At 34.8% G+C, this 144,179-nt stretch overlaps 7 protein-coding genes and 2 pseudogenes across 8 annotated transcripts in view; 4 read left to right on the forward strand and 5 right to left on the reverse strand.

Annotated features, from left to right (window-relative positions):
* The window catches only part of LOC120129097 (protein IMPAIRED IN BABA-INDUCED STERILITY 1-like), an 864-nt gene extending 644 nt beyond the window's left edge, over positions 1-220 (forward strand). The window contains exons 2-3 of the mRNA XM_039146693.1: positions 1-123; positions 173-220. The exon at positions 1-123 is cut by the window's left edge and continues 144 nt beyond it. Of these exons, the coding sequence (XP_039002624.1) occupies positions 1-63 (63 nt within the window). The 3' untranslated portion in view covers positions 64-123; positions 173-220. The remainder of the gene's footprint in view (positions 124-172) is intronic.
* A 687-nt stretch (positions 221-907) lies between these two features.
* Positions 908-3,944, reverse strand: LOC120129086 (beta-glucuronosyltransferase GlcAT14B-like). 2 transcript variants are annotated; one of them, XM_039146685.1, is made up of 6 exons: positions 3,789-3,944; positions 3,062-3,155; positions 2,379-2,988; positions 2,214-2,289; positions 2,016-2,131; positions 908-1,514 (listed from the first exon to the last, which is right to left on the reverse strand). In XM_039146685.1, exons 3-6 carry the CDS (start codon positions 2,953-2,955, stop codon positions 1,015-1,017), a joined length of 1,269 nt encoding a protein of 422 aa, XP_039002616.1. In that variant the 5' UTR covers positions 2,956-2,988; positions 3,062-3,155; positions 3,789-3,944; the 3' UTR covers positions 908-1,014. The 2 variants fall into 2 exon arrangements, with proteins under 2 accessions (XP_039002616.1, XP_039002615.1); XM_039146684.1 differs by having other exon boundaries at positions 2,379-3,143; positions 3,789-3,938.
* Positions 3,945-36,917: 32,973 nt separating this feature from the next.
* LOC120129167 lies at positions 36,918-40,259 on the forward strand (annotated as a pseudogene).
* A 252-nt stretch (positions 40,260-40,511) lies between these two features.
* LOC120129168 (probable bifunctional methylthioribulose-1-phosphate dehydratase/enolase-phosphatase E1) lies at positions 40,512-45,466 on the reverse strand. The gene is made up of 12 exons (XM_039146740.1): positions 45,165-45,466; positions 44,414-44,550; positions 44,062-44,157; positions 43,854-43,913; positions 43,312-43,401; positions 42,975-43,154; positions 42,618-42,773; positions 41,840-41,989; positions 41,657-41,758; positions 41,097-41,206; positions 40,891-41,009; positions 40,512-40,692 (listed from the first exon to the last, which is right to left on the reverse strand). Exons 1-12 carry the CDS (start codon positions 45,394-45,396, stop codon positions 40,601-40,603), a joined length of 1,524 nt encoding a protein of 507 aa, XP_039002671.1. The 5' UTR covers positions 45,397-45,466; the 3' UTR covers positions 40,512-40,600.
* A 626-nt stretch (positions 45,467-46,092) lies between these two features.
* Positions 46,093-48,853, forward strand: LOC120129170. Its single transcript, XM_039146742.1, has 5 exons — positions 46,093-46,410; positions 46,444-46,496; positions 46,845-47,240; positions 48,014-48,428; positions 48,513-48,853. Exons 1-5 carry the CDS (start codon positions 46,211-46,213, stop codon positions 48,712-48,714), a joined length of 1,266 nt encoding a protein of 421 aa, XP_039002673.1. The 5' UTR covers positions 46,093-46,210; the 3' UTR covers positions 48,715-48,853.
* A 575-nt stretch (positions 48,854-49,428) lies between these two features.
* Positions 49,429-55,311, forward strand: LOC120129169. Its single transcript, XM_039146741.1, has 12 exons — positions 49,429-49,681; positions 50,242-50,306; positions 50,755-50,853; positions 51,163-51,295; positions 51,440-51,499; positions 52,227-52,286; positions 52,590-52,712; positions 52,992-53,063; positions 53,512-53,649; positions 53,749-53,904; positions 54,052-54,156; positions 55,190-55,311. Exons 1-12 carry the CDS (start codon positions 49,457-49,459, stop codon positions 55,217-55,219), a joined length of 1,266 nt encoding a protein of 421 aa, XP_039002672.1. The 5' UTR covers positions 49,429-49,456; the 3' UTR covers positions 55,220-55,311.
* Positions 55,312-68,853: 13,542 nt separating this feature from the next.
* On the reverse strand, positions 68,854-69,920 carry LOC120129090 (early nodulin-like protein 2). Its single transcript, XM_039146687.1, has 2 exons — positions 69,695-69,920; positions 68,854-69,604 (listed from the first exon to the last, which is right to left on the reverse strand). The coding sequence occupies exons 1-2, from the start codon at positions 69,864-69,866 to the stop codon at positions 68,937-68,939; spliced, it is 840 nt and encodes a 279-aa protein (XP_039002618.1). The 5' UTR covers positions 69,867-69,920; the 3' UTR covers positions 68,854-68,936.
* A 592-nt stretch (positions 69,921-70,512) lies between these two features.
* LOC120129217 (protein DETOXIFICATION 19-like) lies at positions 70,513-72,557 on the reverse strand. Its single transcript, XM_039146788.1, has 7 exons — positions 72,354-72,557; positions 71,732-72,276; positions 71,549-71,635; positions 71,389-71,445; positions 71,020-71,258; positions 70,724-70,842; positions 70,513-70,608 (listed from the first exon to the last, which is right to left on the reverse strand). Exons 1-7 carry the CDS (start codon positions 72,555-72,557, stop codon positions 70,513-70,515), a joined length of 1,347 nt encoding a protein of 448 aa, XP_039002719.1.
* A 682-nt stretch (positions 72,558-73,239) lies between these two features.
* On the reverse strand, positions 73,240-75,244 carry LOC120129161 (annotated as a pseudogene).
* Between the last annotated feature and the right edge of the window lie 68,935 nt (positions 75,245-144,179).

Here is a 144,179-nt window from a genome sequence, read left to right on the forward strand (position 1 = left end):
AGAAAAGTTCAGTTACAAGGGAACCAATTATCAACCACTTCATTATTTGTTTCTGGTCGTTGAACTGAATTCTGTACAACTGCAAATCAAAGTTGAGCATCGTCAAGATGATCACTGCAAATAATTTGGCTGCTGATTATCTAGTCAAATATCACCCAAGTTGTCAAATGCGTATTTTTTGTATAGGATGGTGCTTTGTTACTCGAACTCTTGCATTAGTGTAGCATATGAATATGTTTCCGAGTAACAAAGGATCAGAGGGCTGGTTTGTTTAGGAAGATGGCTAGTAGCAGGTATATTATAGCTAAGGTTGTAGATTAAGAAACCTTTGTGATTCGTCATATGTGCATTTGTTTCCTACACGGCAACTGTATTTTGGAAAGGTATGGTCCCTTTCTTGTTAACCTTATTGTCAACATGTGTACCAGTGTCGGGGGTCTGTGATTGTTATCGGCTAGTACAGGCTGGTTTTTCTTCTAGTTGAAAATAAATTTGTAGCATGTTTTACAGTGAAAGGTACTCGATTTCTTGTCTGTTATGTTCTTTGACAAAAGGCTGAGGAGTAAGGTGTTTTCCTTTGGAGATTTTCAATCTCAGGGCATGGTTCTTTTATCTTTTTCATGTAGATGCTATTCATAAGTTCTAAAGAATGAAATCCCAGGGCTTTGATCCTGTTAAGCAAAAATCGAAAATCCAGATTCGGCAAATCCAGCATAAAACTGGTAGAGATATTTTCTTCATAATTCAACAAGTTTTTTAACAACAATATGCCAAAAAAAAATTATAGATCTGTAGGAGTAAAACATCAGAGAACAAGCACAGGATATCGATGTATAAAGCTTTTGTTTTTGACGAATTCTAGTCTCACCAAAAGTAGGGTATTGATTATTGAGTACCAATTTTTTACCCTCGACATGGCTAGGAATTTGAATACCTATTGGTTGAAGCAAAACTATTAGATACAAATTTCTCAGCCGTGTCAGCCTCATTGATCGAACATCCTCACCGTGAAACCTATTTACACTGATCTCGCCTGAGAGTAGCTTTCGTGGACAACTTAGCTATGAGTTGACGAAGCCTTTCAGCTCCTGGACCTGGCTTTATCTTGTTCTTATCTCCAACTTCTGAGCATTTTGGTTCACCAGAGCACCAAGCACCCGGGGTGAAGCTCCCCTTTTCCCGGCCAAGCAACTCCTTATCAATCTTATCCAACACGGGATCGTCTTGATTGAATTTTCGAGCAAAAGCAGCATTGCTTTGAACCATCTTGTCCGAATCATTAACCGTAAGGACATGAGGGTGCTGTTTAGGAGGATTGTCCCATGAAATATAATGCAAATCATGATTGACAACAGTCTTAGCAAACTCCGGGGCATTGCATACGACAGTCTGAAAGTAGCCTTCGGGAGAGGATAGGAAGTTTGTGTAGTACATCAGAAGAGTTCTCGGCAGATTATCCCAACCCCAAACACAATACTCCACAAATGAATGCGACAACACAGTCCATGCCGAACCTGCAAGCAAAGAGGATTACGGAAACAGTTAACCGCCAATTCCGTAAAGCAAAACAAATTATATATGTATTAATGTAATGTGTCCGTAGTTCCAACTTAAGAAGAACAAAACCAGGACACTGCTTTAAGATCAATGATTCATCAGCTGCATCACTAAACCAATGCATATATCTTTTTCAAAGTTTTCACCCGAGCTTGCTTAATTAACATAATTTAAAACTAAACAACATATAGATTCGGATAATTCACTTTTAGATATATATTTAAAGAAAGATCGATAGTCCATATACGAGATCGGAAACAATAATCTCATCTGTCAATAAGAAGATACAGACTATTGAGACCATAAAGGAACAATCAATCCCCTAGTTATATGATATTAAGAGAGAAAAAACTTATATGAGATTTTCAATCTTACTGCTGGAATTGAAGAAGTCTTACAGGATATTAAGAGAGAGAAAACTTATATTAAACAAACCCGGCATATGACAGTGTACTAACCAGTAAATAATTTAAATGCAGTAGGTAATGTTCGCTTTTGTGAAGTCCAAAATATATCAGACTTGGTTGACTTGTAGAGTCCGGGGTCTATAATCAAAGGCATAGCTCTTTTATCCCTGCACAAGCACCGGCGAAATTTGTCGGCATTCAATGAAAATGAAGATTTTAGATGGAGATGGAAAGAATGAGAAGACTTACTCTTTCCAGCCAAGCTGACTTGTATGTTCAATAAAATTAAGGTTCCGGTTTATATCAGAAAATGCATAAATAAGATCTGCAAATAACAAAAGAACCAAATTAACAAATACCAAAAGCAATATCCACCGGTTCAGTTCTCAGATAAGGCATGTGACAAAGACTTACCATCTTGAGTCACAAGAGGATAATCCGATGCACTAAGATTGATAAACCAATCCCAATCTTTACTTCTGTTAAGATGAATGGCACAAGCGTGGAGAGTATTGGCGACCATGGTTGGTCCTCGATAAGTAACCATATTAGCCTTGGTGATCATATAGACATTCCCGACTTTCGAAAAAATCGTATGATTATTTATTCTGGAAGCAAGCATCAATCTCTCCTCTGTCGGTGCCTCGAGGTCCAAATGAACAACGTATTGATTCCGTGGATGATACAGAGCATGAAGAGTTCTCCAAAGCTTTTCCAGATCACCCTTTGATCCAGAAACCAAGTATGCAAAACGAGGTAATGCCAGACCAGCAGGAGGTGGTAACAAAGGAACAATATCAATCTTCGATTCAGCATAGCCCAGCTTCCTTTGATTCATATGAGAAGGAAAAATGGAGAAGATCGAGTTGATTTTGTGAACCGAAGAAACAAGTCCCATATTAAAGCAAGTGACAACAAGGATCGTGCATATGAGAGAACTTATCACAAGGGGAAACACCCATTTCTTCTCCATGTTCAACGTCGACACCATTGTTGGGCCTTATCATAGGATCTAACAGACAACCTTAACAGCAATACATTCTATCATCACCGATTCGAAAAGAAAAAAAACGAAGAAGAAAAAACCCTCTAGCTACCTTGAGATGCAAACCGGAGCCGCAAATACCATCAATCTTCAGATCAAAGACCTTTCCTCCAACATATAATTCCAAGATATACCTTTGAAACTAACTGTAAAAAGAACAACCACCATTAATGTTAGCTTATCATGTATGATAGCCTGCTCTGCTAATTCCCAGAACATACTGTAACTGAAACTAGATCCGGCCGACGAATCAAACATAAACAAGCAATCAAATAAAAAACTAATTAGTAATGAAAAAGAAAGAGTATTCTAAAGCACGAAAATACAAAAATTAAGCATCATTAAAAAGACTGATTAGTTAAATATACATTGTGATTAAGCTACTGTTGTAAGTCGTAAGGTACCAGATTTGTGAAGAAAAAGTCGGTAACAAAACACAAATTGATTAATTACAACTTTTACAATGCTTAAAAGGAGCAAATCTAAATCTAAATTGTTCTTATCAACAGACCTGGAAATCTAAATATGCTTAGAGATTCATAGCTGCCGTTAAAATATATATGAAACCCAGAAACAGAAAATCAGTAAAGATCATAACTTTGGAGGAAAGAAACAAAACCCAAATCAGGAAACTAAATCATAAAGCTACCGATGAGAACCAAAATCTAATATAAAGTTGAAAACAGAAAACGGTTCAACGAATATAAACCGAAAAACATCATGGAGAAAACATTGGAGGGGAAAAAGAACGTGAAACGAAGCTAACTGAAGCAACAAACCTGAGTTTTGATGCTGGTAAGACAACAAAAGACTGTGTCTTCCAAGGGAAAAAATATTTTTGTTTTGTTTTTGGTTTGTTGTTTGTAAATGCTAATTAAAGAAGAGAGAACGTCTCTTTCCCTTTCCCTTTCCCTTTCCCTTTCCCTTTCCCTTTCCCTTTCCCTTCTAGTTTTACCTGTGCTCTCTCTTCTTTCCCTAAAACTTAGGAATCTATGCTTACTACCATTTTTCCCCCCTTTTCCGCGTCAAAAATGTTTTCCATCACCCAAAATAATAATTTTGGAAGTGAAGATTCCAGAATATAATATTTTATTAAAATAATTGAAAACTATCGAGTACTAGAAAAAGGTCCGGTGAGGTGGGAGCCTCATGTTGGAGGATATGAATCATGCATTTATAGAAAACAAAATGCTTATCTTATGGTTGAAGTTTCATTCTCAAATTTTTATTTGGATACGGTAAAATTTTAAATTAATTTCAATTTTAATATATAGATTTTTACCATAAACTTTTCTGTAAAAAAGTAAATCCTGTAATATTTAAGCTGTAAGTACATCTAGTATCAAAGTTATATATATTTTTTAATTTGTATAAGATGTGTGCAAATGAGCTTACTTTTTCTAAAAAATATTAATGTAAGATATTTTTTAATATTTTAATATATTTCAAAAAAATAAAATGCGTTTTCGACCTTGATTCAAATTCTATCTAAAGTTAATTAAGATTTTAAAATAATGTTACTGGTCAATTTTCATTGATATAGAACTTACACAAAGCAGTTAAATTTATAGAGTCGTAATTAATTTACCATGCGTTGTCAGATTTAACATTTAAGAGAGTTATTAAGTAATAGAAAAACATTTATTAAAAAAAACAATTAATAGAGCGTTGGGGTGGGATGTTTATTTATTTTTATTTCCGTGTGAGTGAGATACACACCAAGAGATCCCCCGGTCACTCCACAAGTCTCCACGTTGCAAATAAACGGACATTCTTTAAGGGGGAAAAAAAACACAAAGGCGCGCAAATCAAAAGATTCGGTCGGTTGATGACAACAGCTATTACCCAATAAGAACATTGAGTGTTCTAAAAATACAACACAGGACACTCCAATATTAGTTTTCTTACAAACGGATCACTTTTTTCTTTCTTTTTCCTATAAATTATTATTTAATAAATTAAAATACTATTACAAACATGTCAATATGTCATTAAATTTGAAGCATATATTTAATGTTAGTGATTATCATGGGCATGATCGAGTTTTGGTCTTACTCAAAATCAATTCAAAAATTAAATTTTGTGATTTGTATTCGATTCTGTTTTAAGATGATCTCATCTTACTCGAAAATTTGATTGAATTTTTGGGTAAAAACTCATACTCAACCTGAATTATATATAATTTAGGTTAAATAAGAAACCAATTTAAAAAATAAAAAAAAATATTATTATAATTATTCATAAATATATAAGAGTTAAAAATTTTCATCTTAAACCTAAATATGACTCAAATCTGAATTTTTCGAAATAAAAAACTGACTCAACTGAGACAATTTGATTCGGAATCTATCGGGTCAAAGTGCAATGACCATTCCTATTTAATGGGGCTAATTTCAATAATAATTTTAATTAGTTATTAATTTCTATCAGTCTAATCTAAATTTGAAATAGTTCGATAAATTTAATCTTTTGAATTATAAAATTACATCAATTTAATCGTATTTTGCAATGCTATCAAATTAAATAAGTCTACCAAAGCAAAATACCATTTGGGTACTTACATTCTATGATAAAAGCAGCATGTTATTTTTAAATTATTATTATACCGAAAGAATAACAAAAAAGTAATATACATCATTTATGAGAAAAGAAAATAATTTATTGAAATAAAAAATAAATTAATATATTTTATAAATATAAATAAATTAAATTTATATAAATATTTTAAATTAAGATCAATTTGATAGAACATATAAATTTTGAGAACTAGATTTATCATTATATCAAGATAGGTCACTATTCCAATTTTTGGGTAGTCACCCGAATGTAACACTATTTTAATTAAACTATTAAGTTATAATTTTTGAAAGAAGAAGTGACCTATTTATAATCAAACTAATAATTGAGTGACCCTAATGTGTATTTTACCTTTCGTTTGATTCTGAATTGGAAATTAACTTTGATCTTTGATCAGGCTCTTATATTTTTAGATAAAGTAATTTTGTGTATTAAATTTTATAGTTTTTATATTTAGTTTTAAAATTATTGTTTATCTACATGATATTTATAATCCGTTTTTCATTACATCAAATATTTGACGTTGTATGAGCTTAAAATGACAAATTATAAAAAAAAACAATTCATATATTTAATAAATATTAAAAATTGAGTGTAGAAAATATAAAATTAAAAAATCGAAAATTGATTTGTCGTGTTTCTTCTTTTAATTTCAACAAAAGAATTTAAGGAGGGTTCACGATTTTAGATCAACTTCCTATCTACCCAGATTTATTTATTCCATTAAAATACGTATACAGACTCGTAATATACTATTATCTGAATCAATAACAAATTTATTTATTCTTTTAATTTCAATAAAATAATTTATTTATTTATTCTCGTAATATACTAGCAAGTAGTCCAAAGCTTGTCAAATTTTACAATTTTTTTAATAATATGAGTTGATTATAAATTATCGTTTGTTTGTAATCTTTTTAAGTAATTGATAATATATTTCTTATAAATACAATTAGTTGAATTTAATATTTCTAGAGAAAATACTATTCTTTTTAACTACTTATATTATTTAATGGATAAATGTTAGAAAATCTTTCAAAAATAATAAAGAACTAAGCTACTAATAAAAAATTAACATTCAATTCATCACGTGAATTTATAACTAGTATTATATATTGGCGTACACCATTAATGTTATACATTAATATTCATTAGTAACTTTGTCATACCTTTTTTTTAACTTTTTTTTTTCATTATTAAAAAAACAATTATGATTTTTATTTTTAAAAATGTGACAATTTTGAATTTATTTGAGAATTAGATTGAAAAAGGGAGTCGCCATTGACCTTTGAGTTAGGTAAGTCGAATACCTAAGAACATGTTTTTAATTTAAAAAACAATTTTAAGGAAAATCATTTTTTATAAGAATACAAGTCTGCGTTATCAGAAGAAAATTTAGGGGTTCGGAAGTCGGTTACGTCTGTGGAAAAGATAAACATCCACAACGCCCAAAATCGGTACTTAGTCGCTTATATATCGTCATAAATGGTAGAACTTAAAGTTTGAATCAGAAGTAAAAATATGATCTATTTATTGAATATTTGTTAAAATAATAGAAATACTTCACTTGGTAAGAAATCTCAAGATTTGCAATCATCCAACGGGAAAGCTATCTCATCTATTTCTCATCTATAAAGTATATTCTATCTTTGAATTACCACCAAATAATATCGACATGAGTAGAAAATAAAATATGCTTAATTTATCTAAAACATGTATCGTTAATATTAACATAAAAACCATTAATACAATAAAAATTATAAAAAATAGAATAATAAATAAATTATGATCTATTTATTCAATATTAGTTAAAATAAAATAAAAAACCCTTTTCTCGACAAGAAATCCCGAGATTTGCAATCCTCCGTCGGGAAAGCTACATCGTCTATTTCTTACTTGTAAAGAATATTTTCTCTTTAAATTAAAAAAATAATATCAAAAATTGACATAAAATACATCATTTTTTATTTTTCCAAAACATACATCACTCATATTAAGATTCAATGAAGAAATAATAATAAAGATTAAAATTTAAATATTAAATAATATGAACATCAAATAAAATAACAAAAAAAAGATAACAATAAAAATAATTTCTATAAGCTCGTAAAAGGAAGAATTTGCGTTTTTTTTATTTATCATATTCTGTTTGAACGTCGTATAGGATTGCATCACTTCGACCAAGCGATGCTTTCCACACCCATTCTACAAATCGTTGTTTTCGAACATATTTGAGTAAAATTCTGACTAGTGGATAAATTTGAAATAACCAATAAATAAATAGGCTAAGATTAAATACAATGACATACATGTATATACAAAAAGTACTTAGTATATAAATTTATTTTCATACAATATATGATTTACATATAAATAACACTAAACAAATATAAACACATATATGACAAAGTGAAATAAATCCTAACATAAGCAAAACCAATAAAAAGGTGACCAAAATAAAATCAATAAAAATGAACAGAACAATTCGAAATAAATAAATAATATATATCAAGTGACCAGAATAAAATGAAACAAAACATGCAACTTAAATCAGTATAAATGAATAAAAGATAACATTATGGACTGAATCGTGAAACACGCTAAAGGTTCAAGGACCTTAGCGTGGTTTACCCAAAAAATCTCAAAATGAGATTACTTCTCCCCTCTTTTCTTCATTTGCCCGAAACTACTAAATCCCTAGCCTCCCTTCCTCTCTTGTTCGTGCACCCATGGTGGCTGACCCCGAAGAACCGGAGCCCGACGCTCAGGCCATCACGCACGGGTGGCCATTCCCCTCGACTAGCTACCATCGACGCCCTAAAACCCAACGCCAACCGACACAAAACGAAAACCAAGCCTAATCCCCTGTCTCTCCCTTGGCCGAGAGGTCCAAGCCGTAAGGCAGGCCACCGCACACGGTGGCGCTGCCACCTAAACAAAGCTAACTCGATCTCTACCCTCTCCTTGGCGACCCTATTTCCCCAACGAACCCCACAGCCAGGTAAACTTCGATCCCTAACTTATTTACTTTATAAAAGCATCAGAATCACATGAAACTAAGAACTAGATTAAACAATAAACTCCTTTCTAGTTACATTCTAAGAATCTAGTAAAATAAACCGAAAATAAGGAACTGAATACCTCTTGATTTACTTGAAGATTTCAATTTTTTTGATATGCTGTTAAAAAGACGTTGCCTCCCTTTTTGATGAAAAATGTTTATGTTTTTTCATGATAATCAGTCTCTCCCCTCTACACTGATTTCTTGGGGTTTTATATAACCCATTTTACATAAATATAAAACAGAAAACAATTGGTTGATTCCTTCACGTTCTGTAGTACTAGGCTTTGGAGGTGATGCTGGCCTGTTGGAGCAGAGCATGGTCACGTATGGTGACCGGCATGGAGCTAACACATCATGGTGACTGGAGCAGGGCATGGTGTAAGTTGCTGGTGGCAGAGAGGTATGGCACGGGATATGGTGACTGGCAGAAACCAGCTCTGGACCGGGTCGGATCCCCCTTTGGGTCGGGTCTTGGATCAACTGTTGGGTCAACTTCTTGGATGGGCTGATAATTTCTTGTAATGGGCTTGAATGATGGGTTTCAGTTGGGTCACTGGTTGGCCTGCAAGCATGTAACAACAAAATTAAATAAAATAATAATAATAATAAATAAAAAGACCCGGACAAAAACGAGTGTCTACAGCTGCCCCTCTTTGCGCATTCTTGTGTTAACAAGAATAGGGTAAAGACGACAAGACAACACATTTTTGTCTGGTTCTCCCTGTTTCCATAGAAATTGGATAATGCTGGTTGTTGGGGACGACACTGCTCATACGTGATGCAGAGTTTGGGTCATCTAAGGGTGACATGGTTCCTACGTGATGAGGATATCTAAACAGGGGATGACACTGCTCATACGTGATGAAGAGTTCTTGGCCATCTTTAGGAAAAGTGATAACTTGGTTCCTACGCGATGAGGACAGCTGGTTATCTAGGGGTGACACGACTCCTACGTGATGAGGAGATCTAATCAGGGGATGACACTGCTCATACGTGATGAAGAGTTCTTGGCCATTTTATAGCGATAACATAGTTCCTACGTAATGAGGATGGCTGGTTATCTAATGTTGACGTTGCTCCTACATGATGAGGAGATCTGGTCAGCTGATGTTAACTGATTCATTACTTTGCTAATGAAATAGATCTTGAAAACCCTGTAAAAAAAATGGTCATATGACATGATTTCATGTTGTCAATATGCTCTAAGAATGATCTAAATGCATGTTTAAAGGGTTATGCTCAATTCGATCCTGGCATTGGGAATCTCTCATGCTCTTTGATCGGAATATGCAATATTTATGCGTTTATCCATGCCTGGTTACTTTCTTGACCTCTCATTAAATATTCTTTGACTTGGTCCCTCCGATCTACCCCGAGAGAGTTTATCTTGCCTCTTTGATTCTTTGGTCATTGATTGATTTTTCAGAGAAAATTCATTCAGAATGGCCTCTCCTTGTTGCTTGCCTTTAAATTGGGACTTCTTTGCTTGGGAAAAGTATGATTATGTTGAAACTGATTTCTTTGATTTAAACCCTTTTTTTCAATGATTTGTTTAATGATTGATGGGAGCGTGTCTTTGTATATGCTCTCTGGCGAACACCTGTTTCAAAATCCCCATACTCTGACACTTTTCAGAGTAAGGCATAATAATCAATAATTTGGTGAATATATACAAGGACAATGAATCAAATTTGACAAGTTTCATGGAAAAGAGGCAATGAGAAATTATAATATTTTGGGGACAAGAAACAAGTAAGTACAAAGGAAGATCAAAGGACAAATATAGTGAATATCAAATGCTGAATCCTTTTACTTCTTCACCCCAAATCTTTCTTGAAAGTTGACATGTGTTTCGAAGATTCAGATCGTACAAAAGATGTGTGAGCATGAGAGTCTTTCCCTGAACTGTCAGGCTTCCGAGGGAATCCGCCATTTCAACTTCTGGCTATTCGAGCCGTCCATTACGGATTTTCAACTCGAATCCTCCTTTGGTTTCAAGACGCCCATTTTGGGTTTTCATCTTGAACCCTCCTTTATTTATTTTTTCTTTTTTTTCATTTTCCATCATATTTTCATTTTTTTCCTTTTTTTTTAAGTGTAATATCGTTTGACCGAATCAGAATTCACGGGATTAGGCAAATCTTCTCCATCTATTTCTGTTAACACCAAAGCTCCTTCTGAGAATGCCCTTTTTACAACATAGAGACCTTCCCAGTTCGGCATCCACTTCCCTCGAAAGTCTTTTTGCATAGGTAGGATCTTTTTTAGCACCAAATCGCCTTCACGAAATTCTCGAGGTCTGACTTTCTTGTCATATGCTCGTATCATCCTTTTCTGGTACATTTGGCCATGGCAGATAGCTCTCAGCCTTTTCTCCTCAATCAAATTTAATTGATCAAACCTACTTTGTACCCAATCAGCCTCGTCAAGTTTCAACTCCATCAATACTCTCAAAGAAGGTATTTCCACCTCAACATGTAAAACTGCTTCCATCCCATATACCAAAGAGAATGGTGTTGCCCCAGTAGATGTACGAACGGACGTGCGATAAGCAAGCAACGCAAAAGGTAATTTCTCATGCCAGTCTCTATATGTTTCAGTTGCTTTTGTGATGATCTTCTTGATGTTTTTATTCGCTGCCTCTACTGCCCCATTCATTTTTGGGCGATAAGGAGCCGAATTGTGATGTTTGATCTTTAACTTTGTGCAAACTTCCTTCATTAAATCGTTGTTCAAATTCAATGCATTATCTGTGATGATCCTTTCAGGTGTTCTATATCTACAAATGATTTCTCTTTTTAGAAATCTGCACACTGCTCCTTTTGTGACATTAGCATAAGAGGCAGCTTCAACCCATTTGGTGAAGTAGTCTATAGCCACTAAGATAAAACGATGTCCATTTGAGGCCTTCGGTGAAATTGCCCCAATGACATCGATGCCCCACATTGAAAATGGCCAAGGTGCGTTCATTACATGGAGTGGTGAAGGAGGAACATGTATTTGGTTATCATGAATCTGGCATTTATGACATCTTCGAGCAAATCTGATACAATCTCCTTCCATAGTGGACCAATAGTACCCAAACCTCATGATTTTTTTAACCATTGTGAATCCATTAGCATGTGTTCCACAAACTCCTTCATGGACTTCCTCAAGTATTTTCTTGGCCTCAATTCTATCCACACATCTCAAAAGCACATGATCCTTGCCTTTTTTATACAATATATCTCCATCAAGGACATACCCCATTGCTAATCTTCTTAAGGTCCGTTTATCATTCTCAGTTGCCTCCGCTGGGTAAGCCCGATACTTCACATACTGGAGAATATCATAATACCATGGGAGACTATCATCCTCTTCTTCCTCTATGTTGCAACAATGAGCTGGCATTTCTCTTATACTCATCCGAATAGGCATCATTCGAGATTGATCATCGGCCTTAAACATAGCTGCCAACGTAGCCAAGGCATCTGCCATTTGATTTTCTTCACGAGGAAGATAAGTAAAAGAAATTTCTTCAAACTCTTTGATCAACTCCATCACCAAGTTCTTGTATTCTATCAACTTGGAGTCTCGAGTCATCCATTCCCCGCGAAGCTGATAAATAACCAGAGCAGAATCGCCGAATACTTCCAGGCTTTTAACTTTGTGCTCAATTGCAGCTTGAATACCCAAGATACATGCTTCATATTCTGCCATATTGTTAGTGCATTCAAAGGCGAGCCTACTAGTAAAAGGATAATGATCTCCCTCAGGTGAAACTAGTATTGCCCCAATTCCATGTCCCACAGCATTAGAAGCGCCATCGAAGTTCATTTTCCATGCTTCATTTTTCGGAGTATCTTCTTCAGTAACAAATATACTCATCAAGTCCTCATTCGGAAAATCAAATTTTACTGGCTCATAGTCTTCTAATTCTCTGCTTGCCAGGAAATCTGCAATAGCACTTCATTTAACTGATTTCTGGTTCATGTAGACTATATCAAATTCGGACAACAACATTTGCCATCTCGCCATCCTTCCAGTTAGAGCCGTTGATTCCATCAAGTACTTTAACGGATCCAGTCTTGATATCAACCAGGTAGTATGATACAACAAATATTATCTCAGCCTCTTAGTAGTCCATACTAAAGCACAACACAGCTTTTCGATAGAGGAGTATCGAGTCTCACAGTCAGTGAATTTCTTACTGAGATAGTAAATAGCTCGTTCTCTTCTTCCAGTTTCGTCATGTTGGGCCAACACACATCCCATTGACTTCTCAAAGACAGTCAAATATAAAATCAATGGTTTGTTTGGGATTGGTGGCATCAAGACAGGAGCATTAATTAAGTAACCCTTAATTCTACCGAAGCATTCTTGGCAACTATCATCCCATTCTCCTGGGTTTCGCTTTCTCAGTAATCGGAATATTGGATCACATTTCTTGGTCAACTGAGAAATGAATCTGGCAATATAATTTAACCTCCCCAGAAAACCTCGTACTTCTTTTTGCGTTCTAGGGGGAGGTAATTCCAAAATTGCTTTGACTTTATCAGGATCTATTTCTATCCCATTCTCACTAACTACAAATCCCAATAACTTCCCTGAAGTAGCTCCAAATGTGCACTTGGTTGGGTTAAGCTTGAGCTGGTATTTTCTTAATCTTAAAAACAGCTTCCTTAAGACTTTTACATGTTCTTCTTCGGTTTGTGATTTAGCAATCATATCATCCACGTACACTTCTATCTCCTTGTGCATCATATCGTGGAACAACGTAACCATTGCTCTTTGATATGTTGCCCCGGCGTTCTTAAGTCCGAAGGGCATCACCTTGTAACAAAATATACCCCACATTGTCACAAAAGTTATCTTTTCCATGTCTTCTGGGTCCATCTTAATTTGATTGTAACCTGAGAAACCATCCATGAAAGAGAAAAGAGCATGACCAGCTGTATTGTCAACCAAAGTATCGATGTGTGGGAGTGGAAAATTATCTTTGGGGCTCGCTCGATTGAGATCCCGATAGTCAACACACATCCGAACTTTGCCAACTTTCTTTGGAACCGGCACTATGTTTGCTACCCATTCAGGGTATTTGACCACTTGTAAAAATCCAGCATCGAATTGTTTCTTCACTTCTTCCTTGATTTTTAATAGCATATCCGGTCTCATCCTTCGAAGTTTTTGCTGAACAGGCTTGCATTCTGGCTTTATTAGTAGCTTGTGCATCACAATGTCAGTCTCCAACCCCGGCATATCTTGATAAGACCAAGCAAACACATCTCTATATTCCCGAAGAAGGCTTATAAGACCATCTCTTATTTTTGGTGAGAGTGAAGTACCAATTTTAACCTCCTTTATATCCTCTTCTGTTCCCAAATTTATTGTTTCAGTTGTCTCTTTGTGGGGCAATATTTGTCTATCTTCTTGCTCCATCATTCTAACAAGCTCAGAGTTTAACTCACATTCCTCTTCATCTTTATAACCCTCAGATTCTTCGAGACACATGTCATTTTCAAAATCAATTTGTGGTTCAAAAGTATCATTACTCGAACAGTTGATATCTGAAGACCTGCGAATCAAAAAGGAGTATATTTGGCTGTGGACAAAAATTTTATCTAATATTTATCAAGAGAATAATTATCAATAAAGAATAAAGAATATTCAAGAAATGAATAAAATACTTGCTAAGATTAGAATGAAAAGAGAACACCGTTTCATTAAAGCAATGACAAATAACAATTTGTCTTTTACAAAAGCCCTATTATATTTGGGTCAAAAGGAGACAGATTTGTTATTATGCATTACTTTGAAGAGTACTTATAGAACATAGGGAGTTCTTCAACAGTTTAATTGTTCAAAACATAGCCAGGAGGACACGGACGGATTGATGCCAATGAGCATTCTCCAGTAGAATCATCTGTGATAGCGTTGATGCTCAGGCTTCCCAATAAATCTTCAACAAATTTTATATCTTCACTATCCCATGACTGTTTCAGCGTGTCAATCACAAATCCTCCAGACACAAAAGATTTGGAGAGAGGCGGAATGACCATGGGTCCCCAAACAAGGTCTTCTCCCTTTACTCTTGCCTTCCTCTTTTCCTTAAGCTTTTGTGCATCTTTGACTTTATCATGGTACGTTGGTTTGTATCCGATACCAAAATAATTTCTTTTAGGAATTGGAGCCGGCCCTTTAGTGATGCCTTGCAGTTTCTTTCCCAAGCCTTTCCCTACCTTTGCTCCTCTAGCTAATGTCTCCTTTAATTGCATCTTTGTATTTTTTGAAAGATGAGGAATGTGAATTCTTTTGCCTTCAGAGATAAAAGTAGCATTAACAAATTCCAAGGATTGGAAAGAGGACTCTAGTGCATTTTCATCTACCCCTACATATGGTGCATCTGTAGTGATAGAGGCAATGATGTCTTCTTCCGCTTTGATGGTCACCAGAGTCCCATCAACAATGAATCGGAGCTTTTGGTAAATGGAGGAAGGAACTGCCCCAGCCATGTGAATCCAGGGTCTCCCTAGCAAGCAACTATAACTCGGATGAATATCCATGACAACAAAATCTACTTCAAATGTTGTAGGGCCAATTCTGAGAGGGATAATCATCTTCCCCATTATCTTGCGTTCTGTCCCATCAAATGCCCTTACAGTATTGCCACAAACCCTCATTTGTGATACATCCACAGGAAGTCTATTTAGAGTGGCGAATGGCATAACATTCAAGGCCGATCCGTTGTCAATTAACACCCCTGAGACGATGACTCCTTTGCAATGAGTCGTAATGTGTAAAGCCTTGCCCCTGCCTTTTCCTTCTTCAGGTATTTCATCATCATAAAAATAAATGAAATTATCTGCATTAATATGGTTTACCATCCTGTCCACACGTTCCACTGGTATATTCTTCCCTACAAAAGTTTCATTCAGCACTTTGATCAGAGTATTTCGATGTACTTCCGAATGCAACAGTAGAGATAACATTGAAATCCGTGCTGGGGTCATATGAAGCTGTTCCACAATGTTAGACTCGCTGTGTTTCAGAAACTTTAAAAATTCCTGAGCCTCCTCAATCTTAACAGGCTCATTCAATTTATCATCAGGATCTTTAATAACCACATCTCTTGCTTTATCAGCCTTTCCAGGAGCATAGCATCTTCCACTCCTGGTGAAAAATCCAACTTCAGCAACCTCTTCCTCCTTACTCTCAGGAGTATTAATTTGGCATGTATAGTCCCAGGGAACACTCTTGTTACTCTTGTAGGCAAAAGGCGCAGGGGTTTTGATCACCACCCTAGATGTTATACTTCCACTGCTGGCCTCGTAATTTGGTTTCGATATGACCAGAACAGGCTTTTTTAAATTCTTTTCAGCTTCCCTTGAATTTTCTTCAGAAGCGCAGATATATCTTTCATTCTCACTCATTCTTTCTTTATAGAACTGCAACTCCTGCTTGTTCATTAATTCTTGGACTATTTGCCTGAATTCTTGACAGTCCTGAATTTGATGACCATTTTCACCATGGTATTCACAAAAGTTCTTTGTCTTTTCCGTTGAGCATTCATTTCTAGGGCTCAACAACCCTCTCTCCTTTTTTTGAGCATATACCCACTTCAGGGGTGTTCTTACTTCTTCAATTCTCCTTTTAATTCTCTGATTTTTCTCAATAGCGTTCACTCCCTGATTCTGATGATTTGGAAGCGGGTTTGCAGCAACACAGGGTGCTTCAGAATCATTAAAGGACACCACCTTTCTCTTGATCAGATCTTCAACCACTCTTTTGAAAGCGAGACACTTTTCAATGTTATGTCCTCTGAGATTTGCATGATATTCGCATGCCTCATTTTCGTTGAACCATTTTGGATAAGGTGGTTTAATTGGATCAATGAATTTTGGTGACACTACGTGAGCTTGGACTAATCCATGGAAGAGCTCACTGTAAGTCATTGGTATGGGAGTGAATATCATTCTTTCATTGTTATGCTCGCGCTTAGTCTCTCCTTGGGATGAAGAATTTCCCATCTTCGGCTTAGTCACAGAGAAATTTACATTATTAACCTCTCCTTCTTTCTTCTTCACATAGGGTTTCTTTGCAGGAGTTTGGTTACCGACAATCTGCCCATTTTTTAATGCTCTCTCGATCATCTCTCCGCACATCACGATATCAGAGAAGCTCTTAGTTGCCAATCCTAACATATGATCAATATAAGGAGATTTTAACGTATCTATAAACATGGTTATAAACTCCCTCTCAATAAGTGGTGGGTGCACTTGAGCAGCAATATCCCTCCAGCGCTGAGCGTATTGTCGAAAGGTCTCATTATGCTTCATCTCCATATTTTGGAGAGTAACACGATCAGGCATCATGTCGGTAACGTGTTGATATTGTTCTTTAAACGCATTGGCCAAATCCTTCCAAGACCCTATTTTAGCTCGGGTTAATTGGTTATACCATCTGACAGCTGACCCCGTCAAGCTGGCCTGGAAACAGTGAATTAATAGCCTATCATCCTTCACAAATCCTGTCATTCTTCGACAAAACATTGTCAAGTGAGCAACAGGACAAGTTTTTCCATCATACTTTTCAAATTTCAGCATTTTGAACTTTGTTGGTAATACTAGGTCTGGCACGAGACTCAATTCCTCTGCATTCATTCCGTCTTGAGAACCCTGCTTTCCCATCTCTTTAAAAAAACCCTTTACACCAGTCCTTTAAATGCTCTGGTACTTCCGTTTTAGGTTTCTCTATTTCCTCAGGGTTTACATCAATATACTCATAAGGATTGTTTTGAGGGTTAGTCGTGGCCATTTGAACCTTTACTGCTGAAGACTCTGCAGGATGCTCAACTAGCTTTTCAGGTGAGATAACTAGTTTGGGGTAGACTCCTACCTAGAAACTTCAACAGGGGCAGTGCTTGGTTCTTTAACTGTTTCAGTACGTAACCCAGACATCTTGGTCATCATCTCCTTCATCATATTAGCCTGGCTTTGCAGTATTTGATCTATAATTGACTTTTGTGACTGCTCCATCTTCGCCTGCCATTCTTGTTGTATTCTTAGTAAATCTTCTTGCATTTCTTTCTTTAATTGATCAAGCTTGGCATGGCTCTACTTCGCGTGTGATAAGGATTGGAGTTTTTACTTGCCAGAATCGTCTGTCACATAACCCTTCGGAAATTAATTTTATTGTTCTTTTTAAATTCGAATGCATATTATTGGTAATGTGCTATAAATGATGCATTTTATTGGTGATGCATTATAAATGATGAATTTACTTATGCATAATGAATGATGCAAGTGTGAAATGCAAATAAAAGGTGTTGACCCAAGCAGTAACCATTCGGAAATACTTTCATTGGATAAAAATTTTCACTCATTACAAAGGAGTTCTATTACATATAAGGCCTAGCCCTCAGACTCAGCTCTACAATTTCATTCATAATGGCGATGATCTCCATTGTATATTCAGAAACCGGATTTGTGCGCAGTTGGATGATCTCCGCTCTATTGGCTAATTCATTCATGTACTGAGCCACTTCACCCATTTGAGCAATAGCTTCCCCCATCATGCGCTGGCGTTCTTCTACCAAGGATCGATAATGCTCATATGTATTTTTTCATCCCTTATTGATGCGTTTGATTTCTTTTTCTAGATTGGTAATATGAATTCGACATTTCTGGAGTTCACCTTTCAATTCTCTGATTTCCTTCTGGAAAGATTTGTTTTCTTCGAGAGCAACTCTTAGGTCCATTGAAGCGGGAGGAACTTGCACTTACAGAAGGGATTGCTCAAGGTTCGATACATGACTTTTGAGCTCATCATTCATAGCTCGAGATTGGTTCATCTCTTGTTCGAATCTCATCTGTAATTCTCCCATTTCTCCCGTGAGCTCATCTACTTGCTGACTTTTTGTAGAGAATCTCTGCATCCACGATCCAATCTCTGCCTGCTTTCTATCGAGGATTCGATTCCATCCCTGTCTCTCAGACCACATCTCTTCTTTCTTTCGCTTTCTTTCTTCTTCGAGCTCTAAAATTCTTCGCTCTTTGTCCACAAAGTCCTCAATTATACTGTTCATCTCAGTTTTTAACCCCTGGACTTGATTCTTTTCTTCTTCTAATTCCTTCAGCCTGACTTCTTTTTCTTCATGGAGTTTTTGAGCTCTACGAGCCTCAGCTTTATACTGCTTGATTAATTCCTTTTTATCGGCCTCTAGCTCGCATACTTTTACTTTTCCAGCTTCTATCTTCTTGATCTGACACTTGTTCTCAATTTCCAGACTTTTGATTCGCCGTCTTGCAGCCGCTAATTCTCTGGATCCAAGTCTCTTTCTCACTTGCTGCACCCTTTGATAATCCTTTTTTAAGTCTTCTAAATCGGCTTCCACCTCCTCTTTCCGTTCTCTCATCATTATAAACTGTCTGGCATGAAAATCAGCCTCGATAGTCAACATGAAGTTTTCTCTCTCCATCTCTTCTATTTTCTTGGAATCTTTAGCCTTTTCCATTTCAAACTCAATTCTTTGGATTTCCAAATTCGAAGGGATATTTATGATTTGTTCTTCTATCGACCTTGATCCCTCTCCAGATGTTAAAGGTATTTTATCATTTACCCTCATGATTCTCCAGGCTTCATAATCAGGCGTCAAGATAACATTCGCTCCAATTACTTTAGTCCTAAAAGTCATCCTCCAAGAATCAGCCACATCTTTGATTTTCTTTCTATAATTGCCTTCTTTATAATCAAATTCAGCACCAGTCAACCCATGAGTCACGGGAACAAACTGTCGGGCACCGTACTGTCTCAATATCAACAAAGGAGCGTATCTCACTCCTCCCCACAGTCCCAGTAATATAATCCAGTCCAAATCTCCACACTTGAACAAGATTTGTGTATGCATCAGCCACGGTGTTCGCCATGCTATGTTTTGACTTTGTAGATTCCGGAAGAAATCAATCCATTGATCTTTCTGAGATACTTCAGGCCACTCCTTCGTAAGGTACTCAGCAACATGAGAATAATCTTTCAAAAAACGATTATAGTTGACTTTTTCTTCCTTCCAGAAATGGCTTCTGATCCACACAGTAAGCAATTGAGCACAACCCATAAAACGACCTCCCCCCAACCTTCTACATATATTCAAAGATCGGAAAGTTTCAGCAAGAATTGCATGGACTGGATTCACCTCTCTTCCTAACTTCTCAACCAAATCGACTACTGCTAGCTCGATCAGCCCCAAACATTTTAGAAAGATTACCAAACCATATATACCCAAAGCAAATACATCTCTACGCACGTTTTCATCTACGTGTGCTTCAGCTATCTTTTGTAAGTGAGACCACGGCACTCCCTCACTTTCTCCCTTTCGTTGCAAGCGATCATTTACCCATTTGTCGCTCGTGCCCGAGATCTTTGCAAGCTTTGACTTAAGAGAAGGCCCTTTTATCAATCGGGAGTAAACTTTGTCTATTTTAACGCTTGACAAATTCAACAGAAAGTGGTATTCCTCGAGGGTTGGAGTCATGTCCTCTCGGTTAAATGTGAAACAACTATAGGCCGGATTCCAAAACTGTATTATGCTTCGTATGAGAACCGGGTCTACCTTCACGTATATCAGATGAAATATATCCCCATAAGTCTGCTGAAAAGCTTGCCTCTCAATAAGATTCCAACTTTCCCAAATTGTTTTTAATCTCTGAAGCTCATTCTGTTTTAAAGAAGCTGGTGTATAATCAGACAGATCCGACACGTAGTCCCCTGATAGACTATCTCCCTGCTCTTTCTGCTTGGCTTCAGACCAATTCCTTACATCTGCTGGATTCACCTCTTTGTTTAGGAAACTCCTTTCCATCATGAAAGTCTTTCCACTTTATCGATACTCACAGATCAATCGCCTTTTCTAATGATATGTCTATGCAGTATGAATAAAAAAACAAACAAAACAAACAAAACAGTTAGTCAAAATAATTGTATAAATTTAGCATAAAAAGATATGTAAAACGGGAAATAAATCTCCTCCATTTATGTATTATCTACCCAAATAATATTCCTCAAAAAGGGTCCTACCCAAACATGCTCTCTACCCTCCTAAATTTATTTAATTAAATTCTAACTGCACATAAATTCTACCAAAAATAAATAAATAAATAAATAAAATGTTAGAGTAGGTTTCTCCATTGTGTACGCCTATTTTGGGTACCTATTGACGGACAGAGGTTCGGCATGACTCTACCTAGTGTGACCGTTCTATGGTTCATTATATGCATGGTTTCGGCTCTTATCAGGAAAAAGGAACTCGAATTGTCCTTGATGTCGGTGCCCCCTTGGGCTACCAAACCCTCAATCCTCACTCATTACAGGTTTCAAACGGAACGAGTTCAATTCGAGGGGATTCACTGCCTTATACCCATACGAGGAATAAATTCCTACGAAAGTATAAGGTATGTATCCCATGGGTTATTTGCTAGAACTCATACGAAGAATAAATTCTTACGAGAGTAAAGCAATCACCCTAACTAATTTGGATCGAAGCTCATGTCTAGAGCTCATGTTATGCCAATGAAAGTGATGTGTGTGAGGAGAAACAAACAAACCTTTGACTCAAAAACAGGGAAAAAATATAATAAAAATAATAACACTCAACGAGAACTAAGAAATATATGAAAAAATGAAAAAAATTAAAATGTTAGTATATAAAAATAAAGAGATAAAATAATAAATAAAAATTCAATACATAGATCATAGTTTTACTAAAGATTCGAACTTATAATTTCCACCATAACGACCATATATAAGCGACCGACAGCCTGACTCTCTAGCCGTCCCCAGTGGAGTCACCAAGCTGTCATAACCTCTTTTTTTTAACTTTTTTTTTAACTTTTTTTTTTCATTATTAAAAAAACAATTATGATTTTTATTTTTAAAAATGTGACAATTTTGAATTTATTTGAGAATTAGATTGAAAAAGGGAGTCGCCATCGACCTTTGAGTTAGGTAAGTCGAATACCTAAGAACATGTTTTTAATTTAAAAAACTATTTTAAGGAAAATCATTTTTTATAAGAATACAAGTCTGCGTTATCATAAGAAAATTTAGGGATTCGGAAGTCGGTTACGTCTGTGGAAAAGATAAACATACACAACGCCCAAAATCGGTACTTAGTCGCTTATATATCGTCATAAATGGTAGAACTTAAAGTTTGAATCAGAAGTAAAAATATGATCTATTTATTGAATATTTGTTAAAATAATAGAAATACTTCACTTGGTAAGAAATCTCAAGATTTGCAATCATCCAACGGGAAAGCTATCTCATCTATTTCTCATCTATAAAGTATATTCTATCTTTGAATTACCACCAAATAATATCGACATGAGTAGAAAATAAAATATGCTTAATTTATCTAAAACATGTATCGTTAATATTAACATAAAAACCATTAATACAATAAAAATTATAAAAATAGAATAATAAATAAATTATGATCTATTTATTGAATATTAGTTAAAATAAAAAAAAACCCTTTTCTCGACAAGAAATCCCGAGATTTGCAATCCTCCGTCGGAAAAGCTACCTCGTCTATTTCTTACTTGTAAAGAATATTTTATCTTTAAATTAAAAAAATAATATCGAAAATTGACATAAAATACATCATTTTTTATTTTTCCAAAACATACATCACTCATATTAAGATTCAATGAAGAAATAATAATAAAGATTAAAATTTAAATATTAAACAATATGAACATCAAATAAAATAACAATAAAAATAATAACAATAAAAATAATTTCTATAAGCTCGTAAAAGGAAGAATTTGAGTTTTTTTTATTTATCATATTCTGTTTAAACGTCGTATAGGATTGCATCACTTCGACCAAGCGATGCTTTCCACACCCATTCTACAAATCGTTGTTTTCAAACATATTTGAGTAAAATTCTGACTAGTGGATAAATTTGAAATAACCAATAAATAAATAGGCTAAGATTAAATACAATGACATACATGTATATACAAAAAGTACTTAGTAAATAAATTTATTTTCATACAATATATGATTTACATATAAATAACACTAAACACATATATGACAAAGTGAAATAAATCCTAACATAAGCAAAACCAATAAAAAGGTGACCAAAATAAAATCAATAAAAATGAACAGAACAATTCGAAAGAAATAAATAATATATATCAAGTGACCAGAATAAAATGAAACAAAACATGCAACTTAAATCAGTATAAATGAATAAAAGATAACATTATGGACTGAATCGTGAAACACGCTAAAGGTTCAAGGACCTTAGCGTGGTTTACCCAAAAAATCTCAAAATGAGATTACTTCTCCCCTCTTTTCTTCATTTGCCCGAAACTACTAAATCCCTAGCCTCCCTTCCTCTCTTGTTCGTGCACCCATGGTGGTTGACCCCGAAGAACCGGAGCCCGACGCTCAGGCCATCACACACGGGTGGCCATTCCCCTCGACTAGCTACCATCGATGCCCTAAAACCCAACGCCAACCGACACAAAACGAAAACCAAGCCTAATCCCCTGTCTCTCCCTTGGCCGAGAGGTCCAAGCCGTAAGGCAGGCCACCACACACGGTGGCGCTGCCACCTAAACAAAGCTAACTCGATCTCTACCCTCTCCTTGGCGACCCTATTTCCCTGACGAACCCCACAGCCAGGTAAACTTCGATCCCTAACTTATTTACTTTATAAAAGCATCAGAATCACATGAAACTAAGAACTAGATTAAACAATAAACTCCTTTCTAGTTACATTCTAAGAATCTAGTAAAATAAACCGAAAATAAGGAACTGAATACCTCTTGATTTACTTGAAGATTTCAATTTTTTTGATTTGCTGTTAAAAAGACGTTGCCTCCATTTTTGATGAAAAATGTTTATGTTTTTTCCTGATAAGCAGTCTCTCCCCTTTACACTGATTTCTTGGGGTTTTATATAACCCATTTTACATAAATATAAAACAGAAAACAATTGGTTGATTCCTTCACGTTCTGTAGTACTAGGCTTTGGAGGTGATGCTGGCCTGTTGGAGCAGAGCATGGTCACGTATGGTGACCGGCATGGAGCTAACACATCATGGTGACTGGAGCAGGGCATGGTGTGAGTTGCTGGTGGCAGAGAGGTATGGCACGGGATATGGTGACTGGCAGAAACCAGCTCTGGACCGGGTCGGATCCCCCTTTGGGTCGGGTCTTGGATCAACTGTTGGGTCAACTTCTTGGATGGGCTGATAATTTCTTGTAATGGGCTTGAATGATGGGTTTCAGTTGGGTCACTGGTTGGCCTGCAAGCATGTAACAACAAAATTAAATAAAATAATAATAATAATAAATAAAAAGACCCGGACAAAAACGAGTGTCTACAAACTTTTATAAATATTTTAAGATCTTAGAAGACCTGAAGGATAATTAACCCTATTTGTATTTAAGTTATAATTGAAAAGGTTTTCAATTTCAATCCCTTTCTAGGATTTAATATATGGTTAACTCTGTCATTAGTCCTCTTTGTTCTCGATCTAACCGACTTTGGTCATTAATTTTTTAATTAATTGCGCTTGGTTTCGATCTAACCAACTTTGGTCATTAATTTTTTAATTAATTGCGCTTGGTTTCTTATGTTACCGGTCCGTTCGATTTAATACTTCTTCTTCTTCTTCTTGTTTAAGAAATTTGTCGACCAACTACATTTTAATTTCTGTTTCAGTTTTCTTTTCTCAATATTTGATATTTTAGTTTTTGGTATTGAATAGTATTTAGTTGTTTGATGGCCAAAGGTATGCTGTTAACCACCAGCAGAAGCGAGAGATTGCTCGGAAGCTTTAGCTATTGAGTTAACTCGGTGTAATGGGTACATGACTCAATGGGTTGGATGATGGTGATTCGGAGGTGGCGTTGAAAGTTTTGGATGTAAAATCGCTATGTACTTTGGTTAACAAAGAAGAAGAAGCTGCCACGTCAATAAAAAAGAAAGTTAACGGAGGGTTAAGTGCAACATTAGCAAAAACTAACAATTAATAACGGTAGGGACATAAATGAAAACGAACTAAAAGTTTAATAACTGTATTGCAAGTTTCAAAAGTTGTATGACCAAAATGCAAGAGCCTTAAAAATTCAGGGACTATTTATATACTTTACCCTTTATAATTTATATGTATATGGAAAATTATAATGTTTTAATGTGCATTTAAAAATTCTGTAAATATTATAATAAATTTAATATTAACAGTTGTAACAACCTTACATTTCGTAATCTATCCGTACAATCTTTCTTTAACCTCAACCTCAAATATTATTTTTAGATAAAATAATCTCAGTGACAAAAAATGCCTTATAATATACGATTTTAATTAATTTTTTTTGGATTTACCAAAATGACCAACTAAATCGCAATGCGATCGATAATTCGCAACGCGATCTCCAGTATCGCAAATCAGTTTTCAGATTCGCAACGCGATTCTGACTATCGCGTTGCGAATTTCCAAATTCGCGTTGCGATTTTCCTAATTCGCGTTGCGATTTTCCTAATTCGCAATGCGAATACGTAAACCGCAATGCGAATACGTAAATCGCAATGCGAATACGTAAATCGCAATGCGAATCTGACTATCGCAATGCGAATCTGACTATCGCAATGCGATTTACATAGCGCCATTTGTATCCAACGTGTACTTTTTTTCAAATTCCAAACACGAATATATTAATATATCGGAACACTGAACCGTCCACAGTATATGTGGTAATCGCAACTCATAACCTAAAACCCTAAATCACAACTCAGTCTCATCTCCATCTCTCACTCTCTAAGGTGACATCCGTCCCCATCTCCGATGAAATCAGTCCCCATCTCCGACGATATCAGTCTCCATCTCCGGCGAAATCATTCACGGTCAGAAATGAAAAATCAACCAAATCAACCACCGAGGGTTAGTTTTTTTAATTTTTTTTATTTTAAAATTTTTGCATTATTATTAGGTTTTTCATATTGAAATTGATGATAAGTTTACTGGTGTTTTCAATAATAGATTAACCATTTCACTTAGATTGCTTATTAAATTCATTCGATTGGTGCCAATACTGCTAAAATGTTTAGTCTTTAACCCTGCGAAGTTAGTATTTGTCTTTGTTTTGTCTTTTGGTTGAAGTAATGTAATCCATTCAAGTTTCTTTCAATTTTAGTATTTGAAACCGAGAATGACTATCGCAATGCGATTATGTTGTTGCGATTTTCATTTCGCGTTGCGATTCTTGCGTTGCGATAGTCAAATTCGCGTTGCGATAGTCATTTTCGTGTTGCGATTTTTATTTTCGTGTTACGATTTTAAGTTTCAGAAACTATTCTTCTTCTGCAAATTGAAACTTGAATGAATTGCATTACTTCAACCAAAAGACAAAGACAAATACTAAATTCACAGTGTTGCAAATTTAAGTTTGAAGAATAAACTACTACTCTTAATGTTTATTGTTCTTGTTATATCTTCACAGTGTAGTTTTTGGTATATCTAACTTGGTATGTTTATTGTTTTTGCAGAACTTTTATTCGGCTCAATTAACCTTAAGAAATAAAGTAAGCCTGGCCAAAACAATTGCGTCGAAGTTTTCACCTGTACAAAGAAAAATATTTGAGGATACTTGCTTCGGGCCATGGCTGAAAGTACAACATCCGGGTGGTGATGCTATGTTGACCCATCTGTTTCTTCAAACCATGACTAGTGATCTACCAGAGACTATACAACGTCGTGATGAAGAGATATGATTTGATTTTCCACCGGCGTATATGTGTTTTGGGCGGGAGGAGTTTTGCTTAATCACCGGTCTACGCTTCGGACACGATGATGTAGATCGGTACACTAGACATATTACTCGCCTATCATGGTTTTCCCGGGTTTTTCCTGAGTTGTCGAATTTACACGTGGAAGACTTGACGAGATTATTGAATAAGAAAGATGGTTTTACTCGGATGGATGACGTCGATGTTGTCCGAGTATGCCTTCTAATACTTTTGCAAGTCGGCTTTTTAGGCAGAGAGGCCCGACAACCTATTCCTAATGATCTAATTAAATTGGTAGAGGACCTAAATACATGGAACCTATTTCCATGGGGTTCGTATCTATGGAAAGCTACATGGAATAAGTTGTTGTCTGCCTTTGATGATCGGAAAAGTTTGTGTGGCGATGGTTCCAAATACACTTTGTCAGGCTTTATTTGGGCCTTTAAAGTAATAATTTTTATATAATGTTTCCAAAATTATAATTAATTCTTTAACAATTACTAATGTTTGTTATTATATTGTTTGTAGATTTGGATATTTGAGGCCTTTCCCGCCATGCAGACATATGCATTAAAAACTTCTAATGATATTCCTAGGGCTATTTCCTGGAAGAGGAAACGGTCCTTGCAGCAATGGGAAGATTTACTACCGTATACTACAATAAATAATGTAAGTTAACACAAATACTACCATATGTTTATAAACAAGTTATTACTAGTACACGTTTAACTTTGTTTGAGCTTTTATATTGTTAGGAGGCCAACACTCCATTACAGAGGCTGACACCTACGGAAGCTGAGCTTGCCACTGATTGGTGGCAAGCTAGTAAGCGTTTTTTTGATGGCACGGATGATGAGCAGCCACCACTTCGAGAGCCATCACCTCACCCAGAGCCATCACCTGATTGACCCGAATATACACCTCCACAACGAGAGTCATCACCTATTCTGTCACATCATCGAGCCTCTTCTCCACCATCACCTCATGATAGGCGACCGGTAAAGATGCCATGACGTTTATCTCCCTGTTCTCCACCTTCACGGGATAAGTTAGGGGAGTTACGTAATGAGGTCAATGCCTTGCGTGAGGAGGTCAGTACTTTACGCGATGACAATGGTGCATGGCGCGTTGAGGTGTCTACTTTACGTGGTGAGGTAGCAGCTCTACGTGAGATTGTAACATCGTTACAGAACGAGGTTCATACTCTACGCAACGAGGTAAGTTTAATATTTTTCATATTTAACTTGATGATAAATTTACTCGTAATTTCACTTAGATTGCTTAGTAAATTCATTCGGTTGCTGCCAATACTGTTTAATTGTTTATTCTTTAACCATGTGAAGTTAGTATTTGTTTTTGGTTGTCTTTTGGTTGAAGTAATGGAATCCATTCAAGTTTCAATTTGCAGAAGAAGAATAGTTTACTATCGCAATGCGAAAATGACTATCGCAACGCGAAAATGACTATCGCAACGAGAAAATCGCAACAACAAAATCGCAACGCGAAAATGACTATCGCAATGCGAAAATGACTATCGCAATGCGAAATGAAAATCGTATTGCGATTCTCTCGTTGCGATAGTCAAATTCGCATTGCGATAGTCATTTTCGCATTGCGATAGTCATTTTCGCGTTGCGATAATCATTTTCGCGCATTGCGATTCTCTCGTTGCGATAGTCAAATTTGCATTGCGATAGTCAAATTCGCATTGCGATAGTCATTTTCGCGTTGTGATAGTCATTTTCGCGTTGCGATTTTAAGTTTCAGATTTTATTCTTCTTCTGCAAATTGAAACTTGATTGAATTGCATTACTTCAACCAAAAGACAAATACTAACTTCACAATGTTGAAAATTTAAGTTTCAAGAATAAACTACTACTCTTTATGTTGTCATTGAACCTGCACTAAACCTATATGTTGTCCTTTTAAATGTTTATATAAGTGTTTACTTCTGGAATGTTATCTGATGCATTTTGTGAACAATGATATAATAATGACTTGGGAGAATACCGTGCAAGTTTGAAATATATTTGTCTTTGTTTTCACTGTTTAATATCATGTTTGTTTATTTATTGATTTATGTATTAATTTATTTTTAGCGGCCCGCTAAGGTGGATGCTCTACGTCGGGTTTTTCTTGCAAGACGGAGTTCACGCATCAGACGGCGTGCACGTGCCATTACGTCTCCGTTCACCCCAATAGTGCGAAGAATCCGTAAGAAAAAGCCCGACTCACCTGTCATCATTCAAGAGGCCTCCCCTATCGTTCAAGAGGCCCCTATCATCCCTCAAGAGTCCCCTCCTACCGTTCAAGAGGCCACTGTCATCGTTGAAGAGGTCTCTCCCAACATTCTAGAGCCCGATTCACATGGCGTAATATATCGAATTATTGAGAAGCCCCCTCACGTGCCGGACATGATGGATGACTGTTGGCTTTCGTATAAGTTACCGGTCAGTACCATTCCGGCAGATGAAGTGGAGAGGAAACAACTACCGGAAACAATTCTGGATAATACCCTTTGGGCTAAGACCGCAGTTGATTTTTATCTACATGAGCGGAGCCAAGGGTGTTACTCTGACATATACAAACTCAACGATGATATGCATTTGTTGATTGAACGGTCTTGGTGGGGTGTATTATTAGGGGTTGAAGACAACGGCTATTTCGATGGCGGGTAAGTCTTATATTTCTTCTTATATTTCAGTTTGATTAATTTTTTTTTAAATTTATGTAATTCACTAATATATGTCTTTTTTTTGTAAAACAGCATATTGATGCATGGGTGACACGTCTTATAATTGTAAGGAAATTAAAGAAAAATATAAAAAAAACGCGATATACAATTATGCCGACGTCTTTTCACGTAGTTCACTTGAAGAATCAACGACATGAATCATATGTGTTGGCTAATGGACAAGCTAAACTTTATCCTGCATGGTGGGAGGTCGATAAAGTTAGTATTTATTTGTTTAAATATTTTAAAGGTGTTCATAAATAAGTGCGCAATTTGAATTATTACATTTCGATGCAGGTGTTTATCCCTGTTTTGGAACGTACTCATTGGCTTCTCGTCGAGCTTCAGCTCCCATCCCTAAAGACAATAGTATATGACAGCATGATAAATTACATATAATTGTATGATTTGAGAGATATTATTAAGGGATGGAGCTCTCATTTGGCTAAATTCTTGGATGCAATTAATTATTGGACTAATTCTGGAAACAAGAAGCCAAAGAAGTTCAATGTTACAGTTATCAGAGACGAGACCGCGCCACAACAAACGAAGGAAGCCAGAGGGGATTGTGATCCTCTCGTATGCATGTGCTTGGAGCGTTTGACGACAGGAAGTACACAGTTTCTACCTCCTACCGATAGAGATAGAGGTGCAGTAGGCTTGTGGTTTCGGCATTTTATGCTAGAGCGATATATGCGAGACGCTGCCTACCTGCATCCGCGTTAAGAAAGTGTCCATAAATAATTTGTAAGTCAAATGCAAGTGTTGTTAAACATATATACTCTTTTTGGTTTGAAAATGTTTGGTTAAGTAGCTAGAATTCAATAATTTGCTGTTTGTAGGTTTTAGATATGTAGAAAGTGTTGTTGATTCAATGTTTGATTTCTGCAGGTTAATCCTGAAGTGAGCTGCGTGAAATGGATGTATGGGTGCAAAAGTTGATTCAATAATTGATGAGGAAATAATTATTATTATTATTTTTTGATTGTTTAATTGATTTGTAAATATTGATTTGTTTAATTGATGTGTACATAATTATTATTTGTGCTTGTTTAATTGATTGAAATATAATAGTTGATTTGTTGATTTCAATCTGCATTATGTTGAATGCAAAACAGACTATCGCAACACGGAAATGACTATCGCAACGAGAAAATCGCAACGAGAGAATCGCAATGCGAAAATGAAAATCGCAACGCGAAACTAATTTCGTGTTACGATTTTCATTTTCGTATTGCGATTCTCTCGTTTCGTTTTTCATTTCGCATTGCGATTCTCTCATTGCGATAGTCATTTCTGCGTTGCGATAGTCATTTCCGCATTGCGATAGTCATTTCCGCGTTGCGATAGTCATTTCCGTGTTGCGATAGTCATATGCGCGTTGCGATAGTCAAATGAATGTCTAATAAGTGATAACAACTGAACATATCATAGCAATGTTCAAACTCAAGTTACTAATTCATGCCTAACAGAAAATGTTAAAAGTTCACACATAATACAACGTTTGCATTTTAAAATCACCTAAGTTAACAGTCCCAAAAGGTGAAGCCGATTGTGATTGGGATTTTGATGAGGATCCATATTTTGGTAGAGGAAAAGATGAATTTGATGGCACTGGTGATCTATATGTCAACCTTGTATGACCACTTTCCTTGCACCGACTACATGTCGATCTCTTCTTCTCTTCACCCTTAGACGGTATACGATTGTGACTTTTTGGTCGGCCAGGTAGCCTTCTGTCCATGGCTGGTGGCAAAACTGTTTGTAAGTCATCTGGTATGTCACACTCAGAAGGATGTGTAATAGGGTAGACAATCTCGACATAAGTCTGTCGATATACTTCTGTAGTGTAGCAATCCATAGCGTATGCGCTTGAATCATCTTGGTTTAGATGAATAGCAACTTTTATAACATGGCCACACATATAACCAGATGTTTGCCATTTCATACAACTACACGTCTTTGCATTTAGATCGACAAGCCCATTTAAGTTATTATCCAGTACTTCAAACAAAGTGTTTGAACATGGTTCAACTCTCCATGACGTTGACTTCACAACACGTTTCGTTATCTTTTTTTCAGTCCATGGTGTAATACGATGTTCCAATGTTCCTGTAAATTTAAATAAATAATACTTAGTAAAATATATGTTAAGTTACGAATTTAAAGAAATAATACATGCATGGTTTCTTTTCTTGTAGTACCACTGTTGAATAGAGGCTCGAAAAAACTCCATTAACATAGTAATGGGTAATTTCCGGGAATGACGACTTAGAGCGTTGATTGATTCTGCACTATTAGACGTCATGAAACCATATCTTGCTCCAAGTTGATGTACTCTTGACCATATTTCAAACCCGACATCTTCTAGTGTTTGAGCACACTGAGGCAAAACACGTCTTAAATAGTTTATATGCTTATTAAAATCCACTTCCTGATAAGCTTTTACAGCCTTCTAGTATGTCCATTTGTGATTTTTTATACCAGCAGACCTTGATTTTAGATTTCTATACAAATGAACACCACAAAGTCCATGAAAAGCATCTGGAAAACACCTTCTAACAGCGTTGTCAATTGAGTTTGCCCTATCGGATATGATTTTCAGATTGCTAATAGGACCTATGCAATCCCTAAAATGCCCCATAAACCATGTCCATGAATCAGAGGTTTCAGATTTGCCAACCCCGTAAGCTATTGGCAGTATCTCATTGTTAGCATCCATGGCTACTGCTAATAAGTTTACTCCAAGGTATCGACCTTTTAAATGTGCTTCGTCAACTATAATAACTGGGCGCATGCAAGTAATAAACGAACGAATCTACAAAATCATATACACAAGAAATATAATCATTTAAATGTGAAATGCATGTAACTAACAAAAATGAGTCAACAAAATTATATTGATTTACTAACCGCAGCACCAATGTCGATAAACAGCAACTCAAAGCGTCAATCTCTATCTATTTTGATATGAGTTACCGACCCAGGATTTTTCAGCTTTAAATTGTGACAATAAGCCAACAGTTGGGCAAACGATGCTTCTGGCGACCCCCTCAATAATTCCAAGGCATAACATTTGGCTCTCCAAGCTTGAGAATATGAGATACTAATCTTGAATCGAGCATTCATATCATTCATAATTTCATGTCCCCGATATACCCTCTCATTCAAAAACATTAACTCAGCCAGAAAACCACCCAACACCTTTTTGTTTGCCTGTCTATGGTAAGGAAAAATTTGGGTTCTTGAACATGTATGTTTATCAATAAAATTCCTAACTTGAAACATTTCGCAATCTTTTATCCTCTTTGCAATCATACGCCACGTACAGTTTTTGTCAATCATACACCTTGTTTCGAAACGATCTTTGCTTGATTTGTTAACTTTTAGTTGTAGCCATATTCCACACATTTCGTATACAAAGCTATCTTCAAGTCTTCCTTTGTATCAAAATAATCATCTTTCTTGATACAAATAATTTTTGTGTAACAATCAACTACTATCTTTACCAACTCTTCTTCCGGTATCTGAAGTAATTCTGGCATATTCCAGTTATACTCCCGTGGCATTTTCTTCGGGGACTTTTATTTGGGGATTTCTTCTTCTTCAGGGTTATATGAATTACAGAATTGATGTTCAACATGTTCATTTACAGTCGTAACTTCCTCCTCATTATCATCAACAACATCTTCCTTGGCAACGACTGTTTCATCATCAAAATTCGGGTATTGACCAATATCAAAATCATTACACGCAGGGTCTGTTTCTTTTTCTGAAAAATCATCAAAATCTGAGTATTGACCAAGATCAAAGTCTGGGTATTGACCAAGATCAAATTTCGAATACTGACTAGTACTCACAATTTTTTCTGTTGGCTCATCATCGTCTAACTGGTCAATACAAAAACCGGAATTTGGTGCTGAAAGTTGATTGGAATTTGAATTAGGGAAAGGTTGTGGGTTTTGAGATTGTGTTTGGTATTGGAAATGTGGTGAAACAATATTTGCTTGGTGATGAAATTGTGGTGGAACCATTAAATTTTGAGCACCATAAACTGGGGTTGAAAAACTTAGTTGATTACTACCCGCTACTGACCCAACTTCACTACTTCTAGGTTCAACAACATACAATGTAACATCATCACTTGAAACACTAATGTAAGCAATGAATCGTTCAACATCTTCATTGTCGGTTAACAAATAAACTTTACCATTTCTCTGATAAGATAGCCTAAATCCACTTAGGGGCTCTAAATTCAATTTATTTACAACACGTAACATTAGAGTTTCATAAGTTAACTTTTTTAATGACAGTTTTAGTTGAAGATTCATGGGTAAAGGCATATATTGTAAAACACCATGAACATTCTCCCATGACCCTCCAAAACACAAATCTATCCAAACATGATCAACATTAGATGATTTCATTATTGTAAATTAATTTACTAAACAATCGAGCTGCGAAACTAAAACCTGTTGCCGGATGGGGAAGGATGTCGTTGGGTATAGGAACGGATGTCGTCGGAAAGAGTGATAGATGGAGATGGAATGAGTTGCGATTTAGGGATTTAGGTTATGAGTTGCTGCTGCGTAGTTATATACCCAAAACATTTGTGTTGCGAAACTAAAACCTGTTGCGAATTCAGAAATCGAGTTGCGAATTTGAAATTCAGTATTGCGATAGTCAGAATCGCGTTGCGATAGTCAGAATCTCGTTGCGATAGTCAGAATCTCGTTGCGATAGTCAGATTCGCGTTGCGATTTACGTATTCGCATTGCGATTTATGTATTCGCATTGCGATTTACGTATTCGCATTGCGATTTACGTATTCACATTGCGATTTACGTATTCGCATTGCGATTTACGTATTCGCGTTGCGATTTCGCATTGCGAATTAGGAAAATCGCAACGCGAATTTGGAAAATCGTAATGCGATAGTCAGAATCGCGTTGCGAATCTGGAAACTGATTTGCGATACCGGAGATCGTGTTGCGAATTATCGATCGCATTGCAATTTAGTTGGTCATTTTGGCAAATCCAAAAAAAGTTGGTTAAAATCGTATATTATAAGGCATTTTTGGTCACTGAAGTTATTTTCTCTTATCATTTCAGGTCAATAATTTAATACTTTTATTTTTCTAAAATCAGATATAAAAAAGTCAACCTGAAGAGTTCTCATAGGGGTACTTCTGTACTTCTACTTACCACGTTTGGCTCTCGTAATCATCGACACAATATGTCGTGAGATATAAGATATTGGATTTAGGGTGTGTTTGGTTTGGGGAATGTGAGATTCTCGTAGGAATGAAATCTACATTCTCCCGTTTGGTTGGTCGGGAATGTTATTCCCGGTAATCTTACATTACCAATGGTGGATTTTTTGGGGTATATTACCGGGAATGTCCATTTCTTTAGGTATTGTTGGATTATCAGCGTTTTGGACTAAAATGCCCTTATATTTTTTTCTTCAAAAATATCCTTATTTTGTCATTGAATAATAAAAATTCTACAAATGTTAAATTAAAAATTTATCCTTAAACTATTTTAGATTTGCAAAAAAAATATATATATATAATTAAAATTTTATATGAAGTTTAGGGGTTAAAATAAAATTTTACCATTTCATTAAACCTTTTTATATTTTTAATTTTGTAAAAAAATTATATAAATTTTATGAATTTAATTTTTTTTAAAGAAAATATATAAATATTTTCCAACTTTAAAAAAAAATATATATATAATAAGGACAATTTGGTTAAATATACATTCAAATAATATTTTATTCCTTTAACCAAACACGGTAATCTTACATTCATGCTAAACTAGCCAAACACAAAATACAACATTCCCATTAATCCTATTCTCTGATAATCTTTTGTTCTCATCGGTAATATTACATTCCGTGAACCAAACGCACCCTTAAGGTGATGTACACGCGTTTTCTGAAAACTAGTAGGGTAAACTACCCATATGGTCACCATTATTTTATAAATATTTACTTTATGTTACCAAACTTAAAAAACGTTACGTTCTAACTACTTATAATATCAACTTATAACATTTTGATCACTCATATTATCAATTTGTAATATTTTGATCACTCATATTATCAATTTGTAATATTTTGGTCATTGAAACATTAAATGTAATTAATTTGATGATATGACATGTTTATAAAGGGGTTAATTTTTAATATGATCTATAAAGTTGAGACAAAATAGTAATTTAACTTTTAACTTTTGACAAATTATCAATTTTACTTATAAATTTGATCAAAATTTCCTATAATAACTACCACTCACCGTCGATATCGTTTATTGTCGTTTTCTATACATCGTTGTTGACGTTAATATTAAGTCTTAAAATTTTCAATTAACTCCTTGTTGACATCTTAAATACAAATATAATGTTCGTTTTATTGAAAAATATGAACTTCACAAATTTAGCATAGAACCATCGACTTCATTTAAAAATGAACTATAATAGTAAAGTTATCATTGATTTCTTTTAAAATTAAAGACACTAGAAATTATATTTATATATTAACCAAATCCATAATTTGTTCAGTGACGTAATATGTTTGTTTGACATGGTATATTATATTTTAATAAATTTTATATTTTAATAAATTTATAACAAAACATATATTATTATTGCTTTTTTTAATTTTATTTTTAGTGTAAAGTATATAAATGGTTATCTAATTATAAGGTATTATTTTATTTGATTCTTTTGAATATTAAAAGTTATAAAATAGTCTTCTAACTATAAAACGTTATTTTTTAAGTCTCATGATTATTAAAAGTTACAAAATTGTCATTTAATAATTTATTGTGTTTCAAACTTATATTTTTTCATTAAAAAATTATGACAATTTCATTAGGATATTAACTTGCCGAATGATATAATCTAATCTTTGAATATCAAACAACTATCATATCCCAATCAATATTTAATGTCCAACTCAAATCGCAATTAAATTTTAACGAAAAATAACGAGTTTAGAACATAATAAATAATTGAATAATCATTTTATAACTTTTAATAATCAAATATTAAAAAAATAACATCTTATAATTAAATTATCATTTTATAACTTTTAATAGTTAGAATTTTGTATTTTAATTCATTCTCAATTTGAAAAAAAGCAAAAGATCTGATCCCATCTCTCCTTTGCTTCGCCAAAAACTCTTTAAAACCCCTTTTCCCTCTTTCAAAGGATTTCCTTATCCTCTCTTTCTGATCTCTCTAAAAGGGTAATCCTTTAATCTTTCTTTCATGCTCTCTCTCTTATGTTCTTCTCTCTGTTTTTTTTTTCTTTTGATCTGTTTTGACTTTTGTTTCTTTCCCTTTTTCATTGTTTGGAAATTCCGGGTACTTCTTCATTGTGTCGTTATTGATTTGCATGTCTGCTTAGATAAAGGCTTGATCTTGGTGTTTGTGTGTTTTTAAATCTGTTGTAATTTTTATTTCTTTTAATTTGTGATCTGGATTTTATCTTATTGTAGTTGATCAATCATGTATTTCTGCTGTGCAGATTATCTGATTTGATCTTGTTTCTAAAAATCTCACGTAGAGTAAAGATAAAAATTAGAATCGTCTGTTGATTATCGCATATATTTCAACTCTTTTAATTCAGTTTACTAAAATCTAGCGGAACAAATAGCTTTTTCTTATTTTATTTTAGATTCATAAATGATGTGTGTGTGTGTGTATATATATTGTTTACTATCTGATATCTAACTCTCTGTCTTTTTTAATTTTCTAGTGATTAATGGGTGTTGAAGTTGTGGGATCGGAAATGGCAAAAGTACCTGTGGACAAAGCAACTGAAGTTGACAAATCACTTCTTCATGATAAGGAAAATGGGAAACTGGACAATGATCCGGTTCATACTGAGCCCATTAAAGTTGGTTCCGATGTTGAGGAACCAAATAAGGGAGAAGAGAAAAATGTATCCGACTTTCCGATTGATGCTGTCACTGAGTGGCCTGCTCCTAAGCAGATCCACTCCTTTTATTTTATCAGGTATAGCCCTTTTGATGATCCAAAGAAAAAGGCCAAAATCGATCAGGTTGATAAAGAGATGCAAAAGTTGAATAAAGTCAGATTTCAGCTTACTGATGAATTAAAATCACACAAGGTGAGTGAAGTGCAATTAATGTCGATTATGATATCTAGTTCGTTTAACTGTTGTTGTGCTCTTAGGATATTTATATGCTTCCTGTTTTGCTTTTCATTGGTTCCGAGAGGTTAGGTGGAATAAAAGTTGTGATGTGTTTATTGTTTAATGATGAATATAGAAACATTAAATCCTCGAATGCATATATCCAGTTGTTGGAAACAAAAGTCCTTGAGCAGGAAATGAATAATTGGATATACGGTATTGTTTTCTTACACGTGGTTCGGAATAGTATTTGGTATAATGGTTCATCATTGGTGTATTTGCCTCAAGTTGAGCCAAATACACGTTGTGTATTTGATATAACGGTTGTTCGAAACATTAAATCCTCGAATGCATAAATCCGGTTGTTGGAAACAAAAGTCCTTGAGCAGGAAATGAATAATTGGATATATAGTACTGTTTTCTTACACGTGGTTCAGAATAGTATTTGGTATAATGGTTTCTCATTGGTGTATTTGCCTCAAGTTTAGCGAAATTGCAAAATAGTTTCTAAAATCATTGAGTTGCTGCCTTTTAAATTATTATCTTTATGTTAATGCAGTCGGATCGAGCAGAGTTGCTTTCTCAAGTGAAAGCCCTGAATGTTGATTTCGAGCAGTTTAAGACGATGCTAGGTGAGAAAAAGAAGGAAATGGAACCACTGCAGCAGGCTTTAGGCAAACTTCACAATAATAACATTGGTGGTGGTCGTGGTGGTATATGTTCGTCTGAGGAAGAGCTCAATGATATTGTATGCTACTATTGTAAACTTGACAGCATTGGGATTTAAACGTTGTTTTCGCTCTGCAGTTAATCCTTTGCCTTTTCTCTTTCGTCACTTATTGGGAATTGATAAATTGCAGATCTATAGCTTGCAATATCGCATCCAGCATGAAAGCATCCCATTGTCCGAGGAGAAGCAACTCCTTAGAGAAATCAAACAACTTGAGGGAACCCGGGACAAAGTTATTGCCAATGCTGCAGTGAGATCAAAGATTCAGGAATCACTGGGCCAGAAAGAAGGCATTCAAGATCAAGTTAAAGTAAGAAAAATTCCGTTTTGAACCATTTATCCATCAGAATTTGCTTTCCCCCTCATGTATTACTATCGTAAAATTAGCCTAATTAACTTGCTATATTTGTTTCATTGTAGCTCATGGGTAATGATTTGGATGGCGTAAGGAAGGAACAAAATGCTATCTGGTCCAAGAAAAAGCAAATTAAAGAAAAAGTGAGTGCAATAGAGAGTAAAGTTGATTCCTTACAGCAAGAGCTGAACGCCGTGATCCAGAAGAGGAACAAAGCTTATGAAACCATGCAACAACTGTGGAAACAACGTGATGAGGCGGTATGTTGTTCTTTGCTTTAAATTGAATCTTCTTTTGCCTGGTGAGAATGAGATGCTCTATTTTGCTTCTTTCGATTTCTCTTCTTTCATGTATGTGCATGTATAGATGCAAGCCTTTCAGAACGATTAGGTCTCTCTTGTGGGATGTTTTTCTTCTTGGCTCTGCCTATGAATGCTAAAAGTTAAAATTTAACGTTTCTTTTTTGGTCAATTCCAAAGCTGATTTGGTTGGTCATTGATTGTGATAATAATATGTATTTCAGAATGTTCACTTTTACCAGAGCCGTTCACTTTTAAACAAAGCGAAAGAGCTAGCTGCAAAGAAAGATATAAAGGGTCTTGAGGAGCTTTCAACTGTTGAGGTTAGTTGAGACTACCGATTAATGCTACGTCCCAAATGTCTCATTTGCATTAATTTTTGGCTGTTCTCTTATCTTTTGTTGCATGTAGGTCGAGAAGTTTATGGCTCTTTGGAGCAGCAAGAAAGCTGTCCGGGATGACTACGAAAAATGAATTCTGCCGTCCTTGGACCAGAGGCAATTAAGTCGAGACGGTCGGATAAGGAATCCTGATGAGAAACCACTGGTTGTACAAGAGGCACCAGTTGCTTCTGCACCTGAAACGATTCCAAAACCTTCTGTCCGACAACCAAAGGAAGAAGCCAAACCTTCTGAACCAGATACTAAATTACCAAAAAAAAGCAAGAAAATTTCTGAGACCAAAGTAATAGAATCAAAATCGCCTCCCGAGAATGGTGTTGTAGAAGAGAAGGAGATCTCTGGATCTGGCAACTTGCAAAAGGTAGCCGAAAAGACATCTGCTGACAAGGAAATTGATGCAGCAAAACTGAAAGAAATGAAGAGAGAAGAGGAAATAGCAAAAGCAAAGCAAGCCATGGAAAGGAAGAAGAAGAAGGCTGAAGAAAAAGCAGCCAAAGCAGCTATAAGAGCTCAAAAGGAAGCTGAAAAGAAGCTCAAGGAAATTATTTCCTTCTTTCATCATGTTTTGCTTGTTGATAATTAGTTTGTGGATCCAAATTGATCTGATTTTGATTTTTTGACCCTTCAGGAGCAAGAGAAGAAAGCCAAGAAGAAGGCAGCAGCATCTTCAACCGGTGCAAATCATGAGGAACCGACTGAAGCTGTGGCCGAGGCCCCGGAACCTGAAAAAGAAGAAAATGCTGATGCTCCTGCTCCTGTTGCAGTGAAGGATAAAGTTCAAAAGGAGAACACTGTAAGGCACAGGAATCGAACTAAAAGTCGCGATTCACTTCCGAGACCCATCCTGAAACGTAAGAAGTCAACCAACTACTGGATGTGGGCCGCTCCAGCTGCAGTGGTGGTGTTGATACTTATAGCTTTGGGTTACTATTATCTTGCTTGAAGAAAGTTAAACTCGAACCGGAACTGAGTTATATAGATAAACTTCATCGGTTGATAGTGGTTAAAGTTAATTAATTTCGTTTGTCGCATCCCATTAGGGATGTGTGCTAAAACCCATAATATTGCTGCTGATAGTTCAGTCTTAATGCTTTTCTGAGACCGAAACCATGAACTTTTGGTTTTGTAGTATTTTTAAAATTTTGTTTTTCATCCGTTTGGCAAATTGCAACGAGATGTTAAAGTTACTCGGATTAAGGTGCGATGGAAATTCGGATTTGTTTTATACAAATTTGTTTATTTTTTAAAAATAACTTTATATGCTTGATGTTGTTTTTCATTTTAATTTCTGTAATGGACCAATGGTAATGGAGTAGTCTATAAAGGCATGTGCAAATCTTGCCGTATTACAGTAGAAAAGAGTTGCAAACCTTCCATCACACACACTTAAATTGTCACAAAATCAAAGATATATTGCATCCGAAAGGGATTTATTATCTGCATGAAATGTCAGTGTCGATTTCATTACAGAAGTACGGAGCTTCTATCAGATCTCCAGGAAAGAGTTGACAGTGTTGAATCCGTGGTTCTCCGGAAGAGGACCATTTCCTGGCCGGATGGAGATTATGACCTCCAAACCTACGATTCCGATAAAGATGAAAAATACTAATTAATAACCAAAGGGCATTTATTTTTGTAACACGAAATCAGAAGCTGGTCTAAAAGTCCAACCAGTTGGAACATGCTTCATTGACAATGTATGCAAAGGATGTGCAGAATACTTTAGAATCATTCGTAGGGAAATTCGTTACGCTTTTGGGTTGTGATTCTTATTACCTGCAGCTTTTGCAGCCGTGGCTTCTTGATACACATCGGTCAGAAATAATATATCGGATGGTTTATCGACTCCCAATGACTCGGTGATTTCGACATAACTTTGTGTTTCTCTTTTGTTTCTGCAAGCATGAAAAGGGGATACACAGTCACTTTTGAGTTGGAATTAAGTATAAAAGCAAACTGTGAAGGTAAGGTAATAAACTTACCCTACCGCAGTGTCAAAAAATCCGGACAAATACTTCCTCAAATCACCGTAGTTAGTATTTCCAAATATAAGCCTCTGAGCCAACCTGCTACCACTGGAATATATGTATACCTGTGGTGAATGAGGAAGCAAATATTAGCACTGGAACTCAGAACTTTCTGTAAATAATTGAGAACTTAGTAAGATCCTTTCTTAAGGGAGAGAGATGTTTAAAGGGTCAAGTACCCATTAAACCAAAATTCTGTTTTTCGTCGCAGACATACGTGTCTTCTCAGAAATACTAGAAAATTTCAGTGCTATGCTAAGGGATTATACAGCTTTACGATCACTCAGTAGGACATGAACATACAATAACCTGAACTTGGATCTAGACTAGGTCCAAGCAGATAACTATCTACTAAGATAATTAGCTTCAGTTTGGCGGAATGATTAAAACGACTTGTGAATATACTGCAATCTGGAGCAGCTGCATGGAAACATATCACAACATAGACACATTGTATCGAGAACCACATTCCAAAAATAAAGTTGTAGAATAGTAATTGAAATACGTAACAATACCTTTATACCCAAAGCGTGCCATTTTTCAAGAGCTTCTGGTACATCATCAAAAACAACTCCTTCCAGCTCGTTGTTCTCAAATCCAGTACGCCATATATGACCCTATTTAATTTCATATTAGTCCTCTCCTGCAGGTAAGCTAAGATACGAAAATGTCTTTTCTTCAAATTCATGTTTGCTTACTTGCAATTGCTTCAAGGCAGAAATTTTTCGATCAGCTTTTATCATTGCTTCGACATTACCAACTAAAGATGCAATCACCGCCTCTTTTCCCACCTCTTCCGAGGGGATAGGTACAGCACCAGTAACACCTTGCTTCAAGTCATCCTCAACCTGTGGAAAACATGTTACGGATGTGATATAGGCATATCGTTTAGGAGTCAATCCACACTTCTTTGGTTGCTAATTTATAAGGTAAACAATCACACTGCCTTAACCGCAGAAAATTAGCTGAAGAAGTATCCTTACATTCCTTTGGTTTTCCTATATGCATGCCAAAAAACACATTATTGAAGGTTTCTTTGGGTTTCCTACATGCATGTCAAGCAAAACAGATACTCCAAAAAATGATCGGGTTTGGCACACAAATCATTCATAATAGAAAACTAACAGATCATTAATGACAATGATAGGCAGTGATTCTATATATAAAACAAAAGTTCCAAGAATTGTAGAAACTAAAAGGGTTCTGAAGTCACAGATAATGGTGCATGATATTGCACAGATGACTAGTTCTTTGCATGTTATTGTTTAATGTATATAAATTGAACATAGGTCGGAAGCATATCATTTTAGGGAATGAGAAAGAGAGTTGATTGCATTAGACTTAAGTATCAAACCAAAAAGGCCGCCGATCCTCATCAGATCCCACTATCAATTTGAAGGAAGCGAAGCATACGATTTATGACCGGATGTCAGAGAAACATGATAAAAGTTAAAAAGGTTCAAAGAAAAACCTTACTTGAGAACGTAACAACTTAATATCATCTTGGGTTTCAGCACTATCATATGTTGCAGACAAATGCCTCCCGACATTGTCTCGGGCATAGGGAAAGAGAACATCCATTACAAATGAAATAGGAGTTGTAGTTCCTTCGATGTCAAGCACAATGCAGCGCTGCAACAGGGAAAAAATGTAGAGTGAGAGCATATTTTCGATAAATGAATACAACAATCTTCTTGTTTAGCAATAAAACAGACAAGAGTCTGTCCACCACAATGTCATCCGAACGCCAAATATTTTTGTTACAATGGGAACAGTGTCATGTCTAGGAAGCACAGAATGTCATATTGAAAGGAAAATATGTAAATTTCTTACTGGATATGGCTCAATTTTATAACTTGAATCCACCGTCCCGGCTTTAGTCACATTTATCCTGCTATTGACGCTTGAAAATCCTTTAACATTCTGAATGGGGCCATGATCTGGAGTAGACCAGTCTAAGCCTAGTTGATGGAGTTTAATAGCAGCATCAAAGAGATAATGGTGACATTCAGCCTGAAATAGTATGTCAATGCTGAAGTATCGATTTATAATAAAGTGTTTATACAAGTAAGAATCTGAAATTTATTCTATACATATGAATCATGATAAGTGAAAAATAGCAAACTTCAATTCACCAGTTTGAACCCAAGATTTGCACAATTTTACAAACCTGAGTTTTAGCACTGATCCATGAGTCTCCCCATATATATATGCCATGATTGCGAACAAGCACAACAGTTGTCTTGGGATATGCTTCAATCTGAAAATCATTAAAGTGAGTTTTGATATACTGAAGACAACATTTTACATTGATAAATTCACGCATAACAAATAAATCTAGCAAAAACAATATGAAATTCTGGTGAACTTCAATGCAGAGAGTGAAGAAAGGTCGTTGGTAGCAATGTGGTTTGAACTTGGGGTAAGTATTCGATACAAGCATGGGTCTGGCACGGATATGCTCAATATTTTTTCTACATATTTTAAGGATCATACACCCATACCCATCTCTGAATATGTCTTAGCAAGGATACATCAAGAAATTGAAGAGTCGAAGTAGCATAGGTGGGTAAAGTGTAACCAGAAAATAGACACATACTGCTCGTTGATATAGAACATTCATTAATCTTATTTGGCTACATGGAAATTTTATGATCACCATGAAAGTGAATTTCATAGTTCATTGACGAGATGAACACAAAAGAAACATACAGCTTTGACAAGAGAATCTGTGAGCTCGTTTTCGTAGAGTGTGTTCTCAATATGAGTGATCTGCAATTGTTCAAAAGGAAATAAGTAAATCAATTGCTGAAAGAGAAAGAGAAAGAACAAAGAGAATGCAGGGCGGTAAGGAATTAAAAGCAAGAGAAAGAGAGAGGAGCTCACTTTAGAAAAAATATTTTGGTCAAGAAAAACTTACACGAAACTCTTTCAAAAGCGGATTTATCATTGTTACAAGACAAGATTCAATTCCATGACTGTGGATAACAGAGCCAGCATCACGCATATGATATGCCTGAATTATAAAGGAAGTGATGCTTATCATCTCCAACACCACAAGCACACATTTTCTATTAAAATCACATTAGCTCAATGCATGCTAAAAAGGAATAAATCCTTAAAAGTAAAGCACACAACATCAAAAATAGGATCAATATCATCTTCGTAAATTCAAGATTGCAATTTTATAAAAGATACTGTGAAAGATAAACCATTGGATCAATTAAACAATGTCAAATAATAGTTTTGTAAAAAGCACATAAAATAGCTGCCTTCATGAAAAGAGGAGCACAGTCAGAGCACTTGGGAGGCTTATGAGGGTTTGGCTTCGGAGACGGTGAAGATATGATAGATCCCTCTCCTGATAATATGTACATATCATCTGGTTCCATTCTCTCCTTTTGAACACCTATACAGTACCGAATAACAAGCCCATAATTAAGCTATGCCAAAAACACTCTTTCAGTAATTGGCAAAGGAATATGATAAAGCCTATAAAACAACGAACTACTATCATTTCTTCATTATTACAGATTAAGGCCTTCTTCGAGTTTAATGCACAAATGAAAAGAATAACAGCAAACAATATTTTTCTATTTCTAGCCGTGGACAAACACACAGTTGAAGATGACTGACAATATATAGAATGTAATAAAAGAAAAGTTCAAAGTGAGTATTAGTATCCATAACTCTAGTAAAAAAGTGGACGTAAATAACACAAACAGACTCATATAGATGCCAAAACAACATCGGAATAAATTCTGAGCTAAAACAATAAAACCAAAAGATCCCAAATTAATCACAATAAAAGGCAGAAACAAAAAACTTGAAAACAACTTCAATAGAGAAAGAACCAGCAGCCATAATCAAGAAAAGCCAAAGCAAAAATGTTAAAACAAAATGCTTTGAGGCTTAATAATCAAATATCCAGAATCCAACAAAATGCTTTGAGCTTTAATTATCAAATATCCAGAATCCAAAAAAATAAAAATAAAAATAGACGAATGATTGAGAAATAAATACCAGAAGGGGACATGAGGATGAGTTGCTGAGGCTTGGGAATACAAGTATCATGGACTTTCATGGTGATACCGCCACCGGTTCCTGAGACCCATCCAAGGTTATAGAACTGGCGGCAAAGCTCAGATATCAAAGACCTCGTCTCCTTCACTGCTTTGCTTTCTATATAAGCTTGCGAAACACTTCCCATCTTCAACATGCCCCCGTTTACTGCAGCAGCTGTTGGTACAGCCATTTCAAAAAAACAAAAACAAAAAACAAAGGCTCTCCCTCTATATATTGCTTGAGCCTACAAAAGGAAAAAGGTTAAATTTTTAAATAAATAGGAGAGTTTTTCAATTTTGGGAACTTTTTAATATGAATGGCCTTCCTTACTTTATTATCTACAATCTCCGTTTAGTGTGGGACAAGACAAATTTCTGTTGCACATTTTTTATTGATTTGTTTAAGATAAGAATGAGTGTACCTGGATCTTACCTTGGAGTTAGGATTCAAGTTAAAATTTTGATATTTATAAGATCGACCCTATTATGAACAAACCTTGTGTTACATCTGCAAATGTAAATATATATATATTTAAGTAGAATATCAAATATACATAAATTAATTTATCTCAATTGTTGTTTTAAGAAATTAAGGTATTTGTACCAGCACCTATAGTAAAATGATTGAACTTGTTAAATGGTTGAGACTATTCAAAATAAATACTACTTTGTAATCACATTTTGTAATCACATTTTGTAATAACATTTTGTAATTAAATGATTATGTTTTAATTTTTAAAATAATTCACTCTTTTATACCCTAAAAAGAAAAAAATTGTTAAGATATTAATAGCAAAGAACAATGGGGTGGGCCTAAACCAATGTAGACTGAAATTGATCCAATATAACATGCATCATAAATGGTGGGTTCTAAGCCTACAACCCAAACCAAGTAACATTTATCCTTTTCAAATCTAAAACCCTAATCTTTGTTCCCCAAATGAATCAAAGACTAACTAACAAAAGCAAAAAACTTGGATACTAAAACCCTTTTTTCTGGTAGCCATGAACAGGGTTTTGTTGAGAGGCATTTCACTCACTACTCGCAATGTTCTTCAATCTTATACCAAAGCCAGCCAAAACCCAGTTCACTCATTCAACCCTCTCGTCGCTTCAACTCGGTCTCGATTCAGGTTCTTCTCGTCCGAATCGGATCCTCCTCCTGAAAAGAAGCCTGACTCTGTTCCTGAGTCTGCTTCAGTAGCTCAAGACGCGGTTCCTGAATCTTCTTCAGTAGTTCAAGCTTCGGGCGAGGATGTAGCTTTGGCTGTGGAGGATGTCAGTAATAAAGGTAAAAAAAATACTGGATTTGAGTTTCTATTCGGCAATTTGTTTATTGTGTCTTTGTTTAGAAGATGAGTAAAGTAAGTGAAATTGGGTAATCAGATTTTATTTTATTTTCGTTGGTTTGTTGATGTTAATGTTTCAAGTTTGTTTAAATGTCTTAAACTGGGTCTGATGATTTAATCTGTGCGTCTTCTTTGCTGGAATTTATTTCTTCTTTTTGGAAATTAATTGTTTGGTTGATGAGAAAAGCGAGGGAAACTAAATTATATATGTTCTGTTTGGATGATGAGAAAGGCAAGTGATAGTTTGTCTCTTAGTTTTGTTGTTTACTTCGTTAGTTCTTTGTTGCCAGAACTGAAAACCCGAATTGAGAAGTACTTCCAAGGGGATGAAGAGGCACTCCCTTCAATTCTCGAGGCCATTTTGCATAGAAAGTTGGCTGGGAAGCACGGAGAGACAGATGATGAGTTGATGGATGAAATGGCGCCACAGCCACGAGATGATGTGACTGATCAAGAGTTTGAGTCGGATTTTGAAAAATTGTACTCAACCGATGAAGAGATCGATAATTTGTACAGTGCAAGGGATATAGTCCAAAAAAGAATGGTCAAGGATGAGTACTTTAACATGGATGATCAGAAGTGGGATGAAATGATTAAGGAAGCCGTTGAGCATGGATATCTTAAAGACACAAAGGAGTGTGAGGAGATTCTCGAGGACATGCTTAGCTGGGACAAGCTCCTCCCAGGTTTTTACTGATATTAATATCATCATACTTTTTTCTCTATGTGAGGCTATTTGATTCCGCATTACTGAATCAATTTACTTTCTATGGTGTACTTGTAAATCTCTACCGAATCTAGCTTTTCATTGACAATACTGATACATTATAGATTATCAATCCATTTTCTGCTGAAATGCTCAATTGTAATATTCTCTGGACTTCTGTGTAGTTAAATAAGTAGGTAGATTTGTTAAATTTGCTTTGTGTTACAAAATTGAATCTAAAGACCCACTTCCTATTCTGGTCTCGAGGAATCCACCTAGACTTCTTCATTTCTCGAAAGCTGATTATTTTTGATTGCACCTAAATATCACTAAAATGCTGTTGCTAAGATTAAATAATTTGTTTCTTGAGTCCATGTAGTTTTTTCAAGTTCACTTTACTGTTACTTGGGTTGCTGCTTTCTAGTTCAACTTTTCTATGTAAGGAGATTCATAGCTCTATTAATAGCATTTGACATTTTCAATTACATTTCGTTTACCATTTTGGCCTCTAGACTAGAGACCTTCAGTTGAACTGTATATATTCTCTTAACTGTGAACTGCATGGAGCTTTGTACAATATGACAATATGTGAGGTTTCACTCAATTGGGTGATCTTTTGAAGTGACTTGTATCAAGGGATTACTAAAGCCGTGTTGATGATTCATGCCATCCCGGCTTGTTAAACTTCTGACTTGTTATTGTTCATGGTTTTATGTGAATGACAATTGTACTGCATTATGTTGGCTTGATCAGATGAAATGAAGAAAAAGGTAGAAGAGAAGTTTAATGAGCTAGGTTATATGTGTGAACGAGGCGAGCTCGAAGTCGAAGAAGCCTATGAGAAATTCAAGGAGTTCGAGGATCAGATGGTCATGGAATATGGAAAGATGATGGAAGCTGAGGGCCCACCAAAATTTGATGAGATGGCTGTACCAGACGAGAAAAAGAACTCCGATGACCCGCCTGGTGAAGGACCAATCCTTAGGTGGCAAACACGGGCAGTGTTTGCTCCTGGTGGTGATGCATGGCATCCCAAAAACAGAAAGGTAAAGATGTCTGTTACAGTGAAGGAGCTCGGGCTTTCAAAGCATCAATTCCGCAGGTTACGGGAGCTTGTGGGAAAGAGATACCATCCAGGCAAAGATGAACTTACAATTACTAGTGAGAGGTCAGCGTTAAGTTTTGGGTTCATAAACTTGTTCTTTGTTCTTCTGGGTATATTTATTCGTTGATTCTTTTTTCTTTTTTGAAGGTTTGAACACCGAGAAGAGAACCGGAAAGATTGCCTCAGAACGCTCTTTTCTCTCATCGAGGAAGCCGGAAGGGGTAACAAAATGGCAGAGGAAGCTCGTACTTCATACGTCAAGAACCGACTTCGAGCCAATCCGGCATTCATGGAGAGATTGCACGCGAAGACGATGAAATTGCAAGAATCTACGGCTCCCCATGCATGAGAGCTTGATCTGCAAACTATTTCAGACAATTCATATGCCATAACTCTTTTCACGGGAAGCTTCTTAGGATGTTTGTAGTTGAAGCAATGGTCATGCTTATGGAGGAACGCATTTCAATTTACCATAGAAAAAGGGTGAAATCAATGTGTTTTAGGGGTCTGTCTGTTAAACAAAATTTTGAAAATAAATTATATTTTTAGAATAACAGTTTTTTCGTTGTAAAAGAACTCAGATGGTCGTTGTTTCGGTATTTTTCTAGAATTTAATATAACAAAGTGTTGAACAATATTAACAGAATTGTAAATATTTTCTTGTTAAACAATTCATCATAATAAGTTTTCATTAATCCAATGCTGCACTTGGAAATCTTTTATCAAGTTTGTTTCACTAAAAGAGGTCCCATTATTTTATTGATTGAATAAAATTACTAACGTAGAAATAAAAATTATCACATCTATATTATTATTAATTTCTTAACCATGAATGATTTAAATAAAAATAAAATAGAAAATTAGATATAATTTAAAGAAAAATAATTAAGTAATCAAACAAAAAGGGGATAATAGGTGAGTAATTAAATAAATACTTTAGTCTAAAATAAAGGCAAAACTGAAGTGTTTGGTTACAGAGATTAAACTATCCTGCAGAAAAGCTTATCCTGACGTTAAAGAAAACCCGGGTGAAACATTATCGAATACCCCATTCAGTTCTCAGCTTCCCTTATTACCTCTCCTCGACAACCATGTCCAGAGGAACGGAGAAACTGATAAAGAGTGTGAAACAATTTGCAGATACCCAATACAAGTCCTTCACAACAAGATATGGGCAACAAGTTATTGACATTTTGGAGTTGCCAATTAAAGTAGTGCTCTCTCCTTTCACTCTTGCCTTTGACATTGCTGGCTCTGCTCCTCGTGGCTTTGGCATCCCTGAGTTCATCTCTAAGCTCTCCTATACTTCTGTCTTTGTAAGATTTCCTATGTCAAGTTTTAATCTTTTGCTTAATTGGGTTGTGGGTTTTTCATGTTCAAAATTTGATGGTATCTGTCATTGGCTCTTGGTATTGTAGCAGATACTGGATTCCTTTTCTAATTTGCTACTTTCTTTGTTGATTTATTATTGTTCAGTGACGTTCTATTGAAATTTGCATTTGTGTTGAAATTAGTGCTAAAAATTTCATTTTTTTAGTTATAGGTTTTGAGTGGAATTTATCACTTGAAGAATGGGTAACTGAGTTGTTTACCTGCTGGTTCATTTAGCTTCAATGTTTTCTACTTTTTATTAATCGAACTTTTATACGCCTTAAAAGTATTGTCAGTTTGTACATTTCCAAGATTAAGCATTTTAGAATTAAACTATAGTATCTATTTTCCGTATGTTTTTTACAAATGATAAATTCTGAAAGGAGATAGATAGAATGTGCTTATGTTCCATATTGATTGTTCTTTTATTATTTTCCCTTCTGAGGATTAGAGAAGGGTAGCTTGTTCCATTAATTTTAGTTCTTTTCATCATGGTTGATTGCAGGTTATTGCTGCTTTGGGAACCTATGATATTGCTTTAGAGCTGGGAAAGAAGGTGATATGTCAAAGGTGCAAATTCAATATCCCTTCAAAGTTATATAGTCGATTCTTGTCTTTGTTTGTTAGATCCTGGTTTTGTAGAACTCTTGGCATTATATGTGCCACTGTGTTTACACTCTGTGTGTCATATTCGTGAAAATAAAAAGAAAAAAGTAAATGTTTTTCTGTTAAAGATTTATTATCTTATGCGGAGAACAGGATTCTGATGTTTTTGTTAAAGCAAAGACTCATTCAACGTTTTGGCACATTTTTAATGGTGTCTGTTATTAAAAAAAACTATTGGTACATACATCAATTGTCATTTATCTCTTTTAAGATCTAACAGAAAAAGTAAGCCAATTTTTGTTTACAAGATGAGGTATCCATTATTTATTTCTTTACCTTTTTATAGCCCCAAGTTGAAATGTATCGTTTAAATAAAATGCCTTATTACATGAGGTGGATTTGTCAAGTTCAGGAACTGTGTTACCTGCAATGGATGGCAAGCTTTGCGATGCACTATGTGTAAAGGATCAGGGAAGGTGCACTATCAAGTGAAAAACTACTCCTTGAGAAGGTAGATTGACCTTGGGTCATTATTTTATGACTTTAAACAACTATACACTCTACTTATCTTCTTCCCCATTTCTTACATGGCCCAGACCAAACAAAAGAAAAAGGCTTGTTGTGCTTGGGTACAATAGTGACTCTTAAAGATATTCAGTCTGTAAAAGAATGAAGGCTCAGGCTTGTCTGGATGTGTTATGTGCGGCTAATATTTAGAGTCGGAATTGCTTTGTGATCTTAACCGACTTGATTAGGAATCCAATCTGAGTGATGATTGTTTTAATTTTAATTTTGAATGTCTGCTTTGAATCTCTTGCAGTGGGGAGAAAGCAACTGCAGAAAGCATTGCAGATGCTATTGTTGATAATCGAGCAGAGCTGGTGCAGCTTCCATCCGCTGTTGATCTCAATACACCGTTGCCATCTAAAGAATGCCCAACTTGTGATGGAACAGTGAGTCTTGACATTTCTTGGCGTACTGCATATAATTGTCCAATGTTTTACTGTTCAATTCTACCATCATCCTTTGTTAAAGAATTTCCTTAAACTAGAGAAATTTTCATTTTTGATCCTTGGGTGAAACATGTATTATTTCAGGGAGTAATGCACTGCCCTGAATGCAAGCACAAAATACAAATCAGGATCTCTGCAGATGATGTGAGTTCTCTTTAACTTGTTAGTGTCTGGGATCTTTGGTGTTTTACATTATGTTGTCATATCTTGGACGAAAATTCTTTTATAGACATGTTGCATAAAAATGTAATATCTTTATATTTATCGCTTCCTTGGACAAAAAACCAGGTTTGTTGAGGGCATGTCATGCCTAGATTACCTGTTATCTTTAACAGATTCGTGCCCCTTTTACATCTTATTCTTAGACTTAGTGTGGGAAGAAGGCCGTGATGCTGTAATGAACTTTGTGTTATGCTCTTATTATAGACAGTAGACTTTGCTCAAGAGATGTTATATAAGAGATAGGATGTTTTTTTAAAATGTTTTAAAGGTATAACAATTTATCAAAAAAAAATCAAATATATCAATGACACGAATGTCTGAATGAAGGGTGCAACTTAAACGTATATCAGAAATATTCTAAAAGATATTGCCAGCTTAGGGCTAAGGGATTTTATTTGTGGCTAGTGTAGAGTTAATGGTTTAAACCATGTAAATACTGTATTAAATTGATGGATGAAGAAACTGAGGAGGATTCAGAGGTTACATAGTAGACTGTCTGCTTTTGTTTCTTTCTTTTCCCGCATTCTACTTTGTGATTGATTGTATATCTTCAAAGCATATTTACTTGTGCTTCACTTCTGTTAGTGTCACTCTTTGTGCTTGTTTCATGCTAAAGATTCTCATCCTTAAATTTATATGCTTTCTGTAGATAATGGAACCCCCATGGAAAGCATATAACATCTTAAAGAAGATGGACTATCCATATGAGGCAAGTATCATAACTTATCACACTCCCTTTCTGTTCTTTTCAGTGGTAGAACTTGTAGAGGATATTTATGTATCGTTAAATGTCTGAATTACTAAGGAGAATGAAATGGATATATTAGATTTTGAATACACTGCAAAATAAAAACGAAACCTTCTTTCTGTTTTTCTGCTCATATTCCGTATCTTTGATCCATCAAAGGACTCAAGATCCGAGGATTAGTGTCCATAAATGATTTCTTGTTGTGTAGTTTACTTCTTTTTTCTCATTTTATTTGATATTTCGTGGTCAAATATACTGTTCCAGCACATAGTTCACAGCATGAAGGACCCCAGCATTGCGGCATTTTGGTTGCTTACCCTACCTCAGATTGTGGGTGGGTTTGACTATGATGATGATGTGAAGCAGAAAATATGGTGGCAATATAAGGTATATAGTTTATGATCTCACAACTCTTCAATTTATCTTATATAACATTTATGGAGTTAGTGAGCAATCGTAGATAACGAGCGAATAACATTTAGGAGATCAATTTAATAGTGAATTAAAATTTTGTTAGAAGTCAAATATATGTAATAAATGATAAATTAGAGTTTTAAGTACACATGCATCTCATTCCTCATCTGAAATTTATTGTCTTATTTACATGATATTTATTATTAGCTAATAAAAGAATTCTTGTTATTGCTTGGTGTTCTCTTGGATTAGGAATCTATGCGGTATGACCAACTTCGTGATGTGGTGGCCAAGCGAAATCCTGGCTGGGAGCACTTGCAGGAAGTAAGATATATTCCTGTATTACATTTCTTGTTTTCTGGAAAGTATTTTTGGGTGCGAAATATGTTCATTTTCCATGAAAGATGGGCTCATCTTTTCATTTAGGTTTCTAACCTTTTCACCACCATTTCCTGTGAAAGAAGTTCCAAGTTTTGGTGATCGAATCATGTTTTTTTATTTTTAGTTTTCCATTGCAAGAGACTTGAAACAGAATAGTATTAAATTATTCAATGACCTCAGACATTGTGGTTATCTAAAATAGAACTAACGATGTGGTGTTTTACGTGTTTAATTTTACTTAAAACCTAGTAGAATATTTTTTTTATCTCTCTCCACCAAGTTGATGTTCTATGTAATAAAGTATAATTTACTCATGTAAGTACATATGATACCTTTAGTCTGGTCTGGACTGCTAAGTGCTAACAGTGTGAATAAATTTTACTTATTACAGGCCTTGATTGCCATAGATCCTGTTCGTGCTAGGGAAGACCCTGTTGTAGTGAAAAATGTTCCTTATTACAAGGCCAAGAAGGCGTTGGAGACAGAAGTAATGAAACTTGATCCTCCTCCCCGACCACAGAATTGGGGTGTGAGTGTACTGTATTGTCATTTTTTGTAGTCCGTATATTTCATCCGTTGGAAAGAAATTATAACGTTAATAAAAGGACTAACTGCAGTGTGTTTGCAGAACCTGGATCTTCCTCTAAATGCTTCTTCATGGAGTGAAGACGACCTGAAAGATCCAGCAAAACTGTATGAAATGACTGTTCTTCTTAATGCTCAAAGAGAGATTGCCGATAAACTTCTAGATGCTCAGTGGGAAACCAAATGGCGCCAAGAGAAGGTTAGTATCTTCCGGTTCATGCATTTAGGGAGGAAAACAGTGGTTTTCTTTGTTTTCTCTTAGAACATCCCCCATTTCTATAAGGACATTGTTGCTATCATACCAATATTTGTTTTATTCATGGACTCTTAAATGTTTGGTCTTCAGTTAAACGAGATGTTGGAGGAAAAGGTGCGTCCATACATTCAAAACATTGATAACGGTGCCCTTCCTCAGCCAATTGTCATACACTCACAAAACGGAAACCAGAAGGTTCAAACTTATCTTTCTTCACTTAGAAATGTTCCTTTTTACAGTGTTAACCAGAAGAAAATTATATTATGCTATTTGTTGACAATACTTGACAGGACCTTGTTTCTACTCTTGTTAAATGGCCTGTTTTACATTCTATCACATATAAGACTTTATATGCTTGTCCTCAAGAAATGATCTATTTGTCCCATTCAATTCTATAGTGGCTTTACCAAAATAACATATTTGTCCATGAAATAGTATACTCGCTAATATGCTGGAAGGTTATGAACCGTGGTAAGGCCTATTTTTAATACATACCATACGGAAGCGAGGAGAAAGATAGTAATTTGTATGAGTTTTTGTTTTGAGTACACCCAAATTGCAGACCTACATGATCTTTGATTCTTTATGTTTGTTTGTTGGATATTGGGCCTTGAATTATTTTCCTGTAAGTTGAGTTTGGCCCAGGAAGTAGGGAAATTTTCATCTTAACCCATTGATGTACATTCAACTGCATCGCGATTCATGAATAATTTACCCATTTGTTACTCGGACTTGGGTTTGAGTGCTGATAAAGGTATGCATCGACATGGGTGTATACATTTTTTTAAATTGTTTTCCATGTATTTGGAGGGATCATATTCCTATATTGGTGTCCTAATATGCATCATCTAACATGTGTGTAAGTCATGGATACTTTAGAAAAATTAAGAGTCAGAGCAACATGGATTCATATGGTTATGTTGCTTCAACTCTTCGTTTTTCTTGAATTATCCTATGTCCGACATATATCCAAATATAAGTATAGGGATTTGACCCTCCAAATACATGGAAAAACTTAGAAAAGGTTTTAATAAACCGGCATCCGACCCTGACACCGTAAGTAACGTAAGGGTATTTAACTTGTAAAAGGTATAGGACCCTGAAACCATATTTTTGGTGACATTGAGCCAGTGGTGGTAGAAAACCATTTAGCTATATGTGTAAGTTTTGTTTAAGTTCGATTGCAATTTGCAAGGGATTAACGTTGGTAATTTGTGTTATGTTGCAGAAATCCAGGAGGAGATGGTTATTTTTCTAAATCATTTCAGTCATTTTTGTATCGGATAATGTGAGAGTGCCTATATACTTCCCCAGTCTTCACCCTATGCTTTCTTGTATTATTGACTTGTATAAAATATTCCCTTGGCAACGAACACATTATTTCCAGGAAATTGACCCTTACGAACACAAGTCATTCGGATGTGTGATATGATTTTCCCACTTGTGTGTATTGGAAAGAAGAAGTTTACATTTCCTGGACTTATTCCACAAGGAAAATTATCACATGACATGGTTCATGTAGTCCATTTTGGAATTTATGGATGCTGACATCATTGTAGTCAAGCTTATTTCTCAAGTTATGAAAAGCTCAAATGTTTAGTCATATAAGTTTACTCTTAACGTAAATAACATGTCTAACAAGTGAAATTTTATATTATGAATTAATAACGTATCGAATTAATGGGGTAGTTGAGAAGACTTGGACTGGGCAGATGGAAGAAATAGCTTCGATTTCTAATTCCAATGAAATGTCCTCATAATTATTCCCACTCTCCGCTATCTTGACTGACAAGCGCCGTTTTACTCGTCAAATAAATTCATCTTCTCTAAATAAAATAAATAGAAATAAGAATAATATAGTGAAGAAAATGGTCGATCCGCAAAGACTTAAAAAATTCCTTACATAGAAGCTTGTTGATTTCAAGCCAGATAATTGTAACAAAAGTAAATAAAGGGGTTGACGAATAAGAGATGAAAGTAAATAAATGAAAGTAGTGAATAAAGATCTAAAATTGAAGTGAAGTAAATTAAAGTGGTAAATAAAGATTTAAAGATGATAATGATCGAGCTAGCTTTGCTTTAATTCTGTTTGATCATCAAAATGAATTTTACTCCGGGATTCATGCCGGTTACAAGCCCAACCCATTATAATTTGCCTTTCTCTTTGGTAACCGATCTTCCTAGATCACTCTTCAAAAGTAGATACTTGAATGGATTAACCACATGTATTGTCGTTAGAACAAATCATATTAAGTTTTGAAAAAACCCGACTCGAATTATGTTGTCTCGACGAGAATTGAATTTGATCTCGATTTTCCTTAGCGGATCGTCGCTAAATGTGTTCACAATAAGTCGAATATGCCACAGGCCGATCCTTTCTCCTAACTATAAATCAGAACAACATCCAGACCAACGTCGACTTTTTGAAATGAAAGTGTTTTGATTTTGAAAGCAAGGCCGATTGCCAAACTAATCAAACAGAAAATCAAGAATGTAACCCGAAGGGTCTTAAGTGCTTTTCAATTCTCACGTTTGGAATTAAGTCATTATTAGTTCTTGGCTAATAAAAAAATTAGCTAAGCATGATATGAATCATACTTAACATGTTTTTGTGAATAAGAGTAAAAACTTAAAGTAATAAAATGAAATGAAAATAAAAGGAAGCTTTCTTATAATATAAAAAAGAAAATAACAATAATATTATTCAAGATATCATAAGCCATACCCTAATGATATTATTTATAGGTTTCTAAATCTTAAAAATAACATGGAATTTAGAATGAAAATAATCCTAAAGACAATTCAAATGTTTTGAATTTAAACTTAAAAACTAAATTTCCTGAAATATTTCCTCAAATCGAACTGACTAAACTACTTCCAAAATCTTTCTCGTGCTAACTGGACCTTCTGCCACATCAAATTGCGTTGTGCCCAGCATCATACCCATATTCCTAACCACTACAAAAAAAAATACAAAATATGTTTTTTTTACTGTTAATTCTAAAAAACAGATCACTACACGAAAATAAACAGCATCATGCCATGTTTCCGACCACTAAAATAAATTTTTGATATCTATGTTATTTATTAGTGATAAAAAAAGATTTCAAATTATCTTGTAATCATTTAAATTATTTTAAAAAAATAAAATATTTAAAATAATGCTGAAAATAATTCCAACTTACGGTGTTCCCTAGGTTTCATGACAGCACCTATCGTACACGCCACAGTTGAAAGACAGCACCTAGGGTTTACGTGGATGTTCCTGTATTATCAACATTTTCCTTTTGTCCCCAACACGTGGCATTAACTAATTAGTTATATATCCATCACTTTTGTTTTTATTTTTCTTCTTTCAAATTGTTTAATTTCTTCTTCTATTGCCCTCTGAACAACACATCGCATGATTTCTTACAAATAATTGGAACATCTAAATCACGCGAAGGAGTGAATTTGACAAATCGAAAATCTAAGTTGATGATAATTTTATTTTCCCCCAAAAGATAAGTTTGCTACGCTTTTTAAAAGGCTTATCCGAAAGATAAAAATAATTTAAATCGGGTGCCAGCACAACAAAACTTGTGGTCTCAAACCCAAATACTTGAAAATGATATACACAGGTCCTTGTCAGTCAATGCTGCAAATAAGTCTTATAAATGCCTCCTTCCCTGAATTTTTGAACATATTCCCCAATATTATAATACAAAAAAATAACATAAATTAATTAATTAATTAATCATTTTATAATTCCTTCGTAACTTGTTATTAATTTAAAATGATTATAAAATAATTTTATATATTTGATTTTTAAATAATCTTTTTATTACTAAAATCGTTTGATAAGTGTATAAATGTTTATTAAATAATTAAATTAATTATAAAAAGTTCAAGTAAACTGACGTCTTTATATATAGTTAAAAGATAATAAGTTTTCTATGTTTCCTATAGAATAAATTGAATTTCAAGTCTAACACATAAATTATATTTTGAATAAATAAAACATTTAAAATTGATTGCAGTAACAAGTGAGAAAAACAGACGCAGTAATGGAAATGAATGGAAAAGTAGCGTACAAATTAAAACGGCGCCGTCTTTATCCTTCAAAACCTCCCCCAAAAATGAAAAAAAAAACAAGGCAGGTGCCGTGTAGAAAATTCAATTTTGTTAATAAATTTAAAATAAATATAAGATATTATCTATTTAAATATTTTTAATTATTTGGTAATGAATTTTAATATATGTAGTAAGAGGTAGATCTAAGCTTAGGCCAACCTAGGTCATGGCCCTCTATGATCAAAAAAGGTAAATTACTTATTTTGTCACTCATAAATTATTTATTTTCTGTTTTAGTCATATTACTATTGTTTATTTTAAATTATACTTAATTTACGTTTTGGTTATGTTTTGATCACTCTTTTTTAAAAGTTTAGTAGTGATGTTGACGTGTATTATAAGATATGACATATCATGATTGAAAAATAAAAAATTGCCATGTTATCATTGTTAAATTTTTTAATGGTGAGTGATCAAAATAAAACCAAAATGTAAGATTAGCTATGATTTTGAAAAAATAATAGTTGAGTGACCAAAACATAAATTAAGTATAGAAGGGTGATCAAATAGTTAGTTTACCCTAAATAAAACATGTATGAATTATGTTAGAAAATTATATTGATCCATTTCATATTTTTTCTAGATTTAATCCATAAATATAATTGTTATTATATTTTAAATTTTAAAAAAATACTAGCATATAAATCATTTTAGAAAAAAATTATTATGTTTATATTGACCCAATCTATATATTTTTTTGGATTTGTCACTATATGTATGCAGTGTTCAAACTCATACCTTAAAGAATAACAATAAATCTCTCAATCACTGACAATCATCATAATTATCAAATAATTATTTTTCCAGAATAATTATACTAAAAACGTAGAATAGGGAAGAAGGGTGTCGTCCACAGAGATTCGAAAATTTTAATTATGATTTGATCTTGAACCAAGAAAAATTTTAAACAAATAATAAAAAAAGGAGTTTAAAATAATCAAGTAAACTAAATAAAATAAAATTAAAGTAACGAAAGCAATAAAATTATGAAAAGTAAATTGTAGAAAAATTAATTATGATGAGAGATAGCATTCAGTTTCGCTTTGCCTCAATCCATCTTGATCATTGAAATAAATTTTACTTTAGGTACTTGTCCGTTACAGTCTACAAGGCCAAATCCTTGTAACTTGTTCTTCTCGCTGATGAACTAATTTTTCAAAGAAAATCCTTAGAATTTAGCCCTTATTTAGATTAATGTTGCCTATCGACTTTAACGCCAATGCTGGTTTAAAACTGGAAAAACCTGTGCTTGGATTATGGTGTCTCAATGAGAATCGAATCCGATCTTGATTTCCCTTAGTGTATCGCATTTAAGTTCGTTCTTAAGGAATTGAACTTGCTACAAGCTGATTCTCCTCCCCAATTGTAAATCACAACGTTGATCAAATCAATGTGCACTCTTTGGATTGAAGATGTCGAGATGTCTGAAGAAAGGCAAATTGCCTCTCTTTTTCTGTCAAAAATCAAGAAAGAAACCTAAATGTGTAAAGTGCCTTTACAATTCTCATGAGATTATATTGCGTCGCAGCTTAACTATCAACTAACGAAAAGTTTAGTCAAGCATGGTAGAGATCATGCTTGGCGTGTAGAAAGAAAGAAGATAAAGAAATAAAATATATTTTTATGAAACTAAAAACCTAAAAGAAAAGTTATAATCAATTCTATATTGAATTCTAAACTTGTATCGTACATTTTTTAAGCTTCACCTTAATGAGTATTTAGAACTTTGAGAAAACTTAAATTAAATAAAATACCTAAAGAAAATAAAATCCTAATAAAAATCTTTAGCAAACTAAAATCCTAATTAATTAAATAATAAAATCTAAAAGTATTTCAATTTAATTACAATGTTTAATTCTTAAAGAATTTTGGTTCACCTTGTTTTTCTCCTCTGATCATGCTACTTAGATTATTTTATTGAAGTTGGCGCTCAACTTGGTCTTTGAAGTTGAGTTGGCATTGACTTCTCCATATAAATGGGATAAATTTGCTTTAATTCACAATTTAATTGTTTTTTTTGAAAAATAGTGTAACACCCTCAACCCATATCCGACCCGAATACGAGTCTGAGGTGTCACATTGACTTTTCAACCTTTGACTCTTGACAAAATTCAAAGAAAATTCAAAACTTTCAATAAAATAAAAGTTGTTTATTTACATAAATTGATCAAAATAACCAAAAATTGATCAGAGCCTATACAACTCACTCAATTAGTACATGCCAACTATATTCAGATTAACCATACACTTTTAAATCATCTATTTTCTGATATGAAACTTTGTAAGGAAAAGGCTGACCTATCTTGCTCCTCTTAGATCTTTACTCTTCTCACTTCTGTAACCTACATGTGAAACAATCACACGCTAAGTCGTTGACTTAGTGAGGCAATAAACATATAATGTAAACATTTACTAGTAATCATTTCTTACAACTCATATACTGTTATATGTAACAAATACATACATATATGCCATTATCATTCATATCTCTTATATCTTGTTCCTATGATCTTTTATGTCCATATTATATATCTGATAGACTTGTTATTATATCATCATATCAATCAATTATACTCATTCACATATACCTTAACATGTACTCACGTATACCATATAACATATATATTATATATATATATATATATATATATATATATCATGTTAGGTAAAACATATATACTATCGTAAATCAAACACACAAGCAACTATATCATCATCTTCATTCTTATCACTATCATTGATTCCTTTTATCATATAATCTTATAATTACCATTTGTACCATCATATATCACACATAACATTTCATAAGGAAACAAACATATCATCATATCCAGTTTATTAATATTATCTCTTTATTAACCCATGGTACACATGTGAGAACTGTAGATACGTGAGTCTATTGAGGTTGTGCACCACTATGCTGTCACCACAGCTCGTATAAATGTCCCGAAGGACCTATCCAGAGGTCACAAAGACCCCGGTAACTATCCAGAGGTCATAAAGAACCTCGGCAACTGTCCATAGGTCCCAAAGAACCTAGGTAAACTGTCCATATGTTCCTTAGAACATAGGTATACTGTCCATATGTCTCGAAAGACATAGGTAAAACCCTCGACTCTTGGCATGCCAACTATACCCCTAGCTCTCATATCACATAACATGGGTATTATCATTTATAACATTTCATATCACTTGTTATTTCTCTTCTGTCACATACCACATGTATGTGTAACCATATATCTCATATCATATCACATGTATCACAAGTGCATGTATTCACGTAGATCGTTTCATATGACTTATATCATTTCTCATTACATATATCACATCACATATGTTCATGGGTATATCCCATAGCATATAAAATAACATATAAACTTATATATGTATTCATGTGTATACTTTCATCTAGCCTATATATCAATGTCATATAACTTATCTCATAACTTATTTGATATTTATATATATTCTCATCTTATAACTTATATTACCTATGAGCTATTCTTATATTACCCTATATCAACCATACTTTGTTTATCTCACTTTTCATATCATTCATTTATTACATATATGTCACTTTGCTTATAACACTTCTCTGGTTTTCATATGACATGTAAATCATTGTCATCTCTTGTTCTCATATAATTCCATATAGTCACTTATCACTTATCACATAGTTTACATCCTATGATCATAGAATCATATCAATAACACATATACTCATGCACACATATAAATCATAGCAAACACATACCTCTATGAATTCATGCTTTTTACTATTGGAAAAAGACTTATCATAAGTCTTATTTTTCATTTAACATCATATACTAAATAATGTGCACTCACCTTGGCCTCACTAAGTTTCAATCCACTTTATGATTTCCTCTCTTCCGATCGAATCTTAACTTGATATACAACCTGGAGCTTGTTCGTGTTCGATATCTACATAATTATACATTGATACATATCAGTGTCCCATTGTTATAATCTAATCTATCATTTCTTAGACCAGAAGAAATGTCTATTTCAATTTCCCCTTGAAGTGCATCGATGCATTCTTTAACATGTGCATTGATGCACTACCCATGCATCGATACACAAATTACCTTCGATGTTTTCATTTTAAAGGGATGCAGCGATGCACTCCTTATGCATCGATGCACCATTTGCATTCGATGTTTCTTCTTTAAAGAGTGCATCGATGCATCGATACACATTGCCCAGAATTTGCATTTTAAGCCCGAAAATCCATTTAATTCAACTCAAATGCTTCATATTTCATCCCCTTTCATATTCCTTACTTACATATACATATTTTCCCTCATTTCTACTCAATAATCACTTCTTTAACCTTCATATCCTATTCTCCTTAAGAAATTCAAGAATCATACCCAAATTTTAATATGTTACAAATCCAATTCTAATACTTCATACATGTTAATTAGATTGATGACAAGTCAAATTCACTCTAAAACCTCATTATAGAACCCTCTTTCAAGATTTCACTTATTCCTCTCTTTTCTTTAATCCCCTCTATTCTCTTCATCTTATTGTTTCAAGATAATTTAAGCTCTTCTTATGCTTAATTATCACCTAATAATCAAAATTCAACCTTAAATTTCAGCTAATAATCAACAAATAAAGAAACTCACATTTGCCTAGCTTGAGCACGTTGGAGAAGAAGAAAGCAAATGAAGAAGAAGAGAGTTTTCATCTTTCTCTCCCCCACGTGTTAATCTCCTAATAAAGGGGAGAAAATATCTTTAATTATCAATTGACCACTTTACCCTTTACTTCATTTAATAATTACCAACAACTTTTATGATTTATTTCCAAATAAATCATTGAACTAATCAATGGTTCTACTCTAGTCACAAAATTTTGAAACTTTATAATTTGATCACTAACCCGGTATTGAGAATGTTATAAATCTCCCCTCCTTTAAAGAAAATTCGTCCTCGAATTTTCACTGAACATATCAGTAAAAACATATCTTCTAATGTTCTCGTGCTACTTCTTTTACTTAATCTTTCCTTCCTTTATTCCATTATTCCTTTATTTGTTCCAAATTGAAATCTCCTTATACATAAATCATATATTTCCTTTCATATTCATATACTCTTGTCTTATCACCTATACTCATCTCTATCTTTTCCTCCAATCTTATAACTCTATCACTTTTACTCTAATATCTAGTCAATAACATTTGTTCAATCTAGGGCACAAACCCTAGTCAACCAATCATATACATCATACCTTTCATCATTTTTTAATCCTTGTATATACTTTAATACACATGATCTTTTCATATTACTTTATATTTCTCCTTCAATCCTTACTTTCCCTTAACCATAAGTATCGTTATTCCCTTTACTATATCTCATTCATATGATCAACATATTTTTCAGCATGTAATCTTATTAGCCAACGCTAACTCTTTCTTCTAGAGTACAAACCCTTATCATATCTACACTCTTGCTTATACATCATACTATTTCTTTGTTTCAAATCCATAACTCTGATTTCATTCATTTTATAAACGTATCACTGATGCACTTATTTTTAAACTCTTCTATAATTCTAACCACATCATTTGATCTTTTAACGTTCTTATGGTGACATTTGTCCACCATACTCTAGCATTCTCTGATAATAACGAAACTTCTCAATTTAACTTATCCACTTTGAAGAAATAACAACCAACTAACATTATCTTCATATCATTTATTCAAAGGTCTGTAACAACAGAACCTTTCTCGAATTCACCCTTGAACTCAGGTGCTCTTAACTCTTTTAACTATTTCTATACATTCATTCAACATCATGAAACATTCTCTAATCTTATACAGACATTCCCTGAGGTTTTCGCTCTTCTCCATTCCTGGCCAAGGCAGGTGAATGCTATTACCTTCAGGTCTATCGCCTTGTGCTTCACTTTGGAAGCTCTCATATATTCATGTGCTCATATTATTCTTCTATCATATATCACGTGTGCATATGATCATCCAATTCATATCATATAACATATATATCTCCTAAATCATTCTCAAGTATTCACTTATCTTATATAACATAACAATTTAATTCTATTAACAAGACATCACACTCCTTACCCTATCAGATCAGAAATTTTCACTCTATGTTGGCATGTACACATTTTTAAAACTCATTTGACTTCAGTTTAAGCCTAGAATCGACTAAACCTTAGCTCTGATACCATTAAATGTAACACCCTCAACCCATATCCGACCCGAATACGAGTCTGAGGTGTCACATTGACTTTTCAACCTTTGACTCTTGACAAAATTCAAAGAAAATTCAAAACTTTCATTAAAATAAAAGTTGCTTATTTACATAAATTGACCAAAATAACCAAAAATCGATCAGAGCCTATACAACTCACTCAATTAGTACTTGCCAACTATATTCAGATTAACCATACACATTTAAATCATCTATTTTCTGATTTGAAACTTTGTAAGGAAAAGGCTGACCTGTCTTGCTCCTCTTAGCTCTTTACTCTTCTCACTTCTGTAACCTACGTGTGAAACAATCACACGCTAAGTCGTTGACTTAGTGAGGCAATAAACATATAATGTAAACATTTACTAGTAATCATTTCTTACAACTCATATACTGTTATATGTAACAAATACATACATACATATATGTCATTATCATTCATATCTCTTATATCCTGTTCCTATGATCTTTTATGTCCATATTATATATCTGATAGACTTGTTATTATATCATCATATCAATCAATTATACTCATTCACATATACCTTAACATGCATTCACGTATACCATATAACATATATATATATATATATCATGTTAGGTAAAACATATATACTATCGTAAATCAAACACACAAGCAACTATATCATCATCTTCATTCTTATCACTATCATTGATTCCTTTTATCATATAATCTTATAATTACCATTTGTACCATCATATATCACACATAACATTTATAAGGAAACAAACATATCATCATATCCAGTTTATTATTATCTCTTTATTAACCCATGGTACACATGTGAGAACTGTAGATACGTGAGTCTATTGAGGTTGTGCACCACTATGCTATCACCACAGCTCGTATAAATGTCCCGAAGGACCTATCCAGAGGTCACAAAGACCCCGGTAACTATCCAGAGGTCATAAAGAACCTCGGCAACTGTCCATAGGTCCCAAAGAACCTAGGTAAACTGTCCATATGTTCCTTAGAACATAGGTATATTGTCCATATGTCTCGAAAGACATAGGTAAAACCCTCGACTCTTGGCATGCCAACTATACCCCTATCTCTCATATCACATAACATGGGTATTATCATTTATAACATTTCATATCACTTGTTATTTCTCTTCTGTCACATACCACATGTATGTGTAACCATATATCTCATATCATATCACATGTATCACAAGTGCATGTATTCACGTAGATCGTTTCATATGACTTATATCATTTCTCATTACATATATCACATCACATATGTTCATGGGTATATCCCATAGCATATAAAATAACATATAAACTTATATATGTATTCATGTGTATACTTTCATCTAGCCTATATATCAATGTCATATAACTTATCTCATAACTTATTTGATATTCATATATATTCTCATCTTAGAACTTATATTACCTATGAGCTATTCTTATATTACCCAATATCAACCATACTTTGTTTATCTCACTTTTCATATCATTCATTTATCTCACTTTTCATATCATTCATTTATCACACATATGTCACTTTGATTATAACACTTCTCTGGTTTTCATATGACATGTAAATCATTGTCATCTCTTGTTCTCATATAATTTCATATAGTCACTTATCACTTATCACATAGTTTACATCCTTTGATCATAGAATCATATCAATAACAAATATACTCATGCACACATATAAATCATAGCAAACACATACCTCTATGAATTCATGCATTTTACTATTGGAAATAGACTTATCATAAGTCTTATTTTCCAGTTAACATCATATACTAAATAATGTGCACTCACCTTGGCCTCACTAAGTTTCAATCCACTTTATGATTTCCTCTCTTCCGATCGAATCTTAACTTGATACACAACCTGTAACTTGTTCGTGTTCGATATCTACATAATTAGACATTGATACATATCAGTGTCCCATTGTTATAATCTAATCTATCATTTCTTAGACCAGAAGAAATGTCTATTTCAATTTCCCCTTGAAGTGCATCGATGCATGCTACAGTGCATCGATGCATTCTTTAACATGTGCATCGATGCACTACCCATGCATCGATAAACAAATTACCTTCGATGTTTTCATTTTAAAGGGATGCATCGATGCACTCCTTATGCATCGATGCACCATTTGCATTCGATGTTTCTTCTTTAAAGAGTGCATCGATGCACATTCAATGTGCATCGATAAACCTTGCCCAGAATTTGCATTTTAAGCCCGAAAATCCATTTAATTCAACTCAAATGCTTCATATTTCATCCCCTTTCATATTCCTTACTTACATATACATATTTGCCATCATTTCTACTCAATAATCACTTCTTTAACCTCCATATCCTATTCTCCTTAAGAAATTCAAGAATCATACTCAAATTTTAACATGTTACAAATCCAATTCTAATACTTCATACATGTTAATTAGATTGATGACAAGTCAAATTCACTCTAAAACCTCATTAAAGAACCCTCTTTCAAGATTTCACTTATTCATCTCTTTTCTTTAATCCCCTCTATTCTCTTCATCTTATTGTTTTAAGATAATTTAAGCTCTTCTTATGCTTAATTATCACCTAATAATCAAAACTCAACCTTAAATTTCAGCTAATAATCAACAAATAAAGAAACTCACCTTTGCCTAGCTTGAGCACGTTGGAGAAGAAGAAAGCAAATGAAAGAAGAAGTTTTCATCTTCCTCTCCCCACGTGTTAATCTCCTAATAAAGGGGAGAAAATATCTTTCCTTGTCAATTGACCATTTTACCCTTTACTTCATTTAATAATTACCAACAACTTTTATGATTTATTTCCAAATAAATCATTGAACTAATCCATGGTTCTACTCTAGTCACCAAATTCTGAAACTTTACAATTTGATCACTAATCCGGTATTGAGGATGTTACAAATTGAGTCCAACGCGAAATCTAACATAAATAACCTAAATTAGCACTACAAAATTAAATAACACGATTAAATTTATAATAAATTATTAACCAAATAAAACACTCATCAATCACTGAAATCATTTGGTTTATACTAAAAAAAAACTACTTTTATTTTAACTAAGTATAAGTAAAACACATAATATTTTTAAAATGGCTATTAAAGTTTTGTTAATAAATGATACCAGTTATTTGGTAAACATTAATTTCCTTTCCCCTTTATAAGTATGCGCTCAATTAAAATAATTAATTAATAATATGGATAGATTTGTGATTGTGTAAATTAATGACATTCCATAAATTTAAAATTAAATATCTAAAATTATGCATAGAATCATGACCTGAACTAGAGGCTGATGAATCAATCAATGGCATATAATAATTAAGGTTGCAGGGATTAATTCTATTAATTAGTGAATCAATTGAGGGGAGAATTAGGTTAAGATTCAATTTTAAGTAACAAAACACGTAATATAGTTACCAGATTGGTAATGATAATGAAATAATTATAAGATCAATCCATAAAATGATTTAAGTGATAAAATGAAGTATTGTTCTTTAAAGAAGTATTTGGTTTGAGTAGTAACGTCTTGTAAAATATGTTTATTTTTAATAATTAAAAAAATTAAAAAATAAATATATAAAATATAATTATTATTACTACTTTTAAGGAATATCGGTCAATATTTTTTATTATAAAATTTGTCGATTAAAGATTTAGAAAGCATTTATAAAATCAAAGGAAATTTAAAAAGTATAATTAAAGTAGGGATGGATTTTGGCTTGTTTGAATGCGACTTAATATTATATTCTTTAAATTCAACTAAAGTCTAACTTTTTTTTTTTAATTTGAAGATAGTTTAAATTTTAATTATAAATTCAATTCAATCCCATTTGACTTAATATGCTTTTAAATTTTATGTTTTTATTAAAATAAAAGTAATTAAATAAATACTAATTCATTCAATTTAATAACATAGAATAAAAGTAAATTTCAATATAACAATATGTTTTAATACCTTATTTAAAAATATATGAAATAATAATTTAATAAAGAAATATTTTTTCAAAGTGATTTTCGAGGATTAGGTATCAAAATACACTAAAGTCGAATAACAATAAATTCAAATTAAATGCTCCAGAGACTAGCCCAAAAGAAATCTATTAAGCTATATCATTCAAATAACAAGATAAAAAAGTTGAAAATTTTCATATATTATTTTATAATAATTATTAAAATTATATATGAACTTTAAATATATAATATTATATATAAATTATTTAACGTAATTATATGTTAAAAGTTTTGATATAATTTTTTTTCAAATTACTAAATTCTTTATATAACATCAAGAAATAAATAGATGTTATAGATATATGGTTATATTTATTAGAAAGCAAATGGACGTATTTATTTCTAAATATATAAAATTAAATCAAAATCGAACTTTTAAGTATATGATTAAACTAAAATCAGAAAAGGCGACTTATAACATATGAGAAGTTCAAACACAACTATAGTTCATTAAACATCACGACAAGAATCAATAACAAAGTAATATGAAATATCGAATAATCATAATTAAAAAAAGAAAAATCACCTATAAAATTTCAAAAAGAAAATTACAAAAATTATTTAACATTTCTAAAATCCACCCAAAAGCCTCCTAAATGATCATACTAAACAAGACGCTAGCAGCTAGCACCAGTACACTGGAATAAGTCTCTGTGGCAGATGACCCGTTGGGCGGGGTACTGGTTTGACTTCCGGTCGGCGAAGTTGTAGTAGAAGGAGAAATACCTTGTGGAGGTGCCGGTGGACTTAAACCCGAACCCGTAGATGGTGCCGGTGATGAACCGGCTGGAGTTGAAGAAGATGGAGAAGGAGATGTTGACGTAGGTGGGTTTGCACTAGGACCATAAGCCACCGGGGACTGCGTCGGACCGTACTGTGGTGCATGATGAGTAGATGGCGTAGGAACATGAGCCATGGGTGAGCCTGTGGGGACCGAAGAAGGCGGACTTGGAGCAACAGGGCCACGGTGCTCGGGTGACTGAGCCGGTCCCGGATATGGCGATTTCCCTGGAGGCTTAATGGGTGGTGGATGTGTGGACGGAGTACCGTGTCTATCCGCCATGACAACGGCGATCATTTTTTGACCCTTTGAACAATGATTCTCTTTGCCACTAATGAAGTAGAAAGGACCCGAATGAGGAAACTTGAACTCCGAAGTTCCATTGCTCATTTCCATCAAAGGATGCTTTCGTTCACACTTGTAGTAACCATCTTTCTTCACCAGCAAAACAGAGTCTGATCCTTTCTCATATTTAAAAGCTGCAACAACAAAAAACACGGTAAACACAAAAATCAAGAAATAATTCAACAAAAAAAATGAATCAAAACACTAAAAAGACATCAACTTACTTAGTACATCATTGACTTGGAACCTCTGTTTACCGGCCCAGTCGTTATACTTCTGTTTAGGATGCAAAACCCAGCCTTCTTTGCCACCAACATAGAAAGTATAGCAATGAGATGAACAAACAAAGCAAGCTAATAAAACTACGAAAAGTGAAAGAAACCTCTGAAATTTCATAGTTAAAAGAGACTTGTTTTCTTCTTCTTTATTTACTGTTCCTTTAGCTCAAAAGAAAGGCAAATCTTTGTGTGAGATGAACACGACTATATATAGAGATATACACGCATGAAGCTTCAAAGAAACCTCTGGAAACCCAAAGCTTTCAATTTTTGGAAATTAACAGGTTTTTGGGATTTTAATTAAGGAAGTGAAAAATGTGTGAAATTGAGGCTATATTGTTAAAGAGTAACATCACTAACACGCAGCTGGTGTTGATTCTTCAAGTCTTTTGAGGCTAAGTTTTGGACCAGTTACGTGGCAAAATAATGGAAATCATTCGACATTTATGGAGTTTAATGTACTGGACCAAATCATGTGGTATGATTTTTATATTTTATGAACATTTTTAGTGTCAACTTTAAATTTTACTTGGTCCGTTTACAAACTATATAACGTGATTGTTTGGGGAATATAAAATTGGAAAAAAATAAGAATATATAATGAATGGAAAGAAAATTATATTAACCAAAAAAGGAAAATATTTGTTTTCATTCAGATAATTTATTTTAATATTGAATCGGTTAAAAATTATAAACCCTTCATTCAAATAAAACATTAGTTCGAGTGTAACCAATAAAAAGTTACATTTCACTATTATTCTCTTCTAAAGATCAAATTTTGTCCATTTCCTATAAAATGTAACCAGCATAAGAATACAGGTTTGACAGGATAGACCACATATTAACCCTATCCATAAGCCCTGAATAAATCAGAAAAAAAAAACATAATTAGTTGAGAAAACAATGACAATAATAATCAGATTGTGATTTCTATTAGAATTGGATAAAGAAATTGTGATTCCATAGTTTCCTCACCTCAGCATAGAATTTAAACTTGAATCCGAGGAGAATCGTAATGGGCATGCCAATAAGGTAGAATGTCCCCAAGTTAGCTAATACAATCATCTTTTGCCAACCACACCCTCTTACAACCCCTGCAACATGCTTTTTCGATTAGATGCTCGAGTATATCATATTAGATAATTTAATGATTTAATTAATATAAATCTTCCTGATTTTTGTTTAAAAAAAATTAATTTACTGCTTGTAATCTAAATCCTCCATCTCTTTTATATATGTGTAGGTGAATTGTTAGATTTTCTTTTTCAAACCTGACAAGACACCTTGAATGGCATCGATGGCTATTGAGACGAGCAGCGAGGGCGTCATCTTTGCAAATTTCTTGATTATTGAATCACTATCGCTGAAGAAACCAGCCCAGATATTGTGTCCAAAGGCTAACGTGAGAACCACTGCAAGCACAAGAAGGATCGACAGCTTCAGAGCCACTGCCATGGCATGTTTTGCCTTGTTCGGATTTCCACCTCCCAATTCATTCGACACTCTTGTGCTGTTAAAAAAACGAAAGCATAGCGATTGCAATGGGATGTTATAATTTAATCGACCGTATATATACTTATATGTTACACTTACATTCGAGTCTGAATAATATAGATCGAAATTGGTGCAAAAGAGCTAACCTTGCTGCAGCACTAAGGCCATATGTGATCATGTAGGCAATGTATTCGGTATTCACACTGCAGATTATATCAAAAGAACCAAAATCCATTATGATTGAAGCTCGGTGAAAATAGATATTTAAGAAAATATATGAATGGGAAAAAGAGAGGGAAAAGCTACCATATTGCAATCAACGAAGTTGTAATTTCTGGGTTTGGCATCAAACCAGCCAAGAACACAAGTATCTCAAAAGCCCAGCACTCTAAACTGGTAAAGGATACAAGTGTGAATATTCGATGCGAATATAGATGTGTCTAATACGGATATGTTAGGGGAAAAAGGGCATTTTAATGTAAAACTCACCAAACCATTGCTGAAGAAGGAAGGGCTAATTTGAAATATTGTTTGATGTAACGAAATGAATCAGAAGACAATCCATTCCATGTGTTCTTAAATCTGTTGGCCAAAACGACATATATAGCTAACGAAAGAAACGATATCCATATCGAAATCGATGCAGCGAGGGCAGAACCTATGAAACCAAGAACTGTCTTGTTTACCAAACCATAAACAATCCCGAAATGAATACCCAACGGAATGACAGAGAATACGATCAAGGGTACAACAATGCTCTGTGTCTGAAGAAACCTCAGAATGTTTTGCAGAAAACCATAAGCAAACAAACCAGGAATCAAATACTTAATGTAACGAGCAGCCATTCTTGATATTTCAGGGTCTTGATGAAGCAAAACAAGGATCGGCTCGGTGAAGAACCATAGAATCGATATGATGATGGAGAAAAAGAAGGATATAATACAGGATGCTTGGAGGTAAATCCCCAGCATTTTGTACATCCTTGCACCAAATCCTTGACCACAAAGGGTCTCCAACGCTCCACTTAAACCAGTCTGAAAAAAAAACATCAATGGGAATTTACAAACTTTCAGACAAGAACATGAATCAGGTTTAAGTTAAGTGGTTATACCATGAAAGCAAAACCAGTGACAGTGGCCCATGAATTGGCAAGAGTTGAAGCAGCAAGCTCGACCTCACCGAGGTGGCCAGAAAACATGACAGAAACCATAGTAATTAAGTAGTAAAAAACATTGGATAACACCATTGGCACTGCAAACAAGATTTGAGTCTTAGCCTCCCCCAAATCCATAACTCTTTTCCAGAAACACCCCATTGTTTGTGGTTGAGGGTTAGCCGATCTCTCTTCTCAGTGGATCATGTTCATCGCACAATTATAAATGCTATATCATACTAGAAAATATACTTGTTTGGTATGCTTGGCGAGATCATATTTCAATTTTTAGTATGATAACTTTATCAGTGCATATTAATTAATGTAACTTTACCATAAATGAAATAATCCAATGGCCAGATCATATTCCTCCCTTTTTTTTGCCAAAAATGGTTATATTACATTCAGTGCATAATAAATGAAATGATTCATTAGTCAAATAAGTCAAATACTGCCAGATCATACACTTTTTACTCACCTTAACGTACAGATTACACTTGAATCCAACGAGGATAGCAATTGGCATGCCAATAAAATTGAAAGTCCCTAAATTAGCCATTACTGCCAAGTTTTGCCAACCACATCACCTTGCAACTCCTGCAACATGATTTTCAGTTACACTCGTATAATAGCAGCAGTTCTTGCGATTTCGGGGTCTTGGTGAAGCAAAACAAGGATCGGCTCGGTGAAGAACAATAAACACGATATGATGATCGAGAAAAAGAAGGATATAATATAGGAAGTTTGGAGGTACATCCCCAGCATTTTGTTCAAATTTATTAATCATGCATTAGTTCGAATGACATACGTATAATTTCTGAAGGGAGTTATAATTCTAGAGAAATTAAACAGAAGGTTGAGTTCCATCATTTTTCTCTTCTGAAAGGTCAATTTTTGTCCATTTTCTATAGATTGTAATCAACATAAGAGTACATGCTTGACAGGATAGATCACATATTAGGCCGATCCACAAACCCTGAATAAATCACAAACAAAAAAAATACTTAGCATAAAAAAACTACGAAACGATAATGATAAAGAATAGAGTATTATGAAATGATGTTCTCACCTTAACATGGAGCTTAAACTTAAAGCCAAGAAGGATCGCAATTGGCATTCCAATAAAGTAGAACGTCCCCAAATTAACTAATACAGCTATGTTTTGCCAACCACTTCCCCTTGCAACCCCTGCTTTTTGGATTAGGCTCGTTAATTTCAGGCATGATCTGAGAACATGAAACCAATATGATAAATTTAATGTGTGTTTCAAACCTGATAAGACGCCCTGTATGGCATCAATAGCTATTGATATAGCAAGCAATGGGGTCATCTGTGCAAATTTCTTGATTATTAAATGGCTGTCCCTGAAGAAACCAGCCCAAATATGGTGCCCCAAAGCTAAAGTTAGAACAACTACAAGAGCCAGAAGGACCGAGAGCTTGAGCGTCACTTTCATCGCTTGCTTTGCCCGGTTTGGATTTCCAGCTCCCAATTCATTTGACACTCTTGTGCTGTGAATTATATATATAATATTACATAAGAGATATAAGTAATTTAGTATATATCTAACACATATATCTAACACTTATATATGATCGAAATTGGTGCAAAAGAACTAACCTTGCTGCAGCACTAAGGCCATATGTGATCATGTTGGCAAAGTCTCCTGTATTTACACTGTAGATGATATCAAGAGAACAAGAATCCACCATGATTGCAGCTCGGGAAGAAAATATATGATGAAAATAATGGAAGAGTAAAAGCCTACCAAACTCCAATCAATGAAGTTGTAATTTCTGAATTTGGCATCAAACCAGCTAAGAACACAAGTATCTCTAAAGCCCAGAACTCCAAACTGACAAAATATTAATATACTGTTTATATTCATGTCAAATTTTGAGAAAAAAATGAAGTCGTGAATAAGAAATTATAGGAAAAAAAACTCACCAAACCATTGCTGCAGAAGGAAGGGCTAGTTTGGAGTTCCTTATGATGTAACGAAATGATTCAAATGACAATCCTTTCCATGTGTTGTTAAATTTGTTGGCCAAAACCACATACAAAGCTAACGAAATAAACGATATCCATATCGAAATTGAAGCCGCCATGGCAGCACCTTTGAAACCAAGAACTGTCTTGATTACCAAACCATAAACAACCCCGAAATGGATACCAAATGGAATGACAGAGAAAACAACCAAAGGTATAACGATGCTCTGTGTCTGAAGAAACATCAATATGTTTTCCAGAAAACCATAAGCAAACAAACCAGGAATCAAATACTTGATGTAAACAGCAGCCATTCTCGATATTTCAGGGTCTTGATGAAGCAAAACAAGGATTGGCTCCGTGAAGAACCACAAAATGGATATAATGATGGAGAAGAAGAAAGAAATAATGCAGGAAGCTTGAAGGTAAATCCCCAGCATTTTGTACATTTTTGCACCGAAACCTTGACCACAAAGAGTCTCCAACGCTCCACTTAAACCTGTCTGAGAAAACAACAATGGGAGTTCACAAAATTTTCAGACATGAACTGAACAACATGAACCAGATTAAGGTTAAGGTTAATTACCAAGAAAGCAAAACCAATGACAGTGGCCCATGAATTGGCAAGAGTTGAAGCTGAGCAAACTCGACATCACCGAGGTGTCCGGCAAACATGACAGAAACCATAGTGATTGAGAAGTAAAAAACATTGGATAAAACCATTGGCACTGCAAACAAGATCTGAACCTTAGCCTCTGCGAAATCCATGACTTTTGTCCAACACTTTCCATTGCTTCCTTCTGAACTACAGCCATTACCAGCCTCTATGTTCATTGGAGCTGCCATTGCTGTTGTATTAAAGGAAAAACTGAGGTGGATGGTGCTCCTCACATACTATACTACGTAAAGTGTTGCACCATATTTTTATATAGTATTAAGGGTGCATTTGGTTCACGTAATGTAAGATTACCAGTGAGAATAAAAGATTACCAGAGAATATGATTACTGAGAATGTTGTATTTTGTGTTTGGTTGGTTTAGCAGGAATGTAAGATTACCGTGTTTGGTTAAAGGAATAAAAGATTATTGAATGTATATTTGACCAAATTGTCCTTATTATATATTTGTATAATATTACAAATTGTAAAATATTTATATATTTTCTTTAAAAAATTAAATTCATAATATTTATATAAATTTTTTTACAAAGTTAAAAATATAAAAAAGGTTTAATGAAAGGGTAAAATTTTTTTAACCCCTGAACTTCCTATAAAATTTTAATTATAGATTTTTTTGTAAATCTAAAATAATTTAAGGATAAATTTGTAATTCAACCTTCGTAGAATTTTTATTATTTAATGACAGAAGAAGGATATTTTTGAAAAAAAAATAAAAATTTAAGCGCATTTTAGTCCAAAACGCTGGTAATGTTACAATACCTAAGGGAATGGAGGTAATGACATTGCCGGTAATATATCCCAAAAAATCTACTATTGGTAATAAAACATTACCGGGAATGAGATTCTCGGCCAACCAAACATGGGAATGTGCGATTCCCAACACAATCCTTGAACCAAATACCCCCTAAAAGAACTAAGATAAAAAAACAATTTTAATTACGAGAATTTTTTAACTTTTATCATTTCAATTTCACTCATAAATTTTAATTTTCATTCTTAATTAGTTAGTAGAATCGTTAAAATATTAATTGTTATGTAAAATTGCCTAATAATGTGATGTGATATTAATAATAATGAATGTTGAATTTAAATAAAATAATAATTTAAATTTAAAATGTAAAAATAATTATATATAAATTGAGAAGATAAAAATAAAATAAAATCTTTCAATCCCATTATAAATAATGATTTAAGAGACGTGATACAAAATTAATTGTAATATATGTCGTATTATTACATAATACACATTATTGTTTACATTCAATTAACATTTTTTTATGATTTTATTAACAAATGGCGTGATTAGTATATATTGATAGTTTGAGATAAAATTAAAATGCAATTTAGAATAAAAATGGGGATAAAATTGAAATACTTAAAAATTTGAGGACCGCTTTAGAATGATGGTCATAATTTCATTGGCTGACTATTCTAAATATAATATTACTAAGATTTATTATAAAGTTGACTCTCTTAATTTAATGGCAAAAGGGTACGTGAGTCTTTCTACTTTTAAAAGAAAATCAATATAACTCTCATCATATTTTTTGCACCTAATGTGACCCTTAAACTTAAAAAATAAGTCTCATATGATCCTTTGACTAACAGTTGTATTGTTGATCGTTAAGGTATCGATGTGACACTTTACGTTGTTGACATAGCAATTTACGATGTCGGGTGACGTAGCTGGTGATGTGGCAAATGGCTAAATTGATTTTTTGGTCGAGTTTGAGGGTCAAATTGTTTTTTTTTCTAAAATTTCATAAGATTATTTAATTTTTTCAAAAACTTATTTTAAATTTTAAATTTAAACTATACAAACATAAAAAATAAAATTTGAATTATTTAAAATATTATTGTTAAATGATTCATTCAATTTAGAGACAAAATCTAAGATTTTTTTTATTTAGCAATATAATCATATTGTTATGTTCATACATTTCAATTTTAATTTGAGTTTTATATTTTTATTTTATAGAGACATGTTTTTTATTCTTTGAAAAATTAAAAAAATGGCAAAAATGTATGTGAGATCCTCGTCATGTTATATTTACTAAAATGCTCTTAATTATATAATATTTTTTAGTTATATATTTTATGATAATTATACATAGATTTTAATTCTATAATTTTTAATTTTTAATTTTTATAAGACTTTATAATAATTATTTAATTTTATTTCATAAAAATTTAATGAAATCGAATTAGAAAGACATTCATGGACTCATAGTTTAAGATAATTAGGCATAAATATATAAAATAAAATTTATATAGGATGGACGAATTCAAGTTTATATAAATAAAATTCATATTAAATTCGAGGTAAAAATATTAATTTTTAGTAATTTAATTTATATTTAATATTTTTCAACATTTTCAACATTTTTATATTTTAAATTAGAATTATTTTTATTTTTTTAAAAACAATTAAATAAGTCCATGATCTTTTAGAAAAAAATTAATTTGATTCTCGAATTCCACAAAAAAAATCAATTTAGTCCATCTATCATATCGTTAACCATGTCATCTGGCCAATGTTGATTGCCACGTCAGCACCATGAAATGCCACATCAATACCTTAACGTCAACGATAGAAATCGTGGTTTAAAGAGTCACATTGGATTTGTTTTCTAAGTTTGAGGGTTACATTAGGTGCAAAAAAGACGAAAATCATATTGATTTTCTCGAAAATACGAAGGTCTCATATACCTTTTTGTCTAATTTAATTTACTTCATTCATAATGTAATTATTTAATTATTGGACATCATTTAAGAGACCTAAAATCTTAGCACATTAAATCAATCAGTTACTCGAATTATCAATATAAACTATAGACGAATTGATAACATAAGAGATAAGAATATTTAATTAAATATTGATGATTAAAATCAATTAAAATAACTATAATTTTATAAAATAAAATATATCTTAAAATATTTTATCGAATATTTTAAAATATATTTTGTTATAGTTTTGTTAATAGTATATTTTAAATGATATAGTTAAAGTTAAAAAAAGGATTATAAAGGCACGAATCAAATTATTTTAGAAATATTGGATTCGAGCATATCATATGTCAAGATTGTTTAAACGTTAATTTGTAAATAAATTAAAAATCTTTCAAATATATATTATTTTATAATTACTCTTATATTAATAAAAAGAGAAAATAACCTCAGTGACCAAAAATGCCTTATAATATATGATTTTAACCAACTTTTTTGGATTTGCCAAAATGACCAACTAAATCGCAATGCGATCGATAATTCGCAACGCGATCTCCGGTATCGCAAATCAGTTTCCAGATTCACAACGCGATTCTGACTATCGCATTGCGATTTCCCAAATTCGCGTTGCGATTTTCCTATTTCGCAATGCGAATACGTAAATCGCAATGCGAATTAGGAAAATCACAATGCGATTTAGTAAACCGCAACGAGATTCTGACTATCGCAATACTGAATTTCAAATTCGCAACTCGATTTCTGAATTCACAACAGGTTTTAATTTCGCAACACAAATGTTTTGGGTATATAAATACGCAGCAACAACAACTCATAACCTAAATCCCTAAATCGTAACTCATTCCATCTCCATCTATCACTCTCTCCGGCGACATCCGTTCCTATATCCAACATCCTTCCCATCCGGCAACTGGTTTAGTTCGCAGCTCGTTTGTTTAGTAAATTAATTTACAATAATGAAATCATCTAATGTTGATCATGTTTGGATAGATTTGTGTTTTGGAGGGTCATGGGAGAATGTTCATGGTGTTTTACAATATATGCCTTTACCCATGAATCTTCAACTAAAACTGTCATTAAAAAAGTTAACTTATGAAACTCTAATGTTACGTGTTGCAAATAAATTGAATTTAGAGCCCCTAAGTGGATTTAGGCTATCTTATCAGAGAAATGGTAAAGTTATTTGTAACCGACAATGAAGATGTGAACGATTCATTGCTTACATTAGTGTTTCAAGTGATGATGTTACATTGTATGTTGTTGAACCTAGAAGTAGTGAAGTTGGGTCAGTAGCGGGTAGTAATCAACTAAGTTTTTTCAACCCCAGTTTGGTGCTCAAAATTTAATGGTTCCACCACAATTTCATCACCAAGCAAATATTGTTTCACCACATTTCCAATACCAAACACAATCTTAAAACCCACAACCTTTCCCTAATCCAAATCCCAATTAACTTTCAGTACCAAATTCCGGTTTTCGTATTGACCAGTTAGACGATGATGAGCCAACAAAAAAATTGTGAGTACTAGTCAGTATTCGAATTTGATCTTGGTCAATACCCGGACTTTGATCTTGGTCAATACTCGGATTTTGATGATTTTCAGAAGAAGAAACAACCCTGCGTGTAATGATTTTGATATTGGTCAATACCCGAATTTTGATGATGAAACAGCGTTGCCGAGGAAGATGTTGTTGATGATATGAGGAGGAAGTTACGACTGTAAATGAACATGTTGAACATCCATAACACTGAAGAAGAAAAAAGAAGAAGAAATCCCCAAAGAAAAGTCCCCGAAAAATGCCACGGGAGTATAACTGGAATATGCCAGAATTACTTCAGATACCGGAAGAATAGTTGGTAAAGTTAGCAGTTGATTGTCACACAAAAATTATTCGTATCAAGAAAGTTGATTGTTTTGATAAAAAGGAAGACTTGAAGATAGCTTTGTATACGAAATGTGTGGAATATGGCTATCAACTAAAGTTAACAAATCAAGCAAAGACGTTTCGAAACAAGGTGTATGATTGACAAAAACTGTAGTGGCGTATGATTGCAAAGAGGATAAAAGATTGCGAAATGTTTCAAGTTAGGACTTTTATTGATAACATACATGTTCAATAACCCAAGTTTTTCCTCACCATAGACAGGCAAACAAAAAGTGTTGGGTGGTTTTCTGGCTGAATTAATGTTTTGAATGGTAGGGTATATCGGGGACATGAAATTATGACTGACATGAATGCTCGGTTCAAGATTAGTATCTATATTCTCAGCTTGGAGAGCAAAATGTTATGCCTTGGAATTGTTGAGGGGTCTCCAGAAGCATCGTTGCCCAACTGCCGGCTTATTGTCACAATTTAAAGCTGAAAAATCCTGGGTCGGTAACTCATATCAAAACAGATAGAGATGAACGCTTTGAGTTGCTGTTTATCGCCATTGGTGCTGCGGTTAGTAAATCAATATAATTTTGTTGACTCATTTTTGTTAGTTATATGCATTTCACATTTAAATGATTATATTTCTTGTGTATATGATTTTGTAGATTCGTTCGTTTATTAATTGCATGCACCCAATTATTATAGTTGACGGAGCACATTTAAAAGGTCGATACCTTGGAGTAAACTTATTAGCAGTAGCCATGGATGCTAACAATGGGATACTGCCAATAGCTTACGGGGTTGGAAAATCTGAAACCTCTAATTCATGGACATGGTTTATGGGGCATCTTAGGGATTGTATAGGTCCTATTAGCAATCTGACAATCATATCCGATAGGGCAAACTCAATTGAAAATGATGTTAGAAGGTGTTTCCCATATGCTTTTCATGGACTTTGTGGTGTTTATTTGTATAGAAATCTAAAATCAAGGTCTGCTGGTATAAAAAATCACAAATGGACATACTGGAAGGCTGTAAAAGCTTATCGTGAAGTGGATTTTAATAAGCATATAAAGTGTTTAAGACGTGTTTTGCCTCAGTGTGCTCAAACACTAGAAGATGTCGGGTTTGAAAGATGGTCAAGAGTACAACTTGGAGCAAGATATGGTTTTCATGACGTCTAATAGTGCAGAATCAATCAACGCTCTAAGTCGTCATTCCCGGAAATTACCCATTACTATGTTAATGGAGTTTTTTCGAGCCTCTATTCAACAGTGGTACTACAAGAAAAGAAACCATGCAGTATTATTTCTTTAAATTCGTAACTTATCATATTTTACTATATTATTTATTTAATTTACAGGAACATTGGAACATCGTGTTACCATGGACAGAAAAAAGATAACGAACGTGTTGTGAAGTCAACGTCATGGAGAGTTGAACCATGTTCAAACACTTTGTTTGAAGTACTGGATAATAACTTAAATGGGCTTGTCGATCTAAATGCAAAGACGTGTAGTTATATGAAATGGCAAACATCTGGTTATCCGTGTGGCCATGTTATAAAAGTTTCTCTTCATCTAAACCAAGATGACTCAAGCGCATACGCTATGGATTTCTACACTATAAGTATATCGACAAACTTATGCCGAGATTGTCTACCCTATTCACATCCTTCTGAGTGGGACATACCGATGACTTACAAACAGTTTGCCACAAGCCATGGACAGAAGGCTACCTGGCCGACCAAAAAGTCACGATCGTATACCGTCTAAGGGTGAAGAGAATAAGAGATCGACATGTAGTCGGTGCAAGGAAAGTGGTTATACAAGGTTGACATGTGGATCACCAGTGCCATCACAATCATCTTTTCCTCTACCAAAATATGGATCATCATCAAAATCCAAAGCTCATATGGTGTCAAGCAAAAGGCAATCAAAATCGCAATCATCTTTAAAATCCCAATCACAACTGGCTTCACCTTTTGGGACTGTTAACTTAGGTGATTTTTAAATGCAAACGTTGTATTATGTGGATTTTATGTGTGAACTTTTAACATTTTCAGTTAGGCATGTATTAGTAACTTGAGTTTGAAATTGCTATGATAGTTCAGTTGTTATCACTTATTAGGCATTCATTGACTATCGTAACACGGAAATGACGTTCGCAATCATCTTAATGTCTATCGCAACGCGGAAATGACTATCGCAATGCGAAATGAAAATCACAATGCGAAATGAAAATCGCAACGAGAGAATTGCAATGCGAAATGAAAATCGCAACGAGGGAATCGCAAAGCGAAATGAAAATCGCAACGCGAATTTAGTTTCGCGTTGCGATTTTGTCGTTGCGATTTTCATTTCGCGTTGCGATTTTCATTTCGCGTTGCGATTTTCATTTCGCGTTGCGATTCTCTCGTTGCGATTTTCATTTCGCATTGCGATAGTCATTTTTGCCTTCACATAATGCAGATTGAAATCAACAAAATCAACCTTACATTTCAATCAATTAAACAGCACAATAAGAATTATGTTCACATCAATTAAACAAATCAACTTTTACAAATCATTAACAATCAATATCGCGTTGCGATTTTGTCGTTGCGATTTTCATTTCGCGTTGCGATTTTCATTTCGCGTTGCGATTTTCATTTCGCGTTGCGATTCTCTCGTTGCGATTTTCATTTCGCATTGCGATAGTCATTTTTGCCTTCAACATAATGCAGATTGAAATCAACAAAATCAACCATTACATTTCAATCAATTAAACAAGCACAAATAAGAATTATGTTCACATCAATTAAACAAATCAACTTTTACAAATCAATTAAACAATCAAATAATAAGCAATAATTCTTATTTCCTCATCTACTATTGAATCAACTTTTGCATCCATACATCATTTTCACGCAGCTCACTTCTGAGATTAACCTGCAGAAACCAAACATTTGCTCAAAAACACTTCTACACATCTAAAACCTACAAACAACAAATTATTGAATTCTACTTAACCAACATTTTCAAACCAAAAGCCTATAAACTTACCAATGTTTGGACATTTTATAACGCGGATGCAGGTAGGCAGCGTCTCGTATATATCGATCTAGCCATATAATGCTGAAACCACAAGCCTACTGCAGCTCTATTTCTATCGGTGGGAGGTAGATACTTTATACTTCCTGTGATCAAACACTCCAACGCCAAGCATACGAGAGGACCACAATCCCCTCTGGGTCCTTTCGTTTGTTGTGGTGCGGTCTCGTTTCTGCTAACTGTAATATTGAGCTTCTTGTTTCCAGAACGAGTCCAATAATTTATCGCATCCAAGAATTTAGCCAAATGAGAGCTCCATCCCTTAATAATATCTCTTAAATCAGCCAATGATATGTAATTTATCATGTTGTCATATACTATTGCCTTAAGGGATGGGAGTTGAAGCACGACGAGAAGCCAATATTTACGTTCCAAAACAGGGATAAACACATGCAATCATAAGTAATAATTCATTCATTTGCGCACTTATTTATGAATACCTTTAAACTCAATCTAAAATAAATACTAACCTTATCGACCTCCCACCATGCAGGATAAAGTTTAGCTTGTCCATTGCCTAACGCAAATGATTCATCTCGTTGATTCTTCAAGTGAACGGCGTTAAAAGACGTCGGCATAATGTATATCGATCGTTATTTCTATTTTCTTAAGTTTCCTAATTATTAGAAGACGTGACACCCACGCATCGATATGCTGTTTTACAAAAAAAGACATATATTAGTAACTTACATAAATTTAAAAAAAATAATCAAATTGAAATATAAGAAAAATATAAGACTTACCCCTCCATCGAAATAGCCATTGTCTTCGACCCCTAATAATACGCCCCACCAAGACCAATCAAGCAACAAATAGATATCATCGTTGAGCTTGCATATGTCAATGAAACACCCCTGGCTCCGCTCATGTAGATAAAAATCAACTGTGGTCTTAGCCCAAAGGGTGTTATCCAGAATTGTGTCCGGTAGTTGTCTCATCTCCACTTCAGATACTGGTATGGTACTGGCCGGTAACTCATACGAGAGCCAACTCTCATCCATCATGTCCGGCACGTCAGAGGGTTTCTCAAGAATCTTACATATGACGCCATGTGAATCGGGCTCTTGAATGGTGGGAGGGACCTCTTCAACGATGATAGTGGCCTCTTGAACGGTGGGAGGGACCTCTTCAACGATGATAGTGGCCTCTTGAACGGTGGGAGGGGACTCTCGAGGAATGATAGGGGCCTCTTCAATGATAGGAGTGGACTCTTGAGGGATGACAGGCGAGTCGGGTTTCTTCTTGCGGTGTCTTCGTACTATTGGGGTGTACGGAGACTTAATAGCACGTGCACGCCGTCTGATGCGTGAACTCTGTCGTGCAAGAAAAACCCAACGTAAAGCATCCACCTTATCGGCCGCCGCTAAATTAAATACAAAAATCAGTAAATAAATACATGATATTTAAACAGTGAAAACAAAGACAAATATGTTTCAAACTTGCATTGAATTACCCAAGTCATTATCTATCATAGTTCACAAAATGCATCAGATAACAAAGGCAAATATGTTTCAAACTTGCAACACTGTCAACTTAGTATTTGTCTTTGTCTATTGGTTGAAGTAATGCAATTCATTCAAGTTTCAATTTGCAGAAGAAGAATAGTTTCTGGAACTTAAAATCGCAATGTGAAAAATGACTATCGCAACGTGAAATGAAAATCGCAACGAGAGAATGAAAATCGCAACGCGAAATTTGGTTTCACGTTGCGATTTTTGGTTTCGCGTTGCGATTTTGTCGTTGCGATTTTCATTTCGCGTTGCGATTCTCTCATTACGATTTTCATTCTCTCGTTGCGATTTTCATTTCAACCAAAAGACAAAACAGTGTTACTAAAATATAGTTTCAAGAATAAACTATTTCTTCTTCTTCTGCAAATTAAAACTTGAATGGATTGCATTACTTCAACCAAAAGACAAAACAAAGACAAATACTAACTTTAGAGTATTAAAGAATACACAGTTTAGCAGAATTGGCAGCAACCGAACAAATTTACTTTCAACCAAAAGATAAAACAAAGACAAATACTAACTTCACAGTGTTAAAGAATACACAGTTTAGCAGAATTGGCAGCAACCGAATAAATTTACTTCAACCAAAAGACAAAACAAAAGACAAATACTAACTTCACAGTGTTAATAAACAGTTTAGCAGTATTGGCAGTAACCAAATAAATTTACTAAGCAATCTAAGTGAAATGGTTAATCTAAGTGAAATTACGAGTAAATTTATCATCAAGTTAAATATGGAAAATCTTAAACTTACCTCGTTGCGTAGAGTATGAACCTCATTCTGCAACGATACTACCATCTCACGTAGAGCGGTAACCTCACCACGTAAAGTAGACACCTCCACACGCCATGCACCATCGTTATCGCGTAGAGTACCAATCTCCTCACGTAAGGCATTGACCTCATCACGTAACTCCCTTGACTCATCCCGTGGAGGTGGAGGTGGATAACAGGGAGATAGAAGTCGTGGTATCTTTGCCGGTCGCCTATCTTGAGGTGATGGTGGAGAAGAGGCTCGATGATGTGACGGGATATGTGATGGCTCTCGTTGTAGAGGTGTATAGTCGGGTCGATCAGGTGATGGCTCTGGGTGAGGTGATGGCTCTCGAAGTGGAGGTCTCAGCCTCCGTGGGTGTCAGTCTCATTAATGGAGTGTTGGCCTCCTAAAAATATAAAAACTCAAACAAAGTTAAACGTCTACTATTAATAACTTGTTTATATATGATAGTATTTGTGTTAACTTACATTATTTATTGTCGCATATGGTATTAAGTCTTCCCAATCCAACAGGCGTTTCCTCTTCCAGGAAATAGCCCTAGGAATATCATTTGAAGTTTTTAATGCATATGTCCGCATGCTGGGGAAAGCCTCGAATATCCAAATCTACAAACAATATAATAACAAACATTAGTAATTGTTAAATAATTAATTATAATTTTAAAAACATTATATAGAAATTCTTACCTTAAAGGCCCAAACAAAGCCTGACAAAGTGTATTTCGACCCATCGCCACACAAACTTTTGCGGTCATTAAAGGCAGACGAGAACTTAGTCCAGGTAGCTTTTCATATATACGAACCCCACGGAAACAGATTCCATGCATTTAGGTCCTCTACCAATAATATTAGCTCCTGAGGAATAGGTTGTCTGGCCTCTCTGCCTAAAAAGCCGGCATACAAAAGTAGTAGAAGGCATACTCGGACAACATCGACGTCATTCATCCGAGTAAAACCATATTTCTTATTAAACAATTTCTTCAGGTCGTCGACGTGTAAGTTCGGCTTCTCTATTGACTCATCAGGAAAAACCCTGGATAACCATGATGGGCGGGTGATATGACGAGTGTACCGGCCTACATCATCGTGTCCTAATCGTAGACCAGTGATTAAGCAGAACTCCTTCCGCCCAAAACAAGTATACACCGGCGGAAAATGAAACCATATCTCTTCCTCACCACGTTGTATACTGTCGGGTAGATCGCTAGTCATGGTCTGAAGCCACAAATGGGTCAAATTAGCATCTCCACCCGGATGCTGTACTCTCAGCCGTGGCCCGAAGCAGGTTTCCTCAAACAATTTTCTTTGTGCAGGTGAAAGCTTCGAAGCAATTGTAATGGCTAGGCTAACTTTATTCCTTAATGTCAATAAAGCCGAAAAATATTTCTACAAAAACAATAAACATACCAAGTTAGATATACCAAAAACTACACTATGAAGATATACCAAAAACAATAAACATAAATAGTAGTTTATTCTTGAAACTAAAATTTGCAACACTGTTTTGTCTTTTGGTTGAAATGAAAATCGCAACGAGAGAATGAAATTCGCAACGCGGAAATGACTATCGCAACGAGAGAATCGCAACGCGAAATGAAAATCGCAATGCGATTTTGGTTTCGCGTTGCGATTATCTCGTTGCGATTTTCATTTCGCGTTGCGATTCTCTCGTTGCAATAGTCATTTCCGCGTTGCGATTTTCATTCTCGAAACTATTCTTCTTCTGCATTACTTCAACCAAAAGACAAAACAAAGACAAATACTAACTTCACAGGGTTAAAGATTAAACAGTTTAGCAGTATTGGCAGCAATCAAATGAATTTAATAAGAAATCTAAGTGAAATGGTTAATCTATTATTGAAATTACCAGTAAACTTATCATCAATTTCAATATGAAAAACCTAAAATAATGCAAAAATTTCAAAATAAAAATAATTAAAAAAACTAACCATCGGAGGTTGATTTTCCATTTCTGAATGATTGTGAGGGATTTATGACCGTGAATGGTTGTGAGGGATTTCGCCGGCGATGGGGACGGAAATCTTCAGAGATGGGGACAGATTTCGTCGTAGAGAGTGAGAGATGGAGATGTGACTGAGTGTTGTGATTTTAGGTTTGAGGTTATGAGTTGCGATTACTGTGGACGGTTCAGTTTCCGATATATTAAAAAATTCGTGTTTGGAATTTGAAAAAAAAATACGCGTTAATACGAATGGCGCTATGTAAATCGCATTGCGATAGTCAGATTCGCATTGCGATTTACGTATTCGCATTGCGATTTTCCTAATTCGCATTGCGATTTACGTAATCGCGTTGCGATTTACATATTCGCATTGCGAATTAGGAAAATCGCAACGCGAATTTGGGAAATCGCAATGCGATAGTCAGAATCGCATTCGCAACGCGAATTTGGGAAATCGCAATGCGATAGTCAGAATCGCGTTGCGAATCTGGAAACTGATTTGCGATACCGGAGATCGCGTTGCGAATTATCGATCGCATTGCGATTTAGTTGGTCATTTTGACAAATTCAAAAAAAGTTGGTTAAAATCATATATTATAAGACAATTTTAGTCACTGAAATTATTTTCTCTAATAAAAATGACTACATGATATTTTTTTTATATCTATAACGAAATTGTCGCACGTTTAAGTAAAGCTCTCGGTGCATGTTGGTAGGTATTTTGTCCATCGGTGGTTTCTCATATTTTTTTTCCATTTTCCTGTGTTTGCTTTAGGGTTCTTGCTTGTTTTGCTCGTGGATGAGTTTTGGGAATGAAGCGGACTCAAGTCACACGAACGAGGCAGGTTTTTGCTGGCCAAAAGGATTTTTCTCTTTAATTTTTTCCGCCGGATCTTGAGGATGGGGCGGTCAAGGTTAGGTCGCCGGCTGAAATCTTTGAAGAGGGAGTGAAGATCTGGAGGTACTCGTTGGTTGGGCAATTTTTAGGTAAGTTACCTAATTTCTCCACTGTTCAACGCTTAGTTATGTCATTGTCGGGGCGATTTGGGGATGTTGTGGTTAATTGGGTTGGGGAGGAGTTTTTCTAGTTTCAATTCCCGAATTCGGAGTCCTGTGAGTGGGTGATCTCAAATGATCCTTGGCATATTCTGAATATGCCGATTATCCTTTGGTGTTGGGAACCTAAATTGCAGTCCTTGGAATCTAACTTGGATAAAATCCCGATTTGGGTTTATCTTAATCGCATCCCTCTGGTATTGTTTACTGGTATCGGGTTGAGTTATATAACTAGTGCTATTGGTTCTCATTTGTATATGGATGAGCCCACTGCTTATCGTCATAGATTGGCTTTTGCCAAGGTCTGTGTGGAGTTGAAGGTTGATTTTGTGGTACTTAAATTCATTGATGTCCAGCTACAAGATGGTTTGATTGCGACTATTAAAGTAGTGATTCCCTGGATGCCCATCGCTGCCTTCATTGTGGGGTATTTAGTCATAGTGAAAGATGTTGTGAGCATGTGCAGAAGGTAGGCCAGCAAGTTTGGGTGCCAAAGGGTGTGTCTCGTAAGGCTACGGTTATTGTGGGGGATTCTCTTACAGATTGTGAAGGCTATGGGCGTGATCCTACGAAGATTGATGTGCAGAAGGTTGAAGAGCAGGGACTGAGCCAAAACTAACGATTTTTTTAACTGTTTTAAGTTATGTATATAATTTTACCTTCATTATTTGTTTATAACAAAAAATATAAATGATAACATCAAATATGCATAGTTCTATATTTATATGAAATAACAAATTAAAAATTAAAGTAAAGTAAATAATAAAAAAATATAATTTTAAAAAGTACAAAATACATAACTATCATATCATCATAATAAATCGTGTCGTTCCTTAGAATATTAAAATGCATCCACGAGCGATTTTGTATTAAAGCTCATTGTAATATCTCTTTCAATGTTGATAAGCATGTAACTTTAAAAAAATCATATTCTATTTTGTTATGAAGTGTTATCTTGATGATATTTAATAGAAGTTTTACCGTTCATAATATATATGAATAAGTGTTCACTTTCCTAGTATCCACCAATCACTTAGGTCAGAGATTGTCAATAATTTTCTTAGACCTGAATTCCAAGATAACTTCACCTCATAATGACATAATTTTGTTCGTAAATCATTTCTTTTCAACTTCTGTGAAATCTTCCGGATAAAATTTATTCACAAGATTGCAAACATCTTCAACCTTGAAAAATTTGTCACCATCTCTTGGTTTCAAAGCTCAACTAAGAGTTAATAACTTTATCGATTTCTCATTAAATATACTATTTAACTCTTGTAGTTGAAAATCAACTGTAGCATAAAAAATTTCTACTTGATAATGATGTTCAACTGTAAAATGATATTGTTGGCGACGAGCGTGACCTCCTCTTTCTCTATAAATAGAACTCATATCTAAGATATCTATGTTGCGACTTTCACAAAATGAGGAAAACTCCATAAAAAGATTATTCCATCCATCATCTCAATTTTCCCCCCAAAAGTATCTTTGAACTCTCAACAAGATGTTGTGAACTCAAAATATCCTGAGAATTTCGTTGTAATGATTGAGAAAGTAAATAAGTGATTTCTAATATTTTCTTCATAAGATGTAAAATGAAGACAAAATCAAAGGAAGTCAAAGTCTCTAAAGTTGTCGCCGCTTCTCCACGTTCAGAATATGTACTTTCTTCATCAGTGAGTTTATATAAAACAACACAAATGACACTAAATATTTTTATCAAGCTTGAAATTGATCTCAAGTAAGAAGCCTATCGAGTATCACATGCCCTCTGCAAATTACTTGTTTGATTCAAACCAGTTCCAATTTCAGGTTGTTCTTCTTTAATCAAATGATTTATCTCGTCAGAATAAACATTTTTTAGTTTATCGATGTGCTTATATAAGGCAAGAACAACATTGATAATAAAAGATAACTTGAAAAAAAATTTGATAAACATGTATGACCTCTTTCGCTATAGATACTAGTGCTGTAATACCCCAAATTTTGACTAGTAACTAAAATGTAAGTTTTAAAAGTTTAAGAGATAATGTATAAAGGGACCAAAAGTGTAATTTTGAAAAGTTGTAGATTTTAGCTTGTAAAAGAAAAGTTTGGCCTAAAATAAGGATTTTTGTAAGAATCATATTTTCGGTATGAGATTTATGTTAAAAACTATAAAGCGATAAAATTTGGTATTGAAATCGGATAATCGGATCGAACCAGAATTTTATGAAAATTTGAAGGATGATAGAAAATGGTTGGAAATATTATTTCCATATTTTAAATAAGAGAAAATTGGCTCAGAACAGTGTAATTTTTTAGATTTGACTAACAGTGGAATTTTAGTAACTAAAATGTAATTTTCAAAAATTGCATTACTAGAAAATTGGGAAAAAATTTAGGAACCTAAGTGGTAATTTTCCAAAAAAGAATTTTTATTTCATAAATGGATAGTTTACTCTTGAAAGTGGGGTTTTATTGAAATCATATTCTTGATATGTAAATTGTGTTAAAAACTATAAAGTGTTAAAGTCCGGTAAAAATTCAGTAAATCGAACCAAATAGAAATTTTTAGAAAATTTGAAGGATAATAAATTAGGATTAAAAATATTATTTCCATATTTTATAATGATGGAAAATAATTTGGAGTATTGGATTTGTGAATTTATTTCCATGTTCAATTTGGACCATTGGATGAAAAATGACAATATTGAAATTTTTTGGAAAATGGCATGGACAAAGTTGTAAATGGCAAAATATTTTGTCCATATTTGACTTTGGAAGATGATAAGGTTTATGTGACTTGATATTAATGTAAATATCAGGTTTCATTAAGGGTAAAATAAACATTTCTCATTAAATATATAATTTATTCATTTAAGCTTAAATGAAGGCTAAATTAACATGAAATTAACCAAAATTTCATGAAACCAAGCCATTTTTCAGCCAACATTTCGTGCTCCTTCATACCAAGGTAAGAGAAATTTTATTTTCCATTTTTTAGCAATTTCCGTTGGTTTTTAGATCATGTTGTGAAATAGAAAATTGTTCTATTTGAAAAATGCTATCATTTGGTACCATTATTGCTTGATAATTTGTTTTGTGTTCAAAGATCCCAAATTCTAGGGTTTATGTTCACATTAGGGTTTATGGAATTGATAAAGGATTTTGACGTTTTCGAGGTTGTAGAATCATTTCCAAGCATGATTGATGATTAAAATCACTTGTACGTGGTTATATGAACAAATTAAGTTTAAGCCAAACCCTAGATTTAGGGGAAAGATGTGTTTTGATGAAATTAAGTTAGAGCTTTTATTGCAGAGATTTTATAAGGTTGAATCGAAGTTGATTTTATGCTTGAATCAAATAAAAATCGAGTAAAATCATGAAAACCCTAATTTTTAACGTACAAAGTATTCAACCTTGACTATAGATGATGAGAAAAATTATGGAAAAATTATGTAGGGACTGGAAATGATGTAGGAATTATTCTATAAGCCTTAGAAAAATTTGGGGATATTTTGTAATTTTTGAAAAATTGTGGGACCAAATTGGCAATTTTGGAAAAATTTTGGATTGTTTTTTAATTGTTCAATAGTTGATGTACTATGCTTTAAATTAATGTTTGAGTGTTGGAATTTAAGTTAGGATGTGAAATTGGATTATTTTGGAAAGCTTGTAAAAGTTGAAGTTTAAATCACAAATATGGAAAGGTTGGGAGCTTAAGTGAAAATGTTATGTGAATTTGGGATAAAAAGGAACTTGAGTGGCCAATTAGATGTATTAAGGTCAACATTTATGTTGTGACATGAAAATTATATAGAATGAGCATCAGAATATTTGTTATGAATTTATTCTTCAAAGTATGCCTATGTTAATAAGATTCTAACATTTGGTTTGACTTTGTATATGTTTGGTAATGATGTTCATTTAGATTGAGTGCTTGAAATCAAGATCAAATATTATTAAACCTAAGGAGAAGCTTAAGGATGAAATGGGAAATTCTAAGGAAGATTGCAAGCTAAGGAGACCAGGTGAGTGCATTTAACTTGTATTTATATTATCGAAACAAATATTGGCTTACGATGAGCCAGTGTCGGAGTTACGTTAAGTAGTGACTCCTAGTGCATGAGAAGTGTACTTCAAGCCTATATGTTCAATTGGTAAGCTTATAGATTTAGTGAATAAGTTAAGGATGCAAGTTGGTGAAATCAACTTAGACATTATGTTCTGAACAGAAAGTTTAGAAAATCATCAGAAATTATAAAAAAAAATAATTTAAGAATGAATATTATATCATTGGATTTTTATATCAGTCTAGTTTCGTTTATAATAAATGGAAACTGATTTCGATGGGTATAGAAAAAATATATGAATTTTTAATAGGTGATAGGTCATAAAACAGAGCAACAAATTCTGCCCGAAATAACTTCTGTCAGTTAACTTTCAAAATTCTCTATAAATTGTACAAGTGAAACTAGATGGAATTACTTATATGAATAGATTTGTATTTGAGTCTAGTTTTTATTGGTCCAAACAAAATAATTTTTCAGTATATAAATTAATACATAATAATATTTGTTTGAAGGTAATGCAAACTACCAAAATATGGAATTTTGATAAATTGTGTATTGAAAGTAGTGGAAGGCAAAGGATTTAAATCTAAAGCTTAGTGAGGATTATATTTTGATTAAAAAATAAAGAAAGTGTTAAAGTAAGTACAATTTGTTTATTTGATTATTATAGTCGATGACGACTTGTGATAAGTAAACCTCATTTTATTTTTCAGTATAATTTATAAATTTCAGTATGGAATATTTCTATAAAAGTTTTCATCAAGTTCTATAAAAGTTTTCATCAAGTTCTATAAATGATTTTGGATATAAACTGCCTAAGTATGATATTTATGATGATGAATTCTAAATGTTTACAGTTATCAGATGATTTCCAGTTATCAGCTATTTATAGATATGAGATGATTATAATTATAAGATATTTTATAGTTATCAGACGCATATTAGTAAATGATTCTATGATGATACATATAAGCCCATTGTATGTTGCATTGAGAGTAGAGCCGAGTATATGGGCTAAGGCCCGCGGGCTACCCGTATAACCCACAGCCCGTGCAGGCTTTGGGCCTCAAAAAATAAAGCTCGTTTAAATTGTGGGCTTATTAGCCCGGACCGTTAAACTCATGGGTTTAATGGGTATACCCGCGGGCTCCGTGGGTAGTCCGCTTAATTTAATTATTTTTTTCAATTTATTTTATGTTGCTCAGGTCGCCAGCAATGCTTTGTCTTTGGTTAACCAGTTTGCATCCAAACAGTAAAGTTGGAAAAGAGAAAACGTTGGTCCAACAGTCTCAGTTTTGTCATGTGGTTTGGACTTGGATCTCGTTTTCAAATGTAACAATATGAAATATGAATGAAGTTTTTCTTAGCAAAAGCATTGTTTTCTCATTGCTTTAGTGGATGGTGCCTAGACTTTGCTCTGTTTTATTATTATATTTTTGGTATTTGACTAATTGTACTGTATAAGTGGCTGGGTTGGAGCCTTTAATTAAGAAAATTTCACGTTAATCGTCGTAATTTACGGATTGATTGAAGAACCCATGCCCACAACCCCATTCATATTTCGAAACCCTACGAGTAAACATTCCAAATTCACTCTGAAACTAGCCCCCAAATCCAATTCACACTCTCAGTCTCAGTCTCTCAGTCCCAATTTACTCTCAGACTTAATGGTGTTATGGTGTTATTTATTTTAGACTTATTGAGACTTAATGGTGTTATGGTGTTATTTATTTTAGACTTATTGAGACTTAATGGTGTTATTTATTTTAGACTTATTGAGACTTAATGGTGTTATGGTGTTATTTATTTACTTGTTTATCTTGAGACTTATTGAAACTTTCGCTGCTACCTTCATTTTCAAGTTGTTGGATCATTTTTAAAGATGTAGCAAGTTAGAATATTATTTTTTTATTGCATTTAAAGCATTTAAAATCTTGTTATTTAACGGGTCGTGGGTAAGCCCGTTAGCCCGCGGGTTAAATGGTACGGGTTGCGGACCTTAGAATTCAAGACCGTTTATGATTGTAGGCTTTTTAAACTGCTCCGTTTAAGCCCGCACCATCAAAACCCGCGGGCTAAACTGGAGGTATCTCGTATACCCAGCCTAATTGAGAGTCATAGGTACATTTGGCATGCAATTTAGTAAGTACTTTTCAGTTATCAGTTCAACTTTGGTGCATTCATGTACCAATGTTCAGCACCATTGGTGCTCAGGTTATGATTGCACTGAAGTGTATCATATCACAATTTCAGTTATGATTTGGCACCGTGTTGTGCCTAGCGCACACCTTAAAATCACGTACCTTATATTCTCTTATATATATATTGGGCTATAACAGTAAGTGTGAAAGCTATGACAATATATAAAAGAAAAGAACTTATAAAAGAAAGTTAGGAAATATGTTCGAATGAAAAGAGCAAATTTTATTTATGATATTTGATGATGACTTACATGATTTTTGATAAAATCATGAGATGATGATTTTCAGGTTTTCATAAGGAAAAACAGTTTGACTAACCCGGTTGGAAGTTTAATGTTTTTATTTAAATTACATTTTATTTCTTATATTTTATGAAATTTATGGTTTTATATCACTTTAGATATATTTCTGCCTCACTATGTTTTACTTAGTGCTTGATAATTTTCATGCGTAGGTTCAAATAAAATAGAGGCCGTGAAGTGAGCTTGCCATCATCTTATGCAAAATCAAACCTACCGATAGTATCAATAAGACATCCTAACTTTGACTTATTAGTGGCATGTACATTATATCTGTTGGGTTGTTTTATCATATTTATTTTAAAAGGGTTTGTAATAACAATTAAGGTTATTTTCTTTAGTTTTGTCTAATTTTAGTATTAATTGTATTTATGAGTGAATAATACAAATACTATATTTTAAATGGCTTAAAATCAAGCAGTATTAGGCAGCTTTATTTGGATATGAAACAACACTAAACTGCCTAATTTCTAAATGAAATCAAATTAGTTTTCAATGATCAAACAATATTTTATAAATTTATATGATTAAGGAAAAAGTTTTTAAAGTTGAAAAGGAAATTATTAAATGAAACAAAATTTTTAAGCATTTAAGTTCAACAAATGTCAGTTGAGCTGATGTGACATCTATGGCTCGTATTATGAGACATATATGGGCTATGGGTGTTACAAGTGCCAACTGTAAACAATGGGCAAAACAATGCACATAGTAAGCAAAAGGACACTTATTGTTAACTAATGCTTGTAACCCATTCCACTTTCCTCGCATGTTACTTGCACCGTCATAACCTTGGCCTCGAATATTCTTTATGTCAAAGAAATAATGAGAAAGAACGAAAAATATCTCATCTTTTAAAGTCACTACTGAAGTATTAGGAACATGAATAATGCTAAAAAAATGTTCCTTTATTAGACCGAAATTATCAACATATCGTAAAATAATAACCATTTGTTGTTTTCTTGATACATCCCCTGCTTCATCAATAATAACACAAAATTTTTCTTCACGAATTACTCTCTTAATTTTCTCTGTCAGAATATGTAAAATATCCTTTTGTATCTCAGGCGAAGTGTAAGAAGCATTTTTGGAGCATTTTCTAATACAACTTTTTCAACATCTTTATTATAAAAGACTAATTGTTTCACGAGTTCAAGAAAATTTCCTCATTTAAATGAAGATTCACTCTCGTCACGACCTCTCATTGGTAGCCCTTGTAAAGCTAGATAACACAATGCATCTATAGAGGTTTCAAGTCTAAGCCTATTATTAGCAATTTTTAATGATGTTTACTTATGTAACACTTGTGGCAGGTGTCTAGACTTGTTAAGAAAATCCTCAAATTGGTGATACACATTTTATAAGGTGAATTAAGTTTTAAACCTACATGCATATTAAAATAACAACCTTTTCCATTTACTCTCTTCTAATTTCGAAACCCATTCATAGTGAAAGTCTTTTGTGATGGATGACTATCTGGTTTGTTAAAAAGAAAGCAAATAAAATAGAAGTCAACATCATTTCAGGAAAATATTCTAATCATGAACGAAAGTTTTTATACCAGGAAGCTTGAAATCGACGAGGGTGAGAAACATGTCCAGATTTTTTGAATTCAGAGAGTACTGGTTGATATGGACCCTCAACAATATAAGCTTTTCGAATTGCTTTTCTTTCTTGTTCAGAAGGATATTCTCATATTTGTTTGTGCTTACCAGGATCTCGCTCCAAGTAATTAGAGTTGGTACTTGGTTTCTAATTTATAGCTATCTTTAAAGGTCTATATTCTGAAGGTGAAACGTCAATAGGTGTACCAGTTGAAGTTTCAGTTGTTGTACTTGTATTTTTCGAAGTTTCCCCGCTTTTTCTCTTAAAAAGCTCAATAATTGTTAGATTTTTCCCATGGCAAGCTGTATTTATATGAAATTAATTCACGAACATTAAAAAAATAAAATTTAGTAGTCACCATTCATATTAACAATTATTAGATTAACTAAATCAATACTAAAATTAAATATAAGATCAAATAATTCTAATTAAAAATAATAAATATAATATTATTTAATTATGTACGTTTAAAAATTGAGTGTCAAACAATGGAGAATCATAATAAAGCAATATTGGAGGAGCTTTAGTTGATGGGATGGTGATTAACTCAAGGTTTTTCTATGAAAGATCTTAATATTTTACTCTATTTATAAACTTTTTGTCGGCTCCAACAATTATATTAGTACTAGGGTAAAAAACATAAAATTAGAGTATGGGCTGAGGCCCTCCATCTCTGTTGAGGAGTCAGGCACTGTTCGTGTTTATATCTTTGATGTGATGATCATGGTTGCTGAGAGTGTGGGGGTGATTGTTCAGAGGTTGGCTGCAGATAGTGCTCAAGTGTCATATATTGTGGAAGATAAAATGGTTAGTGATTATAGTGGAGTCTGTTGTTGTTTGGCTGAGGTTTCTGGGATTCTTGTTACCTTGGCTGTTGTAGGTGTAATGTGATAACCCTGTCTATTTTCTTGGTTAATATATGAGATCAATGCTTATCCAAAAAAATTAAAAAATAATAGTTAGATTATCAAAATAGAATAAAAGTGATAAGTAAGGATACTAAATGCATAATTTTCCCTAATGCTTTTTACAATAATAAAATTATCATTTTAATTTTTCAATATAAAAGAAATTTTAAGTCATATATATATTTATAAATATTAATAAATTGATTTAAAACGTTAAAATTATTATCTATAATTTTAATATTTTAAAAGGTCATTATTAATTTAAAAAAACGAATAAATTTATTCATATGATAAATAGCAATATAGTCCATATACATTTTAAAACTTGACAAATAAGAACATTTTATGATAGTGCTTTCTTTTATTAGTATATGACACATGTCTAATTGTGATTGGATAAATTTTTAATTTTTGGCTTCAGGGTCTCCTTTGCCCCTGTAGTAGACTCAATTTATTATTTTCGTGTTTATCGTATTTTCGCATTAATTTAGCCTTCAATGTTGTCTAATTACATCATTTTATACCCTACATCTAACTTAAAACCTAAATTATAAACTTTAATTTAGAGTTTAGGGTTTAGAGGTTATAGTTTAGGGTTTAAGATTTATAATTTAAGGTTTTAAGTTAGGGGTAGATATAGAATGATGCAATTGAGCAACTTCGAGGGCTAACTTGATGCGAAAATACGATAAGGGCGAAAGTGATAAATTGAGTCTACTACATGGGCAAAAATTACCCTTTTGCCTATTTTTTTGATAGTTTGGATTAATTATAAGGTAGTATTTGTTTTATTTTTTAATAGTTTTAGATAATGATTTTTTATTTTTACTTTATTCTTTTATTAATTTAGTGTGGTTACAAACGGTAGTATTTTTTGCTCTAAGGACTCTCAACTATTTGACAATAAATGTTCAAATACTATACAATCATTTGTGCTTAAACTTAATATCTCTAAAAATTAATAATCATCATTTTGACCATTGAGTTAACTTGGTTCGTGTTTTTTGTAACTTTTTTGAAATATATTGTTATATGTGGCTTGAATTCAAAGGGGTTTGTTGTTTCCTTCTAGATGAAGACAATGGGACAAACGGTGCAAATTGTAAGCAATTATCAAAGGTAGCTGCACAACAAGCTGGCGGGTTAAAAATTGCCAATTTGCAACAATGATCAATTCATGTTTTAGGTCCTTTAGTTAGGAGAATTTTCATTTCAGTCCCTTTTTCACAACTATAAATACCCCTTACCTTTTCACTTGTTATATACACACCAAAAAACTCAATTAGAAAGAGTTTCAAGTTGAGAGTCGGGTTTTCTCCCAGGGTGAGAGTTGTGAGATTTAGGGTTGTGTTTCGAGTGAGAAAACACTTGTAATCTTCATCTTGTTATAGTGAAATTTCTTGTTGCCTCTGCCCGTGGATGTAAGCATTAATGTCGAACCATGTAAATTCTTGTGTTCACTTTATTTATTTTTTCCGCTTTGTATATCTGGTAAATTTATTTGTGGTCGTATCAATTTACTCCAGTAAGTCATTTTCTCAACAAATTGATATCAGAGCTTGGTTGAAAGAGTGATAATATTTTCTGAATTGCCCTGTGACTATAGCTTTGTCTGATCTTTCACATCAGGAAGAAAATTTTATCATTCATTCAAAAGTTCCAAATTATGGCTGCAAGTGTATCATCGACCAAATATGAAGTCGAGAAATTTACCGGGAAAAATAGTTTCAGTTTATGGCGCATCAAGATGCGGGGCCATGCTGGTTCAACAAGGATTACTAAAGGTGTTGTTTGGTAGAGATAAATTATCAAACACGCTTTCGGAGGAGCAGAAGGATGACATGCTAGAAAAAGCACACAGTGCTATTCTGCTATGTCTAGGAGATAAAGTGCTACGAGAAGTAGCGGAAGAGACAACCGCATCTGGTTTGTGGCTCCGATTAGAGAGCAAGTATATAAAAAAGTCATTAACAAACCGGCTCTACCTCAAGCAAAGACTCTACGCCCTGAACATGGAGGAAGGTACACCTATTTCCCAGCACCTGGAAATTCAATTCCATTATTATGGATTTGAATAATATCGATAGTAAAATCGATGACGAGGATCAATCAATAATTGTTTTGTGTTCTTTACCTCAATCGTATGAGAATTTTGTTGACACAATGATGTACGATCATGATGACTTTTCTCTCGAGAAGGTGAAAAATGACTTGGGATCTAGTGAGTTAAGAAAGAAAATCACTGGTAAGGTAATTGAAAACAATGAAGGTGAAGGCTTGATTGCTCGTGGCAGATCTAATGCAAGAGGTGGAAATTCAAGTAAAAGCCATCCAAGATCACAGTCCAAGAAAAGAATAAAGTGTTATTACTGTAAGAAGTTTGGGCACATGAAAAAAGATTGTCCAAAGAGGAAGGAGAAATCAGAATCACATGAGCAACAAAATGATCGTGCGAATGTGGCTGATGCAGATTCTTCAAGTGATGCCGAGATCATTCTAGAAGTATCCAACTCTTGCGCCAGTGGGAGATGGATTCTTGATACGACATCTACATTTCACATTAGTACTTCAAAGGATGTATTCTCAACATATGAGAAGCATTCCGGTTCAATACTAATGGGAAATGACCATTCATGTCAAGTCGTGGGGATTGACACAGTTCATATAAAGATGTTTGATGGTATTGTCAGAACCTTGACGGATGTTTGGCACATTCCTGAAATGAAGAAAAACTTAATTTCCTTGAGTACGTTGGAAAAGAAAGGTTTTCGGTTCTCTGCTGAAGGTGGAGTTCTGAGAGTATTCTCGGGTGCTTTGGCTGTTATACGCGGACTTTTGGAGTGGGGCCTTTACTTTCTGGATGGTTCCAAAGTTACAGGTGCTGCGACAGTATCATCATCAGTAGATCCATATTCTGATACCACGAAGTTATGTAATATGCGGCTCAAGCATATGAGCGAGAAAAGCTTAACAATGCTGAGCAAACGAGGATTGTTGTATAGGAAGTATACAAGAAAGCTTAATTTCTTTGAGCACTGCATCTTCGGCAAGCAGACAAGAGTCAAGTTTAGTATTGGTATTCACATAACAAAAGGTACGGTGTATTACATCTATTTTGACCTTTGGGGGCCTTCTCCGACAATTTTAAAAGGTGGCTACAAATATCTACTGACCTTTATCTATGACTATTCGAGAAAGATTTGGGTGTATTTCCTGAAGCACAAGGATCAGGTGCTTGTCAACTTCAAGCAATTCAAAGCTTTGATCGAAAACCAAACATGAAACAAGATCAAGTGATTCCAGACGGATAATGGCTTGGAGTTTTGCTCGGGTGAATTCAATGAGTTCTGCAAAAATGAAGGAATAGTGAGACACCACACTGTTTATAAAACACCACAGCAAAATGGAGTTGCAGAACGTATGAATAGAACTCTCTTGGAGCGAGCTCGTTGCATGCGATCAAATGCTGGGCTCAATGAAGATTTTTGGGCTGAAACTGTTAATACTGCTTACTATCTGGTAAATAGATCTCTATCTAAAACTATTGAGATGAAGACTCCTTAAGAAGTATGGTCTGGTTCTCCTATTGATTACTCTGGTCTAAGAGTATTTGGTTGTCCTACTTACGCTCATGTCAATGAGGGCAAACTCAAACCTAGGGCGAAGAAATGTATATTTCTTGGATACGACCAAGGGGTGAAAGGATACAGGTTGTGGTGTCTTAATCCGGGGTCACCCAAGTTCATCATCAGTAGAGATGTGATCTTTGATGAGTCATCCATGCTTCGATCCACCACGAATTCTTGGGAAAATGAGGTGTCAGATAAAATGGGAGATCACGGTGTTGGGCAGCATGTGGAGTGTCGGGTGGACGCTCTTATTTCTACAGAAGGTACTTCAGTCCAGGGTGATCAAGTTGAGGTGCAAGATTTTCATTAAGATGAGACACCTCAAGAACAACCATATAGCATTGCCACTGGAAGAACGAAGAGAGAACCCAAACCTTCTCAATGTTATGCAATGCTAATCTAGTATCTTATGCACTCAGTGTGGCGGAGTCCATTGGTACAGAACCTTACAGTTACAATGAGGCTATCACATGTGATGAGTTGACACAGTGGACAATTTCTATGAATGAGGAGATATAATCTCTTCACAAGAACAATACTTGGGAGTTGGTTAAACTGCCAAGTAACCAGAAGATAATTGGTTACAAATGGGTATTTAAAAAAAAGGAAGGCGTTCCAGGGGTTGAAGCAACTAGATTCAAGGCATGGTTGGTGGATAAAGGCTTTAGTCAGAAAGAGGGGATTGACTATAATGAAGTTTTCTCCCCAGTTGTGAAGCATAGCTCCATTCTTGTATTGCTTGCCATGGTGGCCAAGTTTGATCTAGAACTTGAGCAGCTTGACGTAAAGACGGCGTTCTTGCATGGTGAGCTAGAGGAAACAATCTACATGCATCAACCAGAAGGTTTCACAATGCCGAGTAAGGAAAACCATGTCTGCCTATTAAAGAAGTCCTTATATGGATTGAAACAATCGCCTACACAGTGGCACAAGCGGTTTGATAGCTTCATGATTCACTATAGTTACAAAAGATGTGGCTATGATGCTTGTGTCTATCAAATGAAGCTCTCAGATGGTTCATAAATTTATTTGATGTTATATGTTGATGACATGTTGATTGTTTCTAAAGACATATTGGAAATCAATAAGTTAAAGTCTCAGTTAAGTGGCGAGTTCAAGATGAAGGATCTGGGTGCTGCTAAGAAAATCTTAGGCATGGATATTCAAAGAAATCGTAAGGTGGGCAAGCTTTGTTTGTCGCATAAAAATTATGTTGAAAAAGTTCTTTAACGCTTCAACATGGATGAGGTGAAACCTGTGAGTACTCCATTAGCAGCATATTTCAAACTTTCTGTAGAATTGTCACCACAATCTGATGAAGAAAGACAATAGATGGCTCACATTCCATACTCAAGTGCAGTTGGAAGTGTGATGTATGCAATGGTTTGCACTCGTCCAAACATTTCGCATGCAGTTAGTGTGGTCAACAGATATATGGGTTGTCCTGGCAAGGAACACTGGCAGGCCGTGAAATGGATTCTCAGGTATTTGAGAGGTACTGCAGATTTATGCTTGGTATATGATCAGAGTAACTGCTCTAGCAATGTCACTGGTTATGTGGACTCTGATTATGCTGGAGATTTGGACAAAAGAAGATCTCTGACTGGTTATGTTTTCACTTATTTTGGAGGGGCCATAAGTTGGAAAGCTGTATTACAGTCTAATATAGCCTTATCTACAACTGAGGCAGAGTATATGGCAATGACAGAAGCAATGTGGATGAAAGATCTAGTAAGCAGTTTGGGTTTACAACATGATTCTACTGTTGTATTTTGTGATAGCCAGAGTGCCATACATCTGACCAAAAATCAGATGTTTCATGAGCGAACCAAACACATCGATGTCAGATAATATTTTGTTCGGGAACATGTTACGCAAGGTGACATTGTTATCAATAAGGTTGCTACCGAGAAAAATCCTACAGATATGTTGACAAAGGTGATCCCAGCATACAAGTTCAAGCATTGCTTGAACTTGGTCGGTATTCGTAATTGATGAACGCCCGTAGAGGCGTTTAGAAGAGGTGATCCAGTTCAAGAAATTTGCTATAATGTTCGTCTTGGTAGAATCTCAAGCCAAGGTGGAGATTTGTTAGATGTGGCTTGAATTCAAAGGGGTTGTTTCCTTCTAGATGAAGACAATAGGACAAATGGTGCAAATTGTAAGAAATTGTCAAAGGTAGGTGCACAGCAAGCTGGCGGGTTGAAAATTGCCAATTTGCAACAATGGTCAATTCATTTTTTAAGTCCTTTAGTTAGAAAAATTTTCATTTCAGTCCCTCTTTCACAACTATAAATACCCCTTACCTTTTCACTTGTTATATACACACACCAAAAACTCAAGTAGAAAGAGTTTGAGTGTTGAGAGAGTTTCAAGTTGAGAGTCGTGTTTTCTCTCAGGGTGAGAGTTGTGAGATTTAGGGTTGTGTTTCGAGTGAGAGACACTTGTAATCTTCATCTTGTTATAGCGAAATTTCTTGTTGCCTCTGCCCGTGGACGTAAGCATTAACGTCGAACCACGTAAATTCTTGTGTTCACTTTATTTATTTTGTCCGCTTTGTATATCTGGTAAATTTATTTGTGGTCATATCAACGTACTCCAGTCGATCATTTTTTCAACATATATATATACATAACCTTTTTTCTAAAGAGATTAATTTACTTATATATTGACCTAATATATATTTAAACTAAAATATTAAGACCAACTGACAGTAATTTTATTGATTGACGTTACGAAATTTCATTAGTCCGTTGATACACAAGAACATAGGAGTGTTTCGTGATCTAAATTATGGTTCTGGAAATATATTTTTGGTTGGTTTGTATTTATTGAGATACTATTTTAATTTATTTAAAGTATAACTTAAATTATTACTATTCATTTCTAATAATAACGTATTAACCCGATAACTTTAATATCATTAATTTTCAAAAATCTTTTTATTCGATTGGTTCATTAATGCACGAACTAAGCTATCTCAATGATAAAAGAATAATTATTATTTTTCAAGATTTCAGGTTTAAGCATCAGAAATATCATGGGTGTGACGTTTAGTGTCAAATGATTAAGAGTTATCGTTGAAGAGATACTACTTTATACTTACTTAGATTAATTAAAAAAATTGATTAATTGTTGTTTACAATCTTTGTTCACATTAGATCTCATATCCAAATTTGATATTCTTTTTTTCAAAATCTATATTCAGATATATGATATGATGAACAAACAACCTTTAGAGTAAAAGAATAGTGTGTATTATTGAGCTCAAATTACACAGAAAGTATATTAGCCCTAATCACCTAGCTAACAACCATAAAGATTGTAACCACTTGCATAACAACATGAACCATTTTGTAACAGAAAGCTCACTGCAGCTTTGTAACTAAAACCTCACATGCAATGTATTATGAATGTGAACATTATTAACTAATATTCTCCACGCTTTCTTCTTCTCATCCTTTTAACACGGTTGAACATGAACCTTCTCTTGGAACATTTCAAATGTTACCTTTGCCAAGGGCTTAGTGAAGCCATCGGTAACCTGAAATCCAACAGGCACATAACTCACTCGAAGCTGGCCTACTGTAACTTTCTCCCTAACAAAATGAATATCAAGATCAACACGCTTTGACTTTGCATGATACACCGGATTAGCAGTCATAGCAACCGAACTCGTATTCTCACACCAAATGATAGGTCCATCCAGTGACTGTAGACCAAGAACATTCAATAAAGAACCAATCTACGTTACCTTAGCAGCAGCTTCTGCAACACTATAATATTCAGCTTCCATGGTTGAACGAGACATTGTCTTCTGCTTCCTTGAGGCACATGCAACAAGACAGTCACAAAAGAAAAGCACCATAACCAGACATAGAATATCGATCGCCAGCATCACCAGCTCAATTAGCATCAGAAAATGCTTTCACACTCAATCTAGCATCCACAACCAATAATAGCAACCCATAATCTAAGGTATCGACAAATAGCATATGATACTTTTGACAGCCAGTATATGCTCCTCACGCAGTGCCTGCATAAAATGGGCAACCTTGTTGACTGTAAACACAACATCAAGTCTAGTATAACAGATGTAGAGTAAAGTACCAACTATGCTCCGGTACTCATGCACATTGGATAACAACACATCATTTTGTCTTGCGAATATAGAGGCACCTACCATAGGTGTACACGTTGGAGTGGCTTGAAGCATATTTGTCTTCTCCAGCAAGTCAAGGATATACTTCCTTTGACTAAGAGCCAAAACAACACCATTCCTTTTAACCTCAATTCTCAAAAAATAAGAAAGAGAACCAAGATCATTGAGGGAGAATTTTCGATTCAACATTTGCACAACATTCTCAATATCATCATCCGAGCTTCTTGTGATTACTAAATTGTCCGCATACATTAGAATATATGTGCATTAACATTCCTTGACGTGAACAAACAAGGAAACATCAACACACGAATCCACAAACATTAACTCAAACAAACTACCTTTAAGCTTCTCATTACAATTACGTAGAGCATGTCGAAGACTATACAAGGCTTTTTGCAGTTTACAAACTAACGGAGATCCATCAGAACTGAACTGTTCAAAACCCGGGGGTTGTTGCATATAGACATCTTTAATCAAGTCACCGTTCAAAAAAGCATTATTAACATCCATTTTCCGTAATGACCAGCCCTTAGCAACGCAACAACAAGAACAACATAAACTGTTACAAACTTGACAACTGGACTAAATGTATCCTTGGAATCATGACCAGAAATTTGGGAAAACCCCTTTACAACTAAACGATCTTTGTAATGGTGAACAATGCCATCAAGATTTCTTTTAAGTTTAAACAACCATTTGTACCCAACGACACTCCTATCGGCTATCAACTCAACTAGAGTCCAAGTTTTTTTCTGTAGCAAAGCTGAATATTCAACATCAACTGTTATTGCCCACTTATGTGACAGAATAACATCATGCACATTGGACACCACATTATCATCAAAGAAGCTCGTGTAAACCTTTGGCTTATAAACACCACATTTACTGTGAGTTAACATAGGATAATGATTACCCACTGGATTCTGCAGATGGGTGTCTGACACAACACGTTCCTCTTGGGACGTTGAAGCAACATGTATTTCATTATCACATATAGGCATGGCTGACTCCTCAAAACCAGTAGTAGAAGAACCAGATACAACCTCATGAACAGATGCACCTTGACCTCCTAACACCTCAGCACCACCACCACGTAACTTATGAACATCCATCACAACTTCAAGTGACCTACGAAACTGTAAAGGGGAAACACATTTTCTATCAGTGCTTTTATCTACCATTCGATCTATATCAAAAGAAACCTTTATGCTGAGTACTAACACCTAAAAATGTGCATGACTGCGCGTGAAACTCCAGCTTATGGCGATTGTATGGTCGCAGGTAAGGAAAACACCTACACCCAAAGACCTTCAGCAAGCTATAATCAGGTTGTTTATGAAATAACGACTCAAACGGGGAAAGTCCTTGTAGAACTTTCGTTGTTATCTTGTTAATAAGATGTACAACCATCACTACCGCATATGCCCAAAACTGAATTGGCATGGAGGCTTGAGCAAGAATCGTAAGAGCAAGCTCAACAACATGCCTATGCTTTCTTTCCACAACACCATTTTTCTCAGATGTGTGAGGACAAGTCAAGTGATGCGATATACCAGTTGTAAGAAGAACACGAGAGAAATTGCAAAATTCACCTCCCCAATCACTCTGCACAGCTAAAATCTTCGACTTAAACTGAGTGGAAACAAGTTGATGGAACAGATGGAAAACATGAATTGCTTGTAACTTATCTTTAAGCAAGTACAACTACATATGACGTGTGCAAGCATCAACAAAGCTTACATAGTTTCGATAACCATTGGAGATAACAGGGGAAAATCCCCACAAATCAGTATAGAGCAATTGAAATAGAGATGTATAAACAATATCTGAAGCAGTGGAAGGAAGCTTATGGCTTTTTCCCATGTGACAAGCAATATATTGTTCATTAAAACACTTATCAACAATTACATTGAGTAATTTGTAAACTTGCTCTAGGGTCCCATGTGAAGGATGCCCTAGACGTCTATGCCAAAGATCATACAAATTATTTGAAGAAGCTACAGAATGTATTTCTTCTTGATTACTACAACTAGCAACAGTATCCACATGAAAAGAATAAAGGCCATCTCGTTCTTCTCCTTACAACAAGACTTTTCATCTAGAACACAACAACACGTAACGATAAACTCAAAATTGACACCATTATCCCTAAAAAGCTTTGACGCCGATAACAAATTTTTTGTTATCTTAGGAACATGCAATAAATCATTTTGCAGCAAGGCTCATGAATTGGAGCATAAATAGAACTACCAGTAGCATGAATAGGAAGTGACACACCGTTACCAACAAGTAATTTACCTGGACCAGAGAAGTCACTCTTATGGCCAATTACAGTTGCATCAGGTGTCACGTGGTGAGTTGCCTCAGAGTAAACCACTTATTGATCACAATTAGCCGTAGTAACATGAGTTTCAGCGTGACCTTTAGCACAACAGGAACATGCCTCACCACCTACCGATACTACCTTAAGACTGGAGTAGTTGGCACTATCAATGTTATCCCGGGAAGAGCTACGACCAGAAGACCTACCAGAGAAGGTATGATCAAAGCGATACCAACAATCAACCACCAAGTGTTCATTCTTGCCACAAAGCTGACACTGATCCCGGGGTTGGCCACGTCTTTGTCCTCCAGAACGAGCAGTGGAATTGGAATCATGACGATAGATGGATCTATTGTAAGAACCTGTGTGACCCGATTTCAAAGCAGAACTCATATGAGCCACATGAGCACTCATCGGAAGCAATTCTCCTTGTGCATCAAATCCATCAAGCTGAGTCTCAGCATCGATCAACATCGAGCAGACCTTATCAAGAGACAACGACTCCTTCATGGTGGTGATAAAAGCAACATACGATTGGTATTCCCTGGAGAGCCCTTTCAAAATACTCACAACTTTCTCTGTCAGGGAAATCACACTATCACAAGACGCAAATGCATCACGGACCTCCTTGATTCAAGTGAGGTAGGTCTGCATACTATCATCACCTTTATTGAGTGATTGAAGCTTGTAGTGAAGGTTAATAACCGACGTGATAGAACGGTTTGCAAAGAACTACAAAATTATGTTCCAAATAGCCATCACTGTCTCCGCACCAACAATTGAGAAAGTAAATGGGAATTGATCGTCGATATCAACCAGGAAGCGAGTGCACTATATTATGCCACAAAGTCATCATACAAATCATTAGGCATAAACTCACCATTCTCACCAACCATAAACTCAGGCAGAGGTTGCACCAAACCAGTTAATAAGTGCCCAAGCCGGTGACTACGAACAATAAGTAAAACTTGTTGCTTCCAAAGTAAGAAATTAGACTCATCAAGAATGACATTCACCTTTTTGTTTGTGAATGATTTACCAGGCAAAGAGTTCATCTCTCCAAGAAGACGACGCAGTAAAACAAAAGAATCTCAGGAATGTAAGGCGAATGATATCATGATGAACAAACATCCTTTATAGTAAAAGAATAGTGTGTATTATTGAGCTCAAATTACACAGAAAGTATATTAGCCTTTTATAGCCCCTAATCACCTAGCTAACAACAATAACATATTGTAACCAATTGTATAACAACATGAACCGTTTTGTAACAGAAAGCTCACTGCAGCTTTGTAACTAAAACCTCACACGCAATGCATTATGAATGTGAACATTATTAACTAATATCATATTACATACCAAATAAACACAGAATTAATATCTCTCTTTGAAAGCATTAAAATGTCAATCTGTCTAAGGAAAAAAGGCAAAATCGGTGGGTGTATGAAAAAGAAATATCAAGCCATGCTTGGCCATGAAACAAAATTCTCAAAAGTTTGTCGATTATCATGGTTTTTATGAACTAAAACAAAGCTCTTTGGAATCTGATACGAATAAATACATAAAATAAAATTCAATGTAAAGGGGTAGTATAAATCTTACATTTTACAATCCAAATACAAACATTTTAGAAAGCATAATGTTGAAAAAGACACAGATAATTAACATACGTCCCATCAAACAGTTGTATATCCTTTTCCTTTATAAATGGTTCTCTCATCATCATATCTTAACCTCCAACATTTGACTTCATACCTTAATGCCCTCTATCTTACATATTCTACATTTGTCTCTTCATAAGTTGTAAGCACACATAAAAATTCATTTTTTAATAAAAAACATTATTATATCTTCTTCTTCAAATAAGTCTAAGAATTAATCGAATTGCTTTATGTACATTTTTATAAGATGATATATTTAAATGTTTATTTTTTTAATATGAAATAAGTGAAATTGGGGAACTAAAACTAAAATTTGATGCAAAGTTTAAAGAAGAAAACAAAAGAATCTAAGAAGATAGAAATGGACCAAAAAATGAAAGTGATGTGAAGAATTTTAATTTGTTGGCGTACTATTGTTGTAGTTATGAAGAAAAATGATGTTGAATGGTAAATCATCTGTGATGCGGAAGAGACTGGAGGTAAACTATAAAGAAAGATAGGACCATGCATTGATGGAAAATCAACATAATAGTTGGCACCCATTTACATCTTTCACCAACCTATTAAGCTACTATCTTAGGTGTTAATAAAAATAAATTTATCAAAATATTTAATTTTAGTTCATAAATAATTTAATAGACTAAAAAAAACTATATGAGAAAAAGATATAAGAATTCATTTTAACTTTTATTATCTTTTTCTCACATTACTAACAAACATAGCCTGAACACTTCATCGTACCTAACATCATTAGTCTTTTCAATTTTTGGAGTTAAAATGTATCAAATTATATATTTGATCTCTATAGTATTATTTTGTCAAATTTTATTAAAGTGCAATTATTTTTAGATGTGCTCTAAAGAAAGCGAGGTTCTTTACAAGAATACGATAAAGTCTTGTATGGATAGTTTAGATGATATTTTTTCGATTAATCTGGTTGGGGTTATTTTCCAAATAAATAAAATTTGAGGGGTTTTTAATAAAATCGCCCAACCACGAAGTTGGGTGAACATTTGATCGAGTACCATGGTACAATTGGCATGTGAAGCCTTTTGTGTTGTGTCGCTGTCACGGATTCATTTTCCTTTGAAATGTTAAGTTTATAGCCAAATAACAACTGATAAACTGTCAAGTTTTTTCGTTACAGTCATCCATGCAATGGAAAACCAAAGAATAAATTCATTCGTTGAAAATCGAAGGAAATATTACTGTCACATCTTGGTTAAAAAAGTTGGGTAAATAAACAATAAAAGCTTTGTCCAATCGAATGAGGTCAAATTTTTATTTTTCATGAATTTTTCGTATAAACAAATTATACGGTGTTTAATAATTTGAGTGCTGTACGGGATACATTTGAATGGCACTTTTGATGTCTCTCTCAAGGGTGTCTTGGTAGCAGGTGTTGAGTTTTTACAACCTGTGGAATTTGTTCTCAACGATTGTAACCTCAAACACTAAGCAAATCACTCTCACTAGTTTTGTTTATTTCAAACGCAACGCGGTCACGGGTTAATGATTAGAAACAATCAGTTGTGCTTTGAGGCGCGGTCAATGGAATCCATTAGTGTGAAAGATCTGCTCATCAAAATGGTTGCCAAAACCCTAAAATCATTGACAATGTATTCTTTTATTTACGAATTCACCCTAAAATTTACTCTCTTTTTTAACTAATTTAAATCAGGTATTACAAAGATTTATTATGATTCAAAATTTGAAGAGTATTCCAATACTCCATCCTATTAGAGCGATCGATCCAGCAGGTTCTTTTTTGAGCTCCCAATCATTCACTAAACTGACGCACAAGCAAACAAGAAAAGCAAGAAGAGATGCTGTTCCATTTGTGGTCCTCGACATATTTTTTTCACCCTTTTTCCTCGAAGAACTTTGCACTTATCAGCATTTCAACATAGGTCCTCCACTATTTATATCTCCTCCTCCTCCACTGCAATCACACTGCAGGTTTTTCAGAGGAAAGAAGTGCTTCCAAAGCAAAAAAAAAAAAAAACATGAATAAGGATTTCTTACACGAAGAGCCCGACAATGACGCCCAAGATGAAGAGGAAGAGGGTCTCGGTGGTGGTGATCATGGTTTCCCGGATGATGAAAAGAAGAAAAAATCATATGGAAGAAGAGGATCTGCAGGCGGCGGCGGGGTGTCGCTGCCTTCTTGTCAAGTGGAAAAATGCGGTCTCGATTTATCTGATGCCAAGCGCTACCACCAGCGGCATAAAGTGTGTGAGATTCATGCCAAGACGCCATTTGTGGTCGTTGGTGGTCTCAGGTAACGCTTTTTCCAGCAATGCAGCAGGTTAATTACTTGATCAACAAGTCAATCAAGTTTACCCCGTCGTTACTTGTAACACATATGCACTTTTCACAGGTTCCATGAGCTGCCAGAGTTTGATGAATCGAAGCGGAGCTGTAGGAGGCGATTGGCCGGACATAACGAAAGGCGCCGGAAGAACTCGGGTGAGTCGTTATCATCGGCAACAGAAGGTTCGAGTGGCCGGACATACGTTGATGACATGCTCGTTGCAGGCTCATATATGCAAGATATTATAAACTTGAAGCAAAAATTGTCGAAGCAGTTTGCTATGAAAGATCTGGGCGTTGCAAAGCAGATTCTTGGGATGAGGATCAAAAGAGACACAAAGTCGGGGACTTTGATGTTATCACAGGCTGAGTACATCAACAAAGTACTCTCCAGGTTCAACATGCAAGATGCTAAACCAGTAAGTACACCTTTAGGTGTTCATTTCAGACTCTCCAAAGACCAATCACCAAAGACAGAGGAAGAACATGCACACATGGTGAAGGTGCCGTATGCCTCAGCAATTGGAAGTCTGATGTATGCTATGGTTTGTACCAGACCAGATATTGCTCATGTAGTGGGAGTTGTTAGCAGGTACATGAATAATCCGGGCAAGGTACACTGGGAAGCAGTCAAATGGATCCTCAGATATCTGCGGGGTACCACAAACAAAGCACTTTGTTTCAAAGGTGGAGATACGATACTGACAGGCTATGTAGATGCTGACTTAGCTGGAAATGTTGACATCAGAATGAGCACTACAGGGTATGTCTATACTCTAGGAGGTACTGCAGTGAGTTGGGTTTCTCAACTACAGAAGATAGTTGCTCTCTCCACAACCGAAGCAGAATATGTCGCTGTTACGGAAGCCATCAAGGAGATGGTTTGGCTCCAAAGTTTCTTGGAAGAGTTAGGCAAGATACAAGAAAACAATGTATTATATTGCGACAGTCAAAGTGCTATCCATCTAGCAAAAAATCCGTCTTTTCATTCCAGAACGAAGCACATACAATTGAGATATCATTTTATCTGGTCTCTTCTGGAAGATGGGATTTTGAAACTTGAAAAGATTAGTGGTGCTCAAAATCCGGCAGACATGTTGATAAAGACGGTGACCACGGAAAAACTGAAGTTGTGTTCAGCTTCAGTTGGCATGCTAGAATAACGAGACCAGAAATTTTGCTGCATTGATCAAGGTGTGAAGACAGATTAAAATCAGTCTTCAAGTGAGAGATTGTAAAGTCAAGGACGGTGGGCACTGCCTAAATTTCTAAATGAAATTAACAAATTCAAATGTAGGCAGGGTAGGCACCGAATGATGCAAAATTTCAATGGGTTGGCAGATCATTTGTTGAAAATAATAATGGATAAATCACATTTAGACATTGTATTTTAGAGTAATTACAAGATTAGTCCCTAAGTTTCAACTATAAATACCCTAGCTCATTTAGCTTCAAAACCATCACAAAATCTTCCAGTTCTCTCTCAAGTGTGTTTTGTAAACACCTGTAATTTTTCTCTTTAGTAAAAGATCTTCAGCAGTCCAGAGACGTAAGCACAATTGGCTGAACTCTGTTATCAATTTTTCGAGTATTATTTTTCCGCTTTTATTTTGTATTCTCACTAATCTGGTTATAGGGAAATTACTTGTACTCGGTTTATTTCCTAACAACTGGTATCAGAGCTTTTGGGTTATTTTGTCAATTTTTTGCTAGGTTACTATTCATTACTATTCACGTGAATAGTAATTTTCATGAATAGTGAAATTTTGTCGGCGATACGAATTTGTCGATGGAGGTGTTATAATACACAGTGGTTCGCACAAATTGTCAGAAACGATCCGAAAAAGCCAGATTCGAGTGGGAGCGATGGCTGCAGACGAAGGGAAAGTGAAAATTAAAAAGTTCGATGGTGCGGACTTTGCCTTTTGGAAGATGCATATCGAAGATTTTCTGTACCAGAAAAATCTATATCAACCCCTCTCAGGTAAGCAAACAGAGGGCATGAAGAATGAAGACTGGGCTCTTCTCGACCGACAAGCCCTCGGAGTTATCCGACTGACGTTATCCCGAAATGTTGCTTTCAACATAGCAAAGGAAAAGACCACGGCGGCTCTTATGGCGGCTCTCTCCAGTATGTATGAGAAGTCATCGGCCTCAAACAAAGTTCATTTGATGAGGCGATTATTCAATTTGCGGATGACGGAAGGGGCATCAGTGGCTCAACACCTGAATGAACTCAACACAATCACAACCCAGTTGAGTTCCGTGGAAATTGAATTCGATGATGAAGTTTGAGCTTTAATTCTCTTATCATCTCTACCAGACAGTTGGAATGCTACTGTTACAGTAGTTAGCAGCTCGTCGGGGAATAGTAAATTGAAATTCGACGATGTTCGAGATCTGGTACTGAGCGAAGAAATTCGACGGAGAGAATCGGGTGAAGCATCAACCTCCTCAGCCTTGCACACGGAGTCCAGAGGGAGAACTTCAGAAAGAAATTCAAATCATGGCAGATCGAAATCCAGACGGGGAAAATCCACAACGGGAAAGAAAGATTTTACATGTTATAATTGTGGCAAGAAGGGTCACTTTAAAAGACATTGCCGAGCACTGAAGAAAAATACCGGCGCATAGGAATCTACCAACATGACATAGGAGACAGGTGATGCCATGATTTTAAGCGTCAACAGTCCGATTGAATCATGGATCTTGGATTCAGGGGCATCTTTCCACTCCACCTCATGCCGAGAAATCATGGAAAATTATGTCAGTGGTGATTTTGGGAAGGTTCATCTAGCTGATGATGAAACCTTAAAGATCGTCGGAAAAGGAGACATCCGACTAAAGTTGCCAAACCAAACCACCTGGACGCTGAAAGGAGTGAGACATATTCCTGGCCTCAAAAGAAATCTGATTTCTGTTGGACAGCTTGATGGAGAAGGATATAGTACAACTTTTTCAGGCTGTGAATGGAAGATTACCAAAGGAGCACTCGTCATTGCTCGTGGTAAGAAGACTGGTAGTCTCTATGTAACCTCAAATTTAGAGAATATCATTGCAGTAGCAGATGCTGATGGAAAATCAAACCTATGGCACCAAAGGCTTGGCCATATGAGCGAGAAAGGAATGAAGATACTTCTATCAAAAGGGAAGCTGCCAGATCTAAAGAATGTAGATGTCGGACTATGCGAGGATTACATCTTTGGCAAACAAAAGAAAGTCAACTTTACAAAGATTGGCAAGACTCCTAAGGCAGAAAGGTTAGAATTGGTTCATACTGATGTATGGGGACCATCCCCAGTTCCATCTCTTGCAGGCTCACTATATTATGTCACCTTCATCGATGATTCAACAAGGAAGGTATGGGTTTATTTTCTGAAGAAGAAATCAGAAGTCTTTGATATCTTCAGAAAATGGAAGGCCATGGTTGAAAATGAGACTGGTTTGAAAGTCAAACGATTGAGGTCTGATAATGGAGGAGAATAGAGAGACAATAGATTCAGAGATTTCTGCGCAAACAATGGGATCAAGATGGAGACAACAGTTCCCATAACACCGTAGCAGAATGGCGTAGCAGAGTGCATGAACAGAACTCTGAATGAACGTGCCAGAAGCATGAAGATACGTGCCGAATTGCCCAAATTGCTATGGGCTGAAGCTATCAACACTGCCGCTTACCTGATCAACCGTGGGCCCTCAGTTCCCTTGGATGGCGGAATACCAGATGAAGCTTGGAGCAAGAAAGAAATAAACCTTTCACACTTAAGAGTGTTTGGTTGTATTTCTTATGTACACATAAACTCTGCCGAAAGAAGTAAACTTGATGCCAAGTCCAACAAATGTGTCTTTGTTGGTTACGGTGGTGATGAGTTCGGTTACTGATTTTGGGACTATAAAAATCGGAAGATCATCATAAGCAGAGACATCATTTTCAATGAGAATGTGATGTACAAAGACAGGTCAACCATAGAATCAAGTAGCTCCAATACCGAAGCTGAAACAAAGGAATTTGCTGAGTTCGAGGAGATTTCTGGAAATGATGTTCAGATCATTCCTGAAGCAGTTCAAGAAGAACCACGTACACCAGAACTGAGACGCTCCTCCAGAATTCCTAAACCAACCCAACGATATTCTCCTTCTTTGCACTACTTGTTGTTGACTGACAATGGTGAACCAGAGTGCTATAATGAAGCAATGCAAGTGGAGGATTCATTCAAGTGGGAGTCTTCCATGAAAGATGAGATGGACTCGCTTATGTCAAATCAGACGTGGGAATTAGCTGAATTACCACCAGGCAAGAAAGCGCTCCACAACAAGTGGATTTACAGGATCAAAGAAGAGCACGATGGGAGCAAACGCTAAAAAGAAAGATTGGTTGTCAAAGGTTTTCAGCAAAAGGAAGGTATTGACTACAATGAAATTTTCTCTCCAGTTGTAAAACTGTCTACAATCAGACTGGTGTTGAAAATTGTAGCTGCAGAAAATTTACATCTTGAGCAGTTAGATGTAAAGACAGCTTTCATTCATGGTGATTTGGAGGAAGAAATCTATATGAGGCAGCCAGAAGGCTTCATAGAGGCAGGAAACAAAAACCTGGTATGCAAGTTGAAGAAGAGCTTGTATGGTTTAAAACAAGCTCCTAGACAGTGGTACAAGAAGTTTGATAGCTTCATGGGTAGCAATGGTTTTACCAGATGCCAAGCAGATCATTGTTGCTACATCAAGAGGTTCGTCAACAACTTCATTATTTTATTATTATACGTTGATGACATGCTCGTTGCAGGCTCATATATGCAAGATATTATAAACTTGAAGCAAAAATTGTCGAAGCAGTTTGCTATGAAAGATCTGGGCGTTGCAAAGCAGATTCCTGGGATGAGGATCAAAAGAGACACAAAGTCGGGGACTTTGATGTTATCACAGGCTGAGTACATCAACAAAGTACTCTCCAGGTTCAACATGCAAGATGCTAAACCAGTAAGTACACCTTTAGGTGTTCATTTCAGACTCTCCAAAGACCAATCACCAAAGACGGAGGAAGAACATGCACACATGGTGAAGGTGCCGTATGCCTCAGCAATTGGAAGTCTGATGTATGCTATGGTTTGTACCAGACCAGATATTGCTCATGTAGTGGGAGTTGTTAGCAGGTACATGAATAATCCGGGCAAGGTACACTGGGAAGCAGTCAAATGGATCCTCAGATATCTGCGGGGTACCACAAACAAAGCACTTTGTTTCAAAGGTGGAGATACGATACTGACAGGCTATGTAGATGCTGACTTAGCCGGAAATGTTGACATCAGAATGAGCACTACAGGGTATGTCTATACTCTAGGAGGTACTGCAGTGAGTTGGGTTTCTCAACTACAGAAGATAGTTGCTCTCTCCACAACCGAAGCAGAATATGTCGCTGTTACGGAAGCCATCAAGGAGATGGTTTGGCTCCAAAGTTTCTTGGAAGAGTTAAGCAAGATACAAGAAAACAATGTATTATATTGCGACAGTCAAAGAGCTATCCATCTAGCAAAAAATCCATCTTTTCATTCCAGAACGAAGCACATACAATTGAGATATCATTTTATCTGGTTTCTTCTGGAAGATGGGATTTTGAAACTTGAAAAGATTAGTGGTGCTCAAAATCCGGCAGACATGTTGACAAAGACGGTGACCACGGAAAAACTGAAGTTGTGTTCAGCTTCAGTTGGCATGCTAGAATAACGAGACCAGAAATGCTGCTGCATTGATCAAGGTGTGAAGACAGATTAAAATCAGTCTTCAAGTGGGAGATTGTAAAGTCAAGGACGGTGGGCACTGCCTAAATTTCTAAATGAAATTAACAAATTCAAATGTAGGCAGGGTAGGCACCGAATGGTGCAAAATTTCAATGGGTTGGCAGATCATTTGTTGAAAATAATAATGGATAAATCACATTTAGACATTGTATTTTAGGGCAATTATAAGATTAGTCCCTAAGTTTCAACTATAAATACCCTAGCTCATTTAGCTTCAAAACCATCCCAAAATCTTCCAGTTCTCTCTCAAGTGTGTTTTGTAAACACCTGTAATTTTTCTCTTTAGTAAAAGATCTGCAGCAGTCCGGAGACGTAAGCATAATTGGCTGAACTCCGTTATCAATTTTTCGGGTATTATTTTTCCGCTTTTATTTTGTATTCTCACTAATCTGGTTATAGGGAAATTACTTGTACTCGGTTTATTTCCTAACAGTACTAGTTCCAAGATGTTTGTGTCCTTGCCATCTTGCCTTGCTGTGTAATGATATTGTATATTCATAAGGTCAAATATGAAATTAAATCTCGTTATCACTCCAATTTAATAAATTTATAATGTAATATGCATTAATTTAATGAACTCAATATGATACTTTTGTTCCCAGATAAGACCAAAAGACATTATTATGAACTCAAATGGACCCAAAAGTTCATACGAAGAAACCCAGATGGGAGACAAAAAGGAAATTTCTCAAGGACTTCTTTGTCTACATTTCTAGGATTCATCCAATGAGTAGGATGAAATTAAAATATTTATATATATATTTAAAAAAACCATATTACTTTTGTATTTCATTTTTAATGACCTTTGCTTTTAAAACATCATATAAAATTATATCAAGAAATTCAATTTGATTTATTCAATCACTTATAAAAATAACACAGATAAAGTTTCTATAAATAATCTAACTTGATGCTTACATAATTAAAAGGTAAATCAATTCTGCAAATATATTTAAGAGAGCCTAAACAAACCAATACAGCCCAATGAAGAGTGGCAGGATAAGGTCAAGCTCCGTTGAGTGGTTCTCCTTCCCTAGCACCCCAAATGACCCACATTTGGATTTCGAATTCGGGTGTTTCACCATCTCTAGATCCATATAAGCCGATCATCTTTTCTTCAATGGCCGACTCTTGCCACACGCCTTCCCATTACAGTACAGCCTTCTCCAACAACAACGAGCCGAACGAGCAGCATCGACAGCAAGCGCTCATCGATGTCGGCAAGAAGCAACAGTACGAACAGCAGGAGCAGTCTTGCAGAGTCGGGGGAATAACAAAGCAAGCAAGCTTGTAAGTGGTGAGTTATATGGGGATTAATTGTTATTGCCATAGATGGCACTATGTTACTTCGGTGTCTATTCTGAAAAGTGAGATTTCCAGGAGGAAAATGATGAAGCTAAGGAACAAGGTGGTCGTCAAGAAAAGAGTGTTGTTTCTAAAGGAAGATCAATGGCCCGCTTTAGAATTTTTAGGCTATTTTTGCTGGCTTCTAGAGAATGCCATGCCATGGAACCTTCCAAGGAACTTGAGAGTGTTGCATAGTTCATGATTAATCTATATAATGTATATATATATTTATGGAGTTTATGTTGATGTATATATTTGTTTGGAATATTGAGAAGGGTTAATTATCTCATTCATACATGAATTATATCCGATTCTTAGTTTCATACATAAAACTTAAATTTTTTTGATTAACTACATAATGTTTTCTGCCGTTAATGGATTCACACACCTCCATCATGAAAAGTGACGTGGAACCCTATAACCATGACATGTGGCACATTAAAAAACATGTTTTTTAATTTTATAGGTAAATTATACTATTCATCACTCAACTATCTTCTAACTTTTATTTTAGTCATTAAAGTTTAAATTTTTTAATTTAATTATTAAACTATAGAATTGTTTTTATTTTAATAACTCAAATTTATTTTATTAATTTTTATGACATGACATCTATTAATAACTTAAATTTATTATATTTATTCTATTAAAATGGGCTAAACTCATCAGATAATGGTGTGGATAAAAAAAATTCGTGAGATGATGTTATTGAAAAATTAATTGTTGAAATAGGATGTTTGCTACAGAAAGAGCATTGGTCGCCAAGTGTTCTAGGCGACCAAGGAGATCGCCAAGCAGTTCGAGCGTCCTGCTGAATGGAGGTCGCCAAGTATGTCGCGCGACCTTATTCCATACACGTGATCTCATCCCACAATGATGAATTGGATATTTGTTGGTCAAAACAAATTGTAAGAATAATGGGAAAAAAAGAAAGCGATGTGTACGTTTTCCAGTGATTTCACTTGTTGCTTGTTATGGAGCCCGCGAGATGGGATCACGTGGCAGTTTGATCAAGCGGGAATCTCTTCCTCCCTCTATATTTCTAGCAAAGCCTGCAACCAACCAAACGCACAATGCAAAGCTAAACATAGAAAATAAAACCCAAAACAGTTTGTTTCCACCCTCAAACCACCTTTCTGTGAACTTCCAAAAACCTTCACTTATTTCGCTTTTCTTGCCTTTTCTGGTTAAACATAGTTAACAACAAGCTTTCTGATACAAAACAAGGTTTAACTTCCCTTTGTTATCTTTTTCATTTTTGGTTTTTGAAGGAATATATAATATGGGTTGTGGTTTATGGATTGTTCAGAACAATGGGTTTCTTCTAAACTGTGAATTTTGAGTTGGATTTTGGTGTATACCTCTTCTTCTTCTTCTTCTTCTTCTTTGTATTGGTTGGTTCGTGTTTAATGTCTTTTTTCTTTTTCTGGTCACGAACTTAATGATTTTTTTCGCGTGACATTGTCTTCATTGATGGGTGATTTATTGCTTTGCCCAACCTATTGTTTTTCATTCATTGAACTTTCATGAACATGAGAAGTTTGTGTCTCTTTTTGCATGTGTTCATGTTATATTTATTAAATATTTTGATTGAATAGAAAACCATGTGGTACTGTAAAGAAATCCCAGAAAAAGTAGTTTCTTGTTTGTTGCATATATCAAAAAGATGTTTTTCTAGTGTTTCCAGAACGAGAATGCAGCAATTATTCTTACAGTTTGTTTTGACCAACAAATATCCAATTCAACATTGTGGGATGGGATCACGTGCATGGAATAAGGTCACGCGGCATACTTAGCGACCTCCATTGTGCAGCTTCAGCATCGCACAGAGGACGCTCGGACTGTTTGACGACCTCTTTGGTCGCCTAGAACACCTGACAACCAATGCTGTAGTAAATATCCTATCTCAACAATTAATTTTCCAATAACATCATCTCACGAATTTTTTTTATCCACATTATTATCTGACGAGTTTAGCCATTAAAATGACCAAAACAAAGAGGGAGGGAGGGAGGGAGGGAGGGGGAGGAAAACTAGAAAAAGTTGTCGCACTGAAATCTATCAAAATTCTTAAACACAATTACAACATGAGACAGCCAGCAAAAAGGTAGATACAGAAGAACCTTTTTAGTTCGTTCAAGAACATCAGTTTTGGCCCTGGAGCGCCAAGAACGAGACCATCTAACAAGCTTCTCCCAAGCAATGCGGACGACTTTCCGGCGATCCCGGGTCCTTTCAGGGGAAAGCTGAAGTGAGTTTTTGTCGGGATCTTGAGGGAGTAATGGAGATTGGGAAGGAGTTGCTGCACAGCAAGTGGGAAAGAGTAGTGGCTTTGAAGGAAACTTTGCGTATGGGTTTTTTGAGGTGAAAAATGGGTTTAGTTTAAATACGAAAATTGGTTCAAGCAGAGCTTCCATTTTGATTGGAACGAAGCAAAGGGAAATAAAGGGAGTATGGGTTTTTTCTCCATTTTGTTATGCAACACTTCGGTTTTATCCGTTACGTACGGTGCTTTGGCTAATAAGGCTTTGCTGGTTTGGATCGTAGACTGACGAAGATGATGCTTTGGCTAGTAGTGATGAGGGTATTGTTTCACCGGTCGGAACTTGAGGCCGAGGATCACTTGGGACGGTGGTGGGCATCAGATAAGAATCCGGACTACCACCAGTGGACCGTGACCTTAATGAAAATGAAGAAGAAGAAAGCCTGTTGAGGTCGGTGGGTTGATAATAATTAAATTAAAAAAATTATAAACTTTAGTGATTAAAATAAGAGTGTGAGAATGTAGTTGAATGATGAATGATGTAATTTACCTAAAAAAATAAAAATAAAAAACATATTTTTTTAAGTGCCACGTGTCAGTTTATTATAGGTTATAGGGTTTCACATCATCTTCCGTGACAGAAATTAGTACAGTTTACGTATAAATGAAGTAATTAACCTATTATTTTTCTTCTGAATTTCAAACATTATCATAAGAGCGTTATTTTATACTTTTAAATTTTGTAAATAAAACAATTAAATAATTATTCTTTAAAATTTGAAATCATAATAAAAAACTTTATTCACTATCATTTATCATTACACCTATACTCACCTGATACTTTTTTACCAATAAATTTATTAATATTTATTTTTAATTATTTTAAATTTTTATATATATATATATAATTTATTTTATCATTATAAATATAGTCGAATCAACAATTAAAATCATACATGAACTTAGACCAAAATAATTTGAGTAAAAATAACGCACATAATGATTGTACCTAAAATTCCAAAATAGTAATTTTGTCATTAATCCAATGCCTTTAGTCTCATTCACTTATTTATATTTTAATTAAAAAGATTACACCTACGTAAACTAATTATGGATAGTAATACAAAATTCAGAGTGGAATAATTAAAAGAATGGTCGTTATTTCTAGATGTTCTAAGTTCGAGCATTACATATTGCATGATATTTGAGCGTTCATTATCAAATAATTTAGAGTTTTTAGAATAAATATTATCAATCGCAAGCACCCTAGATTAATAAAAAACAATAATACAAAATTCAAATAACTATTATTAAAATTACAGTATCAACACTTTGATCTCTTGTTATAGTTTGATTGTTTGTTGATGCAGTTAGATTTATGTTTTTATCTTTCATTAAAAGTTTTTAGACAAAGTTTTAAAATATAATAAAGGCGTGGGAAAAAACAAAATGGACAAATTATCTGGTGGATACCCCTGCCACGTCCTAAAAATTAAATTTTAATAATTATAATAAATTGTTTAAAATATTAAAAAATGAAATATATTAGAAAACTAAAATGGTACCATACAGAAATAACATGAAAATTGATCGATTGTACTCCCCATTACAAATTAAAGAACGATAACTATTGGTTTCGAGACAACAAAAGTCATGTCAACATAATTGAATTACTCAAATTGAATAAATTTATCCGAAGGATTAGCTAAAACGATTAAATTAAATTAATTTTAATTTAAAATTTAAAATTAAGTGAACTAATCATAAAAATAATTAATAAATTTATATATTTTTAAAAGAATTTAAGTATATTATCCAAGCCCAAACCCAAACTCCATTATATAAATTAAAATTTAAATAAAAGAAATAATGTTATATTAGCTTGCTACTTTCCTAATTTGTATTTGAAGTGATAATGTGATATAGTAGCTGTTTCTGCCTAACGATAGTAGTAATGTAAAGTAAAAAAGTAATATATGTTTATAATTTTTTAGTCGTTATTAATATATATCTTGAATTTGAAAATTTTAAGAAAAATAATATTTTCTGTTGTTTTTGAAATTGTTTAAGGGATTCTAATAAATATTATTTTTAAATGATAATTCATATAATCTAATCACGTTTCTTAAAAAAAACTTAAACATAAATGTACTTTATATTCAAATTACTCCTGATACTTTAATGTATTTTAAGATTAAAAATATCATAAAATAACAATTATAAAATCACATCTTGTATTCTGATATGATCTGATCATGATGCGACCAGCTATTGCATGAGACTATTAGCTGATCAGCTTATTAACCATATTACTCGATCAACTTAGGTTCTTCAAACTGATGCTGTGGGGGGTGACATTTCTATCAAGCAAATGCAAAACCAGCACCATAATCACAGAGCCAATAAACATTGGGATTGGCCCCAAAATCCAAAGCAACAACACGGTGGCATAGTAAATAGCTCGTAACCCAATCGACCAACAAGCACCGCCTCTTATCACTGCTTTCTGGGCGTAACTCACCGGGATAACTGCATTGGGCATGGTGATCAAGAAACTCGCATGAACGAAGTTGCGAACGCATTGGAGAAACGAGCCGAATGCCAGCAGGAAACAGATGAGAAGTGCTATGTATTTGACTGAATTGATCGACGAGCTCGTGTTGCCGTAAATGAGGCTGTTTTTTCTGAGCCTTTGCTGTGACGAATATGCTAGCCATGTTCCGATGAGCGAACTCAACGTCAGCGATGTCGTCGCTAGGAAAATTGACGCCGATATCGCGCCGTCGATCGTCGTCAATGATAATCCTCTATCTTTTGCCTTATTCTGCATCATCTTTTCGACCCAGGCTTTCTGGATATGGTTTTCAAGGCCAATGACAGTTGTTTCAGGAAACTTGAGGCATCGATAAAGAAGGAAAACATGGTAAACAGACCAGTTGGGACGAAAGCAAAATCCAAGTATTCTTTGCTCCAAGCCATGGAATTGTTCTGGTCTTTCAAATGAATGATGTTGAGCATTAATAGGACATTGCTTGCCATCAAACCAGGGTGTGATTTATGTGTTGGATCATAAACTTGATCCATTATGGGAGCCTAAACCCAAACCCAAACTAAATTGATGTCATTACTTACATCATTTAATTAAAGATGTCATTGCTTACATCATTTAATTAATGATGTCATTGCTTACATCAATTTAGTTAGGTGAGAGTTAGATATTTGTTGAATTTGTAATGGTTTAAATTAGTTTATTTGTGTGGTGTAGGATTGTTCTTGAGTAGTATAAATACCCCTTCCCATTTTAGTTTTAAGCATCAAGAAAAATTAAGAGCTTCTAAGTGAGTGAAGAAGCAAAGTCTTATAAGAGTGAGTTGTAGTTCTTGTTTTTGAGTGAGAGTACTCTTGTAATATTTGTTTGAGTTTCAATAAAAGTTGTTTGTGTGAGTGTTTTATTTCCAACAAAGTGGCATCAGAGAGAGTTGGAAAGATCGAAGGTCTCGACGAGAGGAATACGACGCCGCCAGAATTTTCTCAATCTGAGTTCTGACGCACCGCCACGCACCGCCGGAAGACTGCTGCCAGAAAATCGAGTTGACTCACCGAGTTGAGCCGATTCAGCCGAGTTGGAGCCCTTGACCGAGTTGTCCAAGTCCCTCCAAAGTTTTTTTTCATCGTTCCGGATTCATCCGTGCAATCGGATTTTACAAAATCTCATTATATTGAGAGATATGGCAAATGGTATGGCACCATTCCAAGTTCCGACACTCAACAACAACAACTACGACAATTGGAGTATCAAAATGAAGGCACTTCTTGGATCACAAGATGTGTGGGATATCATAGAGAAAGGCTATAATGAGCCTGCGGATGATGATGTTTTTGCTACTCTTACACCAGATCAAAAGACAACTTTGAAGGATTCAAGAAAGAGAGACAAGAAGGCTCTCTACCTCATCTATCAAGCATTAGATGATGATCGTTTTGAAAAGATTTCAAGTGCAAGCTCTAGCAAGGAAGCGTGGGAGAAGCTGCAAACCTCTTACAAAGGATCCGAGCAAGTGAAGAAGGTTCGTCTCCAAACATTAAGAGGTGAATTCGAATCCTTAAACATGAAAGCATCTGAGTCTATTTCAGATTATTTCTCAAGAGTAGTAGCTGTTTCTAATCAATTAAAAAGAAATGGTGAAAAGTTAGACGATGTGAGGATAATAGAGAAGATACTCCGTTCGTTGGATCCCAAATTTGAGCACATCGTCGTGACGATTGAAGAAACTAAAGACTTGGAAGAAATGAAGATCGAACAGCTCCAAGGATCATTGCAAGCATACGAAGAGAAGCATAAAAAGAAGCATGAGTTTACTGAGCAACTCCTCAAGCTGCAACTCAAGGATATGCATGAGAGCCAACGCAATGATAGAAACCAACGTGGCCAAGGCAGAGGTAGAGGCCATGGACGAGGTGGAAGTCGAGGTCGTGGACGAGGCTGGAATTACAACAATAACAATTCCAACAACAACTATGAGAAAGGAGAAAGCTCAACACGAGGCCGTGGAAGAATTAATCCAAACTCAAAGTATGACAAATCTCAAATTCGATGTTATAATTGTCAAAAATTTGGGCATTATGCTTCAGAATGTAGAGCTCCCAACAACAAAATTGAGGAGAAGGCCAATTACGTGGAGGAAAAGACAGATGTCAAAGAAACTCTTCTTCTAGCACGAAAGGAAACTGATGGTGGCCAAGCAAATTCCTGGTATCTTGACAGTGGTGCAAGCAATCACATGTGTGGAAGGAAAGACATGTTTGTGGAGCTAGACGAGTCAGTAAGTGGAAATGTTTCGTTTGGAGATGATTCCACAATAGCAGTGAAAGGGAGAGGTAACATTCTTATCCGTTTGAAAGATGGGAGACATCAATTTATTTCAAATGTCTACTATGTGCCCAATATGAAAAGTAACATTTTAAGTTTAGGGCAACTGGTAGAGAAAGGTTATGATATTCATATGAATAATTATAATCTTTCTATAAAAGATGATAAGAATAACTTCATTGCTAAAGTGCCGATGTCAAAGAATAGAATGTTCTTGATCAACATACAAAATGATGTTGCAAAGTGCCTGAAAGCTTGCTACAAAGATGCATCATGGCTTTGGCATCTTCGATTTGGGCATCTCAATTTTGGAGGTCTAGAGCTATTATCTAAGAAGGAGATGGTGAAAGGACTACCTCACATCAACCATCCTGACCAACTCTGTGAAGGGTGTCTAGTCGAGAAACAATTCAGGAAAAGCTTTCCAAAGGAGTCAGAGACAAGAGCTAAGAAGCCACTTGAGCTCATCCATACCGATGTGTGTGGACCGATCAAGCCAAGTTCTCTCGGTAACAATAACTATTTTCTTCTCTTCATTGATGATTTTTCAAGAAAAACCTGGGTATATTTCTTGAAACAGAAGTCAGAAGTTTTTGAAGTATTCAAGAAGTTCAAAGCAGCAGTGGAGAGAGAAAGCGGTAGAAAGATCAAAGCCATGAGATCCGATCGAGGTGGAGAATTTACTTCCAGGGAGTTTCAAGAGTTCTGTGAAGCAAATGGAATTCGTCGACCAATGACAGTTCCTAGATCCCCCCAGCAAAATGGTGTGGCAGAAAGAAAGAATAGAACAATCCTCGACATGGCACGAAGCATGCTCAAAAGCAAGAAACTACCCAAAGAATTTTGGGCGGAAGCAGTATCGTGTGCAGTCTACTTGTCAAATCGATCTCCAACAAGAAGTGTATGGGGAAAGACACCGCAAGAGGCATGGAGTGGAAGAAAGCCTGGCATTTCCCACTTGAGAACCTTTGGAAGTATAGCCCATGTTCACGTACCAGACGAGAGAAGAACGAAGCTTGATGATAAAAGCGAGAGTTTTATCTTCATCGGCTATGATGCTAATTCGAAGGGCTACAAGTTGTACAATCCAGACAATAAGAAGTTTGTGATTAGTCGAGATGTGGTCTTCAACGAAGAAGGAGAATGGGATTTTAACTCTCATACAGATGACTTCAATTTCTTTCCTCAGTTGAAGAAGATGAGCAGACAATGAGGGAGCAACTAGATGAATCTCAACAAGAGCTTGCAACTCCACCCACTTCACCAACATCAACCACTCAAGGAGACTCATCACCTTCATCATCGTCAAGTGGGAGTCAAAGTGAAAGAGTTGTGCAACGCACAAGAAGCCTTAGAGATCTCTATGAGGTAACTGAACGACAAGATAATCTTACATTATTTTGTCTGTTTGCTGATTGTGAACCAGTGAGCTTTCAAGAAGCGGTACAAGAAAGAAATGGAGAGATGCGATGGACGAAGAAATCAAGGCCATCGAGAAGAATGACACATGGGAACTTACCTCACTTCCCAAGGGACATAAGGCGATAGGTGTCAAATGGGTGTACAAAACAAAGCAAAACGCCAAAGGAGAGATTGAAAGGCACAAGGCGAGGCTAGTTGCTAAAGGCTATAGTCAAAAGGCTGGAATTGACTATGATGAGGTATTTGCTCCTGTTGCTCGATTGGAGACTATCAGACTAATCATTTCTTTGGCAGCTCAAAACAAGTGGAAGATACAACAGATGGATGTAAAGTCCGCCTTCCTAAATGGAGTTCTTGAAGAGGAACTTTACATTCAGCAACCATCATGCTATGAAGTCAAAGGGCATGAAGACAAGGTGTTGAAGTTGAAGAAGGCTCTTTATGGGCTAAAACAAGCACCAAGGGCATGGAATAGCCGAATCGACAAGTACTTCCAAGAGAATGGCTTCAATAAATGTCCCTACGAGCATGCTCTATATATCAAGATCAAAGATGAAGATATTTTGATCGTGTGCCTCTACGTGGACGATTTGATCTTCACTGGAAGCAACCCAAGCATGTTTAATGAATTCAAGGATGTGATGATAAAAGAATTCGAGATGACAGACATGGGGCTCATGGCGTACTACCTTGGCATTGAAGTTAACCAACAAAATGATGGAATTTTCATTTCACAGGAAAGCTATGCAAAGGAGATACTGAAGAAGTTCAAGATGGAGAACTGTAAGCCAATAAGCACACCGGCAGAATACGGGATCAAGATGACCAAACATGAAGAAGGCGAAAGTGTAGATCCAACATTCTTCAAAAGTTTGGTAGGAAGTCTACGCTATCTAACTTGCACGAGACCCGATATTCTTCACGCAGTTGGATTGGTTAGTCGCTACATGGAATCCCCAACAACCACCCATTTTAAAGCCGCAAAGAGAATTCTTCGCTATCTGAAAGGTACAATTGACTTTGGCTTGTTCTATTCAGTTTCTAATGATTACAAGCTTGTTGGATATAGCGACAGTGATTGGGGTGGAGACATAGATAATCGAAGGAGCACTACTGGATTCGTATTTTTCATGGGAGATATTGCATTCACATGGATGTCAAAGAAACAACCGATTGTCACATTATCCACTTGTGAAGCGGAATATGTTGCTGCTACCTCATGTGTTTGTCATGCAATTTGGCTTAGAAATCTATTGAAGGAGATTGGTTTGATACAAGAAGAGCCTACCAAGGTTTGTGTCGACAACAAGTCAGCCATTGCCTTAGCGAAGAATCCAGTATTCCATGATCGAAGCAAGCACATTGATATTCGCTACCACTATATAAGGGAGTGTGTTGCAAGAAAAGATGTGGAAGTTGAATATGTGAAGTCACAAGATCAAGTTGCTGATATTTTTACCAAGCCACTGACCAGCGAAGACTTCTTAAGATTAAGGAACCTACTAGGGGTCACGAGATCAAGTTTAAGGGAGGGTGTTGGATCATAAACTTGATCCATTATGGGAGCCTAAACCCAAACCCAAACTAAATTGATGTCATTACTTACATCATTTAATTAAAGATGTCATTGCTTACATCATTTAATTAATGATGTCATTGCTTACATCAATTTAGTTAGGTGAGAGTTAGATATTTGTTGAATTTGTAATGGTTTAAATTAGTTTATTTGTGTGGTGTAGGATTGTTCTTGAGTAGTATAAATACCCCTTCCCATTTTAGTTTTAAGCATCAAGAAAAATTAAGAGCTTCTAAGTGAGTGAAGAAGCAAAGTCTTATAAGAGTGAGTTGTAGTTCTTGTTTTTGAGTGAGAGTACTCTTGTAATATTTGTTTGAGTTTCAATAAAAGTTGTTTGTGTGAGTGTTTTATTTCCAACATTATGAACTAATAAAGTTTTACTTGTATGGGCCACTGTCTTCATTTGGATAAAAATGCAGCTTTTTTGCATTAAAAAATGTTGTTTTATTTTGCCTAACTCGATAAACCAGTTTTTGACGACTCAAAACAAGAATTCAAGGAAACTTTGTGGAAGAATAGCTTAATAAACCAGTATCATGACGTTATATTGCCCTAGAAAGGCTATGATCTGTAGAACAGAAGTCGGCGGAGACGTTAGATTGCCAAGTTCGGGATTAAGTAGCTGGGAAACTTCATGTGCATCATTATTGTTGAAATAATAAACATGGCAGAGGGATCATTTATGACAAACCAACCAAGTCCTCATCTAGGCACGATCCGTCTCTTTGATAGAGAGCCGAGAGTTAGGACCGGAACTATTAATCTGAAAACTCCCATTGGTACACATGGATTGTCCCCAAAAGCAAGGTGCCCCTAGACTTCATCAGCAATGACAGAAATCTTGAGCTTCTCCGCAGTTTCTGCAATCTAATTACAGTAAACAAACTGTTAAAATTCTCCAAGTTTCCCCGTAACCCACTGCATATCACGGTCTGTGCACTCAAGTCTCAAACATGGTCATATATAAAGTTCCATAATTATGAGCACATATTTATAATGCATATTTTTATAAAAAAAAATATAACATAAATTAAGTGACCAATTATGTTATAAATTGATAAGGTATTGGAAGTGTCATGGAAATAAAAGTGTAGATACTATTGAAGTTATATTTGTAATTCGATGAATGACATAGTTATAAGTACAGACAATAACTGATTCTTAAATCAACTATATAAAGGGGTTATGGTATCAAGAAATAGATAATCTCGTATTTACTTTTATCCCCGTTAGAGAGTTTATATTTAAGAGAACTCTATCTTCTTAGAAGAACACAACCAAAGAGATATACTCAAGGATTTCACCCTATCGATTAATTCATATATACTCAATGATTTTAACTTTTTGATTAATTTAGGTACGCTTCCTGAAATCAACTATATAAAGGGGGTATGGTCCCAAGAAATATATAATCTCGTATTTACTTTTATCTCCATTAGAGAGTTTATACTCTAGAGAACTCTATCTTCTTAGAAGATCACAACCAAAGAGATATACTCAAGGATTTCACCCTATCAATTAATTCAGATATACTCAATGATTTCAACCTATCAATTAATTCAGGTACACTTCCACATCTAATATCTATTTTATTTTTGATAATTTGACATGATTAGATCTTAGTTTTCTTAGTTTGTTTTTCATATTTATTATGATTTGCTTCTAACACTAACAACTTTTTTCAAATGTTGATAGTGTTAGTAAAAATATAAGAGAAAATAACCTCAGTGACCAAAAATCCCATATAATATACGATTTTAACCAACTTTTTCCAGATTTGCCAAAATGACCAACAAAATCGCAATGCGATCGCTAATTCGCAACGCGATCTCCATTATCGCAAATCAGTTTCCAGATTTGCAACGCGATTATGACTATCGCAATGAGATTTTCCAATTTCGCGTTGCGATTTTCCCAATTCGCAATGCGAATAAGTAAATCGCAATGTGAATTTGGAAAATCGCAATGCGAATTTGGAAAATCGCAACGCGATACTGACTATCGCAACGCGATAATACAAAATCGCAACGCGATACTGACTTTCGCAACGCGATACTTACTTTCGCAACGCGATACTGACTTTCGCAACGAGATAATACATAATCGCAATGCGATTTTCAAAGCGCCGTTAGTATCGCAAAGCGTATTTTATTTTCAAATTCCAAACACGAATATTAATATATTGGAACATTGAACCATCCACAGTATATCCCGTAATCGCAACTCATAACCTAAAACCTAAAATCACAACACAGTCCCATCTCCATCTCTCACTCTCTCACCCATCTCCGACGAAATCCGTCCCATCTCCGGCGAAATCCGTCTATCTCCATCTCTCATAGCCACCATCACAATCAGAAATGGAAAATCACCGGGTTTTTCCTGAGCTGGAGAGGTCGAATCTACACGTGAAAGACCTGACGAGATTATTGAATAAGAAAGATGGTTTTACTCGGATGGATGACGTCGATGTTGTCCGAGTATGCCTTCTAATACTTTTGCATGCCGGCTTTTTAGGCAGAGAGGCCAGACAACCTATTCCGAATGATCTAATCAAATTGGTAGAAGACCTAAATGCGTGGAACCTGTTTCCGTGGGGCTCGTATTTATGGAAAGCTACATGGAATAAGTTACCGTCTGCCTTGGATGATCGAAAAAGTTTGCATGGCGATGGTTCCAAATACACTTTGACAGGCTTTATTTGGGCCTTTAAGGTAAGAATTTTTATATAATGTTTCCAAAATTATAAGTAATTATTTAACAATTACTAATGTTTGTTATTATGTTGTTTGTAGATTTGGATATTTGAGGCCTTTCCCGCCATGAAGACATATGCAATAAAAACTTCAAATGATATTCCAGAGCTATTTCCTGGAAGAGGAAACGAACCTTGCAATGGGAAGATTTACTACGGTATACGACAATAAATAATGTAAGTTAACATAAATACTACCATATGTTTATAAACAATTTATTACTAGTACACGTTTAACTTTGTTTGAGCTTTTATATTGTTAGGAGGCCAACACTCCATTACAGAGGCTGACACCCACGGAAGCTGAGCTTGCCACTGATTGGTGGCAAGCTAGTAAACATTTTTTTGATGGCGCGGATGATGAGCAGCCTCCACTTCGGGAGCCATCACCTCACCCAGAGCTATCACCTCACCCAGAGCCATCACCTGATCGACTCGACTATACACCTCCACAACGACAGCCATCACCTATTCTGTCACATCATCGAGCCTCTTCTCCACCATCACCGCAAGATAGGCGACCGGCAAAGTTGCCACGACGTTTATCTCCCTGTTCTCCACCTCCACGGGATGAGTTAGGGGAGTTACGTGTTGAGGTCAATGCCTTGCGTGAGGAGGTCGGTACTTTACGCAAAGACGATGATGCATGGCGTGTTGAGGTGTCTACTTTACGTGGTGAGGTAGCCGCTCTACATGAGATGGTAGCATCATTGCAGAAGGAGGTTCATACTCTACGCAACGAGGTAAGTTTAAGATTTTTCATATTTTAACTTGATGATAAATTTACTCGTAATTTCACTTAGATTGCTTAATAAATTCATTCGGTTGCTGCCAATACTGCTAAACTGTTTTTGTTAGTATTTGTTTTTGGTTTTGTTTTTGTCTTTTGGTTGAAGTAATGCAATCCATTCAAGTTTCAATTTGCAGAAGAAGAATAGTTTACTTTCGCAACACGAAAATGACTATCGCAATGCAGAAATGGCTATCGCAATGCGAAATGAAAATCGCAACGACAAAATCGCAATGCGAAATGAAAATCGCAACGCGAAATGAAAATCGCAATGCGATTTGTGTTTCGCGTTGCGATTTTGTCGTTGCGATTTTCATTTCGCATTGCGATTTTGTCGTTGCGATTTTCATTTCGCATTGCGATAGCCATTTCCGCGATACGATAGCCATTTCCGCGTTGCGATAGTCATTTTCGCGTTGCGAAAGTAAGTTTCGTGTTGCGAAAGTAAACTATTCTTCTTCTGGAATGTTTATATATGTTTTCCTTTTTAAATGTTTATATAAGTGCTTACTTCTGGAATGTTATCTGATGCATTTTGTGAACTATGATAGAATAATGACTTGGGTGAATACAATGCAAGTTTGAAACATATTTGTTCATGTCTGTTTATTTACTGATTTATGTATTAATTTTTTTTAGCGGCCCAATAAGGTGGATGCTTTACGTCGGGTTTTCCTTACACGACGGAGTTCACGCATCAGACGGCGTGCACGTGCTATTACGTCTCCGTTCACCCCAATGGTGCGAAGACTCCGCAAGAAGAAGCCCAACTCACCTGTCATCCCTCAAGAGTCCCCTCCAATCGTTCAAGAGGTCCCTATCATCCCTCAAGAGTCCCCCCCACCGTTCAAGAGGCCACTGTCATTGTTGAAGAGGTCCCTCCCACCATTCCAGAGCCCGATTCACATGGGGTAATATATCGAATTATTGAGAAACCCCCACCGTTGCCGGACATGATGGATGAGAGTTGGCTCTCGTATGAGTTACCGGCTAGTACCCTTCCGGTATCTGAAGTGGAGATGAGACAACTACCGGAAACAATTCTGGATAATACCCTTTGGGCTAAGACCGCAGTTGATTTTTATCTACATGAGCGGAGCCAAGGGTGTTACACTGACATAAGCAAACTCAACGATGAGATGTATTTGTTGCTTAATCGGTCTTGGTGGGGTGTGTTATTAGGGGTTGAAGACAGTGGCTATTTCGATGGGGAGGTAAGTCTTATATTTGTCTTATATATGATTTTGATTAATTTTTTTTAAAAATTAATGTAATTCACTAATATATGTCTTTTTTTGTAAAACAACATATCGATGCGTGGATGTCACGTCTTCTAATAATAAGGAAGCTTAGGAAAAATAAAAAAAATTCACGATATACAATAATGCCGGCGGCTTTTCACGCAGTTCACTTGAAGAATCAACGAGATGAATCATTTTCATTGGGCAATGGACAAGCTAAACTTTATCCTGCATGGTGGGAGGTCGATAAGGTTAGTGTTTATTTTTTAAATTTTTTAAAGGTGTTCATAAATAAGTGCGCAAATAAATGAATTATTACTTATGATTGCAGGTGTTTATCCCTGTTTTGGAACGTCGTCATTGGCTTCTCATCCAACTTCAGCTCCCATCCCTGAAGATAATAGTATATGACAGCATGATAAATTACATATCACTGTCTGATTTGAGAGATATTATCAAGGGATGGAGCTCTCATTTGGCTAAATTCTTGGATGGGATTAATTATTGGACTCATTCTGGACACAAGAAGCCAAAGAAGTTCAATGTCACAGTTGTCAGAGACGAGACCGCGCCACAACAATCGCCGGGAGCCAGAGGGGATTGTGGTCCTCTCGTATGCTTGTGCTTGGCGCGTTTGACGACGGGAATCACAGAGTTTCTACCTCCCATCGATAGAGATAGAGCTGCAGTAGGCTTGTGGTTTCGGCATTATATGGCTAGAGCGATATATTCGAGATGCTGCCTACCTGCATCCGCGTTATGAAAGTATCCATTGTTAATTGGTAAGTCAAATGCAAGTTTTGTTAACATATATACTCCTTTTGGTTTGAAAATGTTTGGTTAAGTACCTAGAATTCAATAATTTGTTGTTTGTAGGTTTTAGATGTGTAGGAAGTCTTGTTTGAGCAAATGTTTGATTTCTGCAGGTTAATCCTTAAGTGAGCTGCGTGAAATGGATGTACGGGTGCAAAAGTTGATTCATTGATTCAATAATTGATGAGGAAATAAGAATTATTATTATTTTTTGATTGTTTAATTGATTTGTAAAAAATGATTTGTTTAATTGATGTGTACATAATTCTTATTTGTGCTTGTTTAATTGATTGAAATGTAATAGTTGATTTGTTGATTTTCAATCTGTATTATGTTGAAGGCAAAACAGACTATCGCAACACGAAACTGACTATCGCAACGAGAGAATCGCAATGCGAAATAAAAATCGCAATGCGATTTTCTCGTTGATATAGCCATTTTCGCGTTGCGATAGCCATTTTCGCGTTGCGATAGTCATTTTCGCGTTGCGATTTCCCCGTTGCGATAGTCAAATGAATGTCTAATAAGTGATAACAGATCATAGCAATGTTCAAACTCAAGTTACTAATACATGACTAACTGAAAATGTTAAAAGTGCACACATAAAATACACATAATACAACGTTTGTATTTAAAAATCACCTAAGTTAACAGTCCCAAAAGGTGAAGCCGGTTGTGATTGGGATTTTGAAGATGATTGCGATTTTCAGAATCTCGTTGCGAAAGTCAGAATCGCGTTGCGAAAGTCAGTATCGCGTTGCGAAAGTCAGTATCGCGTTGCGATAGTCTGTATCGCATTACGATTTTCCAAATTCGCATTGCGATTTACTTATTCGCATTGCGAATTGGGAAAATCGCAACGCGAAATTGTAAAATCGCATTGCGATAGTCATAATCGCGTTGCGAATCTGGAAACTGATTTGCGATAATGGAGATCGCGTTGCGAATTAGCGATCGCATTGCGATTTTGTTGGTCATTTTGGTAAATCCGGAAAAAGTTGGTTAAAATCGTATATTATATGGTATTTTTGGTCACTGAGGTTATTTTCTCAAAATATAATGCAAAACAACAAAGTTAATATCGACTATCACATAATAACACTAAATAAATAAATAAATGATATAATTATTACTTTGACGTGATATAAGTCATTGCTTTAAAAACAATTTGTTCTCTAATGATGTAATCCCTATTATGGAGGTTGCCCCCAAGGTTAATATAACCTTTTAAATTTTTTTCACATGAAATGGGAAATTGTATCTCACTTGTGTTGCTCCATTTGAAAATAATTTTTTTGGGAGGGAAAGACTGGAACCATAAGTTATTTGTACAAATTATGAAGAGAAGACTATCACTTTTATAGGAGTGATAGAGGAGTAAAATTTTCAAAAGACAAGTACACATTCCAACCACTTTCCAGTTTTGGATAGTCCACTCCCCAAATTCTCTCTCACTAATTGCATTATTAGCCCGCACTAAAGTAGATAAGTAGAGAATTTTAAAATGTGGAAAAACCAATAACGAAATTAGTCGCTTAAATACTAGTGAACCTACCTAAAACTAATACATAGTGGAATGAGAAATTCTTCTATTAACAAGCAAAAAAAATCTGAAACTTATTAAAATATGAGTCACAGCACACAACCAATTTATTCATAAAGTAAGTTTTGTGACAAGTCAATAAATTTAATCAATATACATCAAATGCTAGTAATTGCTCTATAAAGACCATCCAAAGTCTTTCATACAAGGTGGTTAATCTTTCACACGTACGTAAATGGCTTCATCCAGGGACAGAACTAGAACTAAATCTCAACAGAGGTCGAATCTTTTTAATAGCTTTAAGTTATATATATAATTTTACCTTTGTTATCTGTTCATTTCAAAAAAATATAAATGACAACATCAAATATGCATAGTTCTATATTTATATGAAATAACAAATTATAAATTAAATTAAAGTAAATAATAAAAAATATGATTTTTAAAAGTGCAAAAGACATAATTATCAAATAATCACAATAAAACACATCTTTCCTTCAAATCTCAAAATGCATCCATGAGTGATGTTGTACTAAAGCTCCTTGCAATATCTCTTTCAATGTTGATAAGCATTCAACTCTAAAAAATTCATCCTCCATTTTATTGAGAAGTGTTGTCTTGATATTCATTCTAGAAAAAGCTCTTTCAGCATTTGTTGTAGAAACTGGGAGAGCCAATAGAAGTTTTATCGTTCGGAATATATATGGATAAGTGTTCACTTTCCTAGTATCCACCGACCATTGACTTGGGTCAGAGATTGTCGACAATTTTTTTAGACCTGAATTCCAAGATAACTTTACCTCATAATGACGCAATTTTGTTCACAAATCATTCTTTTCAACTTCCGTAAAATCCTCTGGATAAAATTGATTCACAAGATTGCAAACGTCTTCAACCTTGAAAATTTTGTCACCATCTCTTGGCTCCAAAGCACAACCAAGAGTTAATAACTCTATCGACTTCTCATTAAATCTATTTTTAACAACATCAATAGTAGCATAAAAAAATTTTACTCGATAATGATGTTCAACTGTAAAATGATCTTGTTGGCGACGAGCGCGACCTGTTCTTTATCTATAAATAGAACTCATATATGATATATCTATGTTGCAACTTTCAAAAAATGAGGTAACCTCCATGAAAAGTTTATTCCATCCATCATCTCTAAATTTCTGTAAAAGTATCTTTGAACTCTCAACAAGATGTAGTGAATTCAAAATATCATGAGATTTTCGTTGTAATTATTGAGAAAGTGAATTAGTGATTTCTAATATTTTCTTCATAAGATGTAAAATAAAGACAAAATCAAAGAAAGACAAAATCAAAGGAAGTCAAAGTCTCTAAAGCTATCGCCGCTTCTCCACGTTCAGAAGATGTACTCCATTCATCAATGAGTTTATATAGAACAACACAAGTGGCACTAAACATTTTTATCAAGCTTGAAATTGATCTAAAGTAAGAACCCCATCGAGTATCACCTACCCTCTGCAAATTACATGTTTGATTTAAACCAGTTCCAGTTTCAAGTTGTTATTCTTAAATCAAATGATTTATCTCGTCAGAATAAGCATTTTTTAGTTCATCGATGAGCTTATATGAGGCAAAACAACATTGATAATAAATGATAACTTGGAAAAAATTGATGCATGACCTCTTTCGCTTTAGCTACTAGTGACAACTATAAATGATGGGCAAAACAATGCACATAATAAGAAAAAGGACACTCATTGCTAACTAATGCTTGTAACCCATTTCACTTTCCTCGCATGTTATTTGCACTGTCATAACCTTGGCCTCGAATATTCTTTATGTCAAAGCAATAACGAGAAAGAACGAAAAATATCTCATTTTTTAAAGTCGCTGCTGAAGTATTAGGAACATGAATAATGCTAAAAAATGTTCAATTACTAGACCGAAATTATCAACATACCGTAAAATAATAGCCATTTTCTGTTTTCTTGATACATCCCCTACTTCATCAATAATAACACAAAATTTTTCTTCACCAGCTCTCTTAATTTTCTCTCCCATAATATGTAAAATTTCATTTTGTAATACAACTTTTTCAACATCTTTATTATAAGAGGTTAATTGCTTCACGAGTTCAAGAAAATTTCCTCGGTTAGATGAAGATTCACTCTCGTCACGACCTCTCATTGGTAGCCCTTGTAAAGCTAGCCAACGCAACGCATCTATAGAGGTTTCAAGTTTAAGCCTACTATCAGCAATTTGTAATGATGTTTGCTTATGCAACACTTATGGCAAGTGTCTAAGCTGGTTAAGAAAATCCTCCAATTCTTGCTCAATAATTTTATGAGGCGAATTAGGTTCTAAACCTACATGCTTATTAAAATAACAATGTTTTCCATTTATTTTCTTCCAATTTTGAAATCCATTCATTGTGAAAGTCTTTTGTGATGGATGAATATCTGGTTTGTTAAAAATAAAGCAAATAAAATAGAAGGCAACATCATTTTCAGGAGAATATTATAACCATGTAAGAAAGTTTTGTACCAGGAAATTTGAAATTGGCGAGGGTGAGAAACATGTCAAGATTTTTTGAATTCAAAGAGTACTGGTTGATATGGACCCTCACCAATATAAGCTCTCCGAATTGCATTTCTTTCTTGTTCAAAAGGATATTATCATATTTTCTTGCGCTTACCAGGATCTCGTTCCAAGTAATTAGAGTTGGTACTTGGTTTCTGATTTCTAAATATCTTTAAAGGTCTATCTTCCGAATGTGAAACGTCAATAGGTGTACAAGTTGAAGTTGGTGAACCATGTTTTATAATATTTTCATATAACAAATTAAGGCAAAATGCTTTTGGACTTGTTTGAATTTGTTCAAAGTTTTTAAAAAATAATTCAAAGTCTATTAAACTAGAATTTGAGCACAAAACTATTTTCTGGGTAAGTAGTTCCGATATTGTTCATACATTATCGATATTATATGAATAATATCGATACTGTTCATGTGGTACTGATACCAAAGGTAAGAGAAGTATCGATACTTACTAGGTAGTATTCGATACTACCAGTTGTTTTCCAAATTGCTCAAATTCCAGATTGTAAAATAGGTGTCGACACTCAAATAGGTAAGGATACTATTCTACACAGTATTATCGATACCATGAAGCATAATATCGATACTGGTCAAGACCAATGGTCTTTAACAGCTAGTTTATTTAATATTACAAAGGTAGTACCGATACTCATTAAAGAAGTATCGATACTTCCTGTCTTGAGCAATTGTTTTTGTAGAAAATTAATCTCCAATGGCTCCAAAACATCTCCAACGGCTAGAAATGACCACATACTCATTCCAACATATAAAAACAAGTTCAAGACACTTAAAGAAGGTTACACAACACCTATCAAAGCAATCAAACACAAGAGAAGAATTTTTCACTCTTATTTTCCTTTCTCTTATAAATATTAGTGTTTGAGTGAGCTTAATTTTGTAAGCACCTACATTGTGAGGTTTTCTTGTTTACATTTTTATTTCTTTTGTAAAAGGGGAGTGGTTCTATCTTAGCCATTGAAAAGATAGGGATTTGTAAATGTTATCTTTTTATCTTGTGAAAAAGAAAGAACAAATTAGTGAATTTGTTAGAAAATCCTTAGTGAGGAGCTAAGGTAGTGGATGTAGACTTAGTTAAGAAGTCAAACCACTATAAATCTTTGTGCACCAATTTTCTCATCCTTAAATCTCTTTAATCCCTAAATTTTCTCAAATCCACTTCACCCCTTCTTAGAAAAATTATTCAATTGTTCAATTTGAGCTTCATCTTAAATTCCAATAATTGGTATCAGAGATTGAGTCATTAGAAGGTCTAACAACCTTGAAATGATCCTTAAAGAAACTCTATAATTAGAAGGTCAACAAGTCACCTTATTTCAATGGAGCAAATTATGCCTATTGGAAGAATATGATGATGTTCTTTATTTAAGGCAATGATCTAGGAGCTTGGAACTTAATTATGAAGGGATATTGCATTCCAACCGATGAGATGGATGATTGGAGTGATAGAAAGAATAAGAAGTTCCAACTCAATGCAAAGGCTATGCACATTCTATTTTGTGCATTAGGCCCGGATGAATATGGAAGAGTCTCCTCTTGTTCAAATACCAATGAGATTTGGGACAATATCCAAGTCACTCATGAAGGAACCAATTATGTGAGGGAAGCCAAAATTAGTCTTCTCAATCATAGTTATGAGAATTTCAAGATGAACCCGAATGAAGACATCAAAGCTATGATGGATAGGTTTTCTGTGATTGTCAACGATCTCAAGGGATTTGGAGAAGTTATCCCCAATGAGAAGCTTATGAGAAATATTATTTATTCTCTTCCAAATTCTTGACAATCGAATAAGACAGTGATCATCAAAGCTAAGAACCTAAAGACTCTCACTCTTGATGAGCTTATTGGTTCTATTCCCACTCATGAGTTGATGATAAAAGAAGAAAATGATGATGAATAAAAGAAAAAACAACAAGAAGAATGAGGTAGGTATTGCCTTCAAATCCACCAATGAGAGTATTCAAGACTCAAGTGAAGATGTAGATAATGAAGAAGAAGAAGAAGAGATGGCCAAGCTCTTCAAAATATTCAAGTTATTCATGACTTCTAAGGAAGTGATGCATGAATCAAGCAAAAAAGAATGATCCCCCGTTGTGCTTCAAATGTCAAAGAACAAGACATATCAAGTATGATTATCCCCTCCTAAAGAAGAAGGGATCAAGTAAGAAGAAGGCATTTGTGGCAGTTTGGAGTGATGAAGATGACTCCAATGATGAAGATGAAGTAGCCAACCTATGACTCATGGCCATTGAAGAAGATTCAATGATAACTTCTAGCTCTAGTGAATCAAATTCTTATTCTTTTAATGAGTTGCAAGTTGCCTATGATGAATTGTATTTGGAATTTGAGACCATGAACTCTAAATATAAGAAATTAAATTCAAAATTCAAAGTTGGAAATGGTTTTCTTTTGAAAGCAAAATTGGATTTGAAAAATGATTTTGAGCTTTCAAAAACCAACAGTGAAGATTTGGAAAAAGAAAATCTTGAATTGAAAGTGTTGAGTTAATCGATTGATGGAATATGCCAAGAAGGGGGTGAATTGGCAATTAAAATTTTGGTGGAAGCTTTTGAAGAAAATTGAAAAGATTTGCACAACGATTTAGAGTGGTTCGACTTTTTCAACCAAAGTCTACGTCCACTACCTTAGCTATCCACACTAAGGATTTTCCAACAAATTCACTAATTTGTTCTTTCTTTTGAGGACAAAGAGTAACCTTACAACTCCCTCAAGAATTATACCTCAATTCTTGAGCACACTCTTTTTCAAAGAGAAATACACAAATTCGCAAACTTACAAGGAAAACCTCACAAGGCAATATGTTTGTACAATTCTAGAACAAGATAAGAACACTCAAAGATAATTACAATTGAGCACAAATTGTGTTCTTGAAAGCAAAATGAATATTGAAAGGAAATTTGGCTTGATTTGCACAAACTTGATGTTTGATGCTTTCTCTCTTGTTTCTCTATGATTTCTTCTTTCTTGTTGTTGATCAATGGCTTCAGAACTTGTTTAAATACTCCTTCAAATGATTCTGAAAGTTGGGGATGGTTAGTGGAGTCAATAGAGTCGTTTAAGTGTGAAAACAATTAATAAATTCAGTTGGGAGCGTCAGTGCATCGATGCATACCCATGGGGCATCGGTGCATAAGTGTAAAATTCAAATATTTTGACCGTTGGACCCTTAGTGCATCGGTGCACTAATAGTGCATCGATGCATCAAGTGCATTCAATGTTTCAAAATAGCCAGAGTGCATCGATGTATGGCTGGTGCATCGATGCATGAAATGCATTCGATGTTCAATTTAATTCATGGTGCATCGATGCATGGATTGGTGCATCACTCTGAAAAATTGATTTTAGGCTTGATTTTGGTTCAAAATACTTTGTGAAAATTGTTTCAAAAATAGTTTAAGTATAAAACACAATTTTACACATTTAGTAAGGTTTAAAATTGATCTTGAAAGACTTGGAGTAATAATTTGATATTCGATTAATTAAATATAATATACTTAGAAAATCATTTGTAAAATCTTAAAATTCATTTAAACTTAATTTGTTATATCGAAACAGAAAAATGTTTTCAACAATCTCCCCCTTTTTGATATAACAAAACATTTGTGTTATTTTAAGATTTTCTAAAAATTTGAAATCAATTTTGAAAAATTACTCCCCCTTAACACTTCTCATTTTTAAAACATTTTAACACTTAATATTTCTCCTCCTTTTTGTTAAATCAAAAAGACTTAAAAATCGATTTAAACAAGGTTTTGAAAAACATAGCCAATTGATTAAATATATATATATAGCTTAAGCTGCTTAGATCACAATCAAAAGAGAGATTAACCATTAGTTCCATAAACAATATTCATAAGTAAATGTGAAAAGGCATAATTGATCATATATATCTAATGATGCAAAAAATAAGAAAATTCAACCAAACCAAATATATATAAATTAAGTTCTAAATCCAATCATCCAAACCATAACAAATTCAAACAATAAACAATCCAAAACAAACAACTCCATGAAAAAGGTCTCATCCATAGGAGGGTCGGGAGGAGGAGGATAATGAGCTCGAACTTCAAAAGTGAGCGCGTCCATACGTTCACGCATCTCCCGCTAAAACTCAGTAATCTGAGACTCCATAAAGGCAAACCTCAGATCAAACGACTCCAAGAAGGATCGAAAATGGTGGCATTTGATCTTCTTGTCGTGCCGGTTCTGGTGCAAGCTCATCGTCTGGAACATGATCGTCGATATCTTGCATAAGTTGATGAAAGTCAGGATCATCGTCAGCAGCCGATACCGTAGGAGGAGCACAAGAAGATCTAGGAGTAGCTCATGAAGAGCTAGCTCCCGGGGTTTGCTTACCGGGTCGAAATACCCAAAGACCGGTTTCCTCGTCTTGCTTCCAATCCTCTTTCTTCAAGGAAGTAAGATTGATTTGATTTTGGAGTGGGATAGGATTGTTGAGAGAGACGTCTAGACCAAGTTTGATAAAGAGGTTACTAAGAAGACATCCATAAATCAATGTTTCAACATGTTTTGAAGGATCAATGTTTATAATGTCCACTAGTTGACTGAATATAATGTGGGGTAGATTTATTTTGATTTTATTTTTAATACAATACATCCACCATAAATCCCTAGCACGAAGTGTGGAGTACCTACCTCTGGATGGTCTAAACCACCAAGAGATCATCAAATGGAGAAAACGATCGTGATGAGATCGTAGAGTACTAACACTAGAGTTTGGAACATAGAGATATTCCACATTTTCACTCTCATTATATATATCACTGTCATCTAACCTAAATCGAAAAGCTATAGTCTCGGGGTCAATATTAATATATTGGCCTAAAAGATAGGATCTAATGGCCTAAAAGATAGGATCTAATGGCTATAGTTCCACATTGAGTTTCATTTTGAATACACACCGCATTGGAATAGAAAATGCGGACCAATTGTTGATAGACGATAGGTTTAAGCTGAAACAATTTATCAAACTTCCAAGTTTTAAGAATTGGGAGATATTCAAAATCAATGTCAATCATGGCTTGAAGAGAAGGAATATGCTCTTCTCGGATTCTATAGGATTGGAAAGACTCCATATACCTATGGTACAGGTCATCTCTACGACGTTCAGGCATGTTGAAACAAAGTCCTATAAGACTATTAGGAGGATGAGGAATGGGATTTGGAGGTTGGTTTGAACGAGAACGACTCGATGAAGTTCTAGGGCGTTTGGGATTAGACATGGTTTGGGAATATAACCTGCAATATGAAACACATGTATGCACAATAATCAATCCCAAAACTCAATTGAGTCCTCAATAATTCAAGGTTCTCTAAACCGAATCCTAATGGGCAATGTTTTAAAAAACTATTTGAAAATAATATTTGTAAATAATATGTATAGTTTTTCATGAAAATAACATCAAAAACATCAAATTTTGAAAGTAAATTTAGATTTTCGATTTTTTTATTTCAAAAATTCACAAATTCATTGAAATTTTGTGAGTTTTTGATGAAATTAGTTGTAAAAACTAGTTTGTAATCATCAAACTATCAATGCCCGATATAATGTTCATCCTAGAACTAATTAAAACTAGTCCTAAGATCAAAAATCAATAAAATAGGATTTTTGAAATATTACCTTGAAAATTTCAGATTTGAGAGGAATGTGATGTTGTTTTGCACGATTTGATGATTAAAGCAGGATTAGGAGTTGAAAAGCTCGAAGATTCCGACAAAATTACGTTGATTTTGAGCAAAATGAGGATTTAGAGAGTGAGAGGGATGCATCGATGCATGACCCCGTGCATCAATGCACATTCAAGGCGTGCATCGGTGCATCAACATGATGAATCGATGCACATTCAAAGGGATGCATCGATGCACTGTTAAGTGTATCGAGGCATGAAGCACAA

The sequence above is a fragment of the Hibiscus syriacus genome, unplaced genomic scaffold, assembly GCF_006381635.1.
Source record: "Hibiscus syriacus cultivar Baekdansim isolate YM2019G1 unplaced genomic scaffold, ASM638163v2 tig00110483_pilon, whole genome shotgun sequence".
NCBI lineage: Eukaryota > Viridiplantae > Streptophyta > Magnoliopsida > Malvales > Malvaceae > Hibiscus > Hibiscus syriacus.

Excerpts from the sequence above, each read along its gene's own strand:
- LOC120129086 (XM_039146685.1), bottom strand. The coding sequence starts at position 2,955 with ATGGTGTCGACGTTGAACATGGAGAAGAAATGGGTGTTTCCCCTTGTG. Across the intron at positions 2,290-2,378 it reads TCCTCTTGTGACTCAAGATG|ATCTTATTTATGCATTTTCT; the intron begins GTAAGTCTTTGT and ends TGTTATTTGCAG. Across the intron at positions 2,132-2,213 it reads AGTCAGCTTGGCTGGAAAGA|GGATAAAAGAGCTATGCCTT; the intron begins GTAAGTCTTCTC and ends GTGCTTGTGCAG.
- LOC120129169 (XM_039146741.1), top strand. The coding sequence starts at position 49,457 with ATGTCCAGAGGAACGGAGAAACTGATAAAGAGTGTGAAACAATTTGCA. Across the intron at positions 49,682-50,241 it reads TCTCCTATACTTCTGTCTTT|GTTATTGCTGCTTTGGGAAC; the intron begins GTAAGATTTCCT and ends GGTTGATTGCAG. Across the intron at positions 52,287-52,589 it reads AGATGGACTATCCATATGAG|CACATAGTTCACAGCATGAA; the intron begins GCAAGTATCATA and ends ATACTGTTCCAG.
- LOC120129217 (XM_039146788.1), bottom strand. The coding sequence starts at position 72,557 with ATGGGGTGTTTCTGGAAAAGAGTTATGGATTTGGGGGAGGCTAAGACT. Across the intron at positions 70,843-71,019 it reads CATTCAAGGTGTCTTGTCAG|GGGTTGTAAGAGGGTGTGGT; the intron begins GTTTGAAAAAGA and ends AGCATGTTGCAG. Across the intron at positions 70,609-70,723 it reads AGTTTAAATTCTATGCTGAG|GGCTTATGGATAGGGTTAAT; the intron begins GTGAGGAAACTA and ends TGATTTATTCAG.
- LOC120129168 (XM_039146740.1), bottom strand. The coding sequence starts at position 45,396 with ATGGCTGTACCAACAGCTGCTGCAGTAAACGGGGGCATGTTGAAGATG. Across the intron at positions 41,759-41,839 it reads CTGCCTTGAAGCAATTGCAA|GGTCATATATGGCGTACTGG; the intron begins GTAAGCAAACAT and ends GAAATTAAATAG. Across the intron at positions 41,207-41,656 it reads GGCACGCTTTGGGTATAAAG|GTATACATATATTCCAGTGG; the intron begins GTATTGTTACGT and ends CATTCACCACAG.
- LOC120129090 (XM_039146687.1), bottom strand. The coding sequence starts at position 69,866 with ATGAAATTTCAGAGGTTTCTTTCACTTTTCGTAGTTTTATTAGCTTGC. Across the intron at positions 69,605-69,694 it reads CCAAGTCAATGATGTACTAA|CTTTTAAATATGAGAAAGGA; the intron begins GTAAGTTGATGT and ends TTGTTGTTGCAG.
- LOC120129170 (XM_039146742.1), top strand. The coding sequence starts at position 46,211 with ATGAACAGGGTTTTGTTGAGAGGCATTTCACTCACTACTCGCAATGTT. Across the intron at positions 46,411-46,443 it reads CCTGAGTCTGCTTCAGTAGC|TCAAGCTTCGGGCGAGGATG; the intron begins TCAAGACGCGGT and ends TTCTTCAGTAGT. Across the intron at positions 47,241-48,013 it reads CTGGGACAAGCTCCTCCCAG|ATGAAATGAAGAAAAAGGTA; the intron begins GTTTTTACTGAT and ends TGGCTTGATCAG.